Here is a 121,896-nt window from a genome sequence, read left to right on the forward strand (position 1 = left end):
AAAGTGCTTCTTCATACTTAAAATTGACTGCGTACATAAATATTTTTGACAAATATGTCTGTATCAATTTCTAAAATAATCATTTCAAATAATTCTTGAGAATCACTTAATAAATATTTTTTTTAAGAAATAATATTAAAATGTTTTTTATTTATATCCAAATAATTCTCCTGAATAAATTTTGAAAGATGTTAAAGAGAAATATGTATAGTTTTATTTTATTATATTTATTTAGGTCATTTTAATGATAATGAAGAGCTAAGTAAATGAATCAAGTAAGATTTTGATTACGATATATAATATCTACATAAGATATATGAGTATTTTGAGTGATCTTCTAATTTATTAGGATATATGTATGAAATATTTATAGAGATTGAAAGGGATATCTGATGAGCTGAAACATGATCAATCGTAAAGGTAAAGGCTTAAGAGGTAAAGATTACCTGAGTTTATTGTATGAAAAAAAAAAAAAGCATAGACACAATTGAAGCAATTAAGGCATAGATAGAGCAAACGGTGGCAAAGTAACAAAGATATTGTATTCATATGAAGTAATTTGATTGTGATATCTTATATTAAATAAGGAAGAAGTTTTTGTCTTCAATAAATGGTTTTTCTTAATTGAGTGAATATACATTTATATTACAAGTTGATTCTCGTATCTTGGTGTGAGACTTTAAATTAGTGTTATAAGTGGTTCTTCGATCTATGACACTAATGTGGTGTTTGTTTTATTAATTTAATGTTTAATATAATTTGCTTTTAGATTTTTAATTTTTTTTTAATTGTTTTTGTTTTTACCTATTACTTATTTTTTTATAAAAAATTTATCGATTAAAAAAGCAAAAAAAACTTAATTAATGTAAATAAATACAACATTATCAAAAACTTAATTTTATTCAATATATATATATATATATATATATATATATATATATATATATCTTAAAGGGCAAAAAATAACTAAAGATATTAGGAAGATTTTTGGTGTTAAATTGATGGATGGAAGCTATTGGAGTCGTCAATAATTTTTTTTAAGAAAAAATTATTACTCCAATGAATATCTAAAAAATGGAATCTAAATAAAAAATAAATAAAATAATATAAACTTGGAAAAGAGTAAAGTTGCTGCGTGTGAAATGTGTGTATAATATACATACAGATAGTGAGTGCTGTGAATCACCGAGGGAAGAAGTGTAGAATAGGGCACTTTGATGGCTTCAACGTTCAAAAGCGATGAGGCCAGGCTGGCTGGGTGTGGAAGTTTGAGCCACGACCTGGACACGGTTTTTGTACACGTGGGTTTTAAAATTTTTGGGGTCTTGGGTGTGTATAAAGTATATACTATAAAGAGCGAGAGAGAGGATCTGTGTGTGCTTGTGGTTGGAGAGGAAGCGGTCTCTTATACTACGTGAAAGCTGAATCAACGCTCACACTCACACACGCTGTCTACACGATTAACGCGGAACCCACCCCACATCCCCATTATTAACCATATAAGCTGGTGGGTCAGAGCTGGTTTCCAAATTGCCTCCGCCCCCACAAGCGTCACCTGTGAGAAGCACAATCATAAAAAGATATGAAAAGATGTAAGTAATCAAAATTATTTTTTTCTATTTCCTCTATAAGTAAATCTAAAAATTCACTTCACCATTATTAGTAAAAAAAACATATATTTCATTGTTCGCTATTAAAAATAAGTTGAGAAAAATGAAAGAGGGAAAAGTTAATCCAAAAAAAAGTTGAAAAACTTTTTTCATATCACAAGGGATTCAAATAGCAAAATAATTCATAATGGAGATTCATAATATTATGAATATAGAAGATAATATCATTTTTATCTACACCATGATTGAGTTGCATTTACAAAAGACTTAACTATAGTTAAGTTCATCGTCACAATTTTTACTTGAAATTAACTATGATTAGGTTACATTTATAAAAAACTTAACTATGGTTAAATTCACAATCGTAATTTTTATCTGAATTTAACCGTGGTTGAATTATATTAACAAATAACTTAATTAGAACTAAGTTCATAGTCACAATTTTCATATGAATTTAATTATAATTGAGTTATATTAACAAAGAACTTAACTAGAGTTAAGTTCATAATCATAATTTTCATTTGAACTTAATTATGATTAAGTTGTATTAATTGAGTGCTTAACATTGCACAAGTTTATATTGTGCTTATAAAATTTAAGTTAATAATATATATCATGCTCTTTAACATGTTTTCTTATATGTGGTCCTGTATTGCATGACCACACATGAAAAGATATAGGTTCGTGGACAAACAACTATAAATTGGGAACCTACCAACAAACAAAACTCTAATATCATATTAAACTAATAATTTTTCTAAAAGTTTAAACTTATAAGATTTAGATATTGAATTTCCATTATGTTTCATCATTTATCTTAATATAACAATTGAGGATGATGTGATCCTGAGATTCATTCTATAAATAGGCACACGATGATATAATCCGATTTGAATTATATGAAGTGATTCATAAGGGACCTTGTGAGAGCCTCTGTAGGACATTCCTATTGTACCAAGGATGCAGTATATAGATAAGGATGTAGGTAATATATAGACAAAGACGCACCCACAAATGACAGTGACACTAGAGAAAAATTAAGAAAATGTTATCTAGTCCAATTTATTAATTTATGATACGATCGATATTGAAGGCATTGTACTTAATAACATTGCCTAGCTTGAGGTTTAATTATAATATTTATTTTATAATTTTGATTTTAATTGTACAATTATTTCATCGTTAGATTTTGTCATGGATACTTTGATCTTTTGCAAAATTAAGAACCACACTATAAATGAAGGCTAAGGAAATCTTTAGCAAACAACACCATGAATGAGGATTTCAAGAATTTGTTATTATGAAAGAGTAACATGTCACATTCTTAAAAACTAATTTGAATATGAGGAATGTCATTGTATTTTTTTTTCCTAATATATAATAAAATAATATGAGATAATTACATTATTAAATAATTTTCATAAAATTATTTTAATTTCAAAGTTGCTTTTTGGATTGAAAATATTAATTGTAGAGGATCTATGCTCATTCTTCCTGATGAATAGGGGCTCGATTCTCATGCTTCCTCTGCAAGTTCATTTGTTATATGCACGCTAGTAAAGCAAGTGGATTGAATTTCCATTGATGAGGAGCTGTCACACCTCAACCCTTAAGGTGATGACAAAAGAGTCATGGTGCATGGTCCAAATTCATCAAAGGTTATTCTAAAAAAAACATATGTTGTGTAAACGAAAGCTTTAATGTATACATGTTAATTAAAAAATATAAAGATAAAACAAACACACAAATAATATACAAAATTTTAATGTTGTTTAGTTAATTATACTTATATTCACAGATGAAAGATATATTTTTTTTTTTACTATTAACGATAAAATCAGATAAAATTATTGAGTTCTTGAAACATTCTATATTTTTTCACTTTTTGCATTCACATATCGAACTATAAACCCTCTTACCCCATTAGGTATCTGTCATTTTTTTCTCACATCTTTATCTACTTTATATAGTTTTTACAAACACATTTCTATTTTTTAACATTTTTTGCTCATGACTTAATTATTTTTATATAGATGTGTCCAACAACTTTTCTTATTTTATAAGAAAATATAATATTATAATAATATATGAAATTAGGGAATATTTTATATAATATTCTTTAGAAAAAGGGAAATGGACACTGATTAGGAATTTTGTACACCTTGTGACCGGATTAGGCATGCTAGCAAGATGTAGTGGGTCTTTGACTCGTATTAAAGACTCTGGTGCTCATGGACGTCAGTCGCTTTGGAGTCCATAAACTTTGCCTTATGGATCTCTTTGTGCTACTAGTTAATCGAATCCGATGACCCTCGGTTCTTTGCCAACAAGTCTTGTCGGAAAAATTCATCATTATCACCTTTTTTTTTATATTTTATATATATGAACTCCTATAGTACTAGTCCTTTTTTAAGAGATTTTCTACCAATTTCTTTAGGTTTCCGCAATCACCATCTATCTAGTGACTCTTTTCCTCGTGTCATCCACAGTATTGGTTTAAATCCCAACACCTAGCATCCATAAAGGGTGGAGTTGGTTTTATATGGCTTATTGCCTAAACCTCTTCTAAGTTTCTCTTGTAAGGCACATTTAGTGGGGTGTATTCAATCATTTGGTCCTTAAGGTGTTCTGCCTCCACTTTTGGTCATTTTCTTGATTGTTCGCTCGTTTAATTTCATGCTCTATCCCGGTACCCTCTCACTCGTTTCCTTTTTGTCCAATGAGTCATTATTCCTCCCCCTAGTAATTCTAAAAGTAGTTGTTCCAATGATGACGATAGGTTTAGGAGCAGCAGTGACTCTTTAGGTCCTTCAGCACAACATAATCCTTGGTTCTAGTAAATAGTCCATCTGAACACCATTGTTAATGGTACAATATAAGCTAGACAAGAAGGGAAACTTATTTCAAGGTTGAACCTTCGGATTTAGTTCCTCAAAGATTCATTCAAGGTCTTTATATTTTAAACTGGATGTCCAAGCTCTTTTTATGTTGATCCAAACGCATATAGTAAGAAGCAAACAACACCCTTGTAGGACTTGGACATGGGTGCGGCCGACATCCAGTAATGGCCCCGATAACCAACTCAACCCTCACAGATCTTGTCGGTCACATTCTTGGCAAAATTGCCAGTGAACCACATTTTGTCCGGTCTACTCAGAAAAGAATAGCTTCTTCCTTTGGCCTAACTTGATCATCAGAGAGGGCTCCCGAGACCTCATTGGACATTCTCTGTTTTGCAGATGTTCTTTGACCAAAGAGTGGGTGTTCATTGCCCAACCGAAGCCACACAACATCAGTTTGCAACATTATCCATCTGTTATGCTCCAACAACCCCAGGCTTTCAAAGTCCCTCACTGATTTCCGAGGTAGTTGGTGAAACCTGGACAATGTCGACCTTTACAAGCTAGACAAAAATACTTTACACATTAGTCAATCATTGCCTTGCTCAAGTACCAATACCACACATCATCTGCTTAAAATGCATGAGATGGTCTAGAGGATTGATGGTTCTTCTACTTGAACAGATTGCAATAGGGCATTGCAAACACATGATGTGGTGCTTCCTGCTTCAGAATATGTCACGGGGAATGGTGTAGTGGTCATGGGGATGGCGCACTTTCCATTGGGGTCAGAGGTCGAACCCTCTTTGGTTTCTTGGGATTGCAATCCATACATTTTAAAATATATATGGAATTTTTTATATAATGGGTTACACTTATGCTCCGGGACTGGAAGAATAATTGAGGAAACTCAGAAATGCAAATATTGAAGTCCATGGGTCATTAATAAGATATTTAGGATTGGGTTGAACTTGGAAGATAAAAATTTAAAAGTACTCCAGAGGGCCCTTTATTAAAATATGTGGGTGGCGAGATGGCGAAAAAGCATCATAACAGATTTCTGTAACTAACCCAAACAGTGAAGCCTCCCTTCTTTTCAGTTATAAAACAGAACCGTCCTCACTTCAAGACTTGCATTCACATCAATTGATCCTTTTCCTCCCCCTGATCTCTGTCACTCTGCATCAAACCCTAATCAATGGCGACTCTCCTGCAACTCCCCATCCTCATTCTCATGTTCTCCTTCTTAATGTCTACTGCCATAGCCAACATTCTCTTTGAAGAAGCCTCAGCATCAACTTCAGCTCCGCAACATTCTCGACCTTCGCAACTGTTTCAACCAAACAAAGACGACCAATTCTATGGAGCATCTGTCTTCGGTCCCGTCTTGCACAGCCTTGGTTTCCAAGAACTCGCCATGGCTGTTCATTCTCTCTCCGCCTCATCTTCTTTCAACACTTGGACCGGTCCTTCCACCGTCTTCGCTCCCACCGACGCTTCAATCCGTAGCTGTTCTTCATGTTCGGTTACCAGACTTCTCCAGGAGCATACCGTGCCAGGTATTTTCTCTCTTCACTACCTGCAAACTCTGGCATTCGGAACCAAGATCGAGACGATGGTGCCTGGCCGGTGCCTCACGGTCACTTCTGCCGTCAACAACACTAAGATCTTCATCGGCGGAGTTGAAATTACTCATCCGGACCTCTTCAACAATGGCCTTATCGTAGTTCATGGCCTCGATGGCTTCGTTTCTCACCTTTCGCCATTCTCTTGCAACATTGAAAGAGTAAACTCTGTCTCCTTTCCTTTTCAGCCGTCTGATCGTTCCCACTCAGTTCCGTCCTTTGCTATTATGCGCCTCATGCTAAGGGACGCCATGGTCCGACTGCGCATGAACGGATTCAGCATACTCGCTCTCGCGCTCCGGCTTAAGTACCCTGAACTTGTAAGTCTCCAGAACATGACGGTATTCACTCTTGACGACGCCTCGATTTTCACTGGCGGCCAAGCGTACGTTAGCAACGTAAGGTTCCACATCGTGCCGAACCGCCTGTTGTTGGCTGCCGATCTGCAGAAACTGCCGGTGGCAACGTTGTTGCCTACGCTGGAACCTGACCAGAAGTTGAAAGTAACCACGGCTGGAGGCGGAGCAATGCCTATAAGGATCAATTACGTTCGGATCAAGAAACCCGATGTAATGCACAATCTTAAGATCGTGGTTCATGATTTGTACATGCCGTTCCCGCACCTTCATCAGGCAGAGGCCGTGGTCGACGGCATCGGACCATTGGGATTAGACGGGGCTGAAATGGAGATTCCGGTGAACAAATCTTGTTCAGTTGCAGGAACCGATGGAAGTGGTAGCTGTGCGGTGGTCCCCAATTCTGAGATAAAACCAACGGCTGAATTGGGAATGGAAGACCATCATGGCTTGTGATGTGCCACTTCAAAAGCGCCTGGTTGCAGTAATGTGAGAAGTAGCGTTACAGAACCTTACAAGGTGACTGTACTGTTGCGATCTTTAGCGCAAGTAATCATCAACTAGCGACTAACGAGAACTGAGCGTACTGTGTTGGATATCGCTAGTCATATTTGTCCAACCGAATTAATGAGGTATACATGGCCTTTCATCAGTTCTGCCTTTTATTTCTTTGCATGCTTTGTCTGCAAAAGTTTATGCAATCTTGGCCTCTTTTCCCAATTAACAGCAATAAGTGAAAATGAATTTAATTTTCACCCGTAACTGATTATTTCTCTTCAATTTCTGCCCTCAAGGGTTACAAATAATATATTTCAAGCCTGCCCCAAACCCACTCATCAAGAATTAATTTGTTGGGGTTTGGAACAGACTGGCCCATTTGTGATTTCTGAGAAAAAGTAGAGACAAATTTAGATGCAAAACGAATTTGGCTAATTTTTTTAATGCTATGTTTAGTTTCTGAAAAATACCAAGAAAAAAAAATAGTTTTTTTATAAATTAAATATAATTATAAATTAATTATAAATTTATATATTTTAAAATTATTTAATAGGATATTAAGTGAAATGAATCTGTAAAAATATATAAAAATAATTTATTAATTTTAAATCTATTTTCTATTTTCTTTCATTTTTTTTTTCTTTCACTTTTTTTTCCCTCACATTTTCCCTTATATTTTTTAGAACCAAATATAACATAAGTGAACTGAATAAAACAGGAAAATCAGGGGAGTAAGTTAGGTCTGGTTTAATTAGAAGCAAAAAATTAGATGAGTTCTGGAGGTTAGCCTTCCGAAATGCATTTGCAAGTAGAGGGTGAAACTATTTTCAAGATATGAACACGGGAATACGAAGATGGTTGAATGTGTGTGAAAAGTCTATTGTGACAAACTTTTTTCAATGTTTCCCAGGATGGTAACCCCACGAAATATCAGCGGGGATTGGGGTGTGCCACGGATAATCATGTAGTGCAAGCCTGGACGTCTTGCACACTGATCTATTACAAAAAGCTCTGAAGTGGCAGAAAAGGCGCACAAAATTAGAATCATGTGGATAAAAGTTTACACGAATATAGAAAAGCTAATTGAGTTGAGCCGGTAGAGGGATGGTGGTTGATTAAACTTCCTTTCTACCAAAGAAATCTTTTCCATGAAATCGAGATCCATTAATCTCAAACCCCCTACTCCGTGGAGAGTTCGGTAACCAAACATCTTTTTATTTGAATCAAAAGGCGGGTTAAGGATTTTCCTTTCTTTTTTAAACTTCTTCATAATTAGATTTTCTTCTTCCTTTTCTTTTGCCCACGTCCAGGCTTTCTAATGGCCAAGCTTGGTGACAAGATGATGTCGGCTCCCAGGTTACTAAATTTGGGCCAGTAAGGTGAGCTGGGTCATGGATTAAGGTCTCAAACTGAAATTGGGCTAGTCTAATTACGGGCATGGAGCTTTGTAGCTTGGGCTGACCTTAGGTTGTCCTCAGTTGGGCTAGGACCTGACCTAATCACCAGTCCTCTCATATCTGATGCCTCCAATAAAAATGAAAGGGAACTCCTTCCAGTGACATCCGCTCTTGTAAAACTTGATTACAAAAGTTATTTTAATTTTACAAACAAGTTTATGCCATATGGTATTTTGTGTAATTTGGGAGTGAAATTATATTACAAATATATATATTTTATGGAGAATCAATTAGTATTTAAATATAAACTAAAAAAAATGTTTTAAAAATATTCTTAATAATAAGATAAATATTTAAAAAATGATTTTAAAAAAAAGCACAAACATTGGTATAGAATTATTTCATATTTTTAAAAATAATTTTTGAAACTTTTTATCAAACAACTTTATTTTTTTCATCAAGAAACTGTTTTCAAATATTTGACAGCACTTCATTTTATAATCCCCACGCAATCTAAATTTAAGAAAATTTGAACCTTTTTTTATTGGATTTTTTTTCTTGGTTAATATGTAGGAATAGGATCAAGCTTGAACCCTTCCAAACCACACCTCCGTTTTGAATAATTTAGAAATTTCTTTATTTAATTTCCTTGGCCTCATGTATGATAGAAATAGACTATATTTGTTGTTACCGAAAATGGTGCAGCTTAAAATGTAGGGAGCATATCTGTGATTTCAGATCCGGACGTCTATATTGTGACCTATTGAACAGTGGCAAACAGGGAAGTGGTTAAAAAAATTTATGTACTTGAGATAAATTCTTTGGGCCCAAAAAATGGAGGGCACACTTACGAAAGAGCCATCATAGACCTTGTCATTTCGTGAATGTCGGTCTTCTTTTATCTCATACTTGTTTTAATTAAGTGGACCATCTTGTTGAAATGCCCTATACGGCATTCCTCCCAAATCCCTTTGCTCACGATTTCAAAATTTTATTTCAGCAAATTTGATGGGCACTGGACGGCATTTGCAGTAGATATGCTGACATAAATTACCATTTTATCTAACTTTTAATAAAGAATAATTTAAATGAAAGAGTAGTTAGTAGTTTCCCACTTACCCCTTTATTTTATTTTCTGGTGCATAGCAGAGAGGCTGTGCCTGTGAACATTCAAACATTCAAACATTCAGTTTGGGTTTCCCATGTTGAACCGACACCAGCTTAACGTGGGCTGCTCTGACGGGCCCCATGACCCAATCAGAAATCTTATCGTTCCATCATCAGAAAGGTTGGGCCCCTTTGAACCTGGACCCAATTCAGTCCGATCCATCTACAACCATCTTATCTTGCAAAAGGCCGCAAGGTCTGACATCACATCATCACCCTGATGACGTCAATCATCACCGTACAGGCCAAAAAAAGAAAAAAGAAAAAAATACAAACAAACAAACCCAGCTGATTTTGTTGATGATTTGTTTTTCAAAAAGCATTTTCGGAAAACAATATAAAATGAGAAGCGAATCCAGTTCTCACAATGTGGGATTTGGAGAAAGAAAAAGACGATGATATTCTCACGTCTACCCAGGTTTTTTTTCATTTATTTCCATTCCCCTTTTAGAAAATGAAAAAGGCGTAGAGGGAGGCAATCCCACTACACATGGCCTGATGAATTTTGGTGCTACCATCTTAAAGTCATACGTTATATTCAAAGAATCGATTACACTAATAAACATTAATTTAGTTTCACTCAAAAGTAAAAACGAAAAAAAATTCAACAATATCATCTCATTATGCAAATCAACAAACCCTAGGAATTACTTTTAGGATAAGCATGCGCCAAAGTGAATGCCGACTTTGTAACTCTGTCATTAAATATTACTCAATCAAAAAAAAATTTCTATCATCAGTTTTTCGTATTCCAAGAAAAGAGAAATTAAAAAGTCAAAAGCTTCTCCACCCCCATATTAATTAACATTGTTGAAAACAATTAATATCCCATGCCCATCACTCTCCTGCGTCTTCAGAATTCAAATAGTAGGAGGCACAGCCGCACAGGCAATGTAACATGTTTCCTCTGAACGGCCTCGTCTTAAATCAAGGCTGCTGGATGCTTAATTATCGTAGATTTCATGGCGTGAAGGGCAGTAGTAGTGATGTTTAGATTTAGGGGGGAAGACTGAAGAGGGAGGAGGGTCCCATAGAGGAGATACTGGGTTAAGATATGTGGGATTCGAATTAGGTGGGGGCAAACAACTTGTGTTGACCTTTGCACTAAACGACATTACAGCTGTTGCGGAATTTGTCTAATGAGTACAATAATATTGGACTAATGATTGGACATACGCCCCAATTTTCTATTTTTTTTTATTTTTTATTTTTAAAAAAATCTGTATTTGGTGGGGTTCCTGGATGATTCAATAATTTAATCAAATTGTGTCTGTAACCCACAGTGGAAATCCGAGCATTTTGGCCTTAATTAATTTGCTTCAACCATTAGAAAATGAATTTTGGAATTTGCATATGTATTCAAATCCTTCCAGTTTCCGCTGCTTGCTTCACAGTATGTTGATCAATCAATAAAAAACACAAAAAATTAATAAAAAATTTGGAAGCTGTTGAACTGAAGCTAATGTCAATAGGCTGGACTCTGGTCTGGATACCAACTGAGAATTGAATTAAGTTATTATTACCTTGAATAATTACAGTCTATATATATTTTAAAATAAATTTAACTTGGAATTTTCCACTTTTTTTTTTGTGGGTTGATGAGAAAGCATTATTAGCTGCAGTCCAAGCCGTGCATGTGGTGGGTGGATGAGGCTTGGTAGGGCCAAGGACACATGTGAGATGAGGGGGGGCAATGAATAGATGGGGTTCATCAAGGTAATTAATGGGAAGATTTGTGAGTATTACCCTTTTCATTTCAAATTCATTTAAAACACCTGGAGGACTGTAATCTATGGGTATGAGCACAAATATATGTGTAAATTAAAAAGACAAGCGATATTGATACATACAGATATCTCTTCCCTCTCACTATACAATTCAAACAAGCATGAATTGATATCGGGTAATTAAACAGCAAGGTGCAGCAGTACTACTACTACTTGTCAACCTTTAGTTCTAATAATTGTGATGGTGCCTCTTCCTTGTGTGTGGATTCTTGTAAGAGCAACCACAGCTTTCCCAGAGAGACCTGGACCATCGGGAGAAACAAATGGCCTGGAGGCAAAGTCTCCAACTGGATGCCTCACGGGCCGAGTTGGTGGCATTAGGATCCTCTCGTTTATGTCATTGAGGGTCATGTCTCCGTCCAATCCTCCCGGCTTCACCACTGCAAATGGGTACACCACCCTTGTTATTAACTTCTTCTTTTTCTTATGATCACCACCTTCAAACACCAATCAGTAAAGTTAATGATCTCAATTAATCACAGAAAGAGAGAAATGATAAAGAGAAGAGTGGGGGTGGATATCTACCAGTGCTAGGAGGCAAGGGGTCTATGGAACATAGGGTGTCTTTTTCAGATACAGACTTGGTGTTAACCGAGTACTCTTTGTAAGAAGATGAAGAAGAATCGAGAGCTTCAAGGGCTGAGACTGTCTCTTCTGGTGTTTTCATATCTGCAAAAGTGGGTTCTTCCTCACTGATCATCCCGCTCATCGCTGATCCGTTTATGGGTTCAGCTGCAATAATTAATAATGAAAATTAGAATTAAAATAAACCCATTACAATAATTCCAAAAGCAAAACAGCATCAGTAATAATCTAGTACTGCATTCCTTGTCAAAAATGATATACAATTTCAGCATTGGATGATAATGGATACATGTTTGAAGGTGGAACACCATCATTCTCTGCATGTAGGTAGAGCAGAACATGGGTCGTGCATTTCAACATGGGTTGTACATGATGACAGACAGTAGTGCTCCAAAAAAACAAAAGTAATCAAAGAAAAGAACACATTTATTAATGCAAGTACCTGAAACTCCACCAATACTAGCAATCTGGTTCATGCAATTAAAATTCTCAGATAGGTCCCAGGTGCAGTTTGGGTTCATGTTCCAGTAGGTCTGCATAACACTACAAGAATCAGTCTCTCCAACATTTCTAAAAGGCAATAGTTAAACCCAATAAACCCCCCCAAAAAAAAAAAAATTGAAAATTGAAAATTACCTTCATTAGATCATTGGGGCTATTGGTTTCATGATCAGTGTACAAGAGCAAGCGCCTACGCTTAGATCGATCACTGAATTCAACTAAAGCATCTTGGAGATACCCAGTGGAGGGATCAGAGTCCAGACATGAGAAGAAAGGTGCTGTAGAGTTATCCATAACTGCACCAAACCACAAAAGCAAAGAAAGATTGGAAGGTAAAATAAGCACTATTAGATCATCCAGAGGGAAGGAGAGAAAAAAAAACATGAGAAACAGATACAGTGAGAAAAAGAGAAAGAAACAAAAGAAAAGTAGTACCTAAAGACATGTCTGCATTGAAAACTCCAAGGTTGTGCAGATCCCAACCTAGGGAAGATCTGTGGTGGAGGCTGGTGCTGCAAGCCATGGAAGAAGTGTATAGATCGCCCATCTCGTGGGGGTGGTTGCTGGCTGCCTTGATGAATGGCCAAGGGCATGGAACAATGATGAGAAATGGCTGTGTATTTAAGCATAGAAGCTTATGATAAAAAGCTAGACCACATAAGATGATTTCCGAAGAAGCACTCAGTCAACGGCAAAAAACAAAAGAGAAAACAAAGGAAAAAGAGAGAGAGAGAGAGAGAGAGAGAGAGAGATTGAGAGATGTTTCTTGGGATTCGGAAATTGCCTTTAGATTTTATTTTTATAAATGTGGGTGGGTATATGGGGGACTGCATAATTGCAAGGGTATGACATGATGATGTTTTTGCATGTAACAAAAGAGAAAGAAATGTATGAAGAGCAACGCAGAGAGAGAGAGAGAGAGAGAGAGAGAGAGAGAGAGAGAGAGAGAGAGTCACAGCACAGCACAAAGCCCACAAAACACAATTCAAATTTCAGCTTTTCCTTTTTCATTCCCTTCTGATATGGTTACCAACCGTTTCTCCTTTTGGTCTGAGTGTGGAAACTTTTTCTCACCATTGTGGGGTCATTTCAGTTTTCTCCACCTTTAATTTTTGTTTTTCCTTTTGGGTTTTTGAGAGTTTCCATGGATGGACGGACGAACGAATGGATGGATGGATGTCATTTACACCATGGGCCCACCACCTTGCATGCTGGGCTGGGACACTGGTGGGGGCCCAGTGTTTGGTTGCACTTGTAGGGACCACCTTTCTTTGATGGGATTTGAATGAAATTAATTTCTTTGATTGCCCACCCACATGCTATTGTGTGTTATAAAAAAACAAAAGAAGAAAGCCACTTTCATTGATTTTTAATCAAACGGTAAGGGTAAGTTTCTGCAATTTGTGTCACTGCATTGATTTTTGTGTGAAAATTGGATTGATTCCTATTTTTTTTTTCTTTTTACTGCAAATAGGATTGGATTGAGATCGGAAATTGTTGATTTCCCATTAGGGTCAGCTGGAAATCCGGTCCAGAACAATTGAGAGGCAGGCCCACGGACAGCTGAATTCACATTTCACAAGGGTTTTTTTTTCCCTGTTGGTGTTCAACAGTAACATCTTTTTGGTCTGGTGGGCCACCAACAGCATAATTTGAGAGAGAATTCCAGGGTACAAATATTCATGACATGGACCAATTTTAATTTGAAGTTTTCAGCTGTTGGTCCTTCCATTAAATCATTATATTTTGAATCGTCTTCGACCGTTTAGTTCGAGTTTATAAATTTCTCCTCACCTCCCACAACAAATGTACATACATTTGACTAAAAACCTTGAATACCATAAGGTTCAATTAAATAAATAAATTTTTTTAAACCTTGTCATCTTATTTCTTTTAAAATATGTATCACCCAAGCTATTATCAATTGAAATAATTTGGACCCATTTGATTATATAATATGCTTTCATATGTTAAATATGTTCAATTTTTAACATCTATGAATTGGTGAGTAGTACCTACGGTCAGAATCGGCCCTTCGAGGTGCCTAGGTGCTGCACAAATTTTCAGGAAAATATATATTTTTTATGGTATAAATGTTCCTTAATTGACACTTAAAATAGAATCCTCGAGTTGTTAATTCTCTAGTTTGATGGCATCAAACCTTTGGGCCTGGAGGAGAATCTAGGATAGGTTGCACGGCCGCAAGCCTACCCTGCTATGGTTCAATCAAACATTGGGATACCAGATGATAAGGCTCTACCATTTCATCAAGTTTGTAACTACCCCACCTTCTCTTTTTTTTTTTATTGATGCATTGACTCATTGAATATGTTAGTCTCATAAAATGAAAACTAAAAATAATAAAAATTAAAAGAAAAAAAAAAGGTTAAAGTCTTAAAACATAAAGTTGGGTTTGAAAAAGTGCTAGAGTGTTATTAAGTTGCCGTAATCACCAAAAGTACTTGCAATTTGATTTTTCTAAAGAGACTGATATCAATTGTTAACCTCAATTGCTTTCTTTTTGTCTTCCATGACACTGACGTTAACTTTTTTTTTTTTTTTTTAACAATAATTTTCAGGGTTTTCAAAATTATAGCGTCAAAACCCACTTATGATGTCACCTGCGGTGAAGCCCATTAGCCTCATCTTTTTTCTCATTTTCCCACAGAAGAGGGTACGCAGCATCCTAATGGGCTAGGCTGCCTAGCACCACGCCACCAAAGAAGTACGAGGTTGCGTGGAAAGCCAGGCTCATCACAGACACTGTACCAACATTATTTGCTTTTGGACAGTTGGAACAGCAGGAATCAAGGACATTGATAAAAGCCTGGGAACGCAGTTCCATTAGATTTAACATAATTTCACCACAATACATACTAAGATTAATGGACCACAACTGGGTCACTCTTATTCACCATTCTGCAATCTCCTAAACACTCCAGGTGCCATACTTACTAATCCTCTTATGGCTGATTTCTCTGGGCTTCAGTCTCATGGGATGATGTAACCTGCAAAGAGGAAAACAAAAACCAGTCGTTAAGAGTCTTGGACAGAACAGTTCATTAGCAATAAAAAAGGGTTTGAGTTTGGGCTTCAGTATGAAAGCGCGGAGCCCGGGTCGGTCTTTGGGTAGACCTGGTTTTGAATGGCTAAGCCAAAGCCCATTTCTATGGGCTCTGTGCATGGGACATTGGGCTGGGTGAGATCCAGGCCAGTCCGAGGACAACTCATTGAGCAAGGCGTGACACTAAGCTGGACAGGATCACATGTCTACTTACTTCCACACTTCTTGCCCACAGGCCTGTTTTTGATGTTGCATCGCTTGGGAATGGTAATGGCAATTGCAGGCTTGATTCCAGCCTTTTTGGCCAAAGGCGAAAGCACAACAGCACAGAGGCATTTGGGGGCGGTGTTGATTAATGCAGTAACTTTAGTGCAGCAAGTAGGGGGAACCTTGGCCTTGGCGTTCCCTGCTGCGCTCAAGCAAGAGCTCAAGCTAGCAGCTGCAGATTGAATGGGGGTCTTCCCACACTCACCTGCCCCATTGGCTTCCTGAACAAAAGCTTGGGACACTAACATCAACGCCATGACTGCTGCAAAGCAAGTTGGCATGTTGGAAGCCATTTTTTGTCGAAGCTTGAGATGGATTTACTCTTGCACACCCTTCTGTGAATGCCACCACCACATATTTATATTACAACATTCAAGTGAAAAAGGTAGTGCATTTGCCCTAGTGGGGTGGTTGCAGAAACGCGGATAGAGTTATATGGCTTATGCATATTCAAACTGTAATGATTTAATTCGTCTGAGTCTTTTGAGTAGAGTGTGAACCCACTGGGAATTGGGTTCACACTGATACTCCCACAAGGTGACACATAAGAATACTGCTTTTTCCAGTAAATTCTCTTCTTTCCATGTATTTGAACTTTTTAAAACAGTAACATCATCTGGTAGGTGGTGAGAAAGCATGCTTGTAAGCCTTTTCATAAGCTTTGGTGTATATTTTCAAGCTAGGCTTAATGATTCAATGGCTTCATAATCGTTTAGATGCTTTTGTAGATATCACAAATGTGAATATAGCTTCCTGCTTTTGGTTAATCAACCATTATGTGTTACCCAACTACGGGGTGTTCACATCAAATGGTCAAAAACAAACATCCATGTAAACAAGCATCAAATGATTTAATTTAGGAAAATGTTAAGGTACCAAAGTGGTACCTATTCAATAAGAGATCTAGGCCCTTAATATATATATATATATATATATTAAATAAGAGTATAAATGAATGAAATTAAGGTATAAAGATACAAGTAAATGAAACTAGAGTACAAATAGATAAAAAAAATTATGTTTGACAATATCTTATTGATAGTGTCTTTTAGGTATGCTTTGAGTTTAACTAGAGCCAATAATTTAAAAATGTAAATTAACATTTTAGAGCATATGATAATTGTTGCCGGGTGATAATTGATATCAATTTATTATATAAGCTGTTAGAAAAATTAGGCTAATCCAACCTATGATAATCACCCTAGAGGGAAGGTGAATAGGGTGATGGTCTCTTTTTGCAAATTTAAACTATGTGAATGTAAGAGACAATTATATGCAAGTATATAATAAACAATATAAAGACAATTGCATATAAATTAAAAAGTAGGGAAAAGAGAATGCAAACACAATATTTTATAGTGGTTCGGCGCAACTTGACCTACATCCACTCTCTTCTAGCTTCAATCCCAAGCTTGAGGTTCCACTAATTCAAGGCTTTCAAACCAAGCTTTCAAGCAATACAATTGGATTATGGTTCCAATCCACCCTCTTGGACTTTTGACTCCAAGCACCCTTTACATTTCTCAAGAGATACCCCACTTTTGAACAACCACTCAAGTGATACCCCACACTTGAGAATCTTATATCAAAGTTTTTAACACAAAGACACGTCAACCTCACACCAGTATGTGAGGTAAGAAAATTTGCAGCACTAACTAATTCCTTTAACTATTGACTTGAGAAACTTCTAAGTTACTTTGATCATAGTACCCACATTGACCTAATCCTCAAAATATGGTAAGTTGATTATTAATAATCCTCGACACCAGAAAGTAAGGAAAAAGACAATCAAGTCTAATTGACAAACATTAAATCCTTGTTAAAGCTCACATCACATACTAAAGGAATCTTATAATCCCTCAACATCCCATCTAATACAAATCTAAAAAAAATTGCATATTTCCAACTAAGGCCTTGGTAACTACATCATGCACTACCTAAGCAATTTCAACTACAATGCTTGGAACCATCCAATAGAACTTGTGGCATAACCCAAACTCAAAACAAAGGTTTCCACACCAACTCTTAATTAAGCTAAAACAATGTAATTACTCCAATATGACACCTCAAACTAGACTTGAGTTAGCTCAACATCTTTAAAAAGTTACTTAACCAAGAGAAAATTCGTAAACATAAAACACCATATCCTGTCATGCCTACTTCCTTAAAGGAAGGACAAGTACAAGAAGTAATTGCTTTGAGAAAGAAGAAACTGAATATTTCATCATCGGTAAGTGCAAAAACACCACTCCTAGCTCCATCATCGACACACAACCTGAAGTATCTAAAAAGCCTTGGATTCTTTAAATAATAAAATATATCAAGGATAAGAAGGAGGTAGGGCACCAGAGCTACCAAAAATCAAACCACCAAGAGAATGGAATACCTCAAAACCTGAGGATGCGTAAATTCACTTTCTCCCAAAATAAAGACTATGGAAAGAGACGACCTCCAAACTTGTAGGTTGATTTGACCCACCAACACTACTACAAAAATTGTATATAATGACGTTCTCTTCCTTGGCGCTTTTAAAGAGTGTCAATATTTAATACAATTTGTAACACACAATGGCACTTGGCAGAGACCTGATATATTATGGCGCTTACTTTAGAAATTCTTGTCACTTTCTACAAGTGTTCTTAAATAATTCCCGTTTTCATTTCCTTGGCGCTTTGTACGTAAAGCGTCATTTCTTAACACCCTACATATACCCATTTCTGAAATTTTATCCATACCGCCACAAATAGGTCGAGCTCTCTTTCATGCCTTCCAAATAGATTGATGAGATACTGAAGATCTACCGACGATATATTTTTCACACCGGTACCAACGCTCGTGGCAATCCATGAACGATCTCTTTGTCATCCTACTCTCTAACACATCATTTGACTCTGGTCATTTCACACTTTACACCTCTTTTCCATTCCTTGCATTTTATTTCACTATATTTTCTTCTTTTTCTTGCGCCCTATTCTTCCAATCAATACTTTTTGTTTTATCTTTTATTTAGATTCACGTTGAAACTGAAGATCAACAATCTTGTTTTCTGTAAGATCTCGATTTTTTCTATTTCATTTGGTTCGTTAATCTTTTCCTTTTTAAGACGTTTGATTATTTTATTTTATTTTATTTTTATAATTTGTTTGGAATTTTTAGATTTGTTGAAACTGAAGATAGCAATTTCGTTTTCCATAAGATCTTAATTTTTTTTTTCTATTTCTCTTGGTTTGTAGATCTTTCTCTCTTAAGGCATTTGATTTTTTTTTTTCTTTATTTGTTTGAGGTTTGCAGATTTGCTGAAATTGAAGATAACAATCTTGTTTTCTACAAGATCTCATTTTTTTTCTATTTCTCCTGGTTTGTTAATCTTTCCCTCTCAAGGCATTTGATGTTTTTTTTTATTATTTTAATTTCTTTAGAGTTTGTAGATTTGGTATAATTGTTTGAGTAGTGGATTTGCCTGTATGAGAGAAGTTGTTGGGAAATTTTGCAGTTCTTCATAAATTAATCGGTGCAAGCTTGAGCTAATCTCAATTCTCTCTTGTTTATGCCTTTTGTTTTTCTTTTAATTTCAATTCTTAAGAAACTAGATTGATGACAGATTGTATTGGAGTTGAAAATTGCATGCTTTTTATTTGGTAATGGTTTATTTATTTATTTTTTAGGGATTTTATCATTATATTCTATTTTGAAAGAATTTTTAGGATTTCCTTTTTAATATTATTATTACTATTTTTAGAGATTGGAGGAGATGCCAAGTCATGATTGAGTAACCCTGTAGATTGATATTGAGGCATGAGTCTTTCATGTTCAATTCTATTAGGATATCAAAATGTCATAAGGAGTAAGCAATTTTAAATTCCATTACTTTTGGTTTGCAATGAAACAAATAAAAAAATTAAATTACCTGAAAATTTGAAACCATTCAAATTTTTATTCACTATTTAAAAACAAAATAAATTTTTAAATAGATATGAGAAGAAAACTACAGAGTTGTCATTTTCATTCATTTGTGCCAGTTTGTGAACACATGTATTACTATTTTATTAAATTCATAGCTATCAGGTCAAAAAGATAGAAAACAAGCATATCTGGTTGAGTTATTGGCATTTATAGTAAGACACATGTAGATTATATTTGCAAAGTCAAAGAGAATGTATTAAAATCTTGGAGGGTCATTTAGTATCTTTAATTGCCTTCCAACTAATGAATTTGATATTATTATTATTATTATTATTATTATTATTATTATTATTATTTGTTGAGTAAGATGTTCATGTGATCTCTGATTTCTTTTTTCATCCTAAGTACTTAATCCTACTAAATGACCTAACTCCTATTTTCCCTTATAATTACTTTAATCATGTCTCCAAATGATACTAATGTTACTATTTTAAATAGAGGAAAATTTTGAATTATAAATAAAAAATTTCAATAGAAAAAAATTGAAGTCATGGTGCTGAAAGACTAAAATCACTACTAGAAAGTAAAGCTGGAGCAAAAACAAAGAATGAAAAAGATACGAAATTGATAGCTCCAAAATCTAGAACAAGATCTCCCTTTTCTCTTGTACTCCTTTTTTTATATTCGACATTGTTTATCAACTAACCAATAGAATCCTAGGGTGAAAAGTTGATTTTCCCTTAAATCATTCTCTTGGCATATTCTAGGATTCAAAATGTTTGAAAACATAAATAAATAAATGGGTTGTTCAACTTTCACCATCCCCCACCAAAGATTGGCATTGTCCTCAATGTCAAAGAAGTGAGTAGAAAGAGTTGAGGAGCAACTTTATGCATAGAAAAAGAAACTTAAATAAGAACATAAAAATTAAAAGGAAAAAAATAGAAAGATTACCTAGTATGGTGCAATCCAAGGACAACATTGTCATAAATCACTTGAGTAAATGGGAAGTAAAACTTATCAATATTAATTTCATGAGATATCCTACTACAAGTCGTGAAGTGTACAACTTGGGAATTGAGAAAGGAACTTCAGTTTTGTAGATGGTTGCAACATTTGACAAGGAATTTAGAAAGGTATTAAATATTTAAAGTTTCATATTTGAGTGTCTCATTTGGTTCTCTGGATTACTGAATGTATTTGCATTTATTATTTTTCAAATTTTTGTTTTCTTCATTTGAATAATTGCTTGGAATATTCCATTGACTACCCTTTGGCAAATTTGAGTGGCATGTGGATTTGGGCCTTAAAACCCCAAATACTATGTTTGAAGTTCGACTATCAAGAGTAGAGTACATATTCTTTCCAATCCTAAAGTTTGTATACTCATTCAAATTAATGAGCTTTACCAAGAAGGTTGGAAACTTGGCACAGAGTAAAAGGAGTTTTTGATGTAAAGTACTTCCTCCATTACTCTCCTAAGAAATGTCATATACCAATACAAGCAGTTGAATTCTGATTTTGCAATTTTGAATCATCATATATATTTGTTTCTTAAAACCAAGCATATTACTATTGACCAATCTTCTGAACCTCATGACTTGTAGGAAAAAATTTATGCCAATTTCTTTACCGAATGTATACCATTTTATTGGCACTAAGGTTTTCTTCTCAATTATCTTGATGAATGTTTTTTTTTTTTTTTGTTATTTTCTTTTTCCAAGAAATTCCTTCGGTCATGGTTGGATGGAAACTTGGTGATGCTGAGATTGTTTATGCATTAACCAAAGCAGGAAAAAAAAAAGGTTAAATTGGAAGTAAGTGCTAACCTACATGCAAGCATTGAAGTGCTAACCTACATGGAAACATTGAATTTATTTTATTTTATTCTTTTTCTAATGCAAAATTTCATATACCAATTTGATTTCCATTACATCTTGATATAGTATAAACTAGCTATTCTTTGTTTCTTAAAATTAGTATGCTTAAGATTCAATTTAGGCTCTTCTTTCTTTTTAGTTCTTACTTTTTTGTTATTTCGATTGTAGAAACAAACAAAAGAGTCTTCATTCCATCTTTTTCCTGTACATATATACCCTTCCTTTATGCATGTTTCTTATGATTTGTGAAGTGGGATTTTGATATTTTTGGCTTTGGAAAAAAATGGAAAAGTGGGGTTTTCTTCTCATGCTTTATGTTCTATTGTTTGGTCCATTGATTAATGGAGGAATGACCATGGCTTATAGAGGCTAAAATAGATCATAAGAGTGGGGATATGTTTTGTTCTCGTTCAAAATTGAGATAGGTTTGCTATGTTGTTCAATACTTGAGTTTTGGATTTATGCAGTAGCAGATTCCACAAAGAATTTGGGAAATGACACTGACAGGCCTAGACACTACTTACTAGATGATGAAGTAATTTTAAGTTGGGCAATTTGGGCAATTTTATCAAAGCTAAATTCTTAGTTGCTGAATAATTTGGGCAATTTTATCAATCCAATATTGAGTTTCATCACTAAAGCTCTAGGTTAGTCAGATGCTTGTAGAAATAAACATTTTGAGCTCCTAACATATATATTTTGTTTCTTTTTCTTTATTTGATTTAAAATAGGAATATTTTATTCATGAAAAATACATAATACAAAGAATAGAAGGAGAAGAGATCATTTCTAATTTTTATTTTTTAAGCAGACCTTCATTTAAAGTCTTTTAAGGTCTCTTTAAATATTAAATATATAAATTATTTTATAGCTAAAAGTTACTCTAGATGGCTGACTAACCACAACTAATATTAGTTTAAAATTTTAAAAGTTTCACTATTCTTTATGTAGGTTCATAAATTTGTGTTCTCCTTCTCTCCTTACCATGTTTCTATTTTTTTTATATATTTGAAAAATATATATTTCTAATAAATGACAAGCGATCCAACTTAATATTTATTTCAAAGAAAAAAAAATCCAAATTTCAATGTTATATAATTATAAATCTTCATGAATGTTTAGTGCAATGGGATGTAGTGGTTAAACAAAGTGGTCTTCTATTTTTTATATAGGAAAAAAAGGTTATCCTTTTATATGACAATTAGGAGTAGGAGGTAATGATTGTGACAACTAGGAGTAGAGGCCTAAATGCACATAAGACATTGTTTTTAAAGGCAAGTATTTCCTACTATTTCTTAAGGTACGTAACCCACCACTATACTAGAAACTTCTCTCTCAAAGATAGATTAATAGTTTGAAAGAATGACTAAATAGAAGATAAAATTTTATTTCTATTATTACTTTGTACAATTTAATTATTTACTTTTATAATTGCATAAGAGCTTTATGATATTCTAAACATGACAATGCTACATTTCATAGTTTTGTTGAAATAAAGTATAAGAATAAGTTTATATTTCTCATCCTTGGATTTTTGTCTATATTTCTCATCCTTGGATTTTTGTCATACACTCACCTAATAATTTATATTTTCAAAAACTTTGAACAATCTCTTCTTATGAACCCGAGAAAAATAAAAAATAGAGGAACTAGAATAAAAGTAAAAACTAATCAAGTAAATAAAAAATAAAAATATAAGAAATTAAAAATACAAATTAATGTTAACATAGTGATAATAAGATGGTTTTCATCTTATTTGGACCTTGGTATTTTTTTGAATTGTACATTGTAGGTCTTATGTTTTTCTTTTATTTGATAATGTTTTAAGAGTTCATTATTAAAAGTCTATAAGGAGCCACCCTAACTCCTATGCTTCGTTAATTAGCTTTTGAGATTTGTATTTGTTAATATTGATAGAAATTAACTTTGTGTTTCTTTCTTGTAAAGTAAACAACTATTATCAGTGGATTTCTTGGAATTGGTGCTTTTCACATTGCTCGTTGGGAACATGCAAGTCTGCTAGTTGAATGATATTCATGTTAATCCACTAGGGGCATATTTGAGTGCATTTTTTTTTGCTTCAATTAATTTCTCTGATGAACTTTATATCAATAGATCAACATTACAATAAATGAGTATTCAAGTTCATTGCATTGCTTTTTAGATATATTAACTTAATTCATTCATCCTTCATTTACATCAATTTCTCAATTTAGTTTTGATTTTTTAGAATAAATATTTTATTGACTCTTGTTTTTATTTTTATTAATAAGTTTAAACTCAGTAATTGATCAATTCTCAAATCTTATATATGATTATTTGGGCATTCACTTGCTAGTATGATTAAATAAATTTTGTTAAATTTTGAATTTCATCATCTGGTTAGATTTGGCTAAAACTCTTCATCATATAAATTATTTTTTCTTGTAAATTATTTTCAATTTTTTTCTTGCAATTTTCTCTCATTCTCTCTAGTATTTAAGAGGCTAAGGGGATTTAGGGTGGTAAGTAAACTTGATATTCTAAATTAATTTTTGTGAAGGTTGTAATTTCAATTATACTTATTGGTTGATATATGCATAATTTAGAGATTTTATATTCTTCTTATTAGGTTGGAAAGGAAATTGATTAGCAACAGAAGAGAAACCATAATGTTAAAGGAGATAATATTGAAGACCATGAAAGATTACATCAATGACTCATTAGGAGGTTGAACCGTACTTTTGTAGATTATGGTTTATCTTAATCTTGTTGAATATTTTGATATAATTAACAAATTTATATGTGATTGGTGTATATAAATACTTACATTAATTATTTGAACTAAATTATTGTATATAAATATTTGGATATATTTTAATCAATGAAATTCAATTTGATTTTATGGCTTGCAATTGTTTTTCTTTTATTTAATTATATGATAAATTCATTATTTTAATAATATGATATAAATATTATTTTTAATAGAAAATTATGGAAGATGACGCTTTTAGAAGTGTCGTTGATAAAATTAATCAAAGACAGCGCTCATATAAGTGTCAATATAGGTGATTTTACAAAAATAATTTCAATAAAAAAAAATGTTCAAAGATGATGCTTTTACAAGTGTCATTGTTAACATGATTCAATTATAACACTTTTTAAAGTGTCATTGCAAACATTGATAAAGATGGCGCTTCGTAGAAGCGTCATTATTGATTAAAACATACAATGACTGGGCGGAAGAAGACGCTTTAGAGAAGTGTCATCTTTTACCTTTATTGACACTTAAAAAACGTCATTGTTTCGTTTTTTTTCTTTTAGTGCATCCAGCGCCTAAAAAGATGAGCACAATTACTTTTGTCCCCATGTGTCCAAAAGTCAACAAAGCATACAAAAAACCAAGCAATAGTAACAGAGAAATAGCCTATAGAAAGCGCTCACCATGAAGCAATAGAGCACAAGATATCTTTAGTTAGCACTTAGAAATTGGTGCGAAAATTCTCGTAGAGATCCTCCTAGGAAATCCTCTTTGATTTCAATTATCCTAGAAGATTTTTGAGCATCTTCAATGTCCTTTTACCTTTCTCAAGCCTTATTTTTACATAATTCAAGGGGCTCTTATGCGGGCCCTTAGCCTGTCCACTGCTTGTGGATGTTTGGGAGTCAAGTCCAAAACTTTTATGTTGACCTACTCAAAGAATATCTTGAATACCTTTATGTTGAGCTACTTTAAGAATTCCTTGAATATCTTACTATCAAATTATACTTCATTACCTAATATCAGCACCCTAGGTACACTGAACCTATATATAATGTTCCTCCATACAACTTGTTACCAATTTGCTTCAATATATATATATGTTTCGGGGGTGGTGGGCAGTATTGAACAAATTGTGTGATTGTGTAATCAACCATAGAGTTGACATTAGGGAGGGGAACTAGTCACATTTTTAGGTTTAACTAGATATGATTTTTATGATTTAATAAAATTAGTGTGTTGCTTTGCCTTTTCTCAACTATTTGCTTTAAAATGTAGATATTTCTTGCAAAAATGACACTGTTTCCCCTTGTAATTGTGCTTTTGTGCCCTCTTTTCAAAAGCGCCTTTAGCATTTTTGTCTTTAGAAATCTCCACCTTTGAGAATACCAATTCAATATTCATCTCCACTCATGACCTGTTCAATCTTTCTTCATGTGCTAAGAAAGAATCCATTAGTTCATTTAACCAATAAATAGTCAAAATCTTCTAACTTTATGGTAGCGGCGAATCATCAAATTTTGAAGGGAGACTCCTCGATTTTTTTTTTACAATTTTCTAATTTGAAATATTTTTATCATAAGTCCTTATTTGATTTAAATAACACTAACTCTAGAGAGAAAATCTAGCCCAGATACATTTACTTTCATGAAAGAGTCTCAATCAAATTCCCCACCAAGAGTCTAAAGATTTACCATGGTCACCTTCTTATTCCCAAGAAATTCTTGTTTCAAAGTCGTCCAAATTTGAATTATTGATTAAAACATACAATGACTGGGCGGAAGAAGACGCTTTAGAGAAGCGTCATCTTTTACCTTTATTGACACTTAAAAAACGTCATTGTTTCGTTTTTTACTTGTAGTGCATCCAGCGCCTAAAAAGATGAGCACAATTACTTTTATCCCCATGTGTCCAAAAGTCAACAAAGCATACAAAAAACCAAGCAATAGTAACAGAGAAATAGCCTATAGAAAGCGCTCACCATGAAGCAATAGAGCACAAGATATCTTTAGTTAGCACTTAGAAATTGGTGCGAAAATTCTCGTAGAGATCCTCCTAGGAAATCCTCTTTGATTTCAATTATCCTAGAAGATTTTTGAGCATCTTCAATGTCCTTTTACCTTTCTCAAGCCTTATTTTTACATAATTCAAGGGGCTCTTATGCGGGCCCTTAGCCTGTCCACTGCTTGTGGATGTTTGGGAGTCAAGTCCAAAACTTTTATGTTGACCTACTCAAAGAATATCTTGAATACCTTTATGTTGAGCTACTTTAAGAATTCCTTGAATACCTTACTATCAAATTATACTTCATTACCTAATATCAGCACCCTAGGTACACTGAACCTATATATAATGTTCCTCCATACAACTTGTTACCAATTTGCTTCAATATATATATATGTTTCGGGGGTGGTGGGCAGTATTGAACAAATTGTGTGATTGTGTAATCAACCATAGAGTTGACATTAGGGAGGGGAACTAGTCACATTTTTAGGCTTAACTAGATATGATTTTTATGATTTAATAAAATTAGTGCGTTGCTTTGCCTTTTCTCAACTATTTGCTTTAAAATGTAGATATTTCTTGCAAAAATGACATTGTTTCCCCTTGTAATTGTGCTTTTGTGCCCTCTTTTCAAAAGCGCCTTTAGCATTTTTGTCTTTAGAAATCTCCACCTTTGAGAATACCAATTCAATATTCATCTCCACTCATGACCTGTTCAATCTTTCCTCATGTGCTAAGAAAGAATCCATTAGTTCATTTAACCAATAAATAGTCAAAATCTTTTGACTTTATGGTAGCGGCGAATCATCAAATTTTGAAGGGAGACTCCTTGATTTTTTTTTTACAATTTTCTAATTTGAAATATTTTTATCATAAGTCCTTATTTGATTTAAATAACACTAACTCTAGAGAGAAAATCTAGCCCAGATACATTTGCTTTCATGAAAAGAGTCTCAATCAAATTCCCCACCAAGAGTTTAAAGATTTACCATGGTCACCTTTTTATTCCCAAGAAATTCTTGTTTCAAAGTCGTCCAAATTTGAATTGGCAGCGTTTGCAAGCCAATGGAGTTGACTTGAGAGTCTCCTACAAAGTGGCTTCCATGGAGCTTCCACTATTGATATAAACATTTTTATAAACTAGATGGCTAAGATCATGTAACATAAAGAAGGTCTTCATCTTAATGCTTCAAAATTCATAATTCTCTCCATTGAAAATAGGCACCAACATGTATGAAACCATTCCTGGTTACTGCACTTTATTCTTCATGAAAGATCTCTTTCTTACAACTCCTACAACAATGATCTTCACCAACACCAACCCAATAATTGAAAGACCTTACTCTTACTCTAATACCACTCATTTGTAAGGGAGAATATCAATAAAGCAACAACATTCTATTCTCATTAAGAAAGACAAAATCCTCGAATAAAAAGGAAAATCTTTGCCTGTGTTTAAGCTTCAAATAAGGGAAATGTTAACCACTTCAAATATGCATGGCCAAAAAAAAAAAAAAAAAAACACTTGGAAAAGGGAAAGGGACTCTCTGGCATAGAAAAATTCTAACAAACGCCGTTCGTTTTCTTGGCCATGACAAATTTCTTCCAAGCATCGGTGATTTCCCTCTGTGTCTCGATCACGGATTTCTTCAGAATTGTGCCATTTTGCTTTTTCTCTTCGACAGAAATCTTGGCACTGAGCTTTGCTGGGAGCATATCAAGTTCATGGAGCACCTTGGTGATGTCAAATACAAGGCGCTCAGCAAGGGTGCGTGAAAAGTCTTCCCTAACCACAACTCGGAGCACTGTAACATGCTGAGCATCTGGTGGCATGGTGTAGGCAGGCACAATCCAGCCGAAGCGGCGAAGCATGTCTGCAACCTCAAACTCATCATGGCATGAATTGTCCTTGAGAGAGAAGGCCACCAGAGGGACCCCATTGTCCTTGGAGATGATGTTAAAGCGCCCAGTCTTCTCCAGTCCTTCTTTCAGCGCCATAGCATTTTCCTGGCAATTCTCCATCACATTTCGGTATCCCTGGTAGAAGGGTTATGCGAGTGAGTTAAAGGTAGAGAACAGGTTTTATCCTGTATCATATAATCAAAAATCTCATTACGCTCTCACCTCGAAACCCAAGCGAATTAGTTGATAATACTGGGCGATGACTTGACTAGAACCTGCAGATGTCATGCAGTTACAACTTTAGATTGTGTTGAGAGACAAAAGGCTATAATGGCAATGACTTGATCAAAGAATTTGTTTGAGTCACCTTTGGAGAAATTGAGAGTGAAGGTTGGTTGATCGGCTCCAAGGTAGTTTATGTGAAAGATAAGTTCTTCGGGCAAGTCCTCTTTGCTCCTCCAAACAACCCACCCAATTCCAGCATATACGAGGCCATACTTGTGGCCACTAACATTAATGCTCTTCACCAATGGAAGGCGGAAGTCCCACTCCAGTTCCGGATAAAGGAATGGTGCAATGAATCCACCACTAGCTGCATCAACATGAATTGGGGTATCCCATCTGCAGGAAAAAAAAACAAAAAAAAAGGAACAGAGCATATTAATTCGGAAGACTTCAAAGATTTCAAAATTCTGAACTAAATGTTGGTAGAAGAGTGATTATATACCCTGTTTGCTTGTTCTTTTCGACCAAGAGATCGTTCAAGAGCTTAACATCTTCAAATTCTCCATTGAGAGTTGAGCCCAAGATTGCCGCAACACAGATGGTGTTTTCATCCACCATTTCCACAGCTTTCTCTGGGTCCATTACATAGTAGCCGTCCCTCAATTTCACTTCCTTCAGTTCTACCTCAAAGTACCTTGCGAACTTCTCCCAGCACACCTATATCCACAAATGCATATGATTAATAATCCCAACCACCATGGAAAGCCGTTTGAGGGCCAAAATCATGTAGAAGTTTAAGCCCGGGCTTAGAAGCCCATGGATTTAGCCCAAGGCTCACAAGTAAGAAGCAATATGCTCAAAGAGGAGGGTGAAGCCAGGGCGTTATGTACCTGAACATTAGCACCAGTGACGATGTTGGGCTTGTCATAAGGCTTCCCCTCAGCCTTTCTCTTGTTCTGCCACTTCCTCTTGAAAGCAAGCCCTGCTAGCATTATCGCCTCGGAGGACCCCACCGTCCCCACTCCCACGGCAGCCTCTGAGTCTTCCAATGGAGCATTGAATAGATGGGCTATGATGTTCACGCATCGGTTCTGCATCAAATGTTACAAATCAGCTTTACCAATTCAAACCCAATATTTTATCAGGTTAGGTTCAAGTCAAACATAGACACCAAACGAAGTCACTGACAACCTAAGAGAAAACCAACCTAGCTTTACACAATAGAAAGTAAAACCAGATATCAAAAGATCAGCCACCCAGATTCCCCACCATTAATTAATGCGCAAATCACGGAAAATCATGGGCTTTTATTGAGAACAGATATACCATATCATATATTCCATAACTATCGTCCACCGACGGCTGAATTCGCAGTATTAACCAATGACTTTGTGTTCACAAGTTAGTGCTTTTGGATCGGTCGCCGCTTCGGTGGACAGTGACCAGCTAACCAGTAACGGAGGAGTAGTAGAGTGGAACATTTAGGGTAAAGAAAAATAAGAGAGACTTACCTGAAGCTCAGTGGTAACCGGGTATTCATCCATGTCCACATAGTTCTTGTTTATGGCAGCCATCATAAGCTTATCACATTCAGGCTCCATCCAAGTAGTCACAAACGAAGCCAGGTTTAGCCTAGGATTGCCATCAAGCATCAGTTCGTCGTTTATGATCTGGTACGCCGCCTCCTTCGGGATCGAGTTCTCCGGCAACTTGAACCTGCACGTTAATTTAATCACCCCTGCCTGCTAAAACAAAGAAAGGGGAAGAAACCAAAAAAGCAAAATACTATGACGGGTTTACCTCGGAAGCGAAGCTTTCACGTAGCGAGAGGCAAAGGTGGAGTGCACGGAGACATCCGACTCAGAAGCAGTTTTTGAGAGAACCATGGCTGATTCTGAGAGAGAGTAAAGCTAGGAAAAAAATGGAGCAAAAATGAGATCGCTGGGTTGGTGTTAGTTGCTTGGTGAAGAGGCAGGAGACCCTGGCTGTATTTATAGGGGTCTGTTGGGTAAAGAGCAAGCCTCTTCCGATATTCAAACGCTGTCTCCTGCGCAACTAGTGGGAACGCTGAAGATAGCATGAAGCTACTCACTACCTTTTCCTTTTTCTAGAACCAAAAAGAAACAGTGGGGTGGTAATACTAATATCAAATCCCCAAATTGACCACGAACTGTAGTCTCCGGTGCCAGTGGGGCCTACCCTAAACGTGACCAACATTTGCACCCATCCTTTTTTAATCTTCGTGGAAAGAACCCACAGCCTACAATTCTAATTTTCTCAACCAAGGTGCTGGTGGCGCTGGGGCTGGCCCCGGCCCCGGAACTTATTTCAAATTGAAGGCTAAAGCTCCATTGCACCAATTGAAGGATCCCAATTACATTATCTTTTATCAGCATGCACGTCATTGTATTATAAAGTCTGTGAGAAACTCCGGATACAAATAAAAACAAAAATATATATATTTTATTTTGACAATCTTTTTCATTTTGATTCTTGATTTGTTCTTTCTCAAAACGTAACGCTTAAACTGTGTGGGGCCTTTTTCATTAACACAAATGAGATGATATCACATCAAAATCGTCAACTGTGATGCCTTGTAATAGAAGGCTTAGATAATTTTTAATATAAAAAGCAAAAGCAGTGAAGGAAGTGGGAGATTAGAATAGGCACTGTCAGCTTTCCAGGGGGCCAAAAGTTAATGGACTGGATTTGTATACGTACAAATATTTCTTCCTGGGTAAATATGGCTCAACCAAATTCTTTTAATTTTAAAATAATTCATATTTTCAGAATAATAATAACCAGAAAAGTTGGGGTATGATTGCTACAAATGCTATTCACCAAAATCCCAGAAAATACTTCTAATTTAGGGGAAGGTTCCCAAGGAGTGCCAACTTGACCTCAAATAGTTAGCAAATATTTTAAAGCAGCCCAGGTGGATAATAATTTTTTACGTTCCATGATTTTCACTGCACTGCTACTGGGGAATATTTTAAATTTCAATCATTTGCATGTTATTCTCCGGAATAAAAAAAAATTGAAAACATCCAACCGACCTTAAACCGTTCAACGAACGAGCATATTTCCAGGGCTAAAAAGGAAAGGCATAATAATAGGGCAAAAAAGTCATTAGAACCCATTCAACTTAGAGACCAAGGATGGAATTAATTACCAGTCCCATTCAAAACCGCAGCCTCATTCAAACATACCCAAGTTTTTGACTCGACATTTAAAAAATACTCAGTCGTATGCTGTTATAAATCCAACATGTTGTGCCCAAAGAATAATACAACGGAGGGATTTACAAAATGCTAGGTCATGTTCATTGAAATTCTTGTCATTTTGGAGCCGAGTCAGATTGGAATTCAACCCTTAAACCAAACCGGTGACGAGGTAAACACATAATTGTGATCCACGAGTGTTGGAAAAATTGGCAGAGATCAACCCCAGACTGCGGAATGGTCCTTACTCAAGGGTGTTCTGTGACCAGATCAATCTAACCTTGGTGACGTATGCGTTTAAATGTAATAAAACTCTTCAGGTTACCATTTTGTTTTTCTATTTTAATGATTATAAATCACAAAAATATGATAAAAATCGAATGTCCCATAAACAGCATCTTCCTTTTTTGGATGCAATCTGAAATGGCAAAGAAACTTCTCCTAACAAAAGAAAATTCCTCTTGAATGCGTGTAAGGTCGGAGAGAACGGAGAAGAGACAGGTAGGAACGGCATTGCAATGTGCCCGCATCATTAAAGGCGAAAGCCCCTAGTATAGCCGATTACGGCCGGAATAGGCCCACAGTCAAAATTGGTGGTTTTGGGCGTTTACCGAAATGCGGAAGAGGGAAACCGGCAGCTGCCAGTCAACCCTCTGAAACTCGAACCGACGCGGCGAATCCAGTTTGCCTACTCTGACTCTGCCTCAGACAGTCGGTTAAACCAATAAAAGTAGAAAACCGCTCAAGATTTTGAACGCATTCTCATTGGATGTGGGTTGTGGGTTGTGGGCTGTGGGCTGTGGGAGAGTAAGCGAGACTCAGTCTGCTACCTGCCCTCATTGACCCCATCTCTGCGGAAGGTCTCAAATTTTTATCTTATTTTTTTAAAAGGTCAAGTAAACCTTTTAAAATAAAATTTAAATGATGACTTAAATACAAAATCACGACCATACGTTTCATATGTTTATTTTTTAAAACTTATGTTTTATGAATTAAAATAAAACAAGGGAAATTTTTTAAGCTAAGGTGGGTGGCTGCTCTCAGTGTGCCTTTCATTTCCCTTATTATATTCTAGATGCTTTATTTTAGTATTGTTTTTTTTATGGTCACAATGTCTTCATAACATGCTTCTTACGAAACTTCTCATCATGTCTTATTCTTAAATTAGTTTCTATTTTGCACTTGTATCTAAAATATGCAATAAAACGGATTCCACATCTTAACCAATATTGAAAATTATTTTTTAATTAAATATTTTTAAGTCGCGTTTGTTACGTGTGAACACAGAGTGATAATAGTAGGTTGGTGATGTTTGTTTTTTTTTATTTAATATTAATTATCATTATTTGTTTTTAATTTTTTTTACTTATTATTTATTTTTAAAACTTTTTTTATTGAATATAAAAACTAAAATATTTTACTTTTTGATTAATGCTTAATATAAATAAACTAATAAAAGAAAAAATAATTTAATACTTAATATTATTAAGTTATATTTAAAATTGAGTTAAATTAAATTTTATTTAGATTTAATTAAATGAAAATAATTTTTTATTTTTTATTTTTATTTTTCTTTAAATATAAATAAATTTGATGAGTCCAATGTTTGAATTCAGATATTTCAATTTTAATGATGGATAACAATGAGAAAAAGAGGAAAAAATACTTAATAATAATATTTTTATATATGATTTAAAATAATTTTTTTAAACGTGTAACAAACAAACAATAATGATAAAAATTTCAAATCGGGACATACTTTCTAATCGCTTAATGAAAAAGTAGAAAAAAAAAAAAGAAGTTTCAAATCTAATTGCAACAAATAATCAATAATCTTAGGTCTAAAATTCTAATAAATACCCAAAAATATATAAATTAGAAACAACAATTTTTTTTTAATAAACCCTCAAGATGAATAGGTTTGATTTGATGGAATCATTGAGATCGTGGAAGACTTAAAATAAAATAATAAGTTTAACATACTTTATATTATTCTCAATAGCTAGTAATTTAAGTTATTCAAATATGTCACTTTTCCTTCCCATGTGTCATGTTCCTTAAAATAATTTAATTTTTTTTATTGATTAACATACGGGTGATTAAATGATTAGGACCTAGAAAAAATGTCACAAAAAAAAAAAGAAGGAAATATCACGCCCTAAAGCAAGGAAAACACACGGCAAAAAAATCATCGAAATATCAGGAAAAAAAATTCTGAAAAAAAAAGAAAAAAGAAAAAAGAAATAAAAAGTCAAACTCCCGGCTGATGGCGCAGCAGTATTTTTCCAATTTTTAAAATGAAATTTTGCCCATGATATTTTATTTTAAATTTATATATTATCGTTTAATTCTTAATTTTTAATTTTTTTTTTCATATTTGTCACATTATTCCCATTTTATTTATTACTTCACTTTCAATTATATATATATATATATATCCTTTTATTTTAAAATATGAAAAGATAAGTTTATTTGAAAATAAGTAAAATATCAAAACAATTAATGAAAAAAAAATTTCTTATATTTTATAAAATATAAGTTTACAATAAAAATTAATATGATAAGATAAATTATCAATATAAAATTTAAATTTTTTATTGAAAGTAGTATTTGATGTTTAATATTTTGAAAAGATTTCATGTTTTATTCAATATGTTATGTTGAAATAAAAGTAGTTTTCATTTTTTAAATGAATGAATATAGTTCTATTAAAGGAATATATAATAATTTTATTAGATTTTTAATATATATCTTTGGTTAAATTTACTATAAATATACTGTTTTTTAATTTAAATATTTAAAAAGATTAATATCTTTTATAATTTTATGAAGGATTTGTAATTGGAGTCAAAGTGTTAATATTTAATAAGTTTAAGTGGTAAAATGTCAAAGTTTTAAATGCTCAGTCAAGGTGTAAAGCACTCCCCCTTAATTTAATTATATATATACTTGTAGTAGGGGAGGTGGAACAAAATGATATGTAAACCGCATAAGTTCTAAAGAAAATTTTCAAACCTCTAATTCATTTATTTAATTCCAAACACATCTCATTAAAGACGAGGTGGGAAAAGTACCTAAATGTCATTCTCATTCAATAAAAATCAATATTTTTATCCTTAATGGAGACTAATGTTATCCATCAAGACTAATGTCATCCATCAAGAATGTTTGAATGGTAGTTATGCATAAAAATATTTCAAACTTTGGATAAAATTATACTTATTCAAAATTATATTTTTGGCCCTTACTTATCAACCAAGGAATTCATCAAAGTATTTGGACAAAATACTAATTTCCAATTATAAAATACCTATAATAAAATTTTTTTATGTGAATGTGTTATACAAGAAGATATGAGTTAAAAGTATGTTTCGTAGCTTTGAGAATAACAAAGGAATGTTTTGGTCACAAAGTCAAGATATTTATTATTTTGTAAAAGTAACCTCTATATTTTTTAAAATTACAAATACAAGAAAATGTCATCCTTGTTTTGAAAAAGTGACTCACTTCTTTCAAAATATGGATTAGAGGCATAGCAAGTCCAATAATGGATGTTTACCATATTGATTTTATTAAGCTTGGGAAAGCTTTATTACATACGAAACACCAAGCACCAATCATTAAATCAACTTCACATTCAGCAAACCCCTTTAGTTTTACCATCCATTATGGGCACTTGAGTGTCAACAGTTTCGGGTTTATCATGCTTCCAGTGCACTGAAGCCGCCGGTATGTGTAGAGTTCCCTCACCTGCATTCATTTCACTCTCATCTGCCTTCATTTCCACTGTAAGTCTTATCATTGGAACACTACTTGCTGCATCCGTGACCTCCTTCAACGCAACTCCAATGTGGAAAAGCAACTTCTCAACCAGCTGCCGCCCAAAGTCCTCACGAACAACCACCCGAAGGACCGTGACATTCTCCGCATTGGCTGGCATCGTGTAAGCTGGAACAATCCACCCGTAGTTCCTCAAGGCTTTTGATAATCCGAATGCCAAGTTTTTACGATCGTTACCCTTGAATGCAAAGGCCACGACGGGTACTCCTTTCTCCTTTGAAATTATTTGGAAACGCCCTGTTTTCTCCAATCCCTCTCGAAGTATCCTCGCACTTTCCATGCAGTTGCTCATCACTTTCTTGTATCCCTGTCACGCATTTAAAGTAAATGAAAATTATGGAGTTTGATGATCATATATTAATATCTGATCAATATGAATTCGATTCATTCAATATTCTATAGTTAGTTAGCTACCCAAACAATATTAATATCTGATCAATATGAATTCGATTCATTCAATATTCTATAGTTAGTTAGCTACCCAAACAATAGTAATATCTGATCAATAGATCGGAAAAGAAGTGCAGCAGTTTGGGGTTGTTCTAGTTTACCTCAAAGCCCATGCGCAAGAACTGGTAGTATTGTGCAATAACCTGACTGGACCCTGCATTGTCCACAAGTTTCGTTATGAGTATGAATGTGCTTGCTTCATGTATTTTAATCACACACTGTTAATTTGCAGTTCTACTTGCCCTTGGAGAAGTTGAGGGTGAAGGTGGGTTCATCACCACCAAGGTAGTTTATGTGGAAGATGAGTTCTTCAGGCAATTCCTCTTTGCTCCTCCAAATGGCCCACCCAACTCCAGCGTAGACAAGGCCGTATTTGTGGCCGCTGACATTGATGCTCTTCACCAAAGGTAGCCGGAAATCCCATTCCAGTTCTGGGTATAAAAAAGGAGCCACAAATCCTCCACTGGCTGCATCCACATGAATTGGGGTGTCCCACCTGTGCGCAAAGCAGAAGCAATTATTATAACTACATGATTCTGTATCACACACAAGTAATGACTGTAATATAATAGGAGGCTAGGCAGGCTCTGACCCAGTTCTCTTGTTCTTTTGAGTAAGGAGAGTGTTCAAGAGCTTGACATCTTCAAATTCACCATTGAAGGTAGAACCCAGGATAGCTGCAACACAGATGGTGTTCTCATCCACCATCTCCACCGCTTTCACCGGGTCCATCACATAGTACCCTTCTCTTAGTTTCACTTCCTTCAACTCCACTTCAAAGTATCTTGCAAATTTCTCCCAACAAACCTATGTAAAAAAAGGCCAAAAGGGAAGGGATTAAAGCTTGTGTATGACCTGAATAAGCACTTCCAATTTATTAATTTGGATTCAGGGCATATATATGCCTACCTGAACATTGGCACCAGTAACAATATTAGGCTTGTCAAAAGGTTTCTTTTGCGCCTTTCTCTTGTTTTGCCACTTCTTCTTGAATGCCAATCCGGCCAACATCATTGCCTCTGAGGATCCCACTGTCCCAACTCCAACTGCTTGTTTTGTCTGATCAGCTGATGGAGCGTTGAAAAGTTTTGCAATCATGTTCACGCACCGATTCTTGGAACAAAAATGAACAGAAAAAATAAGAACACTGTTTGATTCCATTGTAAGCAAACACACACATACACATGTAAACATATACACCCTCGACCTCTCTGAGTCTTACCTGAAGCTCAGTTGTGACTGGGTATTCATCCATGTCTACATAATTCTTGTTGATGGCTTCTGCCATCAGCTTATCACACTCAGGTTCCATCCATGTGGTGACGAATGTAGCCAAGTTAAGCCTGGGAAGACCATCTAATAGTAATTCATCGTGTACTATCTGGTATGCTGCTTCTTTTGGAATCGATTTCTCCGGCATCTTATACCTGAACACCAATTTTCTCAGTACAACAACAGTAGCGAATTATCAAACTCTATACATGGATAGAATTCAAACCTTGGAGGTGGGTCCTGAACATATCTTGATGCAAAAACTGAGCTAACAACGCTGGATGATTCTTCTTCGCACCCCTGAACAACTGAGAGAACCATCCTTGGTTTCAAGTTTCGACAGTCTTTGGAATGGTGTATGTGAACAAACTGATTGAATATGAATTTATACCAAGTGCCATGACTCAAGCAAACTGCACAACAAGGGTAGATCTAGACAAGATTCTTTTGTACTTAACTTACTGCCCCAATATTGCTTTAAGTGCTGGAAATCGTGTTATCTACCTCTTGGTTCTTCTTGAAGCCACCAATTCCACATGTGTTCCTTTCTGGGAATGTGTGGGATTTCTTTCAAACAAGGATTTCCATAAAAGCTACTTACTATTTCATTAGGCATACCAACCCACCCTGTTGAACTTACCTTAAAGGATAGTTTACCCATATCCAGTGTGAGTAACTCTCTTCAACTCAACAGAATCTTGAATTCCAATTACTTGGAACTTAGGCAACATACGTTCTCTTTTGCCATTGGACTTTGTGCTTCTTGAATCCGAAGTCTTACATATACTGATGTACGACATGGGTTTAAACTGAAGGGCTAAGCTAGTATGAATTTTAAGGGAGGGCAGAGACTTCACAAATTTTTTCAGAAGGGTTTTGTTTTCATTATCCAAATTTATTCTGATCGGAATCTACTCTGCTTTTTCCCAATCCACGGACCATACTTTTTCTTAAATTTCTGGATCCTGTTACAATTCCTGCCCTCTAACTTGGAATTAAAGCAACTACTTTTACCAACAGCCTCAAGAAAACAAAGCAGGATTCATCTATTCCCATTTTAGAAAGAAACATTGGTCGCATTCCAAATCTATCCAAAAGACTAACAGAACGCTTCCTCTGAGTTCTTTGGAATTTTCACCCAGATCAAGGCGAGATTCAAAATGTCAAACATAATTTTCAAAAAAGTTAGAAATTATACTCTTGAAATAAAAATATAAGTTACATATATTTAGATAGTATCATGACCAAAAGGAGCCATGTAGTAGACGCATCTATTTGCTTCTCTAAAATACGTGTCACTGGTTTTCAACTTACCCATTATTAATTATCCATAAGATGAGATGACTTAATATGCTAGCATATATGCAATGTTCCAAAAAAAAAAAAAAAACTCTATTCATTTCTTTAGTATCATATAAATCTATAAGATAACCAAAAGTATCAAGTAAGAAGTATAGAAAAATAAGTTATATAAGTTCCAAATCACCAAAAACTTCCTATACATTGAGCATTTTCCAATCTCAATTCTCAATCATTAATATCATTAATAGTATCACTATTATCATACTCAGAAGCCAATGATTCTTCACTTCATCTCTTTTCTTCAACTTCTTGTAATGCTTCATCTTCATCTTCATCATTGCCTTCTATAAGTTTTTCCTTTCCTTTAGTTTTTTGGTCCATTGTAAGATCTCTAGGTCCTACAGATAAGTAATATAACCAATGTGGCTAAATGAAAGCATGAAATATTAATTAAAATAAACTTCATACTCATATTATATGTTTCTTGATTCTTAGCTCTCTTCATTTTTCAGATACCTTTTCCTTTTTCAATGTCAAAACATTCACTAACATTTATCTATGTAATGTCTTTGGATAATACTGCATCTTCTCTTTAGTAAATCCACTCATTATCAGATTCTATATCTAATAGTGAAATTGGATCATAAGTTTTACTCTCTATTGTACTTAACAAAAACAAGTGCATTCAACCTTTATTGTTTTAATCGATTTCTTTTCTTACAATGCACTTATTTAAAGATTTGATTATTTTAAAAACCCTACAAATCAAATTTTGATGGTTCTTGTTCACAATAAATATAAATTTGCATTATATTTCATACTTAATCAAATGTACTCCAATTTCTTTCACAACTCATGGTACTACAAATTAGGCTAATGATGCGAATGGAAAGTTGTTGCAACTCTACACAACATTCTCTAAAAGATCCCCACCACAATGCTATCAAAATTTAAAATCACATTATTAATTACTATAATTATTTAATTAACACATTGTTTCATATCATTTTATTTATATAATTTACTACTTAAATTAAATTTACCTAGTTGTTTTTTTATTCCTTATTCGAATTGTAATGCCTATTTCGAATGTCTTGTCAATTTTATGGAAGATATTTAATTGTCTATCCATTTTTTCTCTTGTCATAGGAGGATACATTCGTTGAATAGTTCCATAGGCCCCATTTTAATATCATAATTCACATTAAAACCAAGAAAATAATGAAATCTACATTATAAATAAAAATTTATTTATTAAAAGTAAAAACCTAAAACAACTATAGAAGAGACAAATATACTGAGAGTGCAAATTATATAAAATGTTTACTTTGGATTAAGATAATATGTAGTTGCATGTAAGGGCTTATACAATTGCATATCTCATCTTCTATCAACAGTATCCCAAAGAGGTTGATAATTTTTTTTTTTCACTCATGAAAGATTTTTCGTATTTGTTTCTTTGCCTTATCAATTGCTTCATAAATATATCCTATAGCAGGTTTCACATCCCCATCCACAAGTCTAAACACTTTCACTAATGGTAGTACTCACTTCAAGTGATATTTAATGAATGACCAAAATATCTAATTAGTTAGAATAATATCCCTAACTTTTGTGTCATTTGCCTTCTTAGAGTATTGGCTCTTTTGCCATTCCTTAGAAGCAAACATTGCCCTTAATCCAATTTTAGTCTTATGCAAGCACCTCAAAGTCAAATATGATGTTGCAAATCTTGTAACACCGGCTCTCATTGATTCTTTTTTCTTGGTGTGCTTCCTCATAAGATTTAGCACCCAAGAATATCTCTAGATGTAGATTGTAAATTTTCTTGTTTTAGACATTGTATAATTATGAATAGGAAGATCTTCGATATTTGTTAAATTAAGGTCTAAGCAATGGGTGGCACATGGAGTCCAAAACAATTGTTTTCTTTTTCTCATTAACATCTCCCCAACTTTCACATATGTTGAAGCACTATCAATTACTACTTGGACAACATTTTCTTCACCAATATCATCTACCATTATGTCTAAGAGTTCAAACAAATTATTAGCATTTTTTGAGATGTTCGAAGTATCAATATTTTTTAGAAAAACAATCATTTTTGGACTATTTATCAAAAAGCTTAATATGAGTGCAACCATCAATCCATCCACCAAACATTCTGAGTGCAATCGATTTTCTTCCATTCTATTTTGTAACTTTCTAACAAATCCTTATTTATTATTTTCATTTTATTTTAATGTAACTCTTACCTCATGATATGAAATGGGATTTAACCTCTTTCCAAATGAAGTAATAGATTCCAACATTACTTTAGAATATGAGTCATTCACCAAATTGAAAGGAAGAGCATTTGCATAAGGACATTTACAAATACCTAGACATGCATCTTCCCGGTTTTTTTTTTTTCTTTAACATGATATTAATGGTATTCTAAGATGCTACAATTTTGTCTTTTCTAGCTTCAACAACTTGTATGTCATCTTTGTCCTTAACATGAACATCTACTTCTATCTTCCTATCACTTAGTAAATTTTTTAAAAATTTAGTGACCTCCTTGCTGCACTTAGTACAAGGAGCAACCTCTTTATGATTTCTCGCCAAATGATTTTTCATCCTAGAAATGCAACCCCAATAAGAGTTCAAACAATGTAAACATTTCAATTTTAATCTCCTATTTTTTTCTTCGTCAACTTTTTCACAATGATCCCAATTTGGATCATTAGCTTTCACTTTAGAATTTTCTTCCATATCAAGCTTCAATAAATATATATATAAAAAAAGTATTGGTGTAATTAAAAATAATGTTAATTATAGGGAAAAAAAAAAAAACCTAAGACTCTAAGATAATTAAATAATTCTAAAAACACATTTTAATAGCCCACATTTTTCATTCTAACTTGAAAGAAAAATATAAAATAATGAATTTAATAATGTATATGAGGTTTATACTCTTAGTTGTTAGCTCCATACTCCTATGGTTTGACTTAACAAAGACTAACATAGCTACCAAAAAACCCTTTTATATAACGCAATTGATTTTTCTATGCGAAAACCAAAAGCCTTTAATGTAAAACAAGGTCTTTCTCATAGCAAAAATGAGGAGAAAATCATGGAGAAGAAAATGAATAAAAGATGAGGACAAAAATTAAACTAAATGATGACAAAAAAAGGAAAGGAAAAAAAAAGAAAAAAGAAAGAAAGAGAAGAACTAAAGAATGAAACACTCAAAGAACTCACTTCATGGTAATATTACTTATGTTTTTCTCTTTCCATTCTATTCTTCACTTGCCTTCACCTTACATTTAGGGATGATAACGGGACGGGTTTTTTCGGGTACTCACCTCGCCCTGCCCCTAGTGGGATGAGGTTAAAATTTATTAAACGGGTTTGGGACGGGTATGAAATTTTTTTTTTTAACCCGAGGCGGGTTCGGGTATTGCCCCATCCTGCCCCGCCCCGCCCCGTTTACATATAAATTTAATTTAATTTAATTTTAAAAATAATTTAATTTAAAATTTAATTTTACTATTTTTAATATATAGATAATAATAAATTTTTTTAATAAAATAAGTTATAAAAAATATAATAATTTTATTATTTATAAAATATATTTATTTTAATATAATTAAAATTTTTTAAAGTAATTTTTTTTTTAAAAAAAAAAAGGCTAAATGGGGTGGGGTGGGGCGGGTTAAACGAGACGGAGATGGAAATTGGTTTTGCTAAACGGGGCGAGGTTGGGATGGGGGCGACCCGTCCCGAACCCGCCCCGTTGCCATTCCTACTTACATCAAGAGTCGAATAATTATAATGTATGTGCCAAAGGTAGAAACTAGAAAAAACCTAAAATATTCTTCTCTTGAAAACTGAACCGATCTTGTTTTAAAATGACATTGCTTTTTAAAATTAAACGGTATCGTTTTTTTGGAGAACATAAAATTATTTTAAAAAATAGTTATCAAATAAACTCCAAGTGTTTGATAAAATTTATGAAACACTTATAAAATTTTAAAAAATTATTTATAATATTGAAAAATAATTTGTAATGTTTTCTAAAAAAAACTTTATATATGTGATTGTCTTCAAAATATTTCAAATAAGAATACTGTCAAAACTCACTCTTAATATTTCAGAAAATTTCAAATTCTAACCTCATTGAAAAAAATACTTATTTTCATCTTGAGTACATAACAAATTCTTGATAAATCAACTAATGTTTAATTCTTCCTCATCCACTTTTGTTTTCATCTTTAATTTTGGGTGAAGGTTTTTTTTTTTTTTGAAAAACTAAGTATGAAAATAATAATAAAATTGAATCCTACTTTGAATTCATGATATTTCCAACCAATAAAATCAGATAGAGTAATCCCAGAATCAGTTATTTTTAGAATTTATGACCCTTGCCTTGAATTGTTATTTTCAATATTTTGCAACCTTATGAATTAAAAAGCAACCTAATAACAAATTTAAAACAACTATTGCTTCCCCGGTAACTTTTATTTTGACTTTGAGCACGTTTTTTTCGTGTCTAATGAAATTTTTGTACTTAATATTAGTCTGACTCTCTATTCTCTAACAATTATGATTATTTGGATTAAAAGATTTCGTAAAATATCAATATCATATTTAAAAATGCTTCTATTAAAGATAAGAAGGAAAACATTTATTTCAAGATATTTTCACAAGAAAAATGTTTTTTTTTTTGTTTTAAAAAACTGTGAGTGAATTTTCCCAAATAGAGATTATTTCTATAGTTTAATAACCCCTTAAATGTTATTGAAATGATTATTTTCGTCTTTATTTTGAAATTTATGACAATAATTTTAGAAAATATTTTTAATATTTAAATGATAAAATTTTTTAAATATTAAAAATATTAAAAACCTTTTTAAAATCATTATCAAAAAAAAAAATTAAAAATATTTGATATAATTTTTAATTATAATTTATAAGTCCAAGATTTGTCCAGAAAAGACGTATTTTAAAATAATTTTTTATTTAATTAAAGTTTTTCAAAATATTATAATTATATTTAATAAAAGTATTTTTTAGAAATTCAACCTCTCCGGCTCTCCCCATAAGATTCCAAACGGGGTTTAATTGTGGATAACGCGCCCGGATGGAATCTCCACGTGGGTGAATGGATGGAAGCCAGCGCAACACCTTTCTTAGAAGCCCGTAACGGATTACGCAAGCTAGACGACTTGCCCTTGGTAGACGATCCATTCACGCCTAATCTCCCAATGTCAATTATGTCATTTATTCAAGAAGGAAGGCTCGCAATCTAATCTCTTAATTACCTACGAAAAATCTGATTAATGAGAGTAATTAAATTATATATACATTTTAATTAATTTTTGTGCCTAAGTACATTTGAACCTTGATTGAATAAAAAGGAATAGGACAAGGAAAACTTGGGATTCGGGTTGTGCCAAACCTCATCTTAGACTTCTCAGTTTCGTTTCAACTTCAAAGTTTGACGAGTATAGCGGGTTGAGCGAAATCCCCCTTTTTACGGATCGGAATACAGGAAGACTGTTCCGCCTTAGCCATTTTCATAGGTTGTTTGTGTTTTCAATCTGCAGAGTCAGGGATGGGTTCTCAGGAGGAGGAGGAGGTTAGATCGCTCTTGGAGACTGGACTTCTGCAGGTTCCCTCTCAATCATCTTCTTATCTTTGATGCATATTTGTTAACTTTGGAAATTGACTTATGTCTCAAATGGCTGAGGTTAGGGCATCCATTGAGTGCGCTCAGCATCAGAAGCTGTGTGTTGTATTGAATATTCAAGAAATTCTGTCCCGGATTGTTTTAATAGTCCTATTGGTATTTTGGTTTATGATCATGTATGGTTAAGCAGTAGATACGATCCATCTACAATTCTCTGTTTGGTTGCCGAGAAATTTGAGAAAAGAAGAGAAAAATTAGGTCAAACATTTGCCTTCTCTGCTCTGATTTTCTAGGATAATAATAATTTCCACTTACGCAGTCGATTATTTGCTTGTTCTCCTAGCCGAGAATATTAGGTGATATATAGAAAAATCAAATCTTTGAAAAAGTTTTTACCTGATTTTTGTATTATCATTTTGTACTTTTTTGTTTTAAAAAAAAACCCAGCAAAACAGAAAAAACGAATTGTATCTTAATAAAATTTCAATTTTCCTTCTCATTTTCCTTTTTCTTTTTTATTGCTGCTTTGAAAGCAGCATAAAGGTTCTGAAATTTGGCCATCGTCTTACAGCAATCTGTTGCAGTTGCAGCATGACTTTGAAGCGGGCATCTTGTGCTTGCTAGTGGCTATTGGCTCGGTGCACATAGTCCTTGTTCCTTGTTACAACTAGTGAATAACTTGTGTTGCGACTGGATTATATATAATCAAGTCTAACTTAAATTGTTTTTATTTGAGTATATTCTTCTAATTCTATTGTGCATTTTATTCTGTTTTTTTTTTTTTTTTTTTTTACTGCAATAAGAGAAAATATTGAATAATAATTCTAAATGTAGTATTTAAGGTTATGTTACAATTTTTTCTATAATGACGATATAAGAAGGTTGTTAAAATAAAATGTTGACTTTGATTAAAAGTATTCAATTCAAGTTAATAATTTTAAGAATAAGATTTAAAATAACTATAAACCTAAAATAATCTTATAAAATTAGGATTAGATGTGTAAATTTTAAGAATAAAATATCATTATACAGGAAGGCTTCCCTTGTGAATAGCAGATGGAGTTCCAACTTTCATGGTGTAGTATAGAATGTTTAGGTTTAATCTACTTGAGGGAATATTGAAAGAATGGGGCTTGCTTTTTGGCAAAAGTTTCAGAATGTATGAATGTGGGCAACCTTTCGAAATTGGACTAAATTTTGTATGCTTCTTGCCTTTTGATTCCATATCTATATGTTTCACTGAAACAAACTAGTGGCCTTTTGGATTATTTAAGAATGAAAGTACTCAATTTTAATCATATTAATTTCCAGGGTAACTGGATCTTTAGAAAATCCATCACTATAATTGGGAATTATGGTTATGGACTGTGGATTGGTGTAAGGATGATTAAGAACTTGGGAAAAGAAGAGTTAGGATGTCTTTATTGTTATGCATCCAAATACAACCTGTTTTGGAGCCCTTGAGGCCTGGCTCATGTGGCAAAAGATTAAGGTGGGCACCTGAGAGGTTCTAGGATCGAGCCTCATCAGGCGAAAAAGCAAAAAAAAAAAAAAAATCGCCATCAGTCTATTTTCACCTAAAAACAACCACAGCCTGGTCTGTAGGGTGCAAAGTAGGAGAGAGAGATTCTATTTTCCTGGTGAAATACATGATAGAGGGTTCAAGTGCTCTCATCATGCATGTGTTTCATCTCTCTGCCTTTTTTTTTCAAACGAAATGGATATGGCTGCAAGCTCTATAACCTCTAACCCTCTTGTTTTTCTTTGTTGCTTTGCTGGCTTATAGAGGTCTTATGCCATTAATTTTAGTGATAATCTTATGCAATGGTTCTAACCATTTAGCTTTTGTGGACTTACAAAAAAAGACTAAAGTTGTGGCCCAAGTTGAAGTTAAAACTTGTGTAGCAACCCCATTTACAATACAGGAAAATTAGGTGAAAAGCTCAATAATGGTTTTCCATGATATGCACTTGATTGCACCCTGACAATCTGTCATATATGGCTTTCTCATCGATGGTTTCTTTAAGTGACTGAGTGGTGCGAATCTCATGTTTGATTGGCCTTTGACTGGGTTTTACAGGGCCAGCACTTGAGCCAGTATCATTAAAAGGCCTAAATGCAATGGCCCTTCTACTTGCCTAGGCAGCTACTTGAATTATGTTATACATTTTATTCCAAATATTTGAGGATCCTTATTTCTAACTCATCTATTGTAATACATTTATGGATCTAAGGGACCGGATTATTTAAAGGTTAGTTGATAACTTCTATGATATTGCCCATGATATTAAAATAAATCTACTTTCATGCTTTTATTTTCCGTCAGAATATATGTGCATTTCCTCAGTGTGCGTGAGAAAAACCACGAAGATTTATTTTCCAAACAATTGGGATCTTTGCATTATGTCTCATGCGTTGGGTGGTTCATTTTATATCTTCAGAATGAAAACAGCGATCTGCACACAGGAGATGGCTCAGTTGACATTCATGGGAAGCCTGTTCTGAGGAGCAACACTGGAAACTGGAGAGCATGTCCCTTCATTCTTGGTAATCTATCTTACTTCTTTATTTTCTTTTCATTTATCTGAAAATCTATACTGCTTCTAACAGTTGTAACATAAAGTGCAGGTACTGAATGTTGTGAACGTTTAGCATACTATGGGATTGCAACTAATCTTGTTACTTACCTAACCAGCAAACTACATGAAGGAAATGTCTCTGCTGCAAGAAATGTTACCACTTGGCAAGGCACTTGCTACCTTACTCCCCTCATTGGGGCTGTCTTAGCAGATGCCTATTGTGGAAGATATTGGACAATCGCTGCTTTCTCCACAATATACTTCATCGTAAATACTAACTAAATTCCTCATTTTCTCTTCTTGTCTTATTTTCAATTACAGATAAGAAATTCATTAAAGAACTTTAACATGTGTCCTTAAATCATTCAAACAAACGAGAATTGAGCTTGCTAGTTTTCATTTTTTATTTCATTGTTCTGTGAACTACTGAATTTTGCCACATGATAAGCCTGAGTTCCATCACCCCTTGATTCATCCTGCTATGCAGTTTGTCATCCTCAACATTTAATGCTCAACTTTGTATGTGGGTGTTTGTGTGTATACATATATTTTAACCTCCAAGGTAATACTAGACACTAGCAATATTATGAGAAGATAAGGTTAACAGTTCGTGGAACAACTATCTACAGCACAGTACTGGAATTCTGCAAGATTAGCAGCTATTTAATTATTTATGGAGATAATTCTGATGAAATTATCCTGGAGCCAGGTTTCCAAGTTTTGATGAATTTGAAGGCATTTTGTTCCAATATCTGCCTAGTCTCAGAAACTTAGTATTTCAGGAATTCATTTGTTTTGATTTGTCTCAATATAAATGTCCCAATTGATTGTAGAATGTCGGAAGAAATTTGAAATTCGTGTACTGTTGTCATTCCAATTTTTCTGGGGAAGGAGTTGATGCCAAACTGAAACTTATAAGCTCGATTAGTGTGTAGATGTGGCATTTACAAGCTTGATTAGACATAGCCCTTATGTACCTTGGAATTCTAGAACCCATTTAGCCCAATCTCACTTGGAAAATGGACCAGTATGGTTACAAATGGAGCTGGAGTAAGCTTGCAGTATACTATTTTCTAAGAACATGGTATGATGGTGTTGGGCCTGATTACATCACTTGAATACGGTGTGCTTTGGAAGCATAACAAGATTTAAGTGAAAATATTAAACTAAAGGCTACCAATGAGTGCAAAGGAAATAGGAGAAGGAAATTCTAAGGACAAAGATTTTCTTTGTGCTGCTTGTCATGCCACATCCTCTTCCTGTTTTAGAAATATTAATTACAGTATGTTTATCTCAATATTTCTGTGTGTCCTTTGTTGGAAGAGAAGGAAATGTGTAAGACCATATTTCCAAAATGTTGAAATTGATGTCTGGAATGGAATTGTTTCATCATCGCAGACTACTTGAGTATTATTAGGCCTTTATGATGATAGCTTTGGTGATAGTTGGGTAAGGCTTTGGACCTGAGAGCTGAGATGGACAGTGTTAATACACTTTTGCTAGTTCCAGTGAGAAAGTTGATGCTATCCTTCATGCATTTTTCCTTCTCTGGAATCCTATATTTTGCCTTCTTTTCATTAGAATTGGTTGTTTATGTCTAAATGTCTTAATTTCTTGTTCTGTAGGTAACATAAATATTTTACTTTGTACAGGGTATGTGTACATTGACTCTCTCAGCAACAGTTCCTGCATTCAAGCCTGCTGATTGTGTGGGTTCAGTATGCCCTCCGGCTACCACAGCTCAGTATGCAGTATTCTTCTTTGGGCTCTATCTGATTGCACTAGGAACTGGCGGGATCAAACCATGTGTTTCATCCTTTGGGGCGGATCAGTTTGATGATACTGACCCTAAAGAAAGGGTAAAGAAGGGTTCCTTCTTCAATTGGTTTTATTTTTCTATCAATATTGGTGCTCTTGTGTCAAGTAGTTTTCTTGTTTGGATTCAAGACAATGCTGGCTGGGGCCTAGGGTTTGGCATTCCTGCATTGTTTATGGGCATTGCTATTGCAAGTTTCTTTTCTGGTACACCACTCTATAGATTCCAAAAACCAGGGGGAAGCCCTATTACAAGAATGTGCCAGGTATTGGTTGCATCATTCCGCAAGTGGAAGCTAGAGGTCCCAAAAGATAGCAATCTCCTGTATGAAACACCGGACAAGAACTCTGCAATCGAAGGAAGTCGGAAACTGGAGCACAGCAATGAGCTAAAGTAATTTTCTTCGTTAATATTCTTGCTTTCAATTTCTTTTCTCCATCTTGAACTATTGCTTCTTATATTTACATCAATTTTCTTTTGTTATTGCAATAGCCCATTACCTTGCTTATAAATACATTTTTTCTTGTATACAGATCTAGGTGGTGTTTTGGATAACCCTTTTTTTTTAATAGGTATTGTTTTGGATAACCCATGGAAATCAGATCTTTTTATGTATTTGGCATTTAAACGCACTAGTTAGTCATGTGAATGGTCTTATTTTAAGATAGTATTAAGAAAAACTCAATGTGACTAAAACATATTGGGTTATTTGAATTTTTACGTTGAACATGTGGAATGATTTGATCTCCATGGTACATTCAAATCCACTTTTTATTTTTAGAGTAGAAATGACTCCATTGTTTTCAACTTGGCCATCCATGATCCATAAAATGACAATGGAAGATAAAATTGATGTCGATAGTGCAACATTCTTAAATTCCAACTGTTTTGTGTCAGGTTTGTGAATCCTTGGCTGTCCTTCAACTCTATCTGTGCTTTGTCTAGATCAAATTCTTCCATTATTCTTTGATAGTTTCATGGCATGACTTATAAGTCTGGTTCTATGGCAATTTTTGCAACTTTAAACATCCCTTTTGTTCTTATAGCTATTTGCATTCAGGTTTTGTTTTCCTCTGTTTATTTTGAATTTTATTCTGCTTAATCTTGTTAAATAAAGGTTGGTCTGGTTGCACTTCTGTTTTTAAATTTTTGTTTCTAAAATTTAGGGAAAAAAATCATGTCCATTGAGTAGCCTTTACTTTTTGTTTTCAAAATTTGGTAGCAAAACTTAGAAAAAAATGAAGGTATCAAAACTTTTTTGATTGTCAAATTCTTTAAACAAACTACATGGAAGCTTCACCATTGACCATTGGAAAAGAAACCAATAATTACCATACATGTTTTGTTTTTAACTTTGAAAACAACAAACAACAAACAACATTATAAACCATAGAACATATTTACTGTTCATAAAGATTGAAAACATTATTGAAAAAACATTTAAACTTCCATTTTTTTTTAAATTAGCAAAAGCAGAAGTATATGTAAATGGAACCTGAGTTAGTCAACCACTGAGTTAACTGCACAAGACCACCATCTCCCATTCTATCCCAAAATATAATTTGATAATGTCAACTAAAACTTTTTGGTAGCGTCATGAAAATTTTTTGAGAGAAGCTAATGGATTCAGAGTGCTCTAAACATTTTGGGCTCATTGCAGTTGCCATGTAAAGCAATATGGAGTTGAATGATTTAATTTCAATTGGATGTCCAGATGCCCTTTTTTCTGAAACTTTTTTCTTCCATGGTTGTACAAACTTAAGCCACATAGTCACTTCTAGTGCTTCTGTGATTAACACAAGCAAACTTTCTTGTTAAAAATTTCATATTCTTTCCTTCCTCTTCTTTTGATTGTGTTGTGCTCCTAGATTTAAACTGAAGCTAATGATTCCCAATCAAATTATCTCATCTTAGCTAGGAGGAAACAACAATAATATAATTCATATACTGTGCACACTGACATGTATACCTTTTTGGAGGACATGTGTCACTTGAATTGGAAGGCTCTTGAAGGATTAAATATCGTATGGAGACTTTTGGTGCATGTCGAGTTAGCTTGGCTTCTTGATTTTGCACTTTTATGAGTTTCTTTTCCTTTTTCCAGGACTAGAGAACTATAAGCAAATGATGTCTCTCTTTGGGTTTAAATTCCATTAGCTCTTATAATGATCTCTTGTGCTGAAAGTTATTGTCATCTTCAGTAGCAATCTAAATGCTGCCCCAGAAAAAAATAATAATTAAATCTTATTTCCACTGCAGGTGCCTTGACAAAGCTGCTGTAATTTCAGATGCTGAAATCAAAAGTGGAGACTTCTCTAACCCCTGGAATCTCTGCACTGTCACACAGGTGGAAGAACTGAAGATCCTGATTCGTATGTTTCCAATCTGGGCTACTGGAATTGTCTTTTCTGCTGTTTATGCACAAATGTCTACCATGTTTGTGGAGCAGGGGATGGTCATGGACACAAACATTGGATCCTTCACCATTCCCCCTGCCTCTCTCTCCACTTTTGATGTCATCAGTGTCATTTTCTGGGTCCCTGTCTATGACAGGATCCTTGTACCAATTGCAAGGAAATTTACTGGTAAGGAAAGGGGCTTCTCGGAGTTACAGAGGATGGGAATTGGCCTCTTCCTTTCAGTCCTTTGCATGTCAGCTGCTGCTTTGGTAGAGATTAAGAGATTGCAGCTTGCAACAGCCCTTGATTTGGTTGATGAAGATGTTGCTGTACCACTTAGCATCTTATGGCAAATACCACAATATTTCTTGTTGGGTGCTGCAGAAGTATTTACATTCATTGGGCAGCTTGAGTTCTTCTATGACCAATCACCCGATGCCATGCGGAGCCTGTGTAGTGCATTGTCACTCTTAACAACTTCCTTGGGGAATTATCTTAGCGCATTTATTCTGACTGTTGTGACCACCTTGACAACTGAGGACGGGAAGACGGGATGGATTCCAGATAACCTGAATAAGGGCCATCTTGATTACTACTTCTGGCTCTTGGCTGGTCTCAGTTTCCTGAACTTGCTGGTGTACATGATTTGTGCAAAAATATATAAACGAAAGAAGGGCTCTTAGGCATTCCCAAGGGAATGCTATGGTCGGGCCCAGGCCATAAGGGGGATTTCACTACATGTTCCTGCAGTTTCAGAATTTCCATCTAATTTCATGTGGACGTCTGTAATATACTGGATTGGAAAAAACTACTTGTAATTATTATTCTTATTCTGTAAAAGTCTCTCTTATAGGTGTTTGACGTTACTTTTCCTGTAAATTTCTGAATTAATTTATGATAAGGTGGGCACTGAAGTTTAATATGAAAATTTGCTGTTGCGTGTCAAATAACTGTCTGCAGGGTACTGGAGGAATGCTGAATGCTTCTAGGTTCAAACTGTTAAAATTTATCTTTGATCTCCATTATCACCAAAACATATGCAGGGTATATATATTTATCAATTCCATTTAAAACATGCATTTATTCACATGGAACATACCCGAATCCATTTCTGATTTTGGTTGAAGATGTATGGATGTTCTAAGGCTGAGGAGGGTAACCACTGTCACTGGATTCTCTCTAGCAATGGGAAGCAGGAGAGATTAGGGTTCTGTTCTATTCAAAAATGTGATGTTACAAAATAAACAGAACCTTGACTTTTTATACCTTCCTATCTTAGGGACCATACCCATTGGGCTATTGGGCCTCACGAGTCTTAGGCCCATTATCTAAGGCTCGTGATGGCGTTTGGGCTCTACACATAGGTGACCCATACTCTTGAACGAATAAAAAACAAATGAAGAGGTGAATAGCATAATCATGAATTATTGTGAGATATGTGAGCCATATCTTTTAACACAAACTGTAAGGCAGTTGGCATAGGATTTGGTATTACATTTTATTAATATTAATAATTGTCATGCAGGTTTTATAAGTGGTAGTTGTTGACCAATAGTTGGAAGTGTGGACAATTCTACAGGATGACATGATAGGGTAACCGGGATGATTTGTACACGATTTTGCTCACCAGGATGACATGATATGTGTAAAAGCTGCTTATGGGGGCTTTGGGAATGCTTTTTAAATTAGTTGTTAAAAAAAAGTTTTTGATAATCATTTAAAAAATTAGTTTTTAATGTTTTTGAAAATAAAAGTTTGGGAATTGAATTATTTTTAACATGTTTTGTGTTTTCAAATGTTTTTATGAATTGTTTTTAATATGTGTTTTTTTATTTTTCATGTTTTCAAATGCATTTTAAAAAAACATCTATTTATTGTGTTTTATTTTTAATCAATTTTTATATTTATATAATTATTTTGAAGCAATTTTATTTCTGAATATAATAATTTATCACTCTATGATATCAACATGTTGCGATGAAAGAAGTAAATTTTATTTTGAAATTGTTAATTTAAAAAAATTATATTATTATTTATATTATAATTCAAAATATGCCAATATATAGCATACTCCATATATAATGTTTACAATCTGGAATATATATTTAATAATGCAATGTAATATAATATAATATAATATAATATACTGTATTTTATTATCAATATTAATAATGAAATTTTTTTGAAAACTTAAATAAAATTAAGGTACGGATTGATGTCCAAAAATTGTTAAATATGATTTTCTACATTTCAAGTATAGAAATATAATGTCGTCCAGCATCTAACACTTTGTACGAGAAATAAAATTAAATTCTAAATTGGTATGTTTTTTTTTTCTTGGTCACATAGATGATATGGTAACGTGGCAAAGGCCAGATGAGAATATATTGGTTTTAAAGGAGTTTCCCAATGAATTTCCTATTTCTACAGACTAGAGCAATGCGATCAGCTTTGTTACAAAAAACAAGCCCATTGGGCCTGTCCGGGTATCATCTAAAAGGCCCATCCAAGGAGTATTTAAGAAGGTGATGGAACCAAACCCTCGGTATTTAGTCTCGCCGGTGCCTTCTCTGAATAAATTTGAGTGACAGTCCAAAGGAGGAGGAGGAGGAGGAAGAAGAAGCAGCGGGAGCCATGAGGCCTATTCTGATGAAAGGCCATGAAAGGCCATTAACGTTTCTAAAGTACAACAGAGATGGAGATCTACTCTTCTCTTGTGCCAAGGATCACACTCCCACCGTCTGGTTCGCCGACAACGGGGAGCGCCTCGGCACCTATCGTGGACACAACGGTGCCGTTTGGACCTGCGATGTCTCCAGTATGTCTTCCTTCTGATGTTATTCGTCCATTTTTTTTAGCCTTGGAAGTTATTTCGGCGACCAGGGGTTAGGGTTTTCTATCAGGAGAGGTATCATGGTTAATTGATTGATTAATTGGTTGGTCGATTGTTCAGGGGATTCGATGCGGCTGATCACTGGAAGTGCAGACCAGACGGTGAAGCTATGGAACGTAGAAACAGGGGCGCAGCTTTTTACCTTCAATTTTGATTCTCCGGCTAGGTCTGTGGACTTTTCTGTTGGGGATAAGTTAGCTGTGATTACCACCGATCCTTTCATGGAATTGACTTCTGCAATTCATGTCAAACGCATTGCTCGCGATCCCTCACAGCGTAATTTTTATCTACTTTTTTGTTATTTGTTTTGTTTTGTTTTTTTTTTTTAAATCAGAATTCCAGCAATTCTGGATATTTATTTAGGCTTCGTTTGATCAAGCAGAAAATGTGGGAACATAGAAAAAATCACCACAAAACAAAATCTCTTATCAACTATTTGCTCATAGATTTAAACCGTGTTTCGGTTAATTAAAGCAACCCAGTTTTAGGTAATGAGTGAAGAGCTTGGCCGGGTTAGAAGCGCTCTTTCCTTGCGAAATTAGGCTTTTCGCAAAGTTTAAAAATCTAGAGAATCAGTTGGTAGGTGCTTGTTCAAAAGGTCTTTCGTTTTTTGTTATGTAACACATCACTGAAAATACCATCAAAATCAATTTTTTCTTTTTTTGGTTTATCAAACACTAATTGATTCTTTATAAAAGCATTCATGACAGTACTTTCATTAGAGTCACTCCCATACGAGCACTAATATTTTGTTTTCTTATTTATCATTGCTCTTTGTTGTTGTTTCCTATTTTTTGTGAATTGGGTTTGCGTGTATATAGAGGATCACACAGTATCTTTGATTGATTGCTTGTAAAGTAAGGGGAAGTTGTCTCCTTACTACACTTTTTGGGGCATTATTTGTATACTTCATGTGTACTGCTTCTGCCGCTTTTAGGCGTTTCTAATGCAGGCCTGTTTTTACCTATCAAAAAATAATTAAGAATGAATTATTCGCTACTAATTGCTGTAATAATTTATCTTACTCATTTTTTGATGGTGAGGATTACATGGTATTCCTGTGGTTTTTGTGTTGCACCTTTGGCTAGTGAAGTGTCTAAGTTAAACCTTATTGTTTTGATGCATTGTTTTGAAGTTCACCAAGGATGAGACAGATGTTTCTTAATATGACATTTTCACCATGGAGGGATGTAGGATTTACATGGTATTCCTGTGGTTTTTGTGTTGTACCTTTGGCCAGTGAAGTGTCTACGTTAAACCTTATTGTTTTGAAGTTCACCAAGGATGAGACAGATGCTTCTTAATATGACATTTTCACAATGGAGGGGTGTGGAACCAAAACACATGCAAATAATCAGGTCTTATCACTGTATGTAATGGATATTTCTAACATCCTGAACAAAGCTTATTTGTTAAGTCCGTGGTTTTATCTCGAGTAGCACATGTTGACTTCCAATGGAAGTTGAAATTTCCACTGCGATACTAGAAGCTGACCTTTGGAAAGGAAGTAAGTTTGTGTTACTGGACTGGGGGAGTATTATTGTTATTATATTCATAGGCATTAACCTAATTTTGTTAGAGACTGTTCTGAGGTTAATAGGTTAGTCCAATCAACATATTTTCTAGAAGGGTAGCATCCAGAGATAAAATGTTAACCTCTCCAATGGTTTATATAGATTTTAAACTCATTAATTGCCATACTCTTGTGCAGTGAGAGTGATGAGAGGGGTTTTTTTTTGGGTCTAAAATCCCACAATCTTTTTCTCAATTACATCATAAGATCTAAAATTTTTTAATTAAGGCTTCAGATACACTTCTTTTTTTTTTTTTTAAATAAAAATTTCTATGGAAAAAGTAGAAACTCTTGTGCCAAAAGTATACACTTACCTCATGTCCTAAAAAATTACTTTCAAAAGTTCTAAAATTTGGAGTTTTTTTTTTAATGAGTTTTAAAAACCATTACAGTTTCAATGAAAGCCTCTAGGATTTCTCATATTTTATATAGAAGTTATTATTTTCTATTTTTAAAAATAGAAAATTGGAAGTATATCCAAATGGATGCCATTAGTCAACCTTACTAAGATAAATTGTATTCATATTTTGCTAACATATTCTGTCAAACAAGGTATCCTGCGTCATTTTTTTGATAGGCAAAAGAGCAATATGGATTAAAGAGCCAAAAAAGGCTACACCAAGAGCTAACACGAAATGAGGTAATAAATTAGGTACAGGAAAGCACTAATAGATAGCTCCTAGTTCGGTAGAAATTGAATGATACCTTGGCTCAGGCAAGAGAGGAGAAGGTAAGAGTATGAAGACCTAAGGACGAGAGGAAAGTATGAGTTGAAAGAAGATCACAATGGGTAATGACCCCTCTCCGCACCCTCTCTTACACCAAGTCCCACACTGTCGTTGATTTAAATGTAGTACCCAAAGGAAGCCCAAGATACTTGAAAGGTAATGATCCCACCTTACACCCAAAATATGCACCACCTCCCCCATAATAGGAGCCCTTTCAACTGAAATTAGCTCGCTTTTTTCTAGGTTGATCTAAAGCCCATAAATTGCTTCAAACCACATCAAAACCCGATGAAGATGCAATAGTTGGTCCTTAGAAGCCTCACAAAAAGTCAGTGTGTCATCCGCAAACAAAAGGTGAGACACCTCCACCTTTTGCATTTCTTATTGTACAAGGAGCAATATCGAATTTGAGTGCATGATCATTGTGAGTTGCATACAGCCGTTATTACAAACAGTTTTATTTGGCATGATTGTAATATTTTATATGCCATGGGCACATTTTTTTTTTATCTTAACTTGAGAATTTAGTGTTAATATCCAAATGTCTTGAGGTATTGTGCACCAAATGGTCACAGGATTAGTTAATAATTATGAGGCTTGTGTTATGTAGCCTTTCTAAGTTGAAAGTGGGCAACTTTTACAATCAGAAATGATGCTTTTTTCAGAGACGGCTGAGTCTGCGCTTGTCATCAAGGGCCCTCAAGGAAGGATAAACAGAGCTATTTGGGGACCCTTAAACAGGACTATCATAAGTGCTGGTGAAGATGCCATTGTTCGTATATGGGATTCTGAGGTAAGTGTCTGCATTAGGTTTATGGTTGACTGCTAACCTTGATGGAAATAATTAAGGTGTTGTTTTGATACACTTTTTAAAACTGAAAATAATAGTAATTTTTATATAAAATGCAAGAATCTTTTGATACTTACCTTAAAAAGATAATGAATTTTAATAACTGTTCAAAAAAAGTTGAGGTATTAAAAAAAATTTCTACCTCAAATTTTAAAAGTCAATTTTGAAAATATAAAGTAAATTCATACTTTTTATATAAGTACTATTTTCTATTTTTAAAAATAGAAAATAGAAATTGTCTATAATTGAGCACTAACTGTTAAAAACATATCAAACTGAGCATTGCAAATATTTTTGTCTTTAACCTGTGGTTCTAGTTGAAATATTTTAAAGCAAGACTTCAGCCTTGATTTTCTATTTGTTATTGAATTCAAGTTTCTGGTCCTCTCTCAAACTTGCAGACGGGGAAACTGCTTAAAGAGTCAGACAAGGAAACCGGCCACAAAAAGACAGTAACATCACTTTCAAAAGCTGTAGATGGTTCACATTTTGTTACTGGCTCCCTGGATAAATCTGCTAAGGTAGCATAACTCATTGTTTTATAATTCTGTGCCCATTACTTTTATCTCACCCTCTGTACCACTTATTATCTTTATTTTTCTATTTTGGAGCTTCATCAAGTTTTTTCCTGATGTTGTTTTCTTGTCGACAAATCTCTTAGCTTTGGGACAGCAGGACGTTAACACTTATCAAGACCTATCTAACAGAACGCCCGGTCAATGCAGTTACAATGTCTCCACTTCTTGATCATGTATGTATTGATGAGATATTAACTGTTAAATATTTTATATCTCCTCTGTATTTCATTGGTGATGCACCTTTCCCATTACAAGTTAACATAAAATGAACTTTTTCTGAGAAATATCCTGGTCATGCAACATCCTTCCTTTTTTTTCTTCCCCTTTCAATCACTTGGAATTAGGGAAATCAAAAACTTTCTCAAATGCAGATAAGACTTTTTAGTAAATAAGTTCCATCTTAAGTTTGAAATCATCTATGATAAATATGCTATATGAACAAAGTTGCATTATCTTTCTTTAGATATGCTAATTTGGTGTTGGGAAGCCCTTAAATGGATCTGAATCTGTTCAGTGCTTTTTATTATTTGTTAAGGGCTACAATGAATCAAATTCAAAGCACAAGGAATAAATAGAGTTAACTCAGTGCATATATTTGTTCATTGTTATCATGATTTATGCTTTCCCTCTCTCTCTCTTTCTCTCTCTCTCTCTCATTTCTAAAGGAAAACTTCATGGTTCAGAAATGTTGAAATTAATTTGTAATAGTTTAGAAAGGTTTGAAACCTGGCTCTTCAATCATTCTCTTGATTATTGATTAAGGGCCAACAGCCCAGTCTGGGTGCCCTCAAGGTTCAAAGCAATCACATTCATATTATTGAGGTCCATGGTTGGTTTGTTTATATGTGAACCTGGTTGCATAGTTAGGTCAGGCCAGTACATAATCAATGACATCTTTCTACCAGGGAAATACTAAAATTTATTGTGTGTATACTTACATGTGTTGGGTATATAAATTTACAGATGGTGGAAATAGATATCGCTGATTGTTCATGCTGTTTCTAACTTTGATTCTTTTGTGTTCTCCAGGTAGTACTAGGAGGTGGTCAAGATGCATCACATGTCACAACAACTGATCATCGTGCTGGAAAGTTTGAGGCAAAATTCTATGATAAGGTAATAGATATCTATATATATCTGTGTGTGTGTGTGTGTGTGTGTGTGTAAACTGTTGTTGGGTTAATTAAATTATATTCCTGCATTTGATTAGATTCTTCAAGAAGAAATTGGAGGTGTGAAAGGGCACTTTGGACCTATAAATGCTTTAGCATTCAACCCTGATGGAAAGAGGTACACTTTCTTCTATTATGGCATGTTATTGCTGATTAAGTTTCTTAAAACATTGATGAGCAAAAGCTCCACATTTTCAAATTTAGGTTGAAACACCCTCAGTGTGGTCATGCTATGTTTATTATCTATCAACTGTTAATTATTACTGCTTTATTCTCCCTTAATAATTGAACACCATGATGTTCTTACATTAGTTTTGTCCTCATCATTGGCCAGGAAATTATAATAAGTACCCTACAAGATATCTAACATATGTTGTGAATATCCTGATATAATTGGAAAAAAGGAAACTAGTGCTTTTAAATGGGCATTTTATAGGAAATTGTATAATAAGTACAAAAAGTTATTTGTGTCTTTGTGTGTGGGGGTGGGGGTGGGGGGGGTGTTTGGTGGTTGTTCTGATGGTGTGTGCCCCCAAAATCTTCTGTATGGACTTTTTATAAACTTCTCATGTACTTGGATCAGGCCTCCTGTTTAGCATTCTTCTATGATTTCGTCATTTACAAAAAAAAGAGTTGTTTGGTGTTGTCAGTTGTAAATTCAGTGAGATTAAGATTGATATTTGAAACATTTCCAAAATTGCCTATAAGAACTCTTGAGCTTCTTCATGATCTTTTGAGGCTGCTGCAACCAACATATCTTTATTTTTATTGTGTTCACATCTTTATTTCATTTTGCTTGAAATCTTATCTTTAAGTAAATTTGGTTAAAATGATTGTAATACTGGTGCCCGACAATATATTGAAATAAAAAAAATTACTGAAACTAGTGGAAGGATAATAACCTATGAACCTATAAGCAGTAGTTTCTGTCATTTCACCTTTTTATGAAGTAGTTAACAAGCATGCCCCTGCCCTTTTTACCTCATAGAAAGTTTCAGGTTAATTTATTTCCCATCTTACTAGTTTGGGAACTGATGTTAAACCTGGTCAGAGCTGTAATATCTAAGTTTCTACCTCATAAATTCATGTTGTATGATGATCAAATTCCCTGCACATTCAATCCCATGTCATAGTGCCTGCAGAATGATTAATGTGCAACTCATTCAACTGAAAAGCTGCAATCTAATGTTTAAAATCTAGTAATCCTACTGTTTTTTTAATGGTGAGAGAAAAGTATGGCAACAGTTGAAATTGTAATTTCAATGGCAATCATAAGTCAAGGTTTCATGAAAACTGGAAAAGAAAAATTTTATGTATCTGTGGATGATATATAGGAAATATTCATATTTAAGACATCCTGGGGCACAATGTTGAAGGTGTTTGACCACATTTAATTTGTACATGCCTATTGCATGGATGGATCTGCAAAGCCAAGTATGATTTCTTGACAGTTAGTTGTATTTGTTCCTTTTAGGCGCATTTATAAATGTTTCCCCATTTGCCTATCAAAAAATAGAAAAGTTGTATTTGTTAAAAAGATAAAATACAATGTTCAAAGATAATATTTAAAAATCCTTGGGACCTTTGCTGGCTGGGAAAAATCTATTTAAGTGGTTGGGAAGTTATGTCTATTTGAAGTTTTAATGAGATGACAAGAGTTGCAAGGTTTTGATTTTGATTTGAGATTTTCCTTGTCATTTATATTGCACTGTTTGTCTGATATTCATTTGCTGTTTGGGTAAGATGTGTCTGATTCCTATTGATAAATTTTTAGTTCTATTTGTTTTTAGTATTTTGTTATCAGTATGATTTATATTTCAGAAATCATACCAACTCTAACCTCTGCTTAAGTTAATATGCACAAAATTGCCATGCACATCAAAGAAGTAGAATTCTGTTATGCATGTTGCTAATATGGGAGAAATGAAGATCTAAAATTTTTGTGACCTTGATTTTGTTTTTCCTCCTGTAGTTTCTCAAGTGGCGGTGAGGATGGATACGTAAGACTACATCATTTCGACCCAGATTACTTCAATGTCAAAATTTAGATCCAGAGCAAATAGCAAGCGAGCTTTTCCTTTCCTTGGACTTACCATTGTAACAGGCATTTTCTTCAACAAGATTTTGCATTTTCTCGTCCGAGCATCAAAGTTTTGTGTTAGATTCAATTCTGACGCCAGTTAAACTGGAACAATTTAAATTGTTTTTCTTTGACATTTACCCTCTTGAGGGAAGTTTAGTTTTGCACTTGATATGTATAAGAATCCGTTTTACTATGCTTTTAGAAAATATTTTTAACATAAAAAGTGTGTTTGCAAAATGCCAAAGCATTTTTAATTAAGGTAGCCTTGAGAAACACTTGCAGTGTTTTTGGAGAAATATTTTATGGGTGATTTTTCCAAAAACATTTTTAGAGAATGTTTTTTACTAAAAGAAGTTTGAATAGAAATACTTTCAAATGCGTTTTTAGCATTAAGCATGTTTAATCAAGGATTTGCCAATTCACAGCAGCAAATCCCAATATTTCGGACGGGTGGAATCAAGTTTTAAACTAAAATACCAGCAGCATTTGGAAAAGCTGAGCCCAGTTCTAGCCTTCATTGAAGAACCTAAATGCTAATCGAATAGGAATCACTGTGTTTATTTTTAGGTTAATCTATCAAAGAATCAGATTTCAGACAATGGCAACTGAATCAAGCAAGCCAGTTATATAGGTGATTAAGAAAATTGGCTATCCATCATCCTGTTAAATCATGATAATGAATGTGAATGGTTACCCTGACAATTTAATATCCTGGCCAATTTTTGCGATACCGGTGCTTTCTCTCAGGTAATGTTACTGCAGAGTCCATCTGAAACTGGACTCTGGGCCATGTTGGGAGCTGCGATTTCTAACATTTTAAGTCTTTATCTTTAAAATTGATTTTGTTGAGTATAACAATGACAGACACACAGATGCGAATAGTACGAGAGAGAGAATGTTTAACTACTCATGCCTTGCTGAGAAGAAAGACGATGTTTCCATGGCTAAGCACAATGCCACAATCAGAATAAAGAAAAGGTACCAAGTAACCAGTAACTAGTATGTGTTACTTAGTAGAGCACCTAAACTGAATGGACTGCTGTTGTATCGCACCCAACTCTTAACTGACCGACTCGTTGAGATGCGGGATTGAGGATTCGTAAGGATATTCCCCCTCCCAAATCAGACTTTATAGACCGTGATGATCTTCGATTTCGATCTCATCCGTTGGTATGATTTCCCGCGTTGGGTCCATATCAACCATCTCACCGTTCGATTCCATCACATCTGGTCCTGCTGCATTCCATTCCAGCCCTTCGGTTCCCTCGACTCGGGGTTGAAGGTGCGGGAACGGCAAGAACAAGCTATGAACCACGATCTTGAGGTTGTGCACAATATCAGGGCTCTTGAGCCGAACGTAATTGATCCTCATGGGATTTGATCCACCTCCGCCGTCGGTCACCTTCAGAGTCTGGCCATGTTCCAGCGTTGGCAATACCGTCTGCACCGGAAGTTTATTCAGATCGTCGGCCATCAGCAGCATGTTCGGAACAATGTGAAACCTCACATTGCTGATATACTCGCGTCCACCGGAGAAGATGGTGGCATCATCGAGTGCGAACACCGTCATGTTCTGGAGTTGGACGAGCTCGGAGTACTTCACCCTCATTGCCAGAGCGAGTATGCCAAAGCCACTGATACGCAAGCGAAGCATTGCGTCACTTAGCATCAGGCGGATCACAGAAAATGGAGGAGGTACCTGTGGAGAATCTGAGGGCTGAGGAGGCGAAAAGGAGAGAGTGGCGAATCTCTCGACATTGCACGAGAAAGGAGAGAGGTGAGATGCAAAGCCATCGAGGCCATGAACGAGTATGAAGCCGTTGTTGAAGAGATCCGGATGAGTGATTTCAACACCTTCGATGAAGATCTTGGAGTTGTTGGAAGCGGAGGTGACGGTGATGCATCGGCCAGGGAAGCTGGTCTCGATCTTGGTGCCAAAGGCTAAATTGCGCAGGTGGTGAGAGGAAAAGAGGCCTGGAACAGTGTGTTCCTGGAGGAGCCGAGGGATGGAGCAGGAAGGACAGGAATGGATGGAGGAGTCGGTGAGTGCAAAGATGGTGGAAGGACCAGTCCAGGTGTTGAGGGTGGGCGCGGCAGATAGAGCATGAACAGCCATTGCGAATTCTTGGAAGCCAAGGTTGATCAAGATGGGAGCGAGGAGAGATGTTGCTGAGAATGGTTGGTCCCCAGGCTGTTGAAACAATATTGTTGGTGGTGGTGCAATCGTAGATGAAGCTTCCTCAGCCGCCATGGCCGTTGAGACCAAGAATGATAACACCAGAATGGCGGTTTGCACAAGACTCACCATGTGTGTGTTTGGGAGAGAGGAAAAATCAGTTCAAGTAGAAACAGAACAAAAGCCCTTGTGAATGGAAATATCGGTGCTGTACTGCACTTTTATAATTCAAACTTCAAACTAAAATCACCGCGGCTGCACAATCAGTTACCTCCTTCTTTCCGCTTTAACCATCCAAAGCACCAAAACTAACCCGCCATCTTTCAACTTGCATCATCCTTTCATCATTTTACATATCTTTTGACATTATGATTTTATTGCAAATATTACACTGAATTAATTAAAATATGCCTATTTTTACTTCTAGGATTCAAATTTGGGATATTAATCTAAAATTAGAATAGTGTTTGAAAAAAAGAACTCCTGAAATGTTTTTAGCAAAAACTTCAAACCCTGTTGCTTCAACGTATGCATATCCTTTGCAATATGACATGGAAAATCAAATGGTTGCTTTAGAATGAAATGGAAAATCACAGGAATGAATTATACCCAAAGTTTCTTCACTTCATGAAGACGAAGGATAACAGCAACTTGGAAAAACGAAATTAATCCAAAAGATGGACTACAGTTGACACACCACTGGGAACGACCGACTGATTACATTCTCTTTTTGAATATGCACTAGAGCATAATGACCTAATTCCACTATAGTACTGCCACAACAGACATGTCCTCTATGATCATAAGGTTTTTTGTTACGGTCTATCTCAAAACAGAGTAAGTAATCGGACTACAAATCAGATTCACAGACCATCCTTATCTTCCATCTCAAACGGCGGTCTAATCACCGCCGCAGGTGCAGCTGCAGCTGCACAATCATTCCCGTCCATCTTTGTACACGGCTCGTTCCTCATAGCCTGGGATCCCGACGCAACGAATCCCGATCGTCCGATGTTTTCGGCGGCTGTCACCTCCCGTTGAAGGTGCGGGAATGGCGAGTACAACGCATGAATCACGACTCTGAGATTGTCTATCACATCCGTAGCTTTGATGCGGACATAATTGATCATCATTGGTGTCGGCCCTCCCCCTGAAGTAGTCACCATCAGCTGCTGACCTTGGGACAGAGTCGGCAACACTGTCGCCACCGGCAGCTTCGCCAGATCCGCGGCCATCAACATCCTGTTCGGCACGATATGGAACCTCACATTGTGGATGTACTCGTGTCCTCCAGAGAAGATAGACGCGTCATCCAGGGCAAACACCGTCATGTTCTGGAGGGCGACCAGCTCGGCGTACTTGACTCCTAGTGCGAGAGAGAGTATACCGTACCCGCTGATACGCAAGCGAAGCATGGCGTCTCTTAGCATCAGGCGGGTGATAGAAAACGAAGAAATTGACTGCGGACGTTCAGACGGTTGAGGAGGAAGTAACAGAGATGTCATTCTCTCGATGTTGCAAGAATAAGGCGAAAGATGAGTGACAAAGCCGTCAAGGCCATGAACGACGATGAGGCCATTGTTGAAGAGGTCCGGATGAGTGATTTCAACGCCTCCAATGAAGATCCTAGAGTTATTGCCAGCGGAGGTGACGGTGACGCATCGACCGGGGACCATGGTCTCTATCTTGGTCCCGAACGCTAACGTGCGCAGATAGTGGAAGGAGAAAGCGCCTGCAACAATGTGTTCTTTGAGGAGGCGAGGTACTGAGCAGGACATACATGAGCGGATGGAAGCATCGGTTGGAGCGAAGATGGTGGTAGGTCCGCTCCAGGCGGTGAAGGTGGAGTCGGTAACAGAATGAATGGCCATGGCAAGATCATGGAAGCCAAGGTTGATCAAGATGGGACTGAAGAGAGATGTAGGAGAGAAGGGGTGGTCTTTGTCCCGTGGAAAGGGAGATGGTGGTGGCTGAAGCGATGATGAATCTGGAGATGAAGCTGAAGTTTCGTCAATGGCTGAGGCGGTTGAGATGAAGAAGAAGGTGAGGACAGTGAGTTGTAGAAGATTCGCCATGAATTGGGGTTTTGGCAAAGAGAGAGAAAGCTTTTGGAGTGAGAAGGGAGAGAGCGTGGCTTGAAGGTGTGGTGGTGGAGTGGACGCGCGCACAGCTTCTATTATACGAGAGAAATGAGAAAAGGCTCGGTTGGTTACAGAGACCGTTAGAATTCCTTTGCTTGCGTTCTGACCAAAATGACCTTGACATTTTACTGGAAAGATGATTCTGTCCCGTTGAAAGGGTTCAATTAGGTACTTCACTGGCACATCGTGACCAACTGACCAAGCTGAGTCAGCTCTTTGACGAGTGGACAAGGTAGATCTCCCCAAGAGTGGCTCTATAATAATCGGAATTACTTTATTACCCCTTCAACTTTGCGGTGTTTGCAGTTATGCCTCCAAAATTGTCTCCAACTTTGATTTTATTTTATTTTTCATTTTTCCTCCAAGTTTCAACTTCTCACACACAAGCGCACACGTGCGCACGTGCGGCACATGTGTATAGATTAAAATTAACTAGCAAATATGTTAATTCTTTTAAAATAAAATAAATTTATTTTTTGGAAATTTAATTCCAAAAACTCGAGTTTACTTTTAATGAGGTCTTCTTAAGTTTGATTCATAAATTCAAGTAGCATCCCTATGCCTTCTAAAAGCTTTAAATTTAAGAAATTTTGTAAAAATATCCATAATTTAATCACAAGGCTTTATAAATTCCATTTTTATAAGACAATCTTTATTGAATGATATCTTTTATCAAAGTACTTACTTTCATCATGGAACAATTTTTCAACATTATATTTGCCAACTCGTTGTCCATATAGATCTTTGTTGATATTTCTTATGTCAAATTAAATTTATTTAATAAATTTTTGTTAGACCATATAATAAAAGCATGATGATATTGAAATAAATTTTATTTCGTTTCTTTGAAATCTAATTGAATGTAATATCTCCATAAAAATCATAAAACTAGTGGTGTTCATTTAAAGAGTTTTTCATTGAAGATAATGTTGATATAATCCCATGAATTGACGCAAGTGGTGATTGAGGTAAAATAGTGAGTCATACGCAAACCTTCTTTGATTTTTCATTTTCTTTCAAATATGATAGTTAGCTTCTACTTGAATATCCTAATTAATTTTATTTCTTCTACATTAAACATTGACATTTTAGTAATAATGATATTTTTACCGCTTGGATTTTAAGGCTTATAACCTTTAGAGCTTGAATTTCTACTTTTTAAAAAAAAATCTAATTTCAATCATTTGTGATCCTATACATGAGCATATAAATGTTTCCAAATACTCTTATACAAGAAATACCCAACTTTCGTATATTCTATACTTGTTATGTTGTATTCCATATAATTAGATTAGGAGAAGAGTTTGATGAATAAATAAAAAAATCAATTGCTTTAATTAACCTAAAATTTAAATTTTTTTTATTGTACAAAAATTGGTTCTATTTTTCTTTTTAAAATTTTTATTTCAACTACTTCATTTTAATATAGAGAATACATACAGACCTTTTGAATTGAGTTTGTCTCTCTATTGGATCTCATTATGTCATAACCAATTTATTTTAGCCTTTTCATTATCAAGATTTTCTTCATTTTCCTTAAACATAAACTTTGTTTGAAGATTCCAACTTTATTTTCTTCCTTTTTTTTCATCTCTTTTCATGGATTTGCAAAGGTCTCATAAGTTGAGTAATGGAATCAAAATCTTTAAACTTTACAATTAGCTATAACAATGAAATCAAACTTTGAATTTAAAGATTGAAGTATGTTTTCAATTACATTAGTATCATCAAGCATTTAATATGACTCCTTTTTAATAGGGTCTAAATGGCCAATATTAGTAACCTTGCTTGAGCAAACCTATGCAATCATCGAAGAGAGTGTGAATTGGGAGAGTCTCTTTTCACAATTACTTGTTATCCAAATTTCAACACAAATAATATGTGACAATAAATAATGGAAGAAAAATATTGAAATGAAAGATTTCAAAGGAAGAAAGATAACAAAAGATTTAATTTTATAATAAGATTAGACAATCCACCAACATTTTGTTGGATTTTGAAATCTAAATAAATTTTTATTACGCTTCACATTGGATGTCAAGGGTCGAGCTCTTGTTGAGCTTGTAGGGGTCAAGTTACGTACTTGGTCAATTCATGGGAGTTGAACAAGCATCGCTCCTTGGAGATTTTTTTTTTTAAATTTATTTTTATATGATGAATGACGAATATATCCCTATTGTATATTTATCTCTATCATGATTTAAGGATTTTTTTAGAGAGCGTGACCATAATTGAAAGAAGAATAAGAGTTTCACTCTTGTACTTCTCCTCTTTCATTTTGATTAATGGATTTTTGAGTGTTAATACATTTTGTGGATGTAAAAATCACATTGATCGTAAAATTAAAATCCCTTTTTTTTTCGCATTAACATTAAGATGTTCACATGTGCCCATAATTGTGCACTCATGCTCTTCTACTTTCTTTAAAGGACTTTAGCGATCTTTTAAGCTTCTTAATAGAAATAGTCCTGCTTTAAAACATTTTAATGGATGATTTGAATAGTTATCATAAAGTGAAGAGAAGATCTTGCTAAAGTCATTAAAAGTTTTAAGAATCTTAAGGCCTGTTTGGTTCTTGTTTTTAAGAAATGTTTTCTGTTCTTAAAAATAAAAAATACAAAAAACTTGTTTGGGGAAGGGGGTGTGTTTTTGTTTTTGTTTTTTTTTTTTTTTTGTGTTTTCTGTGTTCTCAAAAACCACTTTTTTGAGAACAATAAAAAGATGTTTCATTGTTTTTCCAGTATTCAAAAAATATACTCTTTCTTATTTTAATGTTTCCTTAGTTGTTTTTTGTGTTTCTACAAAGGTGAGCTCCACCCAACCACCACACCCTTACCCACAAACCCTTTCTTCTTTTTTAAATGATTGAAATTAATATACTTATACATGGTGATAAAGTCATCATTTGTTTAAGAAAATTATAATTGGTGTAAAAATTTAAAAATGATTTTTTTTAATTTAAATGAATTGTGCATATGAAAATTATTTATATATTTATAATGTCAAGTTAATGGAAGAAAACACTTTATTAATAAAAAAAAAACTTTTAAACATGTTTTTTGTTTTACTTATTCTAAAAAACTTTTTTATTAACTCAACCAAACATTTTTTTTAAGAACAAAATCCGTTTTCCAGAATTCAGTTTTCAAATACAATTTTTTTTTTTTTTGAAAAAACAAAAAATTGTTCTTAAAAACTGTTCTAAAAATCTGTTTTCCAAAATAGTTTTTAAAAATAGCAGCCAAACAGACCCTTAAATTTCCCATATAAAATTTGATGTTTAAGGTAATCTTATGAGTTACATGCCATCCCAATATAATGCACCCTTACTTAGCTTACAAGCGAAAATACTAATATATATCATAAGGTCTTTATAATAATTTTCAAGTCTTCTTACTAAAAATATCTCCTTGTAGAAGTAAATTTCTAATTTTTTTACATAAAAGTTTCTATTTTTAAAGTGAAAAATCGAAATGTGCATCCCCTTCATTATAGTCTGCCAATGAGAACTAAGTTTTCCAGGTACTCTCGCTGATTTCCGCTGAGAATCATAATCTAAGCAGCCTCCTCTGCTTAATTAAATTATGAAGAAAGAACTTCACATGCACATAATCCTGAAATAAAAAGGATAAAAATCAAGGTCTGTACATGATATGTCAGTCGACCATACTTTTGTTGTCCTTGGCTTCTCCACAACATAGGAAGAAGGCATCGCCATGTGAGGTGTGGTGCAAATACCAGATTCTCAATCTTATAGCGCGTAGCAGCTTTCATTTTGGTATCAATGAGACAAAAAGCTGAAAGGGATCAGTACATACAGAGGACAGCACAGGGAAAAAAAGAAAAGATATAAAGAATTTGGGAATACAGGGCCACTCACCTCGAACCCATCATTTTCTTCATTTCATCTAACCCACTATTGCGACCAGGTTCATTTAGAACAGCTTGATTCCCCACCAACCCCAAATATGTAGCCCAATCCAGAGAGATGGAGGAAGTCAGTATAAAAGGTAGGGTTAATGGGCATTTGCTGAGCAAGCAAACACAGGAAGATCAAGTGTCCCCTGGAGTTCCTCTGAGCACTTCACCGGGGATCCTTGGTTTTCCGATTCCTACTGAAGTGTTTGGGAAACTCCCGGTGTCATTTGATGACCTACAATACTACCCAGCTTCTGACACGGTTGATGGTGAGTGGTCTGGTGACCTTCTCAAATTCATGTTCCTCTTCCAATTAATGTTTGTAAGGGATTAAGCATAGAGTTTTTGTTCAATCCTGTGATCTTTTTTTCGCTGTGTTTTACTCTCAAACCCTAATGCCATATGGTTCTTCTAATTTTCCTTTAATAATCATTTATTAGTTTTCTTTTATTTTCTTCTACTTCTCTATCATTATTTATTTATATTCAGCCCCCACCTACTACATTAATAAAACACACAAAACGGGTACTACAGTAGCATTTTCACTGTATGGATCAGGTTGTCTGGGAGGTGACGTTGCAGAAAGGGATTGGGGGTATAAATAACTACTTACACCTACACCAATCTAGTAGGAAATGAAGTACATGGCACTCAAGACTTTTGCTTTGTTTGGGTTTTTGTATTTTTTTTTTCCTTTTCTGCTTTTGAGATGAAAGTTATTTGAACAATTAATTAATTTAGCCTTCAATATTAAGAAATTAAACTAATTCTTTGACACTAATCAAGCATCATTTTAATTTATATTAATTTCATTCATTTGCACCATTTAATTCACACCATCTCTCTTTTATAATAGGCTTGCATACGAAAGGAAACTTTTCCTCTAAAATGGAGCAAGATAGGAGTATTTACACCAAGGAATAAATAAGTTTCAAATTACATATATGTGAATGAAACGAGTCAATACCAAATGCTGGAAAACAATATTGAATTTTAGGTTCTTAGGAGAACTTGTGTCAATTATATCTTTGGAAATGTCTTTAATGTAGATATTTTATTTTAGGAATTAATCTCTTATAAAATTTATCCGAGTCAAAATATGTCCTCTGTTTTCTTATGTCAAATTAAGATAAAAACTTATGTATCTCTTCTTGGGTTTGGGAGCTAATAGAATTTTGGTAAGATTTATGGTTTGGTCTATGTCTTGATTTTGGTTATAATTCATGTATTTATGCAAAGTATAGTTGACATTCTATGTCTTCTCAATGCAATTGTTGTCTTAGCTTATGTGACATTTTACATCATATAGGAAGGAAAGAAATTCTTAACATTGGTGATACTTTTGAATAATGTGGATTCATTTTAAATTTGAGGAGAACTGAAACAAACAATATTCATACATAAATAACAGTAGGTCATGACAAGTGAAATTGGAATTTATATTTATCAATTAGAATGTGTATTATTAAACATCTCCCAAACAACCATGAGGGTCGAATGTGAGGGTGAACTATGATATCTCTGAAATTTATAGTGTGATGCTTCTACTATGTGGATATGTTTTAAGACTATAAGAGCATATAAGATATTAAGTTATGATAGTCTAAAGTGGATGATATGCACATATGAAGCGACTTATAACAATTACACCTTATGAAGAATTGAAACAAACAATCCATACATACATAACAATAGGTCATAACAAATGAAATTAAAATTTATATTTATCAATTAGAAATGTGCATAGTTAAATATCTTCCAAACCCTAGGTCAATAAGGACATCAAACCCATATGAGAGGGTGGGTCGTAGGTGAAAAGCCATAAAGGCCTAGGTGTAAAGGTGAGCTATGATATCTCTGATATTTGTAAAATGTGATGCTTCTACTATGTGGATATGTTTTAAAACCATGAGAGTATATAATATATCAAGCTATGATAGTCCAAAGCAGATGATATCCACACATGAAGCAACTTATAACAATTATGCCTTTTGAATGATGAGTTGTCTCTATGAGCATCCACACATAAATCGAGTCCTTACAACTGCTCCTCATGAAGTATAAGGCGAATTTGATTTTTAGAGTGGGTGATAAAAAACAAGTTCATATTAAAGAGTTTTCCATCCTTTTATTATGTTCAATTTCTCTGCAAACATTGCAAGGAAAATCTTTCTCAGGAAAATCTTTGAGAAATATTAAGCTGAGATTGCATTTGGATATATACATTTATGACCCTTCGGATCTAAAGCATTTGTTCAGCTTTCTTGCTCTATAACATATGCTGTTTTGTATGGCATGAAACTGTTTTCTAATCACTGATTACTTTTAAGTACTCATAAGCATTTGAAAGTAATGCTGTGTTATTGTGTTTGATATATTTAACTACATGTTAAGGGTGAACATTTTTTGTTGCACAATTCACTATTCCTCCCTTTCAGGTGTCCGGGCATTTGCAGCCAGGGTCTGAAAATTTGATGTCATTGGCAATATCTCACATGGAAATTAATAAGGGGGGTGTAAGAGAATATCTGCAAAAAAATCAGTAATTAATTGAAAAATATTAGCACACCATAGGTTATCAAATATAATTTTATTTTATTTTTAAAAAATAAAATAAGAACATATAAATATGTTTGATATTTATAAAAATTAAAACATAATTGAAAATATTTATGTTTTATGTTTGGAAAAAATAATATAAGTAAACATGTATCAATACAATAATAATTAAAATGCTATTGGAATGTACTTCTATTCACTATATTTACAAATATTAATTAAAAAAAATTACAACATGTTTGACTTCTTATTTTTAAAAGGAAAATAAAAGTATATTTAATAATTATATAACGAGAAATAGAATACAAGTTTGTTGAATAATTATTTAAACATATTACTGATTTTCATTGTCATTCTCTATTTTGGCATTCCAAATACGAAGACAATGTCTTCCATAAACTGTAGTTTGGTTTTGTTAAACTATCCTCTCATATGAGGGAGGTGGCATTCAACATCCCTAGAAATTACAGTCTGATAGATCAGGTTAAACAATTGGTTGCCTCAAACCGCTTGTAATAAAGGAGTCGCTAATGAATGTTTATTAGTAATATCATTTGTATAGGTTCTGGACAGGAAAATTGTTGATCTGGGAGCAGATAAATCCAAGTAAATGAGCAGAAGTTGAAGCTGGTTAATTGGCTGAGCAGGGAAGATGATGAAAAAGATCAGAAAGGGTAAGTGGCTGATTGTTTTAAACTTTTGTCAGGGATATCGAAGCTAGCTATTACACAGATGCTGATGCTACGGAACATGCCATCAACTTGTGGACCGACCACCTCTTTAAATGTGAAAGCAAGACATGAGTTGATGGAGGTGAAGCTCCAGATGTGCTCACCAGGTGAAGGCCACTGCTAGCATCTGCATCACGTGGGAAGCCCTTTTACTCATATTGTATACTAGATTCGTGTGTAGGAAGCTCTATGGAACATATTTGGTTCTCAAAAAGAACAAATGCAAAGGAAAAAAAAAACTAAGAAAAGTGGTTTTCTTTCAATTTGAAAAAAAAGAAAAAAAGAAAAAAGAAATAAAATTAAAATTAATTAAAAATTTATACACTTTTTAATTATTTAATTTTTATATAATGCGCAATAAAAATGAGTTTGAATATATCTCCTCTTTATTTTCTTTCCTTAGTTTTCATAAATTTTCTAGAATCAAATATAACTATAAAGGCTATGTTCGGTATATGGGAATGAAGAATGTAAATGAATACTTTGTTTTCATTCCTATTTTTCTTTAAATAGGAATGAATGTGATGATTTCAATTCTTATATTTGGATGAATATAATAATATAATGTTGAAATGAGTTTTTTTTTTTTCATTTCAATATTAAATGATAATAGAAATAAAAATACAAAAATAAATAAATTGACAATAATATTTCTACATATAATTTAAAATAAAATTTTACTTTCATTTAAAAAAAACTCTCACACTATGCATAGTTTAAAATAATTTTTTATTTTTATTTAAAAAACATCTTTAGGAGTTTTATTTTTGCTAAATAATAAAAACTAATTTAAGCATATGATTTAAAAATAAAATTATTTTTTTAAAAATTATACCACTATTTGGTTATTATTCTCTAAAAATATATAATTTTTTTTAAATTAAGATAAAAACTGTTTTTTTTTTTTTTTTTTCATTTTTTTACTAGAGAAATGAAGTTCAAATCAAGGTATTGAATTTATTAATAAATTTAATAATTTTTAAAAATAATTTGAAAATAAAAAAAATGTATATAATGATCATAAAAATAACAGACATAATTACTACTTTAAATTCTTTAATGAATCTTCTAATTTTTAAGAATAATTTATAATTCAAAAAACTAAAAATCAATTATAAATTAAATATAAAATTTCATAATAAGATATCTATAATTGGGTAGTAAATGTATGTATATAATGAAAAATTTGGCTCATTTATATCTTAAAAAAATTAAACTTTATTTGCTTTTAAATTCATTTAAAATAAAATAGTATTATCAATTATTAATTTTGAATTATTATTACTTATTTTTTAAAAAAACAAATCAATTATACTTTTATAAGATGTTAATATCCATATTTTTCTAATATTTATAAAAAAATAATTTATGATTTTGTTATAAAATTACTATTCATATTTTATTAAAAACAGTTTATTTTTTAATTTATTTATAATTAAAATATATTTTTGTTTTTAATAAGACTTGAATTCAATTTTGTTTATATTAAATAAATTGAATTTACAATTTTTTTTTCCAAAATAAAAAAATTATTTTTCAAAACAACTTATCCAAAAAATGATTTTGGCTTTTTAATTTTTAAAAATATCTTGCACTAAGGAATTAAAATATCTCCTAGGTGTTTTTGATACGTGAGAATGAGGAATAAGAATGAATATTTGGTATTCATTTCTAGGTTAGAATGATAATTTGTTTCCATTTCAATATTAAGTAAAAATGAGAATAAATATGAAATAAGGAAATAAATTGTCAATAATGTCCTACATATGTTTTAAAATAATTTTTTATTTTAAAAAATATCACTTTGTACACAGTTTAAATAATTTTTTATTTTCATTTAAAAAACAATTCTTGAGAGTTTTTTTTTTCTTCTAAATAATAAAAACCTATTTTGGGTGTGTGATTTAAAAACAATTTTTTTTTACCACTATTTGATTGTTGTTCTTTACAAATAATTTTTAAAAACAAAATAAAATGGAGAACTGTTCTTTTGATTATTTTCATTAGAAAAAATAAAATTCAAATCAAGTGAGACTTTCTATTGAATTTATTAATAAGTTTAATGATTTTAAAAAATAATTTAAAACTAAAATATATATATAAAATGACTATAAAAAATAATAACTTAATGCTTTAAAATCTTTAATAAATCTTGTAGTTTTTAAGAATAATTTGAAATTTTAAAAAAAAATTGGTTAATTAATTATAGATTAAATAAAATAATCTAGAATATCATCTTTATAATTGAGTAATAAATATATGCATATAATGAAAATTTTTGCTCATTTATTCCTTAAAAATTAAATTAAATTTTTTATATTCATTTAAAATAGAATATTATTAACAATGATTAATTTTGAATAATTATTCTTTATTTTTAACAAAATAATTTAACTAGGCTTTTATAAAATGTTAATATCTGTATTTTTATAATATTTATAAAATCATATAAATAGTATTAGAAATTATTAATTTTGAATTATTATTATTTATTTTTAACAAAATAAATCAATTAATGTTAATATCTATATTTTTATAATATTTATAAAAATATAATTTATGACTTTATTATATTATTAATATTCATATTTTATTAAAAAATATTTATTTTTAATTTATTTGTAATTAAAAATTATTTTTATTTTTAATAAGATGTTAATTAAATTTAGTTTACATTATGTAAAATTGAATTTACAATTTGTGTTTTTTACAAAATCAAAATAAAAAATTATTTTTTAAAAACAACTTATTTAAAAAAGTATTTAGTTTCTTTATTTTTGACTTTTTTTTTATTTTAAAAAAAAAAAAAACTTATCTTAGGGAATCAAATTTTTTTTTGGTTGGGATGAATAGAAATCTCAATTATAAGTGAGATTTCATTTCCATTAGAATCAGTTTTGATTTCATTCCCATTACCATTTAAGTTATCCATTGCATGAAAATGAAATAGAAAATAAGTGAGATACTCATTCCCACCCTTTATTCCCACAAACACCTTAAATGAATTGAAACACCATATAAGAAAATTGTAAGAGAGGTGACAAATGTTGAAATTTTATCATGATTCGACGATCCACCTACATTCATGCCCTCTAACTCTTCCACAAGCCTTAAAATGTTTCACTAATCCTAGATTCTTCTCAATTAAGATTCTTTAAGTTCTTTGCACTTAGAAAGCTTATAGTTCCAATGAAGGTAAAATGTGCTAGATATATTTAATGTGCCCAAGATATTATATTCATCTATTTTAGAGTCAAACTAGTGATTAGATGCAAAAGTCTTACAAAATCAGTTAGACATCTGTATGGTCATTTACCTACTTGCCATTGAAGCATTTAATGTATTACAAGTAATCACTACAATATAAAAATAACACATTCATACATCCACGTGGCCATCTACATGATAGATAGTAGCCAAATGCTAGATGTAGGATATACAAATATCCCCGTGGACATCAAAATGTCCACATGTGCCCACAATTGTGCAATCATGCTATTGCAGCTCCTTTAAAGGGCTTTAACTATCTTTTAAGCTTCTTCACAAAAGGAATCCACCTATAAAACATTATAAGTGATCATTTGAGTAGTTTTCATAAAGTGAAAGAGCATCTCACTTAAGTCTTCAAAAGCTTTAGGAACCTTAAAGGTTTAAGGTAATAGTAAAAAAAAAATTCATAAAAAAAAGAAGAAGATCCGTACGTGGTAGTAAACTATACGTTTGTTGTATCTTTAGCATCTCCACAACATAGGAAGCTATCGCCATGTGAGGTGTGGTGCAAATATTCCAGATTCTCGATCTTATAGCGCGTAGTAGCTTTCATTTTTGTATCTATGAGACAAAAAGCTGAAAGGGATCCGTATAGAAGAGGGCAGCACAGGGGAAGAAAAAAAGAATATATAGAATTTGGGAATATAATTATAGGGCCACGCACCTTGCTCCCATCATTTTCTTCATTTCATCCAACCCAGCATTGCGACCAGGTTCATTGAAAACAGCTTGATTCCCCTCCAACCCCAGATATGTGGCGCAATCCAGAGAGATGGAGGAACTCAGTATAAATAGTAGGGTTATTGGGCATTAGCTGAGCAAGCAAGCAAGCAAAAGATCAAGTGTCCCCTAGAGTTCCCCTGAGCACTTCATTGGGGATCCTTAGTTTTCAATTCCTACTGAAGTGTTTGGGGGAACTCCCGGTGTCATTTGATAACCTACATACCTGGCTTCTGACACGGTTGATGGTGAGTCGTCTGGTGACCTTCTCAAATTCATGTTCCTCTTCCAATCAATGTTTTTAAGCGATTAAGCTTAGAGTTTTTGTTCAAAGCTGTGATTTTTTTTTAGCTGTGTGTAAACTCTCAAACCCTAGTGCCATATCCTTCAATTGATTTTCATTTTTAGTACCATATATTAATTTTAATTTATTTTCCAATACCTTTTTATCATTATTTATTTGTTTATTTATTTATAAAATTCAAATTAATGGTATGCACAAGAGGGGTAGTACACTGTTGAATTTTACGGTATGGGATGATCAGGTTTTCTGGGAGGTGACGTTGCAGAACAGGGTCGGGTGTAGTTATAAATGTGTAATATTAAGCAAATACTTGATTACCTTAGTTATACTTACACCTACACCAATCTAATAGAAATAGAGCTACACCATACACAAGATTTTACTTGGCTTGGTTTTAGTAGTAACTTTTTTTTTTTTTTCTACCTTTGAGATGAAAATTATTCAAATAATTAATTAATTTAGCCTTCAAAACTAAGAAATTAAACTAACTCTTTGACACTAACAAAGTAGCATTTAAATTTATATTAATTTCATTTGCACCATTTAATTGACACATCTCTCTCTCTTATATAATAGGCATGTATGCGGAAGGAAGCTTTTCCTTTCAAATAGGGCAACCCGTGATGTATTTACCCCAAGGAATAAATAAGTTTCAAATTGCACATATGTGAATGAAACGAGTCAGATGCCTAATGTTGGAAAATAAACTTGAATTTTAGGTTATTAAGAGAACTTGTATTGATCATATCTTTAGAAATGCCTTTAATTTAGATATTTTATTTTAGGAATTATTCTCTTATAAAATTTTATCTAAGTCAAAATACATCCTTTGTTTTCTTATGTCAAATTTAGAAAAATACTTATGTATCTCCTCTTAACATTGGGAACTAATAGAATTTTGGTAAGATTCATAGTTTGGTATATGTCTTGATATTTGTTAATTCATGTATTTATGCAAAGTATATTTGGCATTCTATGTCTCCTCAATGCAATTCTTTTTTAGCTTGTGTGACATCCTACATCATGTGGAAAGGAGAAATTGTTAACATTGGTGATACTTTTGAATCAGGTGGATTCGCTTTAAATTTGTGAAGGCCTAAAACAAACATAATTGTAGGTCATGATGTGCGATATTGAAATCAAAATCTATCAAATAGAAATTTGTAGAGTTAAACATCTCTCAAACTATAAGTCAACAAGGACATCAAACCCATATGAAAGAGTGAGCTGTGACATCATAAGGGGGCATCAAAAGTCACCAGGACCAAAAGTGAGGGTGAGTCTTGATATCTCTAGGATTTATAAAGGGTGATGATGCCTCTACCATGTGGATATATTTTAAAGTGATGAGAGCCACATAAGATGACGAGTTATCACAAACAACTAAAGCAGATAATATTCACACATGAAGCAACTAACTATAACAATGGTACCTTTTGAATCATGAGTTGCCTCTATGAGCATCCATACATGAAGTGAGTCTTGACAGTTGCATCTCATGAAATATGGGGCGCACTTGAATTTCAGAAGAGGGGAAAATGAAGAACAAATTAATTCATTTAAAGTATTTTCTATCCTTTTATTTTGTTCAACTTTCCTGCTCTAGAATATATGGAGTTCACCATTGCTGTTTTGCATGCAGAAATAGGAAGAGGCGGCAGTGACATTGTTTACAAGTGCAACATTACTAGAACTAATCGTCACCATTAAACTAAGGTATTTGTCTAAAGCAGGTGAAAGCATTTGTTTAAAAGATAAATTTGAAGAGGTAATAATAACAAACTTTAACCATAACATTTTCTTCAGATGGCCAAGTTTGGGAAGGATCTAATCAAGCCATGAAACTTTTGTTGATTGAATAAAATTAGAAACTAATGTCGGGTGTTCATAAGAAAGGCGGAACTTGGTGTCTTATACATAAATTAATTAAAATTTTTTCCCTTATGCTAACATGCATCAAGCATAGCAACGCTGATGAAGAAGACGTAAGCTGGAGAGAGTTGAATGAGATGATCCAATCTCAGAGGAGGTTATGCCCAATGAAAAATTCTGGTTCACTCCGATGAAGAGGGTCTTCATTTTACAAGTTTAAAATTAAATTTTAGTCTTGAATTTAATGCTTCTAGATTCAATTGTTGGATTTATGAAAGTGTTAACCAAAGATTAATTTGAAAAGGTTTTCATTCCTTCAAAAGAATTGGTACTTTGTGGAGAGAATGTGCACTGCTTTATGAAAAAAGTTATGTAAAGATCATTACCTGCTCTGTCCAAAGTCATTGATCAGCCAGATCCTTGAGTCTCCTTATTTGGGTGTTGCAATTTTTCGTTATCTTTTTATCTGCGAAGTGGTTGGCTCAAGATGGTAGCAGGTAGCAGAGTGTTCGCTCCTAATAAAGAGGAGGGAGATCATATTTGCTTGTTTGTTACACAGTGATGAGGCTTTGTATCTTTAGAGCTGTCTGAAAAAAAGGGAAAATTGTGTTTACTATATTTACTTTCTGACGCGAGTTTGCTAAAGAAAATGGTGGTTATCATATTTACTTTATTCTATTTTTAATTTGCTCTGGCACGAGTTTGCTGCTAGAATATGAAAGTTGTACATCACAATTCATTATTCCTCCCTGTGAGGTGTCCAGGCATTTGCAGCCAATGTTGGAAAAAATTGATGTTATTGGCAATATCTCATATGCAAATTAAGGGGGTGCAAGAGAATATTGGCACATGTTTCGTAATCAAATATATATATATATATATATATATATATATATATATATATATATATATATATATATATATATATATTTGAAATAAGAAATAAAATAAGACTAGAATTGAAAGTATTTATGTTTTATGTTTGGAAAAAATAATAAAAGCAAACATGCATTGATTATATTGCAAGAATTAATATATTTCTATTTTAATATCTTTAAAAATAGGAAAGATGAAGGATTAAATTATGTACTTTTGCTTTTTATTTTTAAAAGAAAAATAAAAAATATGTTAAATAATTACATGACAAGAAGTAGAGTAAAAATTTGTTCAATAATTTCAAGAATGACTCTTAGTTCTCTCTCAACCATCTTTCCCTACTCACGTTACAATAAATTAAATTAAGGACTTCGATGTCAATTTCTTCTTTTTTACTGGAGGCTTGAGACCAATCTTTTAGGGTGTGTTTGGTGTGTAGAATTTGCTTCATTAATAGGATCATGATTTGACTTTGAGATGAGAATGGAAGTGAATCACAAGATCATGTAGAAGAGAAAAAAATAAAATTATTGTGAGACTGAAATTTGGTTTCTTACTACTGATTTTTATTTTTTTGGCTCCTATTCTAAAAAACAATTTAAACACAGTATAATCTCATTTTGTATTTCAATGTCCTAAAATCAAGGAAAATGTCTTCTTTAATTGGTTTTGTTATGCTATCCTTTCACATGAGGGAGGTGGCATCTAAAGTCTGTTGAATATAATGTATTTATAGTATATTATCTTTCCTTGTTAATATAGGTCACATGTATGGTAGTTAGGACTCCTAGTCTTGTATATATATATATATATATATCTCTCTCAATTGTAAGTGCACATTTTACATGAATGAGAATTAAGGTTTTTCTCCTTTCTCTCTCTCTCTCAACATGGTATCAGAGCTAAAGGAGAAAACCTAATCTTTTTTTTCGGTTTAGCCGTGTAATCAATTCCGGCAAACCGTCCAGTGACTGTGTTTCACTCCGGTCCCCTCATTCTCTTCACGAACCACTTCGAACAACCTCATCGCCGTCGGATCTCCACCACGCCGGCAACCTTTTCCGGTGAAATTTTCTGGCGACCTATTTTCCGGGAAACGACCACATATTCCGAAACGCCGGAGGCTGATCTACACGCCAGTGGAAACCCCACTGGAAACTAGCATCTCACGTGCCCCCATGCGCCGCTCTTCTCCTCCGGACTGTCACCCACGTGCCGGCGAGTGACGGCGCGTGGCTCACTTTCCGGCCACTTCCGACACCTCTCTAGGCTCATCCGGCGCCGTCTTGCCCTCTGGCAGTCTTCCCCGAGCCCTGCATCTCCATTTTTCCCTGTTTTTGGCTTTCTTGCCATTCCGGCCACCTCCGACAGGGCTCCCCCTCATCTCCGCGGCTTGGGTGCTGCTTCTCTTCCTCTCCAGGGCTCTCTTCGATCCAAATACGTGAATATGACCACCAAAAATTAGATCTTTACCTCTGTTATCTCTAGATCTCCTATGATTACCTCAGAGAAATTGGTTGGTAGTGAGAATTATCTCTCCTGGTCTGCCTCTGTTGAACTTTGGTTCATGGGTCAAGGTTATGAGGATCACTTGGTTACCCAGGAGGCAGATATCCCTGAGGTTGACCGCGTATAGTGGAGGAAGATAGATGCACAATTATGTAGTGTATTATGACAATCGGTTGATCCCAAGATTCTTCTTCATCTTCAGGCCTATAAAACTTGTTTTAAATTTTGGACTCAGGCCAAAGGATTATACACGAATGATATCTAGCGTCTTTATAAGGTGGCTTCTGCTATTGTCCATATCAGCCAACAGGACTTGGATCTATCTACTTATATTGGTCAGATTGCCTCTCTTAAGGAGGAGTTCTTGACTGTGATGCCTCTTACTCCTGATGTTGGGGCTCAACAAACACAGCTTGACAAGTTCTTCATGGTCCTTACTCTTATTGGTCTCCATTCGGATCTTGAGCCTATTCGTGATCAGATTCTTGGTAGTTCATCAGTTCCGTCATTGGATGATGTGTTTGCTCGCCTCCTCAGTATCTCGTCCACTTGGACTTTGCCATCTGATAGTGCTTCAGATTCTTCTGTGTTAGTTTCTCAAACTACCTCTCGAGGAGGACGCAGTGGTACTCGAGGTAGAGGCTAACGTCCTCATTGCACCTATTACAATAAACTTGGTCACACTCGCGATCGTTGCTATCAGTTACATGGAAGACCTCCTCGCACTGCCCATATGGCCCAGTCCTCTGATTCTCCGCTGCCTCAGCCTCCGAGCTCCTCCGCATCTTAGACATCTCAGGCTTCTATTGCCTCTGTTGCCCAGCCTGGTAATGCCTCTGCCTGCCTTACCCACACATCTTCTCTTGGACCCTGGATTCTAGATTCTGGAGCATCTGATCACCTATTTGGTAATAAGGATCTTTTCTCCTCTATTACTACTACCTCTGCAGGTTACGCCGTTCTCTATATGGCTTGAAACAATCTCCTCGAGCATGGTTTAGCCGTTTTAGTTCTGTTGTTCAAGAGTTTGGCATGCTTCGCAGTATAGCAGACCATTCAGTTTTTTATCATCATAACTCCTTGGGGCAGTGTATTTATCTGGTTGTTTATGTGGACGACATCGTCATTACAAGCAGTGATCATGATAGTATTCAGAAACTAAAGCAACATCTTTTTACCCACTTTCAGACCAAAGACTTGGGGAAACTCAAGTATTTCTTGGGAATTGAGATAGCTCAATCCAATTCTGGTGTGGTCCTTTCCCAAAGGAAGTATGCTTTAGACATCCTAGAAGAAACCGGTATGTTAGACTGTAAACCAGTAGACACACCTATGGATTCGAATGTCAAACTTGTACCAGGACAGGGGGAGCCTTTAGGAGACCCCGGGAGATATCGATGGCTCGTAGGTAAATTGAACTATCTCACCATTACTCGTCTAGACATTTCTTTTCCTGTGAGTGTTGTTAGTCAATTCCTACAGTCACCATGTGATAGCCATTGGGATGCCGTAATCCGCATTCTTCGTTATCACAAGTACACCAGGCCAAGGTGTATTGTACGAGAACAGAGGTCATACTCAAGTTGTTGGTTACACAGATGCAGATTAGGCTGGCTCACCCACAGATAGACGTTCCACTTCAGGGTACTGTGTTTTTATTGGAGGTAATCTAATATCTTGGAAGAGTAAGAAACAAGATGTAATGGCCAGATCTAGCGCTGAAGCCGAGTATCGAGCTATGGCTTTGGCAATATGTGAACTCATATGGTTGAGACATCTTCTTCGGGAGTTGAGATTTGGAAAGGATGAACAGATGAAACTCATATGTGATAACCAGGCCGCATTACATATTGCATCAAATCCAGTCTTTCATGAAAGGACCAAGCATATTGAAGTTGACTGTCATTTCATTAGAGAGAAGATCGCATCAGGATGTGTTGCTACAAGTTTTGTTAATTCAAATGATCAACTAGCAGACATCTTCACTAAATCTCTCAGAGGTCCTAGGATTAAATATATTTGTAACAAGCTTGGTGCATATGACGTATATGCTCCAGCTTGAGGGGGAGTGTTGAATATAATGTATTTATAGTATATTATCTTTCCTTGTTAATATAGGTCACATGTATAGTAGTTAGGACTCCTAGCCTTGTATATATATATAGGTCAATTGTAAGTGCACATTTTACATGAATGAGAATTAAGGTTTTTCTCCTTTCTCTCTCTCTCTCAACAAAGTCTCTAGAAATTAGAGATTGATAGATCATGTTAAACAATTGGATGCCTCAAAGAGCTTCGACTTGTAATATTCATTAGCAATATAGTCATTTGTACAATAGGTTTGGCCCGGCAAATTATTGATCTGGGAGCGGATCATATATCCTAGTGAATGAGCAGAAGTTGAAGCTAGTTGGCTGAGCAGGGATGATGATGGGAAAGATCAGAAAGAGTAAGTGGCTGATTGCTTTAAACTTCTGTGATGCATGGATATCAAAGCTATCTATTACATAGATACTACGAAACATGCCATCAATTTATGGACTGACTGCCTGTTTAAATGTGTAATTAAGGCATGCGTTGATGGAGGTCGAGCTCCAGACGTGGTCACCAGGTGAAGGCCTCTAGTAGCATCTGCATGACGTGGGAAGCTCTTTTACTCGTAGTGTATACCAGATTGTGGTGCATAGGAAGCTGAATAAAGATGAGAAAAAAGGGTGAAAGGGATGTATACATATGTGGAGAACCGAAAGGAAAAAGATAGAAAGGAATATTAATGGCCACTTACCCTCTCCATCACTCACTTCCATCCTTTGCAATATCTCATCTAACCGACATGTGTGACTAGGTTCATTTCCACACAGCTTTATCCTCCTTGGAGTACCACAAAACATGAGGCCAAATGGGGACATGCTAACTGGCTATAAACACAAGGATGATTATACTATTGACAAGCCAAGCAAGTTAGATGTGGAGAAAACATGATCCATTAAGTGTACCCTAGAGTTCCCCTGACCACTTCACTGGGGATCTTCTCTAATGACTTCCCACTGAAGTGTTTGGGGGAACTCCTGGTGTCATTTAATACCCTATCAACTTCTTTACTATATATATATATATCTCTCATGTTCCTTTAACAACATCTACTGATTAGAAACTAGGTATGTTGCAATTAACTCTTGGTTTTTGTTGAATTCTGTCCAGTGTGTTAGCCATTACAGCTCAAAAATGACATTCTGTTCCATTAATTTGTTTGTTTTAGTGCCATTTGTCCAAAGACGGTATAATTAAGAACAAGGATAGCTAGCATGGACTTGTCGCTGGGTCATTAGCAGGTGCCTTGTAAATAATGACGACCAACTAAATACACTTTGTTTGGACTTGTGAAGAAGAAACCACAGGAGACGCAAGGTTTCCCTTACTAATTTTCGGTTCCATGATGACAAGTTTTATTTTACTTTTTATTTTTATTTATTTATTTTTTTCTTTTGAGACTGAAAATTCAGGCAATTAATTCAAGCATTGTTTCAATTTGTGTTGATTTCATTTGTTCCTTTTAATCGTAATCATGACCTCTCTCCGATGGTAGACATCCAAAAAAGAATTATGCACTCCAAAATTTGGCGAGCTTTGAGATGTACACAGAACAAGTCCTAAAGCAGGTGTTTGTGAACCAGTGAACAATTTTTGGAGCACGAACTGGAAGAAAAAAAATGATAATGGCTATTTGGATAAATGTTAGTATGAAACTTCAAGAGAAAGTTGGAAGAAATATATGATTAGAAATTTACTAAAAGCCATCAAATATAATTAATTAAGACATAAAGGAGTCCTTTAAAACCTATGCAAAATATGCATCCTCCTCGTTTGAACAAGCTGCCCTGAGATTTGGAAACAATGATTATCCTCTCCCAGTTTTTTTCTCCTGATTTTTAGGATTTTGACTAGTAGTTCATACCGTTACAGTATTGACACATGATTTTAGGTTCCTTAATAATTAAACATATAACCAAGGTTTAGGACATATTTCTTTTGTGATTTTGACACATGAAAACCCTAGACTTATCCAACTTATGGCTGACAGGCATCTGCAACTGATATTGAATTAGCCCATTAATGTTTAAGTGAAAGGATAACAAGTAAATTGGATCTTGGAACCAACCGAAATCATCCAACTTCAAGGGTTCTTGGATTTTAAGGAGGATGAGACAAGTAGCATAATGGATATAAATCATGATCACCTAAGATATGTTTGTTTCTTAAGAAAAAATAAAAAGAAAAAAAATAGAAGAAAAGAAACTATTTATGACAAAAAATAAAATTAGATTTAAAGTTAAATAAATTATTTTTATATATTTTTTCAAACTTATTTCATTTATTTATTTTTTTCTTTTATAAAAGAAATTAAATAACTTTAAAATGCATAAGTTTTACTAATTTCAAGCACATTTAAATTGCTTTTGTACTTCCCATATTAAATCAAATATGAAAAACTAATTTTTTTTAGCATCTTCTTCTCTTTTTATTACTTTCCAAACCATAAATTTAGATTCTCGTTATGATACCATAGAACTTGATGAGGGAGGTGATATAATCCCTTAGGAAAATTTGGACACGGTCATTGTTGATGGGATATGTTAAGCTACCAACATGTTAATAATAATAATAATAATAATAATAATAATAATAATAATAAATTTGGACACGGTCATTGTTGATGGGATATGTTAAGCTACCAACATGTTAATAATAATAATAATAATAATAATAATAATAATTTATTATTAGCTATGCTTAGTTATATTTTTATAAAACTTACTATCTTAGACAATGTTGTAGCTAAGCTCAACATATAAGGCTTGGGTGACTGCTTAAAAAGGTAAGTAGTTGTAAACTAAACCTTCCAAGGACTCATAATACATGTGATTAGCTATGCTTTTATAAAACTTACTATCTATGACAATGATCCAACTAAGCTTAACACAGAAGGCTTGAAGCTACTACATAAAAAAAATAAATAATTTTTTTTAATTTGTAAACTAAACCTTCCATGGACTCTTAGGGTTATCCGAGTAAAAGATTCATTTACATTCTTTCAAATCGGTATAATAAAAAAAGATTTTTAACATCAATATAAAAAAGTGGCCAATCAAAATTAATGATCAATGGCATTACAAAATGAATTAATTTTTGCAATTTAAGTCAAGATTTCCTTATTATCTACTCTATATGTTTGTGTATGTATACTGCACTTTGGCTACTAGTTACACCTTTAACATGGATCAAAAAATCCATTTGGGGGTGCTTTTTGTTTTTTATTTTAGTTGGAAGCCTAAATACATTTCTCATCCATGTTCTCTATTTTAACATTTCAAACTTAACCTAAATGACTATGATGTCTCCAGTCGACATCCATGAGAATGGAAGATTTGCCATTCTCGTTCTCTATTTCACTAATCCAAACTCAATTAATGTAAATGGTTGTGATGTCAGTCATTTGTAGTTTGTTTTTGTTAAACTACCCTCTCACATGAGCGAGGTGGCATCCAACGTCTCTAGAAACTAGAGTCTGATAGATAATATACAAGATTCTGGTGTATAGGAAGCTGTATAAAGATGAGAAAAAGGGTGAAAAGGATATGTATATACATATGTGGAGGACGGAAAGGAAAAAGATAGAAAGGAATATTGGCCACTTACCTCTCCATCACTTCCATGCTTTGCAATATCTCATCTAACCCACAGGCGTGACTAGGTTCATTTCCACACAGCTTTATCCTCCTTGGAGTACAACAAAATGGGGACATGAGAACTCACTATAAATATACAAAACTCATTACACTATTGACAAGCCAAACAAGTTGGATGTATATGGAATACATAATCCATTAGGTGCCCCCTAGAGTTCCCCTGACCACTTCACTGGGGATCTTCTCTAATGACAGTTGCATTTTGTTCCATCAATTTGTTTGTTTTGATGACATTTATTTAAAGACATGCACAATATTCAGGAAAGATAACATGCACTTTTCACTGAGTCATCATGAACAGGTGTTATATGTATTAAGGAGCAACTCATTACACCATGGTTTGGCTTGTGAAGAAGAAACAATAGGTTACAATAGGTTTCCTTTGATTTGGTTCCTTGGTGACAAATTTTATTTTATTTTTTATTTCTTATTTTGTGCTTTTTCCTTCTAATTAAGAAAAGTAATTCTGGAATGGCAATCAAGCAATATTGTTTCAAGTTGTACTGTTAATTTCATTTGTTTCGTATAATTGTAATTAATGATCATGACCTCTCTCCTATGGTAGACATCCAAAAAAGAATTATCCACTCCAAACTTTGGCAAGCTTTGAGATGTACACAAAACAAGTTCTAAAGCAGGTACATACCAGTGAACCAGCTGTGAATAATCCCTAGGGAATTTAGTTGATATATATATATGTTGGGTGATGGGCTATGTTAAGCTACCGATATTACCTAATAATTCACTCAAAATTATGTTTGCAATTTTCCTATAAATGTTGCAGTAGATTTCACACCCATTTATCATATTACCAAGATCTAGAACATAAGTTTTTATTCAGAAATTATCTCCCTTTCTAAATAATATAATTCTATGATAACAATAATATAATATCATCAAGATAATCAAAATCACTCTAATGTATGTTCGAAATATCTTTTTAACAAATACATGGAGAACAACTCTACTTTTAAAACTTAATATTTGTGAGAGAATGTTTGAGCTAAGCTTGACATCCAAGAGTTGAAATGCTTAAAAATATATTTATAACTTCATTTAACTTATAAGTTAACCTTTATGTGAGCTCTTGAGGATATCTAAGTGAAAGATTCATATACATCTTTTTCAAATTTTTGTAGGAGAGATATTTAACACCTATCTAAAATACTAAAATCACATAGCCCTAAAGCTAGGGGCTACCTTGTTAATTTGCATATCCAATAGAAAGGTAAAATATGCAAAAATAATTAAATAGTCAAAGTGAACAAAAGTCATGATTACTCCTTTTAGAGTGAATTCATAAAGTTAAAGCTATCTAAAAAGAAATTTAATGATTCATATAATTATAAAATACTAATTTAATTCAAGTTAAGTTTATAATTAAAACATAACTCATAATACAAATCAACATGTCTAAACAAAGAGTTTAAGGCCAAACAACAACTAAACTAACAAGAACCCTTCCTAACCCCAATACCATTCATTGTCATCTAATAAAAAACAATTGGCCAATTTTTTATTTTTTATTTTAATTATAGACATGTTATTTTTTTTATTATACTATTAGAATAATTAATAAAGAAAGGAAAATAAAAAAAATCAACAAACGATTGTTTCCATTATTTTGCATGTAAAAATAATTTTAGTGCCAAACAAGACTTCCCAATTTTCATTTTTAAAAATAGTTTTTTATTTTATTTTTATTTTTATCTTTTTAAACCAAATATATTATAATAAAAGAAAACATAAAAAAAAAAATTAGAAAATATTTTCTAAACTAAACACAACCATAATTTCCTTTTAACCAATATTTTTATTATTAAAAGTCAAGTTATCAAATAAGCTGTATTAAGTTGTTAACAACATTGTAATTAGAAGGGATGAAAAAACAAGCCCGTTGACCGGAGACCCCAATTAAACCCATACAAAAAACCCTACCGAAAGCCCACTCTAGCCTGGAAAAACCTAAACATGAAGCCTATATGAAATTTAATGGGATGACCTCGGGCTGAGGATTTTTTGTATCGTTTTGGTTGAGGCCTGAAGCTTGACCATTACGTTGGCTCGAAAGATATAACCAGGCTTGGCACCTGCAAGTCACATTTTTTAAACCCCCCAAACCATTATCACCACTAGACAACACTATCAAATTTGATATTAAGGTCAATGATAAATTACTAGCAAATATGGAAGTGATACAACTTGATGATCATAATGATGTACAAACATATACAATTTGATGTAGCCACGTGATTAAATTTACTTTTTTTTTTTATTGTGATTTAATTTAATCTTTTCCATATATATATATATGTTAATTTGAGTTGTATTACAATGACAAAATAATAAAAGTTTATAGTGTAAATGTTTGTACATGTAAATTCAATTTTAACAAAATTATTGAGGTATTTTAGATAATTAAAATTGTTATAAATTTTGTTAACTTGAGGTTTCACAAAAAGAATACAATGTAAAAGTATTTATTATGCATAATGTTGTTAGTCTTGATTTATATTTTATAAATCTCTAATTCATTTGATAGTTATCATAACCTATATTTTAATTAATATAAGTTTTTGAAGTAATATCTAAATGAAACTTTAAAATTTTAAAATAGAAATCATCCTTTCATTGAGACCCGAAGTCCATGTTTGAATATTGAATCCAAGGCCTAAGCTTGAGACGCTTAGGGCTAGGTTCGGACCTTAGATTTGAACATTGAATCTCTAGCTTGAGCCACCTAAAGGGCTTGGGTTGGGCAAAGCAGCCCCAAATTTATAGTCTTAACCATATATAAGACCAATATTATTTCAAAACATTAATTGATATGAAGCGTATAGTTGGATGGTTAATTTCTAGAAATGTCTATTGTTTCTTTGGATTACACCATTTCATTTTTATTATTGTTATTATCTTTTCTCTCTTCACTATTTTTTTTATTAAAAAAAGTTTGAGTACTTTCATTACTTTTTATTTTCTTGTTTATTGAGCGGCTTACCTGTAATCCAATTAATTAATTAAATCACAAGCTTCATAAAATTTGGTGAACAAAATAATTGATGCAATAATTTGATGAACTTTTAAATTACCAACCCAAAGCTTATTGGGGTATAGCAAATCATTGTGTGAAAGCTTATTGATTCGCTCCCAATTGGTGTCTCAGCTGATTCTTGTCCTCTCAATGGTCCCTGACAGTGGTGCCATTTGATTTGTGTCCAACTGGTGTCTTGATTTCAGTCCTCAGACGGGAGCAATCAACAAAATTTATAACCTATTACACCATGTATTAGGATAGCCTTAGCTAGCATAACATAGTGGTTCTAGGGTCGTTTATTGGGATGAGTTTTCACTTCACAATTGATATTAATTCAAGAGCTGAATTGGTGCCTCTTCATTTCAAGGTTAGCACTAAAAGAAAACATAAAGATGTTTGAAAATGTTGGTTTTTAAGTGAAACAAAAAATAAAGTAATGGAAATTACTTACTAAGAAAAGTGTTTCTTGGAGTTTCAAATCACTAGGCTCAGATTCCTCATACAAAAAGAGAGTTCCGGTCACTTGTTTCTTTTCCTCGCATTAGAGAATTAACATATAGTTAATTCTTTAACCGGTGTGGTACAGATGCTTCCCTTTAATGGGTTCAAACACTAAATCCCTCTCACCGATGCAACTTGCAATGACTCGTGCCTCTCACCTAGCATTTGTCATTCAAGGTGATCTTTAACCTTGAATTACATGTCAAAAGCTCGCAAGAGATAACTAATGGATGTCTCCTTGGAGTTCAAAAGCTTACCAAGTGTTGGCCATTCTAGAAAATCTTACATTCAAACCACCTCCCAAAGGCTCGCAAGAGATAAACTAGTGCATTTCAATGGATGGAGATCACTTGCCTTACCAAGTGTTGGCCCAGGTGATTTAAAGGCGTTTTAAGTTAACTAAAAAGATAAAAACCATTAATGGGTCACACTTTCTCTTCATTAAAAACTAAAATAACAAAACTTCCAATTTATGCATGAGGAAACTTACCCGACTCTCTTCACTTCAAGAGACGAACAACCTAGCCTCTCATCCTCTGAGGAAAAATCCTCAGAGTTTGATTGGCTAGAAATAAGAAGAACGAGAAAAAAAAAAAAGGAAAAACAGAGCAAATGCTCTGTTAGTCGGTTTCATATATATGATATATTTTTTTCTTTACATTAGTTCAAAGATATATATAGAAAAGATATTTTTTAAGAAATATCCCAATAATATCTTTGACTGATTACAAGGAGAAAATAAAAATTTACACAAAATATCTTGAGAGAAAAAATCTAACTTAGTGGCAAATATCGAGAAGCTTCAGGAGAACACCGCGGCACTGTGCAAAATCCGGGTAATCTGAAATGTCGACTGCGGATGCTCTCCGGGTGAACACTATCAGAGGATCCGGACATGCCTATCTGGGGAAGTTGAAACGCCTCCTCTCCCATCCGGCTGTGAGATATCCGGATGTAAAATGTTGGCGCACGGAATTCCGGATGTGAAACGTCGGCACACGGAATTCCTCCCCGAGTGGACTGAGTTATGCTGTGCAAGGGGGACCGTCTACGTGTGCAAGGTGTAGGGACCTCTCTCCCGGATGACATGGAGTGCGCAAGGCTATCCGAATCAACTCCATCCGGATTTCCCAAGAGGATACGCGGCACGCTCTCCTATCCGGATTCCCTCTAGTTGAAGCACACAACACTCGTGAACATCACACTTCGGATGATAACATATCCTATTCGGATATGTTGTCCGGATCATTGACTAATGTGAGCAAGCCTTGCTATAACTCACGTTCCGCCGCCCTCCGATGGTGTGTCTGAACATCTTTTGCTCCTTGCATTCTGGATTTGCTTATGGCAAAGGACTTCAAAGCTTCGATTTTTCATGTTTCTGAGCTTTCCATTGCTTTGCCATGGATTCCAAAGAACTCTCCTTAATCTCTGATTGCTTTGATGATCAAAAAGCTATTAAAACACCAAAACTTAACACAATTTGATTAGAATTGATTGTAAGGGTCCTTAATATGTTAATTGGGTTAAAAGGTGATAACTAATAGTCAAAAGTGTTTAAAAGAGTTTATTACAAGATATCAAATAACACTTTTTGAGTAGTAATCACTTATTAACTGGTTGTAATATAGGCTTAAAAGGGGGGAGAAAGATTGACAAGTTGTCATGAGGTTGGAACTTATAGTGATCCAACAACAAAAACCATATATGACATTGTATTAAGTTATTGGTTCAAACCAAGAATTTAAGATGTTATATGAAATTAATTTGGACTAAAACCCAATATGCTACAATGCATATTACCAAAGTAAGTGTTATTCTAAGACTTTATAAATTGGATACTTTGGCCTAAGAATGTAAGATTGGTATTTAGGAAATGAGAGTTGGGTTCAAAATAATACATGAAGGAGTACCAAAATCAGTTGTGGATGAAATATTGTACATATTTACTTGTAATAATCTATTTTTATATATAATTAAAATGCTTGGAAAAAAATTAATATGGTTGGGAAATTTAATTATTTATTTTTATGTTTTTTCATTAATATATTTTTATTAGAAATTCCACATGCACAACATATGATCGAAAATATTCGAAGGTTGCAATTTAGATGATACATGGGTACGCTTCCTTTAACATGCCACTTGGGATATTTGCCCATGGTTTCTCACAAGGTTTTTACAATGGGGAGAAAAGTATGTCGTGTCATTTGATCCATCCTTAGATCATGATACCAAAACTTTTAATGCAACAATGCATTATATAGACACAAAATCTCATGTATTTCATTCTGAATTCAACTTACAAGTTACAATATTTGTTTTCTTTGTTCTCAGATATCTTGTTTCATTCTAAACGATCTCCCAAATTATAATACATTCTTGTTAATTTGTGGTTTGTGAGATGTATATTTGCTGAGTTTGAGATTCAAAGGCACAAATGGAAAGAAAAAAGAAAATCTAGAGTTTCTTATTCTAATACCTTGAAAAAATAGGTTCAAGACAAATAGAATTTAAATAGAATAAAAAAAAGAAGGACTAATTTACCTTTACTCTTGACAAGAATGATAATAAATTTAATATGGGAAATAAACAACTCTAACATGAACTGATCCAACACTGAGATGGTGAAGCAGAAGGTCTTGTTCCACTGTCAAACCAAGTTTCATAAATTCATTAATGTTTTCAGGCTGTACACAGCTTAGACACAGATCCACACCCTCACTTTTTATAGTACATGAACATCATGTGAATCTATTCCTTGTTTTTTGGAATAACCCTAAGGTGATACAGGTTTTGGGAATGGTTTTCCTGTTTTAATGATCAGGAAAAGGATCTGGTTTTACCTTGTTTCTTCTTCTGCACTTTTAGGACCTTAATTAGAACAGCTGATTCCCAATCTCCAACCAGCTAGAATTGATCTTTTCTCTGTAATTTAATTATGTTTGAGTAGTAATCTGCTGCTGTCACCTCTGATTTAACAAGAATTATTTACATAGCTGCAATCCAGTGACTAGAAGAGCAGTTCATATGGAGCCCAATACCCTTTTGCTTTAACCAATGTTTGTTCCATCAGCCATGTTGGAATTACTGGCTTTTAACATAGAGATGGTACAGGGAGAAAATGTAAAAGCTGAAGATAAATGAGAAATGTCAGACTTGGTCGGATTCACCTCCACAATTTTATTCTTTTCAGAGAAAACTCGTCTTGAATCCAAGTGGAAGAAAAACGGTTTGCGATGCGCTGAAGTATCATACTTGAAGAATTTGTCACCCCATCTTTCTTTCCTACTCAACTGTCAGGTACAGCAATCTCCTGGGATTTTCTTTGACAGAAAAAATGTGTTTTAATCCATTGTGTGATACCTTTCTAAACAAAAAAAAAATTGATTCAGATCAATATTGAGGTTGAAAAACAGGTTTTTGCAGTTTCTATAAAACTTGGGCTGAGCCTCAAAGTCGATGAAATGCAACTAATTTGCTCAAGATTTCTACCATAGGTCGGGTCTTTGATTGATTGATTTATTTTTTCAGAGTACTATTCAAACCAAGGACTACTGCAATTCTGTGAATCTCACTTGTGATCAATACTCATTTTGCATTCCTTTGCCACTGTTCTTCAGTGATCTGCATAGAACCTGGAAAAAAGGCACTCAAAAAGTAGCTGTTAAAATTAATTAGAGTACTTACATTTTTGTGTTTTTCTGTAAGAAGATTTTCTTTCAACCAAAGAATCATATTGTAGTATGTTATGATATAATGCCCCAAGCATAGCAATCTAATAAAGAAAGTTGGCAGCAGTAGATTTTGTAGCTAGAAAGAAACGCCTAGGATGTAATTGAAGAATATGCTCCACTTCATCATAAGTGAAAAAGACCTGAGCAGATGATCATTCAGTCGGGGATACAGTGAGTGAGAAGGTGAAATGTTCATATAGACTTAAATTTAATTGAATTTTGGACCTCAAAAAAGTAAGAAAAGCGGTTCCAAATTCTAAAAAGATGAGAAACTCTGGTACCTTGTAGCATGTCTTTTCCTTCATTGATGTAACTAACGTGTGATGGATAGTCAGTAAGTATCAAATGGCACCAGGAGTTCCCCCAAACACTTCAGTAGGAAGTCATTATAACTAGAGAAGGTCCCCAGTGAAGTGGTCAAGGGAACTCTAGGGGACACTAGATGTGTTATTTATCCAACTACTTGTGCCTCCTTGGTAAGCAAATGCCTAATGGGCCTGTTATTTATAGCGTTTCAATTTCCTCTTTCCACCCGGCCGCATGTTTTTTGGGCTTGGTGGAGGGGGATGAATAAAGCTGTAGGCAAATGAACCTAGTCACACTTGTGGGTTAGATGAAATGTAGAGAATGGTAGTGATTGAGGCGAGTGGTGCCCATTATTCCATTCTTGCTTTTTCGTACCCTTTCTTCAGGATATCCTTTTCAGCTTTTTCTCTTCTCCACAAGGCTGCCTGCCATACACCAGAATCTGGTCTGCATAAAAGGACCTCTTAATGTTAATGTCATGCAAATGTAACAATCAAAGCTTTGGCAAGTGATCACACTTGTAATTTGACCTCCCATTAATAATAACTTAATTTGGTTTATATCCATGAGAAAGCAAGGACAGGTCTAATCTCAGGGATCTTCGCAGGATATTATTGTCTTCTCATCATCTTAGCTGCTATTCAGGCCAGGTTCAAATTCTGCAGCTTCATTTACTTGGATTTCCCTCCTTTCAAGTCCATTATTTCCTCGACTACCAAACCCACACAAGAGTACTCTCTCTCTCTCTCTAATCTCAGGGATCTTCGCAGGATATTATTGTCTTCTCATCATCTTAGCTGCTATTCAGGCCAGGTTCAAATTCTGCAGCTTCATTTACTTGGATTTCCCTCCTTTCAAGTCCATTATTTCCTCGACTACTAAACCCACACAAGAGTACTCTCTCTCTCTCTCTCTCTCTCTCTCTCTCTCTCTCTTATGTTTTATTTTTCTTTTAAAAATTAAGGTTTATAAGTTTATTAATTTAATTTTAAAATTCTCTCTCTCTTATATATATTAAACGATTTTTTATCATAAATATTTCATCACAATTATGTTTTATTTTTTTAAATTAAGATTTATAATTTTAATAATTTTATTTTTTTTAAATATAAAATTTATAAGTATACATTTATTATTAAGTTGCACAATATTATTTTGCAACAATAATATGATAACATGTTTAATTTTAAAATATATTTACTATTAAAACTAGAATTAATTTAAATGTATTCAATTATATCAAATAAATAATAAAATATATATAATTTTTTTAATATTTGTATTTTTTATATTTGATAAATATATAGATTATATATATATAAAAAAAGATAGAAAATTATGTTTTTATATTTTGGGTAATAAATTAAATCAAATGCAAAAATAAAATAATTAAAATTTATTTATTTAATAAAATAATTTTTAGTGTTCTTATATATACAATTTGGTGCATAACCTTTATGAAAGAGCAATTTCCTCTAGTGGTTAACTTGATGTTTCACTGAGGAACTAAGGAAGCTCTCATTGACCGAGACGATATATTGATGAAAAATTCAAAAATATCAGTTTATCGTCGATATATTGACAATAAATAATGATAAAAACGAAAAAATTGGGCCATTGAAATTTCGGGCCAAAATTTATATCAACACCCCCGTTACACAATGTATAGCCACTATTTCAGTGACATATATGGAAATTTTCATCTATGGCAAGAAGTAAAATAAAAATTTGTTTAATAATTTTTAAATGACTTTTTAGAGTTGTGTCAACCATTTTTTGTTACTCGCATTACATCATTGAATAAGGTACTTGAAATGAGAAAAGGATGAGAATGAAAATGAACCACAATATCACATACAATAGAGAAAAAGTTCTAGTAAGAACAAGATTTGATTATGTACTAAACAATTTTTTTATTTTTATTTAAATTCTAAAAAATACTTTAAATACATTACTAATTTTCATTCTCTTTCTCTATTACAATATTAGAAAGAAATCTAAAATGTTTTTCGTAAACTATACTTTGGTTAGAAAATATGGTGATTTTAGATAATATTTTCTTAATTATTTTCACTTGCTTTTAATAGTTGTTTTAAAAAACTATTTATATAAATATGAAGATTAATTAAAAATAAACTACAATATATAAAATTTAATTTTAAAATATAAAAAAATAGGTTAAAAACATTTTATATTTCAAACAGCCTTGTTTTACAAAATGTCAAAGAATAATTTTTAAAAACCATTTTTCAAAATAGTTCCTTAAACGAACCTAAGTGACAAATTGTTTTAAACTTTTGTCATGGATTAAGCAACCTATTTCATGGATACTACGAAATATGCCATCAACTTAATTATGGACTGACTTTCCTCTTTAAATGTGTGAGGCATGAGTTGATGGAGGTCGAGCTCTAGATGGGAGGTCACCAGGTGAAGGCCACTAGTAGCACTTGCATGACGTGGGAAGCTCTTTTACATGTAGTGTATACCAGATTCTGGTGTATATGAAGCTGTATAAAGATGAGAAAAGGGGTGAAAATGACGTATATGTTGAGAACAGAAAGGAAAAACGATAGAAAGGAACATTTGCCCCTTACCCCCTCCATCACTTCGGTGCTTTGCATTTCATCTAACCCACAGGTGTGGCTAGGTTCATTTCCATACAGCATTATTCGACCCTCTAAAACATGTGGCCAAATGGGGACATGAGAACTCACTATAAATACAAGGCTTATTATACAATTGACAAGCCAAACAAGTTGGATATACAGAAATATGATCCATTAAGTGTCCCCTAGAGTTCCCCTTACCACTTCACTGGGGATCTTCTCTAATGAATGCCTACGTACTGAAGTGTTTGGGGGAACTCCTGGTGCCATTTAATACCCTATCAACAACAGGCATGATCAAGGTTTGCTCTTCTTTACTATACATAACTCATGTTCCTTCACCATTATCTACTAATTAGAAGTTATATGTTGCAATTAACTAATAGTTTTAGTTGAATTCTGTAGACTGTTAGCCATTTCGGCTCAACAATGACATTTTGTTCCCTTAATTTGTTTGTTTTGGTGCCATTTATTTAAAGATAGGACAATCAAGCTTGGATATTGACATGACTTTTTCACTTGGTCGTTGACAAAACTTTTCCTCTCTCAATTGCGGCAACACTCTATCCCTATGAACACTCGGCGGGGAGCTTGACCCCAACATCTTCTTTGAAGAGCAAAAAGATTGATTCAAACTTTACAATCTAACATAACATTATTGGTCTATCTTCACTCAGACAACATATGAAGACATTAGGACCAACAATGAATTATTAGCATACATGGAAGTGATGCAACTTGATGATGATAAGGATATATAATCATATACAATTCAATGTAGTTATGTGATTAAATATACTTTTGCTATTGTAGTTTAATCTAATATGTATCATTTAATATATTTGAGATGTATTACAAAGATAAGCTATAAAGGTTTTTATGGTGTAACTGTTAGTACTTGTAATTTCAATTTTTGATGAAACTAATGAGGTATTTCGGATAATTATAGTTTTGTTAGTTCAAGGTTTTACAAAAAAATGTATTATAAAATATTCATTGTCCTTATGTTTGTTTATCTTAATTTGTATTTAATTTATACATCTCTTAATATATTTGATAGTTAATTAACATTACTTACATTGTAATTTAAAGTTTACTTACATTGTAATTTAAAGTTTATCAAGTAAGATCTAAATAACATTTAAAATTTAAAATAGAAATCAAACTTTTATTTAGGATACAAGTCTTAATACAAATATTGAACTTGAGGCCTAAGCTCAAGGCCTTAGGGCCTTAGATTTGGGAGAGTGGACTCAACTAGAAATCATCTTTGTAGCTTGAAAAGCCCCTCAAGCCCGCCCAAATCCAAATATTCGTACGTGATTTGTGCTGAGCCACCAAATTTATATTCGTAACCGTAAGACTAACATTATTTTAAAGCATTAATTGAAGTGAAACATATAGTTTCACAATTTCTAGCAATGTCCAATTTTCCTTTGGATATGCCATTTCATTTTTACTATTGTAATTATCCTTTCTCTCCTTGCTGTTTTTTTTATTTTCTAAAAAAAGTTCGAGTATCATTGGGTCTTTATATTCTCATTTATTGAGTTGATGACATATAATCCATTTCATTAAGTTAAAAGATTAATAAAATTTGGGAATAAAATAATTGATCTAATAATTTGATGAACTCTTAAAATACCATCCCAAAGCTTATTGGGGTATAGCAAATTGCCATGTGAAAGCTTATTAGCTGGCTGGAATATAGGCTAAAAAAGGCGAAGAAGTACAAGTTGTGAGGTTCGCATTTATAGCATTCCAACAACAAAAACTATGACATTGTATTAAGTTTTAGGTTCAAACCAAGAATTTAAGATGTTATATCAAATCGATTTGGACTACAACCCAATATGCTACAATGCTCATTACCAGAGTTAGTGTTTATACAAAGACTTCATACATTGGATACTTTGTCCTAAGAATATTGCTGGGATTGGCATTTGATCTAGGAGATGAGAATTGGGTTCAAAATAATACATGGAGTACCAAAATCAGTTGTGGATGAAATATTGTATATTTTTCTGTGCAATCTATTTTTATATATGATTAAAGTGCTTGAAAAAAAATTTAATATGGTTTGGAAAGCAAGTCAAATATTTCATCTAAAATTCAGACCCTGCAGATTGTACTCCCTAATTTCTAGCCCTCTGCTCAGTCCCATAAACCAGTTCAGGGTATGATAGTAAAGGCCTCTTGTGTAGGTTTAGTACTCAAGGGAATAGTGGACTTGAGACCAGGGAAATCCAAGCGAATGAAGCTGAAGAATGTGAATGTGGCCTAAACAGCACGCAAGATGATGAGAAGAGAATAATATCATGCCTAGTGGGCAGAAGTTCCCTGAGATTGAGATCTGTCCTTTTCTCATGGATATATACCAAATTAAGCTATTATTAATGGAAGGTCAAGTTATAAGAGTGATCACTCGCCAAAGCTTTTAGCATGGTGCATACCATATTCTGGTGTCTGGTAGGCCTGTGAAGAAGAGAAAAGGCTGAAAAGGATATCCTGAAGAAAGGGTAGGAAAAAGCAAGAATCGAATAATGGGCACCACTCGCCTCAATCTCCACCATTCTCTACATTTCATCTATCCCATAAGTGTGACTAAGTTCATTTGCCTACAGCTTTATTCATCCCCTCCTCTAAGCCCAAAAAGCATGTGGCCGAGTGGAAAGAGAGGAAATTGAAACGCTATAAATAACAGGCCCATTAGGCATTTGCTTACCAAGGAGGCACAAGCAGTTGGATAAAGAACACATCGAGTCTCCCCTAGAGTTCCCTTGACCACTTCACTGGGGACCTTCTCTAATTATAATGACTTCCTACTGAAGTGTTTGGGGGAACTCCTGGTGCCATTTGATACTTACTGACTATTGATCACGCATTAGTTACACTAATGAAGGAAAAGACATGCTACAAGGTATGAAAGTTTCTCATCTTTTTATAATTTGGAACTATTTTTCTTACTTTTTGAGGTCCAAAATTCACTTAAATCTAAAATTATATGAACATTTGACCTTCTCGCTCACTCTATGTCCTACTGAATGGTCATCTGCTCAGGTCTTTTTCACTTATTGTAACTTGGGAGTTCCAATTATAATTTGGGCTGGTGTTTCCTTCTAGTTACAAAATCTACTGCTACCAACTTTCTTTGCTATTAGATTGTAATGCTCGAGGCATTATGAATAAGGGAAAGAATGGCATGATACAAAATGACATGACACAAAATAACAGGAAGGATCTGCACAAAATCAAGTGTGTAATGAGCAAAATCCACTCTGATCACTATTTTCATAAATAATCTTTGATTCTCTTGTATAATTTATACTATATCCTTGTATATATATCTAAAAATAAACAATAAACTCACTTCTTCCATTGCCAAATTATCAAACTCCACATGGTATCCGAGTTAGAGGAGAGGCTCAAACTCAAGCCTTCTTCAAAGGTGGTCAAATGTCAAAGGGCTTGACCTACCCTAGCTCACAATCCATGTCTTCCTCTTAAAAAGATGACTTTACTATCCTAGCCTTACATCAATTTGATATCATTAAAGTTAAATACTACAAATTTCCTACTATGGTGGAATCAAATCATCCTTCTAAATTAAAGGCACTTTGATAGAAAGTGCACTTCCAATTCTATAAGGAAACTGGTCCTTTCTCCACCCTATAAATAAGCATTCTATTCCATCAATAACACGTTTCAGTAAAAACCTAAGGGTGAAGGGATTAAGGGAGAGAAACACAGTTTCTCTTATGCTTATTGTTTGGTCTCTTCAAAAGTTCCCTACAGATTGAAGGTATGTTTTTGTTTTTCTCTCAATAGCTTATTGTTTGGTCTCTTCAAAAGTTCCCTACAGATTGAAGGTATGTTTTTGTTTTTCTCTCAATAACATATTGTTCTAAAATCCTTGGCTATTATGATTTGTGCAAAATTAGGATTTGATTTGCATAATTATGGAATTAGGGTTATGATTGTTCTGCAGGAATTATGGTTATTATTGTTCTGCATAAATAAAGAAAACCTAACAGAGAGAAACAAAAGTCATATCCTATAATACTAGTTATGGATCGATAGAATTTATCACTTCATGAGTTCTTAGAATCATGAAAGAATACGTTTCAACATGTGTGATCTTTAGTGTTATCACGGTATATGAAGTATGGAAGATATGGAGTAATGTTGATGGCTTAAAAAATAAAGGTCATAATCTCTTGAAGAATATGTGACTATTTCATTGCAATCAAAAACCAATTTTAGATTAAGACAAATTTTGTTAATTTGCTCATGACTTAGTATAAAGGTATCAAATTTTTTCCTTAGTATCCTTTTTTTTTAGTAAATTTATACTAGTTCTTGAAGGACATAAACAATCCCTTATCACTATCGAAAATGAGGAGAGAAAACATTCTTTGAGCATGTATAGTTTTTATTTGGACAACATAGTCATGGTCGAAATTATTGAGAAAGTAGAATTTTTAATTGAGGGGAAGAGGTTTTACCCTTTCTACATGTTGCAATTTTAAAAGGAAAAATAAAAGAATAATTTAATATTTTTATCAAATCTTTGTCAAAGGTTGTCTTCATCATATTTTTGAGAGAAGTCAGGCATCCTTATTCATTCTCACTCTACCTTGAAGATGTTAACCAATTCACGCACGCACATAAGGAGAAAAATAAAGAAAAACATGAGATTATTAATGTAGTTTGACGATCAATGTGATCCCTACAACAGAAGAGTGCACCAACATTCAAGAATCCACTAATAAAAAGGAATAAGAAGAAGTAAAATGACGAAGTTCTAAAAAAACTCTCAATTGCAACCACACACTCTGAAAACAAAACCTTAAAATATAAAAGGCTTAAGACAAAAAATGAGTCATGCTTCACAATCCAACAGAAGAGACATTAAGATAAAAAAAATGATAGGAATAATATGCACAAAATCAAGCGCATAATAATAAGAATTCATTTCAATCAATATTTTTGCAAATCAAGAATAATCAAATATTAATAATATTTGATTCTCTTAATTTAGAAAATGACATATATTCATTGAAATAATATGATATGATTCATTGGTGGAAAGAAAATCAACCCCTCATCTGCAAAATTAACCTTTCTCTATATTTCTACTAATATATAACCTTTTTTTTTTTTAACCAAATTATCCTTCAAACCAAATAAATAAATAAATAAACCTAAGGAAATCCTCTAAATTCAACCCCATTTCTCTTTTTCTTTTCTCTCTTCACTGTCTTCCCTCATTCCTATATAACTCCCTCTAAATTCAATTCTCTTTCTTCCTTTTTTTTTTTTTTCTTCAGCATCTATTTTTTATACCTAGCTCCCTCTCTAAGTTTATGCTCTCTCAAGGGACAAAGATCAGTTGCAAGGATTCTTCCATATTCCTTTCTTTTTCAAGATCGTCACGTTCTCTATTTTTCTCTTTATTTTTGTTGAAGTTTTTTATAGTTGTTTCATATTGCAATTTTTTACAATTGTTTTTGTTTGGGTTTTTTGCTGTATCCCTTTGTCGAGGTTTTTTGTTAAAATTTTTGTAGTTATTTTTAGTTGAGATTTATTTTTATTTTTATTTAGTTTTTTTGTTAGGGTTTGTAGTTGTTTATGTTTGGGTTTTTTAGTATTGTTTTTTATTAGGGTTTTTTTTCCTTTTTTTTCTTTGGTTTTTTGCAATTTTATTTAAATTTATATGATGTTTTTTGTTAGGCTTTTTTATGGTTGTTTTCAGTTTGGGTCTTTTACAATTTTTTTTTATTGGAAAAGTTTGTTTTTAATTTTTGTTGGGATTTTGATTGGAGTCTTTTTTCACTATTTCTTATTAAGGTTTTTGCAATTGGATTTTTATTAGGTTTTGAAGATGAGATAAAATATATGAACATTCTAGTTAAGATTTGAAGATAAAACAAAAATTTAACCTCATTTAAGTTCTTTTTAAATGAAACTTAATTATAATGTAGTTCAAATTATCATTATGATTGAGAACATATTCTTATTTAGGTTTTTTATAAACCAAACTTAACTTTCGTGCAGTTTAGGTGAACACCCATAATGAGAAATCAATCTTAATAAATAAATAAAAAAGTGAACTAAAAAGATAGAATATAATAAGAAAATTAAAGAAAATTAAAAAAGAAAAAAAAGAAAAAAAAAGTGGGAATGTGATGTTTTTAGAGGCAATGCAATTGAAAAGAACATCTTGAATGAGAATAAAAACAAGTTGTTTGAGAGATAAGAGGATAAACACAACATTATGAGATGATAAAGCAAATTAAAAATACAATGGATATTCATGAGACGAGAAAGAAGGAAAGTTTGAAGTCACACATAGACATGAAGCCATATAGTGAAAGAGACTATGTTATGATCAAAGTTAGGGTGGGAAAGGAAAAAACAAAAGAGTTTGAGAGATAAAATGAGTTGGAAAAAGACGAAATGAACAAAATAAAAGGGAAGATGATTCTGTTGGAGGGAAACAAAATAAAAATAGCAGAAGTGTCCAAAATGGGTTAACTTTTAGCAAAACTAAAGAGAGAAGTCATTTTTTCAATTTTATGGCTATTTTGACCTATTTGTCTAAATAAGCCTCATTTTTAACAACTACCTTTTTAGTGTCTTTTTTCTAGTTTTTTTTTGCAGGAGGTAGATAATCGTGGAAAGGTATGCAAAATAAGTATTCATCACAAGTTAGATTCACATAATTGCAATATTTCTTGGAATGAATATATACTTTGAAAAAAAAAAAAAAAAAGACCCCTACCATTCCATGGCAGAAGCCATAAGCAAACTTGCATTTCATCACCTTTGAGACTCAACCCAAGTTTTATAAAATTAAAAAAAAAAATACAAATTAAGACCTGTTTTTTAATGCTCATAGATCTAAATCAACTATTTTCTTTTTGTTAGAAAGAAATCACACAATGGATTATAGCAACAAAATACAATATAAATTTGTTCAATAATTTTGGAATGCATTTAGATATGTATTAATCATTTTTCACTTCTCACATTATATCATTAGGAATTGATGATTTCAAAGTCAATTATTTTTGGTTGGGCATTTGAATCTTTGCAAACTTAACATAAATGGTTGTGATGCCAACCATATGTAGTTTGTTTTTATTAAACTACCCTCTCACATGAGGGAGCTGGCATCCAACATCTCTAAAAATTGAACAAGTGCTTACGCCAAAGAGTAGCTTTGGGAGCAGGGTAATCCATGTAAATGAGTAGAAGTTGAAGCTAGTTGGCTAAGCATGGAAGATGATAGGAAAGATTAGAAAAAGTAAGATCCTGTTTGGTAACTATTTTAAAAAATAATTTTTTATTCTCCATAATTAGAAAAAAAAAAACTGATTGATAACTAAAAAACAATTTAAAAATAGAAAACATGGTGTTTTCAAGGAATATCTTTTAGTTGTTTTAATTTCTTTTCATTTGTTTTTTTAAGGTTATTTTAAAAAATAGTTATACAAATACGAAGAATAATTAAAAATAAAAAACTACATATAAAAATTATTTTTAAAACATATTTAAAAAAAAATAGAAAAAAAATGTTAAAATATTTGAGGCTCTCAAATAAACATTTATTCTACAAATTATATGAGAATAGTTTTCAAAAAACTATTTTTAAAAATTATTTTTCAATATTGTTTTTGAAAATAGTTGTCAAATAAGACCTTATATTTTGTAGAACAAAAGCATGTTTGAAGACCCTGTTTGGTAACTATTTTTTTAAAAAGTTTTTTGTTCTCCAAAAAAAAAAAACACCATGTTTAAAGTCTAGAAAACAGTTTTATGTTCTTAAAAACATAAATCAATGTATTTTCAGATAATATCTTTTAATCATTTAAAATTTTTTCACTTATTTTTTTAGAGTTGTTTTAAAAAATAATTATACAAATATAAAAAATGATTAAAAACTAAGAACTACGTATAAAGGTAAAAACATAAATAAAAAAAAAACAAGTTAAAAAAATTTCAAGTTCCTGAAAAGACCTTTATTTTACAAATAAAAAATAAAAAATTAAATTTAAAATATTCTTCTCAAAATTTGATTTTTTAGAACTATTTTCTAAAACAATTACCAAACAGAGTTAAAATGTTTTTAACATACTTTTTATGTTTTAAATATATTTTAAAAATAACTTTCATTTGTAATGTTTTATTTGAATCATTCTTCATATTTATATAATTACTTTTAAAATAATAAAAAAAACAAGTGAAAATAACTCAACAACTAAAAGATGTTTGAAAACACTATATTTTTTATCTTTAAGAACATAAAATGGTGTTTTGTCTTTATGTGTTTTCGTATTTTTCTTTTGTTTTAGTCTTCTAGAAAACGGAAAATTGTTTTAAAAAGCAATTCTCAAATAGGAACTAAGTGATCAATTGTTCAAAACATTTTTTTCACGGATATCAAAGCTAGCTATTACATAGATAAAAGGAAGCGTGCCATCAATTTATGGACTGATTACCTGTTTAAATGTGTAAGGCATGAGTTGATGGAGGAGAAGCCTCAGACGTGGTCACCGGGTGAAGACCACTAGTAGCATCTGCATGACGTGGGAAGCCCTTGTACTCACAGTGTATACCAGATTCTGGTGCATAGGATGCTGCATAAAGATGAGAAAAAAAAAGGGTGAAAAGGATGTATATGTGGAGAATAGACAGGAATATTTGCCACTACCATCACTTCCATGCTTTGCAATATTTCATCTAACCCATAGGTGTGACTAGGTTCATTTGCTTACAGCTTTATCCTCCATGGAGTACCACAAAACATGAGGCCAAATGGGAATGTGAGAACTCGCTATAAATACAAGGCTCATTCGGCAATTGACTTACCAAATACCAAGCAGCAAGCCAAACAAGTTGGATGCACATACAAAGAATAATTAAAAATAAAAAACTACATATAAAAATTATTTTTAAAACATATTTAAAAACGTAAAAAAAAAAACATGTTAAAATATTTGAGGCTCTCAAATAAACATTTATTCTACAAATTATATGAGAATAGTTTTCAAAAAACTATTCTTAAAAATTATTTTTCAATATTGTTTTCGAAAATAGTTTTCAAACAAGATCTTATATTTTATAGAACAAAAGCATGTTTGAGAACTTGAAGACCCTGCTTGGTAACTATTTTTTAAAAGAAAAAAAAAAACAAAAAACCATGTTTAAAATCCAGAAAACATAAAACAGTTTTATGTTCTTAAAAACATAAATTAAGGTATTTTTCAGATAATATCTTTTAATCATTTTAAATTTTTTCACTTATTTTTTTAGAGTTTTTTTTTAAATAATTATACAAATATAAAAAATGATTCAAAACTAAGAACTACATATAAAGGTAAAAACATAAATAAATAAATAAATAAAGTTAAAAAAATTTCAAGTTCCTGAAAAGACCTTTATTTTACAAAAAAATAAAAAAATAAATTTAAAAAATTATTTTCAAAATTTGATTTTTTAGAACTATTTTCTAAAACAAATGCCAAATAGAGTTAAAATGTTTTTAACATACTTTTTATGTTTTTAAATATATTTTAAAAATAACTTTCATTTGTAATGTTTTGTTTTGAATCATTCTCCATATTTATATAATTACTCTTAAAACAATTTTTTAAAAAACAAGTGAAAATAACTCAAAACAACTAAAAAATGTTTGAAAACACTATATTTTTTGTCTTTGAGAACGTAAAATGGTGTTTTGTCTTATGTGTTTTCATACTTTTCTTTTGTTTTAGTCTTCTAGAAAACGGAAAATTGTTTTAAAAAGCAATTCTCAAATAGGAACTAAGTGATCGATTGTTCAAAACATTTTTTTCACGGATATCAAAGCTAGCTATTACATAGATAAAAGGAAGCGTGCCATCAATTTATGGACCATCTGCATGACGTGGGAAGCCCTTGTACTCACAGTGTATACCAGATTCTGGTGCATAGGATGCTGCATAAAGATGAGAAAAAAAGAGTGGTGAAAAGGATGTATATGTGGAGAATAGACAGGAATATTGGCCACTACCATCACTTTCATGCTTTGCAATATTTCATCTAACCCATAGGTGTGACTAGGTTCATTTGCTTACAGCTTTATCCTCCATGGAGTACCACAAAACATGAGGCCAAATGGGAATATGAGAACTCGCTATAAATACAAGGCTCATTCGGCAATTGACTTACCAAATACCAAGCAGCAAGCCAAACAAGTTGGATGCGTACGTATTGAATACATAATCCATTACGTGCCCCCTAGAGTTCCCCTGACCACTTCATTGGGGATCTTCTCTAATGACTTCCTACTGAAGTGTTTGGGGGAACTCCTGGTGTCATTTAATACCTATCAACCACAGGCATAATCAAGATTGATGGTGAATCTGCTCGTCTTTACTATACATAATTCATGTTCCTTTAACAAGAACTACTGATATGTTGCAATTAACTCATATTTTTTGTTGAATTCTGTCTACTGTGTTAGCCATTACAGCCCAACAATCACATTTTGTTCCATTAATTTGTTTGTTATGGTGCCATTTATTTAAGGACAGGGATAAATATTGTAGCAAAGGATAGCTAACATGTACTTTTCACCAAGTCATCAACTGGCGTGTTATGTATTAAGGAGTAACTCAGTACATCTTGGTTGGGCTTGGGAAGAAGAAACAATTGGGTACACAAGGTTTCCTTTGATTTCAGTTCCATGGCGACAAGTTTTATTTTATTTTTTACTTCCAGCTTTTGAGACTGAAAATTCAAGCAATTAATTTCCTTCAAAATTAAGAAAAATAATAGTGGATTTCTAATCAAGCATTGTTTCAATTTGTACTATTAATTTCATTTGTTACATTTAACTGTAATCACGACCTCTCTTCCATAGTAGACATCCAAAAAAGAATTATGTACTCCACACTTTGGCAAGCTTTTGAGATGTACACAAAACAAGTTCTAAAACAGGGGCCTACCAGTGAACCAATTGTGAATAATTTTTGAGCACGGGAAAAAAAATGACTTGTGGCTATTATTACAAGTGTAATATAATATGAAACTTCAAGAGAAAGTAATTGGAAGAAAGAAATGGATTAGAAGACAATGAATATAATTAATTAGGACTTACAGAATCCTTTAAAACCTATGCGTGCAAAAAAGGCAAGATCCTCATTTGAACAGGCTGCACTGAGTGCATCCTCTCTCAGATTTTTTTTTTCTCCTGATGTTAAGGATTTTAACTAACAGTTAATATATATACATATTACAAAGTAGGGACATATTAATTTCTTATTTGACCTTGATACATGAAATGGCCGATTGGCATCTCAACTAATTTAAAGGATGTGTTATAATCCCTGGGAATTTGGACGACATATATGGTGGGTGATAGGATATGTTAGACTATCAATTCAATATTTCGACCAGCAACAATTTAAGAAAATACTTTTATTATGAGAATGCTCAAGCTAAGCTTGGCATACAAGGCTTGAAGTGCTTGAAAATATATATAACTTTGTTTAAGTTATAAACTAAACCTTCTGTGAACTCTTAATGATATCCAAGTTAAAGATTCATATACATTTCTTCCAAATCTCCAAAAAATGAAAAATATTAACATACATCTAAAATAGTGGTCAACCAAAATTCTCAACTATTTATGATATGAGGTAATTCATTTTCTCAATTCAAGTAAATATTTCCTTGTCATACTCTATATACTCTATATGTTTGTTTATACTCTTTGTCTACTATAGTTACACCTTAACATGCTTCTAAATATTATTAATTTTTTTCCTTAAGTAGTTTGATAATAAACTAATTATTATTTAATGAGAGTGGATTAAGGAGAATCTTGAAACACAAAATTTTGTTTCAACTGAGCTATTTTTTTTTTATTAATATTAGAAGTTAAGTCATTAAATAAGTGGTATTAACAACTTTGTAAGAAGGGATGTAAAAAATAAATGAAAAAGAAAAAACCTACCCAAAGCCCATCCCAGCTAGAAAAAACACAAACCCAAAACTTACTCAAAATTTTATGGGTCAACCTTGGGTTGATGATTTTTTGTATTATTTTGGCCCGAAGCTCGACCCTCAATTGGCTTGAAAGCTATAACAAGGCTCAACTGGCCTACCCACAAGTCACATTTTTTAAATCCCCCTAATGACCATTGTTACCATGTATTTTTTTTTTTCCTTTTTTATGTTTTAAATTCTTTTTACTAGTCAATGTCACTATCACCACTTGACAACATTATCAAGACAGTAAGATCAATGATGAATTACTAAAAGATATGCTTTGACAATGTTATTAGGACACTAAGGTCAATGATAAATTACTAATAGATATGCAAGTCACATGCGACTTAATGATTATAATGATGCTCAATTGGCCCACCCACAAATCACATTTTTTAAATCCCCCTTATGACCATTGTTACCATGTATCTTTTTTATTTTATTTTTATGTTTTCAAATCTTTTTACTAGTCATATAACATCATCAAGACACTAAGGTCAATGATGAATTACTAACAGATATGCAATTGATGCAACTTAATGATAATAATAATGTACAAATATAAACAATTTAGTGTAATTATGCAATTAAATATGCTTTCATTATTGGAATTTAATATGTATCATATATGTTATTTGAGATATATTACAACAACAAAGTATAAAAGTTTATGGTGCATGTAAAAGTTAATGGTGTAAATCTTTTCAATTTCTAATTAATGAAATTAATGAGATATAGAAAACTAAAGTTGTTACATAATTTTATCAATACCAAAAATATAATGTAAAAGTATTTACTATACATATGTTTGTTAGTCTTGATTTGTATTTTATAAATTTTTAATTTATTTGATTGTTATTATAACTAATATTTTAATTTTAAGTTTATTAAATAATATCTAAATGAAACTTAAAATTAAAAAAAAAAAGAAACCAAACTTATATTTAGGCTCAAAGTTTGAGTTGGAATTATATTGAACCCAAGGCCTAAACTTGAGGTGCTGAGGGCAGACTTCGGACCTTAGATTGGCAGAATGGACTCAAACCACCTAATGGGCTTGGGTAAGGCAAGCAGGCGGAATTTATACTTCTAACTGTAAGACCAGCATTATTTTAAAATATTAACTGATATGAAATATATAGTTGAATGGTTTCTAGAAATTAATGTCGAATTTTCCTTTGGATCATACCCTTTCATTTTTATTATCATAATTATCCTTTAACTCTTTGCTGTTTTTTATTCCTTGCAAGTTCTAAACAAGTTTGAGTTTCATAGCTTTTTCATTTGTCTCATTTATTGAGCTGCTGGACTATAATCCTGTTAATTAAATTACAGGCTTAATAAAATTTGGTGAACAAAATAATTGATCCAATAATTTGATGAACTCTTAAATTACCATTCCCAAAGCTTATTGGGTCCATCAAATTACCTTGTGAAAAAGCTTATTAGCTGGCTGGACTATAACTACGACATTGTATTAAGATACTGGCTCAAACCAAGAATATAAGATGTTATATCAAATCAGTTTTGACTACAGCCTAGAGATGCGAATTGGATGCTACCAAAGTAGGTGTTTATATAAAGACGTTATACATTGGATGCTTAGAGACGCGAATTGGGTTCAAAATAATACATGCAGAGCAGTACCAAAATCAGTTGTGGGTGAAAGATTATATATATTTCCTTGTAATTTATCTTTATTTATGGTTAAATTGCTTGCATAAAAACTTAATAACGTTGGGAAGGCAAATAAAATATTTCATCTACAATTCAGAGCCTGCAGATTGTACTCCCTAATTTTTAACCCTCTGCTGAGTCCCATAAACCAGTTCAGGGTATGATAGTAAGGGCCTCTTGTGTAGCTAGGTTTAGTACTCAAGGAAATAGTGGACTTGAGAGCTGGGAAATCCAAGTGAATGAAGCTACAGAATGGTCTGAATAGCAGGTAAGCTGATGAGAAAAAGAATAATATCATGCTTAGAGGGCAGAAGATCCCTGAGATTGAGATCTGTCCTTGTTTTGTCATGAATATATACCAAAACTATTATTAAATGCAGAGACAGTCTTGAATTAATGGAAGGTCAAGTTATAAGAGTAATCACTTGTCAAAGATTTTAGCATGGTGCATACCAGATTCTGGTGTATGGTAGCCCTATGAGAAGAGAAAAAGCTGAAAAGGATATCCTGAAGAAAGGTAAGAAAAGGGAAGAATCGAATAATGGGCACCACTCGCCACAATCACCACCTTTCTCTAATTTCATCTAACCCATAAGTGTGACTAGGTTCATTTGCCTACAGCTTTATCCCCCTCCTCCAAGCCCCAAAAAACATGGGGCCGAGTGGAAAGAGAGGAAATCATTATAAATAGCAGGCTCATTAGCCACTTGCTTGCCAAGCAGGCACAAGTAGTTGGATAAAGAACACATCGAGTGTCCCCTAGAGTTCCCTTGACCACTTCACTGGGGACCTTCTCTAGTTATAATGTCTCCCTACTGAAGTGTTTGGGGGAACTCCTGGTGCCATTTGATACTTACTGACTATCCATCACGCCTTAGTTACATCAATGAAGGAAAAGACGCCACAAGGTACCAAAGTCTCTCATCTTTCTAGAATTTGGAGCTACTTTTCTTACTTTTTTGAGCTCCAAAATTCAATTAAATGTAAGTCTATATGAACATTTCACCTTCTCACTCACTGTGTCCAACTGAGTGATCATCTGCTCAGGTCTATATGAATTTGGGTTGCTCCTTGATCTCTTACTAAAAGACCCACTTGTGCATTATGATGAACATTAGAACCTAAGTTACCACATCAACTTGGGATAGATTCAAATCCATAGACCATGGAGGTATTGCTCTAGGTTGACATGTGGCACGCTTATGCCTCAAAATATGGAAGGTTATATCTAGCTGAGTAACTTGAGGCATCTCTAACTTGGGGAGTGATGTTGTAGGTGTGGATAGCTTGTGTAAGGGTAGGGACAACGACATAAATGCTTGAAGTGATAGTAGAGAAGGAACTGGTGTAGATGACTCTTATGTATGTTGGGTAGGAGGATTGAAAGGGCAAGTGTGGATGTATCTGATTGTGGTAGAGAGGTTAGTGTAGCTTGCTTAAGTAAAGGTAGAAACACATAAAAGTTTTAGGTGGCAATAGAGAAATTGAATTGGATGATTATAATAGGGATGAAGGGATAAGTATGGATGTATCAAGAGGGAGGAAATGAGATAACATAGATTACTTAGGTAGGGTCGAGGACAACGACATAAACTCTTAAGCTGGTAATAGAGAAATGGAAATGGATTAATTTAGTAAGGGTAAAGGGTGAGTGTAGATGTGTTTAATAAGGATGAGAAGGCTGATGTAGATGACCTAATAAGGGTGGGAACGATGACGTAGATGCCTTATATGGTGGTGGTACATAAACTAGAATGGATGACTCTAGTAAGGGGTAGTGTGCTAGGAACCTTGAATTGTTTCATTCCCTGGTCCTGAATCTGGTAGAGTGCATGATATTTATCCCTAGTGTTAGCCTAAGGGTTCTCTTAATCGTGTTTTGATGATAACAAGTCATGGTTAAGTTGCTAATTGACTTACGTTTAGAAATTCAAAAGGATATCCAAGAAATTCATCAAATGACCCAATGGATGCAAGATCAAAACAAATGGAAAACCCTTTAATCATAAGAAACATATGTAAGATGAATGCATGGGTGCACTTAGGATTTTCATATCTTTTCATGCATCTTTAAAAACTCGATTTATGCATCAAAGTTAAATTTTCATTAAATTTCGAGTTTTAATATATGAACCTTAGGCAAATCATTTCAAAATTGGATATTTGTTGATTGTCTAAGTGTTAGAAGTAAAAAAGAACATAAAAAGATAAGTTTCTAGGCCAAAAATGTGAACCGGTCAAGATACTAGTAAACCGACTCAACTAGTTAAGGTACTGCTGATCGGTTATGTCTTCCCAATCGAGGGTCGATCAAGAGATGCAAAAATCTTCTCTTTCTTCCAATAGCCTTGCATTCCTAGTCGATGATTATATCTTCTCGGTTGAGGTCTGGTTGAGGTCCTGTCGAGACCTAACGGACACCTGTCATGCATTTATTGCCCAATGGCTAGTCAACCGATCGACCCACTACTCAACCAATCAAGGCTACTTTTTGGCATTTTTGAGAGATCCACTTCATTTATGAGCATAAGAATACATGCATTTATTTGTTTACCTACCTTTTCTTGACTCAAAAGCTCTCATTCTTTCCTTGGTGCATTAAAATCCTCACTTGCATTCTTTAGTGCACCCTTGTTATTCATCCTAGTATTTGAGTTGTATTTGAACCCTTGTTGAGCTAAGTTAAAAGATTTAAATTTGTTATTTGAGTGTTAGAAGTTTCAAGTGATTAGAGACTTAAAGGGATTGTGTAAGAGCCCATTGGAGCTGAAATCTAAGTGTAAAAAAGTTGGAAGCTTAGTTGAAGTTTCAAGTATAGTGACACTCTCACTTGGTTAGGAGTTTGAGGAAAATGGACGTAAGCAAGGGGTGCCGAACCACTATAAAATCTAAGTTTGCTTTCTTTAACCTTATCTCTTTATATTTGTGTTTCTTTTATTTGAATCATCCTCCCCACTTCTTAGGTGTTTTCCTAATTAAATTTAGCCTTTATTTTCTCACCTAAGCTCTCTAAATCTAATGCAATGAAAACAATAGTTTCAAAAACCCATTATAGAATATAGACTTAAATATTAGAAGTTTCAATTTGTGATCCGGATGTTCTAAGATTGAATCCAAGCTGATAAAGATGTTGAAAATGTCATAGAAATCGTCTACTCAGTGTTCTTCCATCCAATCTCTCCTCAATGGGTTTAAGTGTGAGAAAAGTGTAGGCTTTTCTCTTCTTCCTTGAGGTTGGCTAGGGTTTTTCTCTAGTGGCTTTTTAGAAGACAAAAAATGGTAAAAATCTATATCCTAAGCCCCTAAGGGGGTTTGTATAGGGCTTTTTATGAGTTTAAGTGACTTAAGCTTAAATTAGGCTTAGGTCACCTAATCCAACCCACTTGGGTCTTAATTAATTAGACTAATTAATTAATTAACTCAATCCAGAAAGTCAATTCATAAGATCTAGTGCAATTTTATGTTTTACCAAAACACCCCTATACACACTTATGAACTAAAAAATTAAATCTCTAAAAAGAAGTGTACCACCATAAATTAAAAGCTTGAGCAAGAATCAGTGAGACTCATAGGAAAATATTGACTTCTTTTGAATCCAATTTTGAAGTTGACTCAACACTTTATTAAAAAGAATCAACTATACTCTAATATCCTATAAAATTATAATGAGTAAAAGCTCTACAACCTAATATTCATTGCATGCAGACTCCCCATAAATTGGTATCTATAATGTAATAGAGTAATGTTATCAACCCCTTAAGATTATCTCTCTAATTATTGAATTATAGATCCTCTTATTATGTGATCAACTGACATACTCTTCTCATAAAGAACATATGTCAAATTTCACTTAAAGAATTATTAAGACCATAAATTTCATGATTACATGTTATTTGAATCACCCAATGGAACAGATTATATCAATCCTATGAGATATCATAGTCTCTCCATTGAGAATATCTATTGCCACTAATCTTCATCAATAGTGACTTAATTTGAAGGGATATATGAGATGCGATCAAACTATTAAACGTCACAAAAACTATGTCCCAATTATTTTTGGATTATTATATGTATTTTTTTATTGTGTTTAACAATTAATGCCACAAATGCTTAAAATTGGGGATGACAATTCATATTGGTGGTCAAGTCATGTTGGTACTGTGTCAAAACCTAAGTATTTTACTAGATAGGTCATTCCAAACCCGACACAAATAATAATTGTATAACAAATATAACCTAATTAGTACCTAATTATAAAAAAATAATATATCGTGCAACTTATTTAACTCGTTTAATAATTAGATCATTTTATTTAATAATCAAGTTAAGTTATATCTTATATAAGCATACATGATTAATGTTTCAACTAAACATGTTTATAATTCAATTGACTTAATTATTCAAAAACAAATTTAAAATGAGTTAAATAATTGAAGTTATATTATGCTAATCAATATTAAAAAGGTGAATTCTTGTTGTGCAAGTTAACAAAAAAAATTATTTATTTATTAAATAGATTATACTGAATGACATAAATTTGATCCAAAGTAGATTATACTTAATCCAAATATATGAAGATCATGTTGAGTTTAAATTGTTCGATAAATCATATCAAACTTTATCATTCCTACTCAGCAACATAATTAATTGATAAAATAACAGTTATATACAATGTACCTTTGAAGATTAAGAACAATTTAGCTCAGCTTCAAGAACGATGTGGGTTTCTTTGTTTCATCCCTTCACCGACTGCGCTAAGATTTTCAAAAATTAACCAGTATTGTGCCGCTACTGCATTTTTATTTTTATTTTTAATTTTTTGAGAAGTCAATGTGACTTTAGAAGACGGTCAAAATATGTTTGAGGACAGAGAAATAATCAATTAATTTGTTATTTCCATTTTGGAGGTGGGGTTGGCAGTAGAGGGGCGGCTGGGTGGCCGGCCGAGGACCGTGACAATCTTGCATGTAAGGCTGCTTGAGCATCTGATTCAATCGCAACTTCTCGCATCCTTCTGTCTCACACTTCTTGTTTAGACTACCTATTCATCCAGGGATGCTGATTCTAATTATTTTTACTCCATCTTTCATTCCTATCTCTGGCGGAAATTCAAATTACACTACTGGGTTTTACTTCTGTTTTGTAACAGAAAGAAAGCAATAAATTGGGCATTTTCAGAATGACTGATTGGGATCCTCATAGTTAAAAAAATTAATTACCGGGCATGTCAGGACTTGTCCAAAAATTGATCCAAAGAAATGTGTGGATCATGTTTTGACAGCAATGCAGTTTGAAAAAAAAAATTACTAAATTAATATCCATTCTAAATTTTCAATTATGAGGCTGAGTGTTCAAAAACCCCAGAATGAAAAAAGTATGAAAGAAAATTTCAACGTGTTACAATGGTTTTTGAGTTTTGTAATATTCTTACGTGCATGACCTGAGATTGGAGAGAAGAAGCCAATCGAATCTGAACAAACCACAATCTTCCTTGTAATATTCAAAAGCAACCCCTCTTATTCTTACCTAATTCCAATCTTCAAGGAAGAAAAGTCAAGCAAGTTGGTCCTCCTTCAATCATCCTTCATTCCCTGGACCATTATACATCAGAATATGCATCCATACCATTACTTCATTTCCTCCACCAAGTCCAATCCCTATCTTCTCGATTCTTAAAAATAAAATAAAGCTAAATCTACAAGCTAAGTTTCATACTTGAAGTTTTCCAAGTTGCCCACTAATCCTCCCCTTTTATGTAGACTGGAGGCTGAGATATTCGACACTGCCCATATATACCTTTTCATTCTCTGGGTAACTTTCTCCCTAGTGATGATCGCCTTTTTGGTGGTGGGTGTCCACTTTCTCATTCATTAGTTGTTCAAATTGATAAATGATAGTTTTTTCATTCATATTTTCATTTGTTCATGTACAGAGTATATATAGAGGGTAATAGCCATTCTAAGAATGGGAAAGAATGATATAAGGAAATAACAACTAATATCATAATATCTCAACTTTCCTAATATCTCAATATTCTTAATATTTCAATATTCATAATATCTCAACTTTCCTAATATCTAAACATTCCTAATATCTGAACACTAAATGATATAAGGAAATAATGATATAAGGAAAACATTCATAATATCTCAACACTCCCCCTCAAGTTAGTGCATAGATGTCACACATGCCCAACTTGTCTAAAAATTTTGAGAACACTTGACTTAAGACAGCTTTGGTAAGGATATTGATCAATTGATCTTCTGATCGAATATTAGGCAATTCCACAATCTTATCATCCAACTTTTCCTTAATGAAGAATCTATCCACCTCAACATGCTTTGTACAATCATGTTGTACTGGATTATAAGCAATGTCACATGCGACTTTATTGTCACAAAACAATCGGATTGATTGCCTAGATAGGTAACCTAAATCCTGTAAGAGGAGTCTTAGCCATAATGCCTCACAAAGTCCTAGAGCCATATCTCTAAATTCTGCTTCTGCACTTGAACGAGCGACGACATTCTGCTTCTTACTTTTCTATGTCACAAGATTACCACCTACAAAGGTAAAGTAACCAGATATAGATCGCCTATCATCCACTGCACCGGCCCAATCAACATCAGTATATACTTCTATACTCTGATGATCAACATTTTTAGCGAACAAAATTCCCTTCTCAGGAGCATTCTTCAAATACCTCAAAATACGCATGACTGCATTCATATGTTGCTCTCCAGGATTATGCATGTATTGACTCACTACACTCAATGCATAAGCAAGATCTGATCTTGTATGAGCTAAGTACATTAATCTCCCCACAAGTCTCTGGTATCTTCCCTTATCGGTTGATACTTGATTAGGCTCAATACACAATTTCAAACCTTCTTCTATTGGTGTATTAACAGGTTGACATCCCGACATTCTAGTCTCCTGTAAAAGATCTAAGGCATACTTTCTTTGAGATAGAAAAATTCCTTCACTTGATCGAGAAACTTCAATCCCAAGAAAGTATTTCAAATAACCTAGATCTTTTATTTCGAATTCTCTAGATAGATAATTTTGCAGAGCTTTTCTTTCTTCAGGATCATATCCTGTAACTACCATGTCATCCACATATACGATGAGCGCCGTAATCTTACCATGTTGCTTTTTCAGGAACAAAGTGTGATCTGAATTACTTTGACGATAGCCAAAAGCTCTCATTGACTTTATGAACCTTCCAAACCATGCTCTCGGGGATTGCTTCAACCCATACAATGACTTCTTCAATTTGCACACCTTCTGACATTGCTTTTCTGACACCATGCATCCTGGTGGAAGATCCATATATACTTCTTCAAATAACTCGCCATGCAGAAAGGCATTTTTCACATCAAATTGTTGTAATGGCCAATCTAGGTTTGCAGCTAAAGACAGTAATACTCAAACTGTGTTGATCTTAGCTACAAATGCAAATGTCTCTGTGTAGTCAATTCCATAAGTTTGAATGTACCCTTTTGCTACCAGTCCTGCTTTAAATCCTTCAATACTACCATTTGCCTTGTACTTCACAGTATAGATCCAACGACACCCAACTGGCTTCTTTCCTAATGGACATTCTACGAGTTCTCATGTTTCATTCTTCTGCAATGATTTCATCTCTTCATTCATGGCTACTTTCTACCTTGGATCAACTAAGGCTTCCTGCACATTGTTAGGAATAGCTACAGTAGATAATTGATTTACAAATGACTTATTTGATTCAGACAAACGATGGTTAAACACGTAGTTGCTCATAGGATATTTGACTTTGGTAGACAATTCAGGTTCATATGTGGGTTTAGGAATACCTCTATTATGACGGTGTGGTAACCGTTTCATGAATGGATCGAGTTCCAAATTAAGAACACCCTCAACAGACGACGATTGGTTTGGTATTTCAGTGAAGACATCTTCAGACCCAAATTGTTGACCACTCATATCCAACTCACCCACTTCCTGGTTCACTAGTTCAAATTGTCCAGATTCCTCCTCCTCAGAGATATGATAATCATAATCAAGAGTCTGAATTTCCTTATGGTACTCCCCCTGAAGTTCAGACTCAAATGAAAAATACATCAAATCTTCATGAAACACCACATCCATTGTAATAAACATTCGTCGAATTGGAGGATGGTAACATCGATATCCCTTTTTGTGCAATGCATATCCAACAAACACACATTGCAATGCATGGGAAGTTAACTTGGTGCGTTGGTGCTTGTGTAGATGCACAAATGCCACGCAACCAAAAACACGATGAGGTAGATTGGGAACGGTTGGGGCAACTACGACATTAGTAAGAGCTTGGAGAGGTGTTTGAAAGTTAATTGAGCTAGAAGGTACCCGATTGATCAAGTATGTGGCAGATGTGATTGCTTCTCCCCAATAAGATATCGGTGTTTTTGCTGCTATCAAGAAAGCACGAACAACCTCTAACAAGTGCCAATTTTTTCATTCAGAGACTCCATTTTGCTGGGGTGTATTGGAACAAGTAGTTTGATGAATGATGTCATGTCCTTCCAAATACTTTTGAAGATCAGAACTTTGATATTCTCCACCATTATCACTACGTAGAACCCGAACCTTTGCATTGTAATGAGTTTCAATCACTTTATGAAAATTTCGAAACAACAAGTTCACTTCATCTTTGGTCTTCATCAAGTATAACCATGTCATTCTGGTACAATCATCAATAAAAGTAACAAACCAACGTGAGCCACTCAAAGTTGGGACTTTGGATGGGCCCCAAACATCATAATGTATAACCATAAAAGGAAACAGACTTTTATTCAAAATTAACGGAAACGAAGCACGATGGCTTTTAGCCAATTCACAAATATCACAACGGAAACCAGAAATATCACTCTTTGCAAACAAACTAGGAAATAATTTTTTTAAATAACCAAAGGAATCATGTCCCAGACGTCGATGCCACAACCAAATTTCAAATTTTTTCTTCTCCCCCTCAGATCCATCTGCCATCAAGGCTTGTTGCAACTTATTTGAATCCTTTGACTGCAAGTCCAAGTAATAGAGTTTTCCCCGCTTAATACCACAACCAATCGTCTGTCTTGTTTGGATGCCTTAATCACACAAAATTCAGGCCAAAAAATGACAATACAAGATAAGGCTGCAGTGATTTGAGAAACTGACAAAAGATTGTAATATAAAGATGGAACAACTAAAACAGAATCCAAATTCAAAGTATCAGTAAGAGTTAAGGATCATTCCCCAATGACTAGAGTTGTGTTACCATTGGCTGTGGAAACAATTTTTTGTGAGGAAAGTCTAAGGGGTGAAACCTGTCTAGAATCAAAAGTCATATGATCTGTAGCACCAAAATCAATTATCCATGCACTATTAATAACAGGTGTAAAAATATTTAAAAACTTACCACCATGATCTGTAGCAGCTACCAATGTAGAGGCTTTCTCAGCAACATTAGCCTCCATTTTTATTTCGGCAACAGTTGCAGTCGAGGTTTTTTTGGAATCCTTCTTCCGTTGATCACGATTATTATCATTAATAACAAAGTGTTGATAACCTAAACATGATCTAAAGGTCCGTGGTTCAAACCCTCGGTTCCTCATTTTTTTCCTGGTCATACCAAGAGTCGTTGCTTTGAAATTGTGAGATATCCAAACTGGTGGGATCAGTCTTATTACAGTGAGTACATTTGAAGGTTGACTTATCAATATTAGGGCTTGTCTTAGGATGGTTGATCGCTGTCGGACTACCATAGCAACAAAATATCCAGAATTTCAGTTCCATGGCTCTGATACCATGTTCAAATTGATAAATGATAGTTTTTTCATTCATATTTTCATTCGTTCATGTACAGAGTATATATAGAGGGTAATAGTCATTCTAAGAATGGGAAATAATGATACAAGAAAAGAATGATATAAGGAAATAACAACTAATATCCTAATATCTCAACTTTCCTAATATCTTAATATTCTTAATATCTCAATATTCATAATATCTCAACTTTCCTAATATCTAAATATTCCTAATATTTGAACACTAAATGATATAAGGATATAATGATATAAGGAAAGCATTCATAATATCTCAACATTAGTCTATTCCTTTCATAAAGTTCTCTGATTAAAGAATTAAAAACCAAGGCGATGAAGATGTCCACGACTCATCATCATCCTGCAATATTCAAAAGCACTTTCTGTCTTCCACGTGAAGATGATGATCTCAGTGCTAAGCAAGCATTACATTCTTTGTAGTCGGCAGAAATAATTCTGGGTGTTATATGACTATGTCTATATCTGCATATAAAATTACCTAAACGTCACTCTAATTCTACAGTAGAGTGCTTAAATGTATGTTTGGATTCCTTAATGGAAAAACGAAAATCCTTTTTAAGTGCATGCATGGACAAAAAGCTCATCATCAATCAATCAAAGATGGGCACCATTAGTCAAACTCATCCCACCTAATTCAACCCCTCCGGATAAAAAAGTCAAGGTGGTAGGCCCTACCTCTTGAATCATTGTTCATTCCCTAGATCATGAGAATGAAAATCTGCATTATATACTAATTATACTTCTATTCTGCCAACCTCGCTGTCTAGGTTCCATGCATATAAAAAAATGAAGCATACGAGGACAGCTAACTCCTTCCAAAAAATCATACATTCGTGCCATTGAGACGTCTCTGTTGGACTCTACATCCAACTACCCTCTGTCTCCACTCCTTTCTTCTTTTCGAACTTCTCCATCACCCAAAAGATCAATAATTGAGCTCGTCTCTTATTTATCATCTAGTTTTGTGAAATGTCGTCATGAAATGGGAGGACTTACGTCTTATTTCTAACACATGGACAATGTTTTGGTCAAAATTATATAATATTTCTGATAATATTAATACCATTGGTGGGAGTTGAAATATATGGGCCAAGAGTATGAATTGGCTCCTGAGTCTCTTGCTAAAGAATATTATAATATTATTATAGCTAGGAGTACTTCATCTTTGACAAACATAGCCTTGTAAGCCAATGTTAAACCTTATTGGTGTAGCAGGTTTAAAGTATGAAAAGGTCACGTGGGTAAGTTGTAGGGCTTTAGAAATATCGTCTCTGATTAGAAAGGGGGAAGAGTACTAGAGAAAAGTGAATGGAGGGGTGAAAGAATAGAAGACTCAGTGTAGCCCATCAGCGAAGATGCAAAAGGTTAATTACAAAGTCGTCCATATGTGAGGATCAAGAGAAAGGCAAGCGCCAATGGTTGATATATATAGAAATAATTGATGTCCCGAATATGAGGGACATGAGCCTCGTGGAGGGATTAGAGTTCCAGGATGATCACTTGGAAAAATCTGTGCCCTTCCTCCAAGTCAACTGGGA

General features: G+C 33.5%; 10 protein-coding genes, 1 long non-coding RNA gene and 6 other non-coding genes across 20 annotated transcripts; 9 read left to right on the forward strand and 8 right to left on the reverse strand.

The window, feature by feature from the left end:
• Positions 1 to 5,550: 5,550 nt before the first annotated feature.
• LOC100247334 (fasciclin-like arabinogalactan protein 21) lies at positions 5,551 to 7,083 on the forward strand. Its single transcript, XM_002281774.4, has one exon. The coding sequence runs from the start codon at positions 5,649 to 5,651 to the stop codon at positions 6,885 to 6,887; it is 1,239 nt and encodes a 412-aa protein (XP_002281810.1). The 5' UTR covers positions 5,551 to 5,648; the 3' UTR covers positions 6,888 to 7,083.
• A 4,209-nt stretch (positions 7,084 to 11,292) lies between these two features.
• Positions 11,293 to 13,314, reverse strand: LOC100242197 (protein XRI1). 2 transcript variants are annotated; one of them, XM_010659671.3, is made up of 5 exons: positions 12,802 to 13,314; positions 12,502 to 12,662; positions 12,308 to 12,398; positions 11,806 to 12,012; positions 11,293 to 11,660 (listed from the first exon to the last, which is right to left on the reverse strand). In XM_010659671.3, exons 1-5 carry the CDS (start codon positions 12,911 to 12,913, stop codon positions 11,437 to 11,439), a joined length of 795 nt encoding a protein of 264 aa, XP_010657973.1. In that variant the 5' UTR covers positions 12,914 to 13,314; the 3' UTR covers positions 11,293 to 11,436. The 2 variants fall into 2 exon arrangements, with proteins under 2 accessions (XP_010657973.1, XP_002281819.1); XM_002281783.4 differs by having other exon boundaries at positions 11,293 to 11,717; positions 12,802 to 13,312.
• A 1,868-nt stretch (positions 13,315 to 15,182) lies between these two features.
• On the reverse strand, positions 15,183 to 16,044 carry LOC100264479 (non-specific lipid transfer protein GPI-anchored 15). Its single transcript, XM_002281792.5, has 2 exons — positions 15,645 to 16,044; positions 15,183 to 15,374 (listed from the first exon to the last, which is right to left on the reverse strand). Exons 1-2 carry the CDS (start codon positions 15,988 to 15,990, stop codon positions 15,358 to 15,360), a joined length of 363 nt encoding a protein of 120 aa, XP_002281828.1. The 5' UTR covers positions 15,991 to 16,044; the 3' UTR covers positions 15,183 to 15,357.
• An 11,563-nt stretch (positions 16,045 to 27,607) lies between these two features.
• On the reverse strand, positions 27,608 to 30,403 carry LOC100266215 (glutamate decarboxylase 1). The gene is made up of 7 exons (XM_002285231.5): positions 30,152 to 30,403; positions 29,863 to 30,067; positions 29,242 to 29,442; positions 28,854 to 29,068; positions 28,494 to 28,747; positions 28,349 to 28,401; positions 27,608 to 28,261 (listed from the first exon to the last, which is right to left on the reverse strand). Exons 1-7 carry the CDS (start codon positions 30,235 to 30,237, stop codon positions 27,788 to 27,790), a joined length of 1,488 nt encoding a protein of 495 aa, XP_002285267.1. The 5' UTR covers positions 30,238 to 30,403; the 3' UTR covers positions 27,608 to 27,787.
• A 4,709-nt stretch (positions 30,404 to 35,112) lies between these two features.
• LOC100261008 (glutamate decarboxylase 4) lies at positions 35,113 to 37,500 on the reverse strand. Its single transcript, XM_002285232.5, has 7 exons — positions 37,361 to 37,500; positions 37,085 to 37,289; positions 36,772 to 36,975; positions 36,455 to 36,669; positions 36,105 to 36,358; positions 35,964 to 36,016; positions 35,113 to 35,719 (listed from the first exon to the last, which is right to left on the reverse strand). Exons 1-7 carry the CDS (start codon positions 37,453 to 37,455, stop codon positions 35,210 to 35,212), a joined length of 1,536 nt encoding a protein of 511 aa, XP_002285268.1. The 5' UTR covers positions 37,456 to 37,500; the 3' UTR covers positions 35,113 to 35,209.
• Positions 37,501 to 43,699: 6,199 nt separating this feature from the next.
• LOC100255930 (protein NRT1/ PTR FAMILY 8.3) lies at positions 43,700 to 51,832 on the forward strand. The gene is made up of 5 exons (XM_002285238.5): positions 43,700 to 44,092; positions 46,552 to 46,657; positions 46,739 to 46,956; positions 48,342 to 48,898; positions 50,765 to 51,832. The coding sequence occupies exons 1-5, from the start codon at positions 44,036 to 44,038 to the stop codon at positions 51,585 to 51,587; spliced, it is 1,761 nt and encodes a 586-aa protein (XP_002285274.1). The 5' UTR covers positions 43,700 to 44,035; the 3' UTR covers positions 51,588 to 51,832.
• Positions 51,833 to 53,361: 1,529 nt separating this feature from the next.
• Positions 53,362 to 61,004, forward strand: LOC100250769 (eukaryotic translation initiation factor 3 subunit I). Of its 2 annotated transcripts, XM_002285245.5 has the most exons (8): positions 53,362 to 53,722; positions 53,858 to 54,073; positions 56,764 to 56,891; positions 57,350 to 57,469; positions 57,610 to 57,699; positions 58,556 to 58,642; positions 58,737 to 58,816; positions 60,671 to 61,004. In XM_002285245.5, exons 1-8 carry the CDS (start codon positions 53,539 to 53,541, stop codon positions 60,744 to 60,746), a joined length of 981 nt encoding a protein of 326 aa, XP_002285281.1. In that variant the 5' UTR covers positions 53,362 to 53,538; the 3' UTR covers positions 60,747 to 61,004. The 2 variants fall into 2 exon arrangements, with proteins under 2 accessions (XP_002285281.1, XP_059595350.1); XM_059739367.1 differs by having other exon boundaries at positions 53,433 to 53,722; positions 58,737 to 61,004.
• A 582-nt stretch (positions 61,005 to 61,586) lies between these two features.
• On the reverse strand, positions 61,587 to 63,191 carry LOC104880115 (fasciclin-like arabinogalactan protein 21). Its single transcript, XM_010655705.3, has one exon. It carries the CDS (start codon positions 63,087 to 63,089, stop codon positions 61,911 to 61,913), a length of 1,179 nt encoding a protein of 392 aa, XP_010654007.1. The 5' UTR covers positions 63,090 to 63,191; the 3' UTR covers positions 61,587 to 61,910.
• Positions 63,192 to 63,535: 344 nt separating this feature from the next.
• On the reverse strand, positions 63,536 to 65,126 carry LOC104879985 (fasciclin-like arabinogalactan protein 21). Its single transcript, XM_010655133.2, has one exon. The coding sequence runs from the start codon at positions 65,030 to 65,032 to the stop codon at positions 63,821 to 63,823; it is 1,212 nt and encodes a 403-aa protein (XP_010653435.1). The 5' UTR covers positions 65,033 to 65,126; the 3' UTR covers positions 63,536 to 63,820.
• Positions 65,127 to 69,077: 3,951 nt separating this feature from the next.
• LOC104879296 (uncharacterized) lies at positions 69,078 to 72,575 on the forward strand. Of its 2 annotated transcripts, none has more exons than XR_002031109.2 (2): positions 69,078 to 69,285; positions 72,138 to 72,575. XR_002031109.2 is itself a non-coding variant. In XM_010651820.3 (2 exons), exons 1-2 carry the CDS (start codon positions 69,087 to 69,089, stop codon positions 72,428 to 72,430), a joined length of 348 nt encoding a protein of 115 aa, XP_010650122.1. In that variant the 5' UTR covers positions 69,078 to 69,086; the 3' UTR covers positions 72,431 to 72,569. The 2 variants fall into 2 exon arrangements, 1 of the variants encoding a protein (XP_010650122.1); XM_010651820.3 differs by having other exon boundaries at positions 72,282 to 72,569.
• A 3,845-nt stretch (positions 72,576 to 76,420) lies between these two features.
• On the forward strand, positions 76,421 to 76,506 carry MIR395G (microRNA MIR395g). Its single transcript, NR_127808.1, has one exon. It is a non-coding gene; the product is annotated as a microRNA MIR395g (primary transcript).
• A 7,343-nt stretch (positions 76,507 to 83,849) lies between these two features.
• On the forward strand, positions 83,850 to 83,935 carry MIR395F (microRNA MIR395f). Its single transcript, NR_127807.1, has one exon. It is a non-coding gene; the product is annotated as a microRNA MIR395f (primary transcript).
• A 9,214-nt stretch (positions 83,936 to 93,149) lies between these two features.
• On the reverse strand, positions 93,150 to 94,328 carry LOC132254208 (uncharacterized). Its single transcript, XR_009466478.1, has 2 exons — positions 94,158 to 94,328; positions 93,150 to 94,016 (listed from the first exon to the last, which is right to left on the reverse strand). It is a non-coding gene; the product is annotated as an uncharacterized LOC132254208 (long non-coding RNA).
• On the reverse strand, positions 94,222 to 94,313 carry MIR395C (microRNA MIR395c). The gene has a single exon (NR_127804.1). It is a non-coding gene; the product is annotated as a microRNA MIR395c (primary transcript).
• Positions 94,329 to 96,971: 2,643 nt separating the features above from the next.
• MIR395B (microRNA MIR395b) lies at positions 96,972 to 97,061 on the forward strand. The gene has a single exon (NR_127803.1). It is a non-coding gene; the product is annotated as a microRNA MIR395b (primary transcript).
• A 2,494-nt stretch (positions 97,062 to 99,555) lies between these two features.
• On the forward strand, positions 99,556 to 99,647 carry MIR395E (microRNA MIR395e). The gene has a single exon (NR_127806.1). It is a non-coding gene; the product is annotated as a microRNA MIR395e (primary transcript).
• A 7,423-nt stretch (positions 99,648 to 107,070) lies between these two features.
• MIR395D (microRNA MIR395d) lies at positions 107,071 to 107,156 on the forward strand. Its single transcript, NR_127805.1, has one exon. It is a non-coding gene; the product is annotated as a microRNA MIR395d (primary transcript).
• Positions 107,157 to 121,896: the final 14,740 nt, after the last annotated feature.

This window comes from Vitis vinifera, chromosome 1, assembly GCF_030704535.1.
Source record: "Vitis vinifera cultivar Pinot Noir 40024 chromosome 1, ASM3070453v1".
In the NCBI taxonomy this organism is placed as follows: domain Eukaryota; kingdom Viridiplantae; phylum Streptophyta; class Magnoliopsida; order Vitales; family Vitaceae; genus Vitis; species Vitis vinifera.

Bases quoted from the DNA above. Each gene is read 5' to 3' on its own strand.
- LOC100255930 (XM_002285238.5), top strand. From the start codon at position 44,036: ATGGGTTCTCAGGAGGAGGAGGAGGTTAGATCGCTCTTGGAGACTGGA. The intron at 46,658-46,738 runs GTAATCTATCTT...CATAAAGTGCAG, and splicing joins AGCATGTCCCTTCATTCTTG to GTACTGAATGTTGTGAACGT. The intron at 48,899-50,764 runs GTAATTTTCTTC...TTTCCACTGCAG, and splicing joins GAGCACAGCAATGAGCTAAA to GTGCCTTGACAAAGCTGCTG.
- LOC104879296 (XM_010651820.3), top strand. From the start codon at position 69,087: ATGGAGGAAGTCAGTATAAAAGGTAGGGTTAATGGGCATTTGCTGAGC. The intron at 69,286-72,281 runs GTGAGTGGTCTG...AACTTTTGTCAG, and splicing joins AGCTTCTGACACGGTTGATG to GGATATCGAAGCTAGCTATT.
- LOC104880115 (XM_010655705.3), bottom strand. From the start codon at position 63,089: ATGGTGAGTCTTGTGCAAACCGCCATTCTGGTGTTATCATTCTTGGTC.
- LOC100250769 (XM_059739367.1), top strand. From the start codon at position 53,539: ATGAGGCCTATTCTGATGAAAGGCCATGAAAGGCCATTAACGTTTCTA. The intron at 54,074-56,763 runs GTAATTTTTATC...TGCTTTTTTCAG, and splicing joins TGCTCGCGATCCCTCACAGC to AGACGGCTGAGTCTGCGCTT. The intron at 56,892-57,349 runs GTAAGTGTCTGC...TCAAACTTGCAG, and splicing joins TTCGTATATGGGATTCTGAG to ACGGGGAAACTGCTTAAAGA.
- LOC100247334 (XM_002281774.4), top strand. From the start codon at position 5,649: ATGGCGACTCTCCTGCAACTCCCCATCCTCATTCTCATGTTCTCCTTC.
- LOC100264479 (XM_002281792.5), bottom strand. From the start codon at position 15,990: ATGGCTTCCAACATGCCAACTTGCTTTGCAGCAGTCATGGCGTTGATG.
- LOC100266215 (XM_002285231.5), bottom strand. From the start codon at position 30,237: ATGGTTCTCTCAAAAACTGCTTCTGAGTCGGATGTCTCCGTGCACTCC. The intron at 29,443-29,862 runs GTAAGTCTCTCT...CATTTGATGCAG, and splicing joins CGGTTACCACTGAGCTTCAG to AACCGATGCGTGAACATCAT. The intron at 29,069-29,241 runs GTACATAACGCC...TTGTGGATATAG, and splicing joins TCACTGGTGCTAATGTTCAG to GTGTGCTGGGAGAAGTTCGC.
- LOC104879985 (XM_010655133.2), bottom strand. From the start codon at position 65,032: ATGGCGAATCTTCTACAACTCACTGTCCTCACCTTCTTCTTCATCTCA.
- LOC100261008 (XM_002285232.5), bottom strand. From the start codon at position 37,455: ATGGTTCTCTCAGTTGTTCAGGGGTGCGAAGAAGAATCATCCAGCGTT. The intron at 36,359-36,454 runs GTCAGAGCCTGC...CTTTGCGCACAG, and splicing joins CAAAAGAACAAGAGAACTGG to GTGGGACACCCCAATTCATG. The intron at 36,017-36,104 runs GCAAGTAGAACT...TGGACAATGCAG, and splicing joins CACCCTCAACTTCTCCAAGG to GGTCCAGTCAGGTTATTGCA.
- LOC100242197 (XM_002281783.4), bottom strand. From the start codon at position 12,913: ATGGGCGATCTATACACTTCTTCCATGGCTTGCAGCACCAGCCTCCAC. The intron at 12,399-12,501 runs GTAATTTTCAAT...AGTGTTATGCAG, and splicing joins GCCCCAATGATCTAATGAAG to ACCTACTGGAACATGAACCC. The intron at 12,013-12,307 runs GTACTTGCATTA...TAATTATTGCAG, and splicing joins TAGTATTGGTGGAGTTTCAG to CTGAACCCATAAACGGATCA.